At 45.5% G+C, this 144,179-nt stretch overlaps 1 protein-coding gene and 3 long non-coding RNA genes across 10 annotated transcripts; 1 reads left to right on the top strand and 3 right to left on the bottom strand.

Moving 5' to 3' along the window:
* Window positions 1-58,711: 58,711 nt before the first annotated feature.
* LOC126534079 (uncharacterized) lies at window positions 58,712-72,348 on the bottom strand. Of its 2 annotated transcripts, XR_008613193.2 has the most exons (6): window positions 72,160-72,348; window positions 69,272-69,415; window positions 67,914-68,050; window positions 67,779-67,846; window positions 62,899-62,997; window positions 58,712-58,946 (listed from the first exon to the last, which is right to left on the bottom strand). It is a non-coding gene; the product is annotated as an uncharacterized lncRNA (long non-coding RNA). The 2 variants fall into 2 exon arrangements; XR_011895738.1 differs by lacking the exon at window positions 69,272-69,415 and having other exon boundaries at window positions 72,160-72,331.
* Window positions 72,349-72,532: 184 nt separating this feature from the next.
* LOC129385691 (uncharacterized) lies at window positions 72,533-122,404 on the top strand. Of its 4 annotated transcripts, XR_011895740.1 has the most exons (5): window positions 72,533-73,129; window positions 73,251-73,370; window positions 89,119-89,249; window positions 112,634-112,720; window positions 122,088-122,404. It is a non-coding gene; the product is annotated as an uncharacterized lncRNA (long non-coding RNA). The 4 variants fall into 4 exon arrangements; XR_011895741.1 differs by lacking the exon at window positions 122,088-122,404 and having other exon boundaries at window positions 73,251-73,375; window positions 112,634-113,091; XR_011895742.1 differs by lacking the exons at window positions 89,119-89,249; window positions 122,088-122,404 and having other exon boundaries at window positions 112,634-113,091.
* LOC129385690 (uncharacterized) lies at window positions 81,556-94,383 on the bottom strand. 2 transcript variants are annotated; one of them, XR_011895739.1, is made up of 5 exons: window positions 94,125-94,383; window positions 90,641-90,777; window positions 90,505-90,572; window positions 82,523-82,621; window positions 81,556-81,745 (listed from the first exon to the last, which is right to left on the bottom strand). It is a non-coding gene; the product is annotated as an uncharacterized lncRNA (long non-coding RNA). The 2 variants fall into 2 exon arrangements; XR_008613194.2 differs by lacking the exon at window positions 94,125-94,383 and adding an exon at window positions 92,670-92,793.
* Window positions 102,580-127,114, bottom strand: LOC126534081 (uncharacterized). Of its 2 annotated transcripts, none has more exons than XR_011895737.1 (5): window positions 124,355-124,510; window positions 117,463-117,605; window positions 117,323-117,390; window positions 111,313-111,411; window positions 102,580-102,828 (listed from the first exon to the last, which is right to left on the bottom strand). XR_011895737.1 is itself a non-coding variant. In XM_050181302.3 (5 exons), the coding sequence occupies exons 1-5, from the start codon at window positions 127,103-127,105 to the stop codon at window positions 102,653-102,655; spliced, it is 600 nt and encodes a 199-aa protein (XP_050037259.2). In that variant the 5' UTR covers window positions 127,106-127,114; the 3' UTR covers window positions 102,580-102,652. The 2 variants fall into 2 exon arrangements, 1 of the variants encoding a protein (XP_050037259.2); XM_050181302.3 differs by lacking the exon at window positions 124,355-124,510 and adding an exon at window positions 126,992-127,114.
* Window positions 127,115-144,179: the final 17,065 nt, after the last annotated feature.

Raw genomic sequence — 144,179 nt, 5'->3', positions numbered from 1 at the left:
CCATCAAAGGTCACGACGATCTTTAATTTCACGGTTGTAATGTTGTAGCTACCTAAGTTTTAGCCTTAGCCCCTTTTTGTGTAGACAGCGTTAGTGCAAAGGGAGGCGTATGTCATTAACAAGCTTTTGGGATAAGTAAAGACTGAATAAGCAATTGTGGAGATATTGAGGTAGTATATTTCTGTGGGTCACCACCGAAAGCCTAATTACATATTTACTTTTCCATTTAGGCCATGAAGCCACTTTTCTGTTTAGCCTGTGCAGTTGCTTCACAGTACGGGAATCCGACACATTTCTCCATTTACAGTGACTCCTGCTATTCATTTTCTTGTTGCTTGACATACAAAGGCACTTTGAATGAATATATGATGTTTAGTGGCGGAAGGGCCAGGTGTGGCCAAAGAGCGCCATGCTAGTGTTAATGAGTTCGCAGTGGACTGATGGGTTCGGTGAACTTAATATGACGTGGCTGTAAAAGGCCTAAACCAGTTGATATATATTCCATAAAATCTACGTGTAGTAATATTATGGGAATGACTACTGACGTGTACTATTGTCACGTGGTGGTGACGTTGAATAACACAGTAGCAATACTGTGAACGACAAACTAACTTTTATTGGGTGAACCTGTGCGCACAGAACAGGCTACACTTATAGCACAACGATAGCGGCGAACACGGTCAGCGATCGTCAAAAATCTGATCAGCGTGTCAAGCGCGTCGGCTTTTATAGATCAGTCGTCGAATGTTCCAGATTAACCGATGGGACCCGAGTGTCTTCCCTAGAGTTCTACACTATTCGCGTCGCGCGTACATGCAATCAGATTACACAAGTTGCGGTGAAAGACACTGGACGGAACCATCGATAACATTCCAGAAACTTCTTTTACATGCAGGCGCGTCCTGCGCTGCGCGATAACATTTCTTAGGCGGCCAAACGTGGTCGCCCGGTAAAGATAAGTATACGTGTCATTACCCCCTCTTAAAAAGCATCGTCCCGATGCTACAAATCTTAGAGAGCGAAACACAAAAGGACACTTATTAAACGAAAGTAACAAAACAACGAAAAGAAACAAAGTCCAAAGGTCAGTTACGCGAAGTCCCAAAGTTTATCAACGCTGGTAGTACGACTTGAGTCGCACAACGTGGGATATTTCAGGTCGTGAGTGGTGCCGCTGTGATAGCGAAATGCCGTCTGGCACGACCTCATAGTCTAATGCGCCAATACGTCGGATGATCTTGTACGGTCCGAAATAGCGACGCAAAAGCTTCTCGCTCAGTCCTCGTCGGCGTATAGGGATCCAAACCCAAATACGGTCGCCGGGAGGGTACTCGACGAAGCGTCGTCGGAGGTTGTAGTGTCGGCTTTCGGTCCTCTGCTGGTTCTTGATCCGCAGACGGGCGAGCTGTCGGGCTTCTTCGGCGCGCTGGAGATAGCTAGCGACGTCAACATTCTCTTCGTCAGTGACGTGGGGCAGCATGGCGTCGAGCGTCGTCGTCGGGTTCCTGCCGTAGACCAGCTTGAATGGCGTGATCTGTGTTGTTCTTGCACCGCCGTGTTGTGAGCGAATGTTGCGCACGGCAGGACGGCATCCCAGGTCTTGTGTTCGACGTCGACGTACATCGCTAGCATGTCGGCGAGGGTCTTATTCAGCCGCTCCGTAAGACAATTCATCTGCGGGTGGTAGGCCGTTGTCCTCCTGTGCCTTGTCTGACTGTATTTGAGAATGGCTTGGGTGAGCTCCGCTGTAAAGGCCGTTCCTCTGTCGGTGATGAGGACTTCTGGGGCGCCATGCTGCAGCAGGATGTTTTCGACAAAGAATTTCGCCACTTCGGCTGCGCTACCTTTCGGCAGTGCTTTAGTTTCAGCGAAGCGGGTGAGGTAGTCCGTCGCCACAAAGATCCACTTATTTCCGTATGTTGACGCCGGAAACGGTCTTAACAAATCCATCCCGATCTGCTGAAATGGTCGGCAAGGAGGTTTGATCGGCTGTAGTAATCCTGCTGGCCTTGTCGGTGGTGTCTTGCGTCTCTGACAGTCTCGGCATGTCTTGACGTAACGGGCGACGTCGGCGGTCAGACGCGGCCAGTAATACCTTTACTGTATCGTCGACAGCGTTTGGGAGAATCCGAGGTGCCCAACGATTGGATCGTCATGTAGGGCGTAAAGTACTTGCAATCATACATGCACTCAGATTACACAAGTTGCGGTGAAAGACAGTGGACGGAACCATCGATAACATTCCAGAAACTTCTTTTACATGCAGGCGCATCCTGCGCTGCGCGATAACATTTCTTAGGCGGCCAAACGTGGTCACCCGATAAAGATAAGTACACGGGTCACTATGAACATTATGATGCATAAAGAAAGAATGATGCAATATATAAAATCTGTGAGGTGCTAAAATTGTCTAGATAACTACTGCCTCACCAGAGCCCTTGAAAGCCAAGGGCCTAGAGGCATGTGCTTTACAAATAACACTATCGTAGCAGCATCCTCTGGAAAGAGGATGTGCTACGAAATTAATTGGCTTGTGATATGGAGCACAACATCTTTCAAGAAACATAGCCGGATGCAGGGGAATACAGTGGCGGTATGCAAAAGGGAAATGTTTCGTCCTGTCTCTTTCGGCTTCCCGGCACTCCAGGAAGACATGGAGGACGGTCAGCCGGTCGCCACATCTACGACAGGCTGGAGGCTCGTTACCAGTCAAGAGAAACTTGTGAGTGCCAAATGTGTGTCCTATTCTCAGTCTATTGAATAGGACATCTGTTCTTCGTACTTTCGTAGTTGGGTGCCAGAAACCTAACTTCGGCTTAATTAGGTAAAGCTTATTACTCGTTTCTGCGTCCCACAAGCGTTGTCAGTGGCTTCGGAGTTTGTTTCTTAGGAAAGGCTTCATGTCTGTGGCAGGGACTGCAGCAGAACGAATACCTTGCGATGCTATTGATTTGGCGATCTCGCCGGCAAGCACATTTCCCTCGATTCCTCTATGGCCACGAACCCAGCATATTACTACATGCCTATGTGATAAGTAGATGTTACATAAGAGTGAGTAGAGTTCATTGAAGACAGGATTCGTATGCTTTTGAGAAGAAATGAGTGCTTTTGCAAGACTTAGCGTGTCTGTGAATATGATGGTTTTGTCAAGTTTCAGTTTCTTTATATGTTTTAATTCACACAGTACTGCGTAGACTTCTGCAGTGAAGACACTTGTTATCGGGTTCAACACGTCAGATTCAGTAAAAGAGGGACCAACAACAGCGTAGGATACGCCAGCATGTGAGTTTGATGCGTCTGTGTAAAACACGGAGCAGGAATACTTCAGTTGAAGCTTACTGAAATGCATGGCAATTTCAAGCTCAGGAGCGTGCTTTGTGACCTTTACGAAGGATACGTCACATTCTATCACCTGCCACTGCAGGCATTAGGCGATATTCGAGAAATGGGACGTCCATTTCTTCGCCAAGTTCTCTTACATACAGTGAAAAAGGTAATCTCATAGAAGGTCTATTACGAAAAAGTGTTTCACACGCCAAGTCGTTAATGGTTGTGAAACACGGATGTTCCTAATTAAAGCGCACATTCAGAAAATGGTTAAAGCTGATGTATGTTCTTCGAAAATGGAGTGAACACTCATCGGACTCGACAAACAAACTTTCAACAGGGCTTGTTCTAAACGCGCCAGTGGCCAGGCGGATTCCCAGATGGTTAAAGGCACTTTAAGCACAAAGGCACTTTAAGCAAGGGCAGAATATAAGTGGTTTGAATGAATACAATATGAGTTGGGACACATATCTCACTGAATAAACTTATAGATTTGGCCTCAAAGAAACACTAAAACACTAAACACTAAATCACTAAATCAGTTCAAATGCATCAAGTATTCTTTCTTCTTGGGCTAATTTTCTTAAAGGAAGTTATTTATTGAAGAATGTGTGCAGGTCAATGCTCATTTTCTTGCAGAATTTTGCATCAAAACATCACTGCCGGTACGTGAGGGGGATATTATGCATTCCAGAATATTTGACTGTGTTTTGGATGCTGCGCCTCAATACATTAGCACCAAAATTGCTAAGTGCAGTATTTGACACTGTGATAGAAGGCTCTATAGTGAATACTTGCGAAAAACAATTAGGCCTTAGCAGCCGGTGAGCAATTGCGGCATATTATTGTCATTTCAGCACCTCTATTTCGTTCAGTGTCAGTTTTGAGTTCAGTTTTGAGAAATATATTAGGACACAAGAGTTGGTCTTTGTGATAAATACAGTCATGTTCATTTTCTAAAGTGCTCCGTTCGCAGTGTTCCTCATGGACATGTTTTTTCAAAGGTACTTAAACTCCTTAATTTCAAACTGCCGTGGAACTTGTTTATGCCGTAAAGTAGCACTCTTTCACAAAATCCCTGATTTAACGCAAAAAAGAAAGGTAAGGGGGTGAATGGACATAACATTGTTTAAGAACTATCCAATTTTAGTGCTTACCCAGCAATATAAAGCGAAAGCCGAATGGGAGAGAGCAGATAAATCTGTAATGCATGTTGCTCACAGAACTGTGAAAAGGACACATGGCATGGCTACTATGACGCTTCTTTTAGAATGATAAATAAGCAGTATTGCTATCTGATAAGCCTTTGGAGGGGGAGCCAACTCGCAGGTTCCCTGTCACACACATAAGCAAAGCCTCATAAATTTGCCAGCCCTATGGTCATTATACATTACCACAGTTGCACAGTTAAAAAAGAAATATTAAGTAAATGAGCTGGGCACTACCATGATCATAATCATCATAATCATCATCATCATCATTATGAACAGCCTGGCTACGCCCGCTGCAAGGCAAAGGCACCTCCCAAACTTGTCCAGCTACCCCGGTCATGTGATAATTCTGGCCATGTTGTCCCAGCAAATTTCTTAATTTCATCCGCCCACCTAATTTTCTTTCGCCCCTGGCTACGCTTTGCTTCTCATGGAATCCAGTCCGTAACCCTTAATGACCATCGGTTGTCTTCCCTCCTCATTACATGCCCTGCCCATGACCTTTTCTTTTTCATGATTTCAACTAAGATGTCCTTAACTCGAGTTTGTTCCCTCACCCAATCTATTCTCTTCTTATCTCCCGCTTAACGTTACACCCATCATTCTTCTCTCTATCGCTCGTTGCGTCGTCCTCAATTTAAGTAGAGCCCTTTTCGTAACCCTCCATGTTTCTGCCCCATAGGTGAGTACTGGTAAGACACAGCTGTTATACACTTTTCTCTTCAAGGATAATGGCAACCTGCTGTTCATTATCTCGGAGCGCCCGCCAAACACACGCCAGCGCATTTTTATTCTTCTGATTGACCAAGTGACCGCCAAAGGACGTGAGCATCAAGTTAACATCCTTGTACAAGTCATCTACGATTCATGCAAAGGGAAGCGCGCCAGCAATGCCGAAGAATGAGACGTGGACAGGAAAGACATGGCTTCTCATGATATGACTTATAAAAATCGGGCCCCTCGGTTAAACCCCTTTCTTCTCGTTTATTCTAAAACCAGACAGAGCATCTACTGCACGATAATAGTATTTAATATCCATCAGCACTTCTTTACTCTGCGTACTCTTTTTTGCATGCTTTCTTTTGACAGGTAGGGACGCATGCCTCTTCATTATTTACGTGCCTACACATCATAGGAAGCTTCGACCAAGCCGAGAAAGAATTGTAGGAAAGCCGACAGGAGGCTACTTTTCTGAGCTCTTAACAGGCAAGGTTTGTTGGTTTGAGTTTGCGTTAATTGGTTCGTAGGTTTTTGTAGCCCATTACGTGTTCTTTCCTCACACTAATGCAGACAAGCTTGTGGGATGTGCTGCTATAATTTGTACAGTGTGTAATGAAGAAAGGAAGAGAATGACATACCGATCATCATCAAAAGCGGAGGGCACGAGACCGGCGCTCGAACACCACCATCTTGTTCTCCCTGCTCACTGTTCCGAGCTACCGCCCGTTTGTTGGACTGGCTGAATAAACTCCCTTACATTTGGTGGAGGTGCTGGGTACGCACATCGTCGGCACCCTGGAACTCCCATCCCGCACGTTGCACTCGACCATGCAAGCTGACGCAGCCCAACAGCCGCCACCTCTCCCGGCCGCCGTTTGTCCCGGCCCCGTTCGCCAGCGAGACCCCCCGGTATTTTCGGATACGGAAGACCAGGACGTCGAGGACTGGCTGTCGTCCTACGGAAAAGTTAGTGGACCCAAAAAGTGGGATGACGCTGCTAAGTTGAGTACCGCGAACTTTTACTTGGCTGGCGTGGCGAAGCTGTGGTATACGAACCACGAATCGGAATTTGAAAACTGATCTGCTTTGAAGCAGGTAATATCTGCCGTTTTCGGTCGCCCTGCCGTGCGGAAGTTACGCGCCGAGCAACGGCTGTGCACACGGGCACAGGAACCGAATGAAACTGTTACCGCCTATATTAAGGACGTACTCGATCTCTGCAGGCGCGCCGATGCCTCAATGAGCGAAAGTGCCAAAATACAGCACATTATGAAGGGTGTCGACGACGATGTCTTTCAGATGCTTCTTGCGAAGTCTCCTGGCACTGTGTCTGAAGTTGTAACTCTTTACCACAGCTATGACGAGTTGAGAAGGCAGCGGGCTCTCACCCGACGTTCATCTCAGACGTACAATCAACCGCTCGCTGCACTGGACATCATGCCTGACCAGTCATACCTTATCGCACAAATGAAAGAATTAGTGCGTGAGGAGGTGGCCCGTCAGTTGTCTCTCCTGCCGTTTGCTCAGCGTCAGGAGCTCCCACAACAGCAGCACCTGCAGCGACCAATCCCGTTGGCTCCTGTGCTTCGACACGTCATTCAAGAGCAGATTTCCGAGGCCATGCCGGTGCCCATTCAGCAGCAACCTGTCGCCGCGCCTCTTAGTTACGCTGAGGTAGTAAAGCGGCAGCAGCTTCAACAGCCCTCACCACCCCATGGTGTGTCGTATGCTGCAGCCCCGATTCAGCCGTCCGTGACATGGTCTGCTCCCATCCCTGCAAATCCCTGGCGAACGCGCGACAACCGGCCGATCTGTTTTGCATGCGGTGGCCCTGGTCATATCGCCCGATTCTGCCGCCGTCGCGCGCCAGGATACTCAGACGCCCGTTCACCGAACTACATAGATCGTCCCCGCTCTCGTTATGAAGGTCCGGGTCCCTAAACAAGCAGAAATCAAAGAACATTCATTTCGGTTAGAACAACCTAACAGTCTTGTTTTAAATGAAACCACGTTTCGTTGAGTTCGAGCACTTTCGAATGTCTTCAAAGTTAGAGTGACATTTAGTTTAAATTTAGGAGTTAAAAACAAGTATTGCAAGAAATGACGTATCATTACCTTCAATCTACATTTCCCAAAGGCTCTTGTGCGAGATGTAAATAAGATTTCTGTTTAAGTTGAATATATTATACTCTCATTCAGGAATGAGCTAGACGACAATGTCATCGCTCCTATATGTGCCTTTTTCTGCTTAGAATGTCGAGGTATGTACATTCCTAACTCATAGTCTTGGAATAGATTACTTTAAGAACGCACCTCTAAGGCGCCCGTTTCTGTGTTGACCATCGGCGTCAGCCTCCCTCGGCGTAAACGTAAACAATCACAGCGTAGGATAAAAGAGCGAACCCGGAGCTCCGTGGGGCATGAAATACGGCATAAGCGAAGAGATCATCAGAAGGAAAGCGGAGAGCTAAGTATGGCGAATTGGCGAAGAGGAGGTGAGGAGGCATGCAACGATCACTTTCAGTGATACCATATATAAGAACAAAGCGTTGGCCCGAGCTTCGGACACACTGCGCATGCGCTAGTTGCCTGAGCCGTAGCCGCCAGAGAATGCGTTTCGCGCTAGTCCCGCGATCCCGTGGTGATGCTCTTTCTCAACAATGAGTGACGCAATTGGTGAAAATGCTTCGTCTGCCGCTGCTAAATTAGCTGCCCGGGCAAGGGCTGAACAACACAGCCGAGAGGTACCTGTCGTTCAGAATCAATTTGTTTGCCCCAATAAATGACGAATTCAAAATACCTAAACAACTGCGCTCAAAGTTCTTACTAATGCAACATTCTCATTAGGTAGTATCGTAATCATCGGTAAACTTTCACTCTCACCACAAGAAGGCTGTAGAAAGCGTTCTGAAAATACGCGTTGCGCACACTGGCAGAATGCAGAAAACAGAAGGATGCAAAGAATAAGAAGAAGCAAGGATGGAGCCACCAGAAAAAAAAATCTGCATCACTAAAGATCATAAACCAGAAATATTGACACGTGTACTTATCTTTATCATGCGACCACGCTTCGCCGCCTAACAAATGTTATCGCAGAGCGTGGGACGCGCCTGCATGTATCCGAAGTTTCTGGAAAGTTATCGATGCTTCTATTCGCTGTCTGTTGTCGCCGAACCTTATGCTATCTGATTTCATCGCCTGACGCGAATGATGTAGAACCTTGTGGAAGGCACGCGGGTCCCCACGATCAGTCTAGAACATTCGACGATTGATGTATAAAAGCCGACGTACTTGACCCGTTGATCAATTTTTCGACGATCGCCGACCGTGTTCGCCGCTATCGTTGAGCTATAATTGTAGCCTGTTTTGGTGGGCACAGGTCCGCCCAATAAAAGATAGTTTTGTCTTTCACAGTATTGCTATTGTGTTCTTCAACGTCACCACCACGCGACATCTGGTGGAGGTGCTTTACGTTCATGTACCAGACGCCCCCGACAAGCCGTAATTCAAGCCGGACCGCAAAGATAACAGCAACGTCGTCCGGGAACATCGAGCAAGCCGCCGTCTACAGCAGCTTCCGCCGGAACACGGAATTCTACCAGAGACGACCAAGAAGATTGTCCGAGAAGATCTTCCAGAGACGACCAAGAAGACAGCCCCAATCGCAGCCTCAGCGGCCCCAATAGTTATCCAGCAGTCCAGGGAGATACCGACGTTCCGCGGTTCCATACTTGAAGACCCGGAAAGCTGGCTAGAGACGTATGAGAGGGTCTCCACGTTTAACATTTGGGATAGCGACGACAAGCTGCGGCATGTGTATTTCGAATTGGAAGACGCCGCCAGGACCTGGTTAGAGAATCGAGAATCCACCTTAACGACGTGGGACCTGTTTCGAAGCGGCTTCTTGCAAACATTTACGAGCGTCGTGCGAAAAGAGCGAGCCCAAGCTCTACTAGAAACCAGAGCGCAGCTGCCAAATGAGACGATCACGATCTTCACGGAGGAGATGGCCTGTCTTTTTCGGCACGCCGACCCGGAAATGTCGGAGGAGAAAAAAGTCCGCGAACCAAGGACTGGGTTCCCAAGACCTTCAGGAGACCATCAGGGCCAGTGTGCGCGAACAACTGCGCAAGGTCCTGCCTTCGTCGCAGCCTCAAGTGGAAAGATGAGGCTCAGCGATCACTTGGGGTTCCTGAGGTACAACCTCAATTACCGCAGCCCTAACCAGAAGCAATGACCTACGCCGCCGTCGCACGCCGTCAAGGCGCCCCTCCGCGACAGCGCCAGGGCCCTGTGACGCCGCAATTCCGTCGTCCACCGCCGCCGCCGCCAGCACGCCCACCCGTCTCCCAGCGCACCTACGCGAGGAAGACGGACATTTGGCGAGCCCCACACCACCGCCCGCTTTGCTATCACCGCGGAGAAGCCGGGCACATCTACCGCCGATGCCCATACCGGAAGTTGGGGCTCTGAGGGTTCGCCGTTAACGCGCCGCGACCACAGATTGGCGAACGACCTCGCAATATCGCCGACTACCTCGCCGCCACTCAGTGGAGCCCTCGACGACCGTACCGTTCGCCGTCACCAGGCCGCTACCTGTCGCCGCAGCACCGACCATACACCGGCCCAACCCGGGGCCGCTGGAGGGGCAACCGATGGAGGTGCGGTGGCTGTTCGTCGAACTGACGAATATCCTCCGCCGCCGACGAAGACGACGGAGACCATCTCGACGACATAATAACGACACGCCGCCGTCCCGACGAAGTCAGGAAGCCAAGACTGCACCAACGAAAGACGACTTCTCGATGCGACGGTGCAGCTTCAGTTCAACACGGCGCAGCCGTGATCCGACGCCAAGGCCTAACTGCAACGCCAGACAAAGAACCACCGACCTCGACATGCTCCTCGATGGCCACGCAGTTACCACCTTAGTGGACACAGGGGCCGATTACTCCGTCATGAGTGGACACATCGCCGCCCAGTTGAAGAACGTTAAGACTGCATGGGAGGGCCCTCAAATTCGGACCGCTGGAGGACACCTCATCACGCCGACTGCAATCTGCATGGCAAGAATAACCATTCATGACAGGACTTACCCTGCCACCTTCGTTATCCTCCAACAGCGTTCACGAGACGTCATTCTCGGTATGGACTTCCTGAACCAACACGGCGCAATCATCGACCTGAAGTCGAAGTCAATAACGCTGTCGGAAGATAAAGCGATACTGCCGGAGAGCCTTCGTAGTCACCACACCTTGAGTGTGCGAGAAGATCAAGTGAGCATCCCTCCTCGCTCCAGCATTGTTATTTCGGTCAGCACCGAAACACCCGCTGACGTAGAAGGCGTGATCGAAGGCGACCAACCTCTACTGCTAGACCGCGAAATTTGCGTCGCAAGAGGGATCGCTCGACTGCATGGAGAGATAACTGAAGTTTTGCTGACAAACTTCAGCCAGGAGTCCAAGCACATCAACAAGGGCACGACGATCGCGTACATCGAGGACATTCTGGAAGCCAGTAATGCGTTCATCCTCTCGGATTCCGCCGCATCTACCCCGACGACCACGGTTCCCGAACCAGACTACGACATTATTCCAAGTCTCCCCGTGATTAAGCAACAGCAGCTCAGAAGTCTGCTCCGACGATACAAAGGCTGCTTTTCGACGTCATCGAGGATTCGACAAACACCAGTCGCCAAGCATCGCATAATCACCGAAGAGTGAGCTCGACCACTCCGCCAGAGCCCTTACGGAGTTGCTATCTTCAAGAGAGAACGATATTCATGACAACTCCAGACGGGAAAACAAAGAACCACCCCGTCTACCGTGGAGTGCCTCAAGGAGGTGTATTGAGCCCAACCTCATTTAATATCGTTCTCATCGGACTGGTCAAAAAACACGCTGGTGCACTCTCGGTCTCTGTGTATGCAGACGACATCTGTATATGGACCACGAGCTTAACGCGCTTACAAGTGCAAACGAAGCTGCAGCGCGCGGTGTCAATAACGTCGACATACCTAAACAGTCGCGCACTGCAGCTCTCACCGGAAAGAAGTGCAACCATGGCATTTACACGAAAGTCAATGGCCTGCTACCCCATTATGATTGATGGGAAGATTATACCTTCAGTAACCCACTACAAGTTTCTCGGAGTCATCATCGACCGTGACTTATCTTGGTCGAAGCACCTCTCAGGATTAAGAAAAAGCTAGACAGCTTTACTCAGATCATTCGACATATGTCTGGAAAATCATGGGGGCCATCCAAGTCATCTCATCTGCAGCTCTACCAGGCACTTTTTGTTGGCTACTTCCGCTGCAGTGCGCCTGTACTTTCTCGGGTTAGTACAACTGCTGTACGCACACTTGAAAGTGCTCAGGCTCGCGCACTGAGAATTCGCCTAGGACTACCACGATGTGCGTCTACTTGGGGCACTATTGCAGAGGCACGTGCGTGCCCAGCTTGAGTTTATCTGCAACATGAGCCATGGCGAGTGCATGTAAGGGTACTGACTAGGCACGGGAACCATCCACTCACGAACGTCACAAGCGTACGGCCTGTGTCCGCCTACTCAGAAGCCGTGTTGTCGCAGCAAGACTTATTGCCGTCGGACTTCGAACCGTATGACATACCCGAAGTTCCACTCCGGACGATGGCAACGCCAACGGTGAGGCTCTCAATCCCTGGAATAACGAAGAAGTCGAAGATGCCGCTTGTTGGCCTCAAGCATTTCGCGCTATCATACATTGCTTACATGTATGGATATTACGAACATATTTTTACAGATGGTTCTGTGACACAGACCTCTTCCGCGGCGGCCTACACTGGGCCAGGAGTGGGGATCGCACAACGTTTCAAGATAGGACACAGGACGTCGTCTACAGCAGCTGAGTTGACCGGAGTTCGAGAAGCAGTTCGCTGCATACTGCAACAAAGTCTCGAGAAGTGGACAGTGTTCTGCGACTCAAAACCAGCACTGCAACTCATCAGCAATTATATGAGTGACAGAACCGCATATAGTCCCCTGGTTTACGACATCATGTATCTGCTTGCTGAGGCGTCTCATTTCGGACATACCATCGTGCTGCAGTGGATTCCTGGCCATTGTGGAATAGCTGGAAACGAACAGGCTGACGCAGAAGCAAAACAGGCGCACACTGACGGAACTATTATAAAAATTCATTTTTCCTGGTATGACATCAATGCCTTGCTCCATACCTCCCTTAAAACTTCTACGGCGCAACATTGGGACAACCCCGAACATCGACAAGAGCGCCTCCATAGACTTTACGCTGGATTACAATTCCGGCATCCACTTCGGTTGCGGCGAAGCCAGGAAACGCTCATTCATCGATAACGGCTGGGTGTGGCATACACCAACCGATACCTTCACAAGATTGGACAAACACGGGAGCCTGAATGTAGCGTCTGTCACACTCTCGAGACAATAGCTCACGTACTTTGCGTGTGCCCTCAATATGCGGCCGAACGAAGAAAACTCACATCTACAGTTGACAGCTTGGACTCCCGCCCTTTTCAGAAGAAAAGCTTTTGGGCGCGTGGAGGAGTGTTGACTGTGCCCAACGTGCCATAAAAGCACTTTTGAACTTTTTAAGTGAGACGGATTTAGACGCTCGCCTCTAGAAGCTGTGAGACGTGTAGTCAGTGCGAAATGTGTTTGCGCAAACACTTTTTGTGGCAAGATTACTTTTTGTATGGACAAGATTACTCTTAGTGTATTGCGTCTCCAGTGCGCATCCGCATATTGGACAACGTGTATATAGTATCTCATTGTACCATATCATAATCATCCGCCACCTACCTTTCCCTGTATTTCCCACTTCCCCATTCCCCAGTGAGGAGTAGCAGGCTAGAGACACACTCTCCAGGCCGACCTCTCCTCCTTTCTCTCCATTAAAATCTACTCCTCCTTCGCCGCGAGAACGTGCAGCTATAAGAGAGCAAGTCGACGAAATCCTGCGCAGCGACATCATCCAGCCGTCGAAAAGCCCGTGGACATCCCCTGTTGTCCTGGTAAAAAAAAGGACGGAACCCTACGTTTCTGCGCCGATTATCGTCGTCTGAACAAGATCACCGAAGAAGGACGTGTACCCCCTCCCACGGAAAGACGACGCATTGGATCCGCTCTGCAACGCTAAATACTTCTCGTCGATAGACCTCAAGTCTGGCTATTGGCAAATAGAAGTCGACGAACGAGATCGCGAAAAGACCGTCTTCATCACCCCAGACGGCCTCTACGAGTTCAAAGTTATGCCATTTGGACTGTGCTGGGTGCCTGCAACGTTCCAGCGCGTCATGGACACGGTTCTAGCAGGATTGAAGTGGCAGACCTGTCTCGTTTACTTGGATGACGTCGTTGTCTTCGCCGGAAATTTCGACGATCACCTTAGGCGGCTTGCAACAGTACTAGAGGCCATCAAGTCATCAGGGCTCACTCTCAAGCCAGAAAAGTGCCGCTTCGCTTACGATGAGCTTCTGCTCCTAGGCCACGTCATCAGCAAGTCTGGAGTCCGCCCCGACCCGCAGAAGACAGCTGCCATCGCAAAGTTCCCGCAGCCTATCGACAAGAAAGCCGTGCGTAGATTTCTTGGCATGTGTGCCTACTACAGGCGATTTGTCAAGGACTTTTCACGCATCGCTGAGCCGCTGACATAGCTAACTAAATGTGACGTCGAGTTCAAGTGGGAAACGTCGCAGGTCGACGCATTTCAAGAACTGAAACGACGCATGCTGTCGCCGCCCGTACGAAATCCACATTGACGCCAGTAGCCTAGGCCTCGGTGCCGTCCTAGTCCAGAGGAAAGACGGACTTGAACGGGTGATATTTTATGCTAGCGGGTCGCTGTCAAAAGCGCAAGGCAATTATTCTACAACCGAAAAGGAATGCCTCGCCATCGTTTGGGCTACAGCGAAATTTCGCCCTTACCTATATGGCAGGCCATTCAAAGTGGTAAGCGACCATCACGCGTTGTGTTGGCTAGCTAACTTAAAGGACCCTTCAGGATGGCTGGCACGGTGGGGCCTCAGACTACAAGAATACGACATCACTGTAACATACAAGTCCGGACGAAAACATTCAGATGCAATTGCCTATCACGCGCCCCCATTGTCCCGCCGCCGTAAGATGACAAGGATGACGACGCTTTTCTTGGAATAATAAGCGCGAAAGTCTTCGCCGAACAGCAATGAGGCGACCCGGAGCTAAAAGCCCTAGTCGAGTATTTGGAAGGGCACACCGACGTTGTCCCTAGGGCATTTAGGCGTGGACTCTTCGTTCACGCTTCAAACCAACCTACTTGCGAAGCACTTCTCACCAGTCCGCACCAACTACCCTCTTGTTGTTCCGTCGGCGCTGCGTCCAGACGTACTGCACGCCCTACATGACGATCCGACCTCTGGGCACCTCGGTTTCTCCCGGACGATATCGAGGATGCAAGAAAGGAATTACTGGCTGCACCTAACCGCCGATGTCGCCCATTAGGTCAAGACATGCTGAGACTCTCAGCGACGCAAGACACCACCGACAACGCCAACGGGATTACTACAGCCGATCAAGATTCCTTACCGACATTTTCAGCAGATCGGGATGGACTTGTTGGGACCGTTTCCGACATCAACTTCCGGAAATAAGTGGATCGTCGTGGCGACGGACTATCGCACCCGCTTCGCTGAAACTAAAGCTCTACCGAAAAGCAGTGCAGCCGAAGTGGCGAAATTTTTCGTCGAAAACATCCTGCTGCGACATGCTGCTCCAGAAGTCCTCATCACCGACAAAGGAACGGCTTTTACAGCAGAGCTCACGCAAGCTATTCTGCAATACAGCCAGACAAGTTACAGGAGGACAGCGGCCTACCGTCCGCAGACGAATGGTCTCACAGAGCGCCTGAACAAGACCCTCGCCGACATGCTAGCAATGTACGTCGACGTCGAGCACAAGACGTGGGATGCGGTCCTGTCGTATGTAAGATTCGCTTATAACATGGCGGTGCAAGAAACAACGCAGCTCAGCCATTTATGCTGGTTTACGGCAGGAACCCGACGACGACGCTCGACGCCATGCTGCCGCACATCACTGACGAGGAAAATCTTGGCGTCGCTACCTATCTCCAGCGCGCCGAAGAAGCCCGACAGCTCGGCCGCCTACAGATCAAGAACCAGGAGGGGACCGACAGCCGACACTACAACCTCCGACGACGCTTCGTCGAGTACCAGCCCGGCGGCCGTGTTTGGGTATGGACCCCGATACGCCGAGGAGGACTCAGTGAGAAACTACTGCGACGGTATTTCGGGCCCTACAAGGTCATCCGACGTATTGGCGCACTGAACTATGACGTCGTGCCAGACGGCATTTCGCATTCACAGCGGCGCCGCGCACGATCTGAAGTGGTCCACGTGGTGCGCCTTAAACCCTTTTACGGATGCTGACGAACTTCCTTATTTTGTTGTTTTCTTTGCTACGAGTGCTTTTATTACTTTTGTTTGTTTGCGGCATCGGGTCGACGCTTTTTAAGAGGGGGGTAATGACACGTGTACTTATCTTTATCAGGCAACCACGTTTCGCCGCCTAACAAATGTTATCGCACAGCGCGGGAGTCATCCGAAGTTTCTGGAAAGTTATCGATGCTTCTATTCGCGGTCTGTTGTCGCCGAACCTTATGCTATCTGATTTCATCGCCTGACGCGAATGGTGTAGAACTATGTACAAGGCACGCTGGTCCCAACGATTAGTCTGGAACATTCGACGATTGATGTATAAAAGCCGACGCGCTTGACCCGTTGATCAGTTTTTCTACGATCGCCGACCGTGTTCGCCGCTATCGTTGAGCTATAAGTGTAGCCTGTCTTTGTGGGCACTGGTTCGCCAAATAAAAGTTAGTTTTGTCCTTCACAGTATTGCTACTGTGTTCGTTAACGTCACCACCACGTGACAATATGATGGGATGAGGGGGTGAAAAAAGTCACATGGTGACTTTTAATATAAAACGGAATTCACGTGGATGGCAATGGGTACTCCTGTAAAATCCACAGTTATGTCGCAATACAGCTGCTAATATGTGCGGTACCAATCTATAGGAAAATTTTTCGTGTTTTCGTTCTGTGGTAGATTTAAAGGCGCTAATTACTTAGAAACTATGCCTTCAAATTATATTCCCAATTTTTATGACATTTGCTAAACAGCGCAATAACCACTCCTCAAACCTCTTCGCAATATAGAAGAAGGCATTCGATTATATGTTGCTCGCCTTATTTGCCTAAGATAAATCCATCTTGTAAAGTTACGTTACGGTAAATACCAAGCGTGTGAATATACAGGACGGTTTAATAATTAGATCGAAGCTTGACAATGCAATATTTTTATGTGGTAATTACTCACGGTAGAATTGACTGTTGAATTGCCTTTTGTTTTGCTTAAGTAGCTGTTTACATTCAAAATTAACCTCCCAGATAACAACGCATGTGATGATATTTGATGTTTTATGGCGCAAGGGCCAGTATGGCCAAAGAGCGCATGGTGAATTATATATAACGTCGACAAATGAAATTGTGCATGTACTTACCAGGAGGTTCCACCCTCATAAAATGCATGTAGTTCATCCGTTGTTTTATTACAGGATGTGGAAAGTGGCCAAGCTGTCCAGTCAAGCGCATTTCTGTTCTGTATAAGATGTATAAATGCAATACGCTAGACACCGTGAAGATAATATTTTAGGGTCTTACCTGTTGCCATTCTTGTAGAATATTCTTCCAAAATAAACTTTAGATTTTTCTACTTTTGTTACATTATACACCTTACAAGCTGTACTTTGTTGCCCAGTGGATGTTGCTGTCACGATAATCCATAATTTTCCGAGTTTTTTGTAGAACTGCAACCAATACCAGAGGGTTTCAGAGGAAAAGATCTTGCATGTTACATATAAAAAAATTTGTCGCCAAATAAACACGTGTTCTTGGGGGTCTCATTATGAGTAGTACATTAGTAATAATGCAATGCAGGAATATATTCCATGTTTTGTATCTTTGCGTTTAATGTCCATTCCAAATACTGGAAATTTGTAAAGAGAATTATAGAAATTTTAATAGAATAGGACGCAAATATTCGAGAAAGCGGCTTGCTAACGTAGAACCGAACATCAGACATTTTATCATTTCTCAAGTAACCTAGAAAGGTAAAGTTTATGTGTAGGCTTTTTGGTAAATAAAAGAGCGATTCGAATTATGTACGGGATGAAAGTTTACAGACAATTCGAGGGCATGAGCGGGATTATTCAGAGGCGGACATTAGTTGCCCAGAAATCAAAACACATGATCAGCACATTTACAAATTTGTTCAAAAAACATCCTGAGTAGTTAGCAGATATTCAAGTTTACGAATTGTGGGGGGTGAGTTTGTGAGGTGTATCCATTTCAAATGAAGTTGCAGAATGGCACCATTTTGGAGATATGCGCCACCAAACTCGTCATAAAATTGCACTGTTGTTCCACATAGCTTTCACCTAACCAACTTTTGTGCATTGCTGGGCAGAAATAAACGGAATACCCATGTATTTCGTCCACACTTCGGGAAATAATTTACAGAGACCGCTGTCATCCTGAAGATTCATTTGATGTGGGTATGTCTTGCAAATTCACGGGCTGCAATTCGTAAAGTTCGTCGCGAAGCACTTTAGAAGTAAGCGTTCGCGACTAGAACGATGGAGCAGCGAGAGGTAGTGTCGCCGATCGAGCACCGAAACAAGGTTTTTCTCTCTCCTCGTCGTTGTTCCTCTTATAGCCATAGCCCCATTGCTCCTTATCTTACAATACAGTTATCTCCCCCGCGGAAAAGGAAGACATCCCGGCGACCTACCGGTAGGACAACACAGGCGGATCATAGTATGGCTTGAGACGCTGGACATACACAATTTCGCGTCCTCGACGGCGACGATCTAAAGGTGGATCGAGGGATTCCACAATATAGTTGACTGCAGACGTTTGGTTGATCACGCGGTATGGGCCCTGGTACTTCGACGCGAGTTTCGGTGATAGTCCAGGGGTAGAGTTTGGAATCCAAAGCCACACTAGCGAGCCAGGAGCATAGGATACAGGAGCATTGGAAGTTTCTCGATGGTGCTTCTGGCGTTGCTGGTCTTCTGACGTAAATATATGGGAAACCTTGCGACACTCTTCTGCGTGCGCAGCCGCTTCGGATAAGGTAGTTGTTTCCGCGGTGTCAGGGCGGTACAGAAGGATAGTATCCATTGTGGAAAAAAGTTCGAGTCCGTACAGGAGAAAGAAGGTCGAAAATCCCGTGGTAGTCTGCGTGGCGGTGTTGTAAGCGTAGGTAAAAAAAGGTAGAACATCATCCCATTTAGTTGGCTGGGATGCAATGTACATGGCCAGCATGTCACCAAGAGTGCGAATAAAGCGCTCGGTCATGCCGTTAGTCTGCAGATGATACGCAGTAGTGGTGCGATGAATGATGCGGCATTCTTTGAAGAGAGCCTCGATGAGGTCGGAGGGGAGGACGCGGCCTCTGTCACTGAGTAATTCCCTGGGAGCACCGTGGTGAAGGATGATGTGGCGCAGGAGAAGCCAGGCGACGTCACGTGCAGAAGCACTGGACAAAGGGAAGTTTCCGCATAGCGCGTAAGAAGGTCGATGGCTACAATTACCCAGCGATTGCCGTCTGGTGTGGTTGGCAGAGGTCCATAAATGTGGATGCCTACTCGATCAAAAGAACGTGCTGTGCAAGGCAAAGGCTGAAATAGGGCGGTTGAACAATGAGGGGGATCTGTACGGCGTTGGCAAACGAGAGAGGTGCGGACCTAATGACGGATGAATCGATACATTCCCCGCCAGTAGTAACGAAGGCGTAGACGCGTGTATGTCTTCAGTACACCTGCATGCGCGCACTGGGGATCGTCGTGGAACGCTGCACAAATATCCGAACGCAAGTGCCGAGGGATGACAAGCAACCATTTGCGGCGGTCCGGGAGATAGTTACGACGGTACAAGAGCCCGTCGCGAATGGAGAAGTGATGTGCTTGGCGCCGTAATGGGCGATTGGTAGTGGGTGTCGATGGGCTGGACAAGAAACGCAGCATGAACACAATGCATGGGTCTTTCTTCTGGTCTAGAAGAATGTCCGTGGCCGCAAGGGAAGACTCGGACAATGAGGCCTTCCGGCAGCTAACTTCGCCTGTTAGTGGCGAACGAGACAGGGCATTCGCATCCGAGTGTTTTCAGCCAGACCAGTACAGCACGCGAATGTCGTACTCCTGCAATCGATGGGCCCATCGAGCGAGACGACCTGATGGTTCTTTTAAGGACGACAGTCAGCAGAGCGAATGGTGATCAGTTATCACGTAAAATGGGCGACCATAAAGACACGGGCGGAATTTGGTTATGGCCCAAATTATTGCCAGGCATTCCTTTTCTGTTAAAGAATAGTTCAATTAAGGTTTATTGAGTGCACGACTGGCGAAGGCAACGACGTACTCATCAAAGCCTGCCTTTCTCTGAGCGAGAACGGCACCTAGGCCAACGCCACTGGCATCCGTGTGTATTTCAGTTGGAGCACTTGGGTCGAAATGGCGCAGGATTGGTGGTGACGTCAAGAGAGGACGCAGCTTTGTGAAGGCGGCATCGCAATCCGGTGACCAGGTTGAAAGGTTGAGGCCACCACGAAGAAGCTGCGTTAAAGGTGTTATTAGCGTGCCAAAATTGCGGATGAAACGGCGAAACTATGACGCTAACCCAATGAAGCTGCGCAGTTCTTTCAAGGTCGTTGTTCGCGGAAACTGGGCAACAACTTATAGTTTCGCCGGATCAGGGAGTGCCCCTTCTTTCGACAAGACATGGCCGAGGATGACCAGCTGCCGGGCAGCGAAGCAACACTTCTTCAAGTTAAGCTGGAGGCCAGCATCGGCGATGCACTTCACGACGCGTTCAAGTCGAAGTGTGGGAAGGAAAATCCGGTGAAAAGAAACGATGTCGTCCAGATAACAGAGGCATATCTGCCATTTGAGGCCACGCAAGATGTGGTTCATCATTCTTTCAAATGTGGCAGGCGCGTTACACAGGCCAAATGGCATCACGGTGAATTCAAGGAAACCGTCAGGTGTGATGAAGGCCGTTTTTCGACGGTCTGACTCAGCCACTGGCACTTGCCAGTACCCCGATCGTAAATATAAAGATGAGTAGAATTCGGCGCCTTGGAGGCAGTCTAGTGCTTCGTCAATACGGGGTAGCCGATAAACGTCCTTGCGGGTGATCTTATTGAGTCGCCGGTAGTCCACACAAAAGCGAATTGTGCCATCTTTCTTTTTTTACCAGCACTACAGGAGAAGGCCAGGACCTGTGCGAAAGTTGTATGACGCCGCGCTGTAGCATGTCTCCAACTTGCTCAGCGATGAAGCTACGCTCCGTGGCGGATACACGATACAGCCTGTGGCGTAAAGGCGCATTGTTGCCAGTGTCGTTGTGATGGCCAACAGTGGAAGTACGGCCTAAGCGAGATTGTTGTAGGTCGAATGACTTGCGAAAGCGGTCTAGAAAATAGACGATCTGGGCGTGCTGCGCGGGAGTGCGGTTGGGATCAATACACTGGTAAAATGTTGGGTCACACTGCGGCGTGGGCAGAGAAACTTGAAGGGCCAGAGCATCAACCGGAGGAGAAGACGGGTTGTCAGGCAAATTGTAAAGGAAGCTTGGTTCGATTTCGTTGGCATAACCAAGACACTCATAGTGGAACAGGCTAGCCCGGCAAGGAAACAGGTTCGATACATAAAGTGCGCTGGAACCTTGTCGAATGGCAACAAGGGCAAAAGGAAGCAAGAAAGGGTGACGGCGAGCAACAAGCTTAGACAGCCTGAAAAGAACTGTGGAGTCGGAAAACACAACGCAGAAAACGGGTACAAGTGTGGGAGAGTATGGAGGAATCTCGGTGTCAGCGGTGACGAATACATGACTGGCAGCGTAATCAGTATTTTAAAGAACGTTGGTGCCCAATGGCGACAACGCGAGTTCAGCAAGGGCACAATTTATAATGGCATGATGAGAGGTGAGAAAGTCCCATCCTAAATTCATGGCATGGGAGGAGCGAGGCAGAACAACGAACTCAACGTGGTATAAAGCGCCGCTTATAACAACACGCACGGTACGCTTCCCTAAGGGTTGAATCGGCGCAGCGCTTGCTGTACGTAATCAAATGACTGAATATGTCGTCGCGACTTTTCTAAGGTTAACACGAAGCTGGTCTTAAATCACTGATATTGCTGCTGCCGTTTCTACAAGTGCATGAACGGCAATGTCTTCTGCATAAAGTTCAATGACGTTCGCAGGGAATAAACGAGGTCTTGAGGAGTTTGTTGAGATCGCATTTCTTGCATTTGGAAGGCGTCATCTTCTATGCCTTTCAATATGTTCTTGACCTTGTCCTCTTCGGTCATATCTAGGTTGATACGCCGGCAAATGTCAACTACATCTTCAATGTAGCTCGTAAACGTTTCGCCCTTTTGTTGGGCACGACAGCGAAGCTGTTATTCAGCCCGAAGATTGCGCACAACGGAGCGACCGTAGACTTCTTGAAGTGCCGTTTGGAATGCTGTCCAGGCGGAAAATTCTGCCTCATGGTTGCGCAACCAAAGATGGGCGACCCTGGAAAAGTAGAATGGTAGGTAACCAAGCTTGTCAGCTTCAGACCATTTGCTTTGTGCACTCACTCGGTTGTACGATGACAGCCAGTCCTCTATGTCATGATCGTCAGTGATGAATATGGGAGGTTCCCGTTGGCGTGGCGCACCATGATAGACGACCGGAGGTGGTGCCATGGGTGGCTCGGCAGGACTAGTCTCCTCAGGCGTGGGAGACATGACAGGGATCGTTCGGCTTTGGAGTTCCAGGTTTGCAAAAGGTCCAGCACCTTCCACCAAATGTCGCGAAGCACTTTGAGCCGTAAGCGTTCGCGACTAGAACGATCGAGCAGTGAGAGGTAGTGTAGCCGATCGAGCACCGAAACAAGGTTTTTCTCTCTCGTCGTCGTTGTTTCTCTTATAACAACAGCACCACTGCTCCTTATTTTACAGTACAAGTGCAATATGTACCTTAAATCAATTAACGTTGACTAGCGAATTTTCCTAATCAATTGAACTAGTACTTCAATTTCTTGAGTTAGTAATGTCCGCCTCTTCAAATAAACCAGCTCACGGACAAGAATTATATTATCTCTTCAGATACCCTTTGCAAATAGACGCCTAGGCTACTGAGGATCTTTTACATCGTAATGAACTGTTTTCGTATATCTAGGGTACAAATGCATAAACGGTAGGTAAAAAGGGGACAGCCAATTTATTCATATTGTTAGGAAGAGTTGTGAAGAAATGGTTTTATTTACAGGAGGTGGATGATGATCGTAGCGTTATCGTTGCGCAGTGCGGCCTCTCAAACTCCTCGTGGCCATTGTCTTCTCTTCTTTGTTCTTGTACCTGCCTTTCGTATCCGCGACATTTGCGCGCAAGAAGACGAAGCCCGTCGGACGAATCAGGATCGACAAGCCGGGTAGAAAGGCTTCAGGTGAGCAATATGAGTCAGCTGAGTTCTACTTGATTGTCGACTATTGCACAGGAGGCGAGCTATTACGTGAGTTCGCTCAGGCTGTCCACAACTACAAATAGGCCTGAATATTTTGACAAGAGCTTTTGGCACAATCCACGCTTGCGTTGCGGTGTCCAAAGAAGGACCAAGTCACCTTTTTCGAACGACACTAGTATGTGACGGTCGTGGTATCGCTCTTTCGAACGACTTTGCAAGGCCAGAGTACGAAGACCAGCTATTCGACGGGCTTCTTCGGCGAGACACAAAGTGGTCGATGCAGAATCGTCATTGTGCAGAACTAAGGGTAAGAAAGTGGCCAGAAGTATTCGCGGTAACCTTGCATACAGGAGATAAAATAGGCTATAGTTCCTGGTTGCGTCTTTCGCCATCTTGCATGCGTAAGTGATGATGGGCAGCACGTCGTCCCAGTTTTTTTGATTGGAGGAAACGTACAGGGCACGCATATTGGTAAGCGTTATGTGTGTCCTTTCAACGAGACCATTGGTCTGGGGATGATACGGTTTGGAATGACGGAACTGTGAAGTGCACAAACGAAGCAACCCTTCAATGGCATCAGTAGTGAACGGGCGACTACGGTCGCTGATGATGACACGTGGTGGGCCATGACGAAGAACCACGGGACGCAGCAGGATGGCCGCCACGCGAGCAGCGGTGGACGAGGGTATGGCTGCAGTTTCTGCATACCGCGTAAGACGATAGATGACCGGAGTAGTTGGAAAAGTATGGGAGAGGCCTTTGCGCTGCAGTGGGCGTAACCAGGCTGATGATGATGATTGTGTAAGATGGTCTACGCAGACGATTATCCAACGGTTGTTGTTGTTAGATAACGGGAATGGACCCCAAAGATCAATGCCTACTTGTTCTAACGGCGTATTGGGTGGTGTCAATGTCCGAAGGGGACTCGGGGCTGCGGTGGTGGGTCGCCTGTGACATTGGCACGTTTCACAGCTAGCGACATGGCGCCTAGTTGTTTCGTACATCTTGGGCCAGTAAAAGTGCTCATTCGTGCGGTGTAGTGTTCGTACGCAGCCGAAATGGCCGGAGGTCGCATCGTCATGCATGGCGCGTAGAACGTCGGAGCGGGGACTCTCGGGGACAACAAGCAAAAACGCACTCCATGCCCGGAGTAATTAGTTTTGTCTATCGACTGCAAGGGTCCCAGAAAACTGGAAGAATGCAAACACTATACTACAGAATTCTTTCAGGGCCCTGTTAGGCGGGTTTTGTCATTTCTGGTGCGGTAGAGGGAGCCTCGCCGCTCCTTAGGCGCTTGGTGCGCCATCGGAATAGGTGTAGTGTTCATTGCCTCTTGTGAGGCGCCGGTCACGCGCTCTTGCAAGCCACAAGTTCCGCGAGAGAGTCCCGCCTCGGAAGGCGAGACCCCTGCGCCCTCCAGCCCGGATGTCGATGGGGCAGCCTTTGTGTCTGAGCTGCGCCGGCTGTTGCCAGCGCTGGAAGGGGCCGGGAAGGTTGAGGCAGCCTTGACTGTGCGCACCTTCGGGGCCGCTATCGGTCCTACGGGATCGCTACGCTTAGCACAGGTTGCCGCAGATAACTTTTGCGGGGCGGCAACCGAAGGGTAGCCTGGCCTGTTTGCTGGTTGGGTGGAGTAGGCTTACCTACTTCCACCCTGGGGGCAGGAGCCAAAAGTACTAGCTCGCTGCGCGTGGGCTGGGCACTTAGCATTGGCCGCTGCGACGCTGCCCCCCGATGCGCCGCATCAGCATAAGGTGTGCTGCAGAAAGGTGAGCACATCTTACGGGTTTCCTTAAACGAAACATTTTCTGTCACGTTGAGGGTAATCATGTCTTTTTCTTTCTTCCACTTCGGGCAGGAGCGTGAGTAGGCTGGGTGTTCACCCCTGTAGTTCACACAGTGAAGTGTGCCACTACAGCTGTGGAAGGGGTGTCCTTGGACTCCGCATTTTGAACAGGTTGTTTGACCACGGCAGCTCAATGAGCCATGGCCGTACCATTGGCATTGGAAACACCGTCTAGGGTTTACAATATATGGTCCGACACTTAAACTAATGTATCCAGTTTCAATGATTTCCGGCAGAACGCTAGATGCCAATGTTAGGACAAGATATTTGCTGGAGATTTATTTGTTGTCCTGTCTAAGGATAATACGTTTTACATTGCTGACATATTTATCTTTGTACCCTTGCAGGAGACAGGCCATCAATACTTGGAGGTCTGCCTCTGACACGACTCCGCGTGAGCTGTTCATTGATTGGTGTGCTGTAACGGAAACTGGTATGTTACGAAATGTCACAAGGCTGCCTAGCTTTTCATATTGATGTTTCTGAGGGATCTCAAGAAGAAGGTCTCCGCTAGCCATTTTTGACACTTTATAACCTGACCCTAAGGCTTCAGCCAAAGCGTTTGCAACTATGAATGGGAAAATGAATCTCGCCTGTTTTTCATAGTTCTCACTGTACACAACATGGAATTTCGAGTAGGTGTCTTTTGGTCGGTTGAAACGTGTTTAGCTCATCGGTGCGTCCCCTCTTTTGAGGGTGACGATCAAGTATACAGGAAAACTGTACAGGGAAGTATACAGGCATGCTGGTACTCCCATAGTACTTAGGTTTCTTTCCATCCGCAATGGTGGCTACCCACCATGGAGCCCAACTTTTGGATGCTGCAGCACCTAATGCATAAAGCTGCATGCGCCAACCGTACATTACACTATAACCTAATATATTATACCCAAGAAAAATTATGAAGTGACGGAAGAGAAGGGATGATAGGACAGTAAAAGAAAGAAGAGAGGAAAAAAAAGATTCAAGAGGGGGACAGGAAAAAACGACTGCCAATTTCCTACAGGCTGGCCAGTCTTTAGGGGAAATAAGGGAAATTTACATTGCTGGATCGCCACGGTTGGTACAGTTCGCGTGGAATGACCAAATAACAAAACCCACTTGAGTTCAGGCTCATTCTTGCACACTCATTGACGTCATCATAACAAAGACCACAAATGTACTTATTTGTTCGGGTGGCCTCGTAGCCCCTTACGAGGCCGCATATCAAATTTCGGTAATAGGCTGGCCGTTGTTAAGCGCCCGCTAGGACGCATTCTGTAGCAAGAATTTTCAAAATTGTTTTAATAAGAGCCGACAGTTCGCCTGTTCGCCGACAGTAGCGCCTGTTCTTGATTTCAACGTCGGCGTCCCAGGTCGTTCTTGCTGTAACCGAGAAAACGAGCATAGTGAAAGGTGAAAGAGCGAACGCGGAGCACTGCGGCGGATGAATGATGGCGATAGTAAAGAGAGCGTGAGGAGGAGAACGGAGAAGGTGGATGCAGCAGAACCATGAGGCGGAAAGCGGAGGAGAAGGGTGCGGCGTAAAACGGCCTCTGCGGCGGCGACCGCTACGAGATGACGCCAGAATAGCGCACTGTCGCCTGTTCACCGACGACGCCATCAACAAGGCACGGGCCGAGCGCGTCCACCAATGCCACATATGGAAACAAAGCGCTGCAGGACCCGGTGTCTGTCAGCGGCTGCTGCTGTGAATCGCGACTACGCGTCACCAACTCGCTGCCTCTCGCAAGGTGCCTTCAATGCAAAGTATTGAAGGATCCCACTCTCGCGATGTCTCCATCAGCAAGGCAGTCGCGCCACACTTCGCTTAATTTGCAACTTGCCTCACGAAACATACTGTTGGCGCCTGAGAATATATCTCGAAAGGAAAACACGTATAGAGCTGCGCTCAAATTTCGCATTATGGAGAGACGCGAAGATTTTTGCTGAAGCTATTCAAATTTTACAGTATCGAGTAGTTGTTCATTTTGTTTCCCGTGCGCGTTTCTTCTCTTTGTTTTTGGTTTCTTTTTGTCTTTGTGCATATGCCTCCTCCGCGTGAGCCGCGACGGCGCCTCGCGAATAAATCTGTCGCCGGAAAAGTGAGCGTCACTGCGTCGCTGAGGCTCACCACCCTAGTAACTGATGCCGCAGAAGGATGCGCCGCGGTTCCGCTTTAGCCTGCACGTGCAGAAGTTCCGCGAATACGATAACCACAAATTCATGGCTAACTTTCTGGCGGAGGTGTGTTTATACAGTACAGCAACAGGTCTCTCTAATGAGTTAATGCTGTCCCAGGTACTCCCAGTAGCGCTAGAGCAAGGCGCTCTTCCTTTATGGATAATCCGGGAATATTTTACTTCCTGTGACATGCTCGTCAATTGCTTACGTGCCGAGTTACTACCACAGGTCTGCGAGTATCGTATCCGATGTGAGTGGGAAGCGCGTGCACTTTGTCCGCAAGAGACGTTGGTTCAATATATTTAAAACCACTGAAGCGCTTTCTACTCTAGCTTTCCCGAGTCCCTCCGATATGAAGTAGCTACGTCTCAGACGTTGCTACATACGCTAACAGCCTTACTTGCGGAACCGTGATTGTGTGAGCGTGGAGCAGATTCGTGGCAAAGCCGAAAAATCTTGCTAGCTTCCATAATATAGTAGACATATTTTCATCTTCCTTCACCAGATATGGCGATAGGACCAGCTTGCAATTGCAGGGCGCACTCCTACACTGTGCCGAAACGTAGCCCCGTGCCGCACATGTCAGCTACGAACCTGGATTTTTCTGGGGAAATTTATTTGCAAATAAAAGAATTCACCAAAGACGGTAATATCAGATGGACCTCGGAAGATCACTTTCCGACGTCGGCCCCAGGAGGTACTCCATGCGACAATTTGAACAAGGAATATGGCTTTGGGAAAATTGGTTCTTTCCTCTAGCACGGCCACTGCAACACACCTCTCCCCGATTTTAGCCCTTTAATCTGGAGGGAAGTCGCCGGAAAGCCGAGCTCATGAGTAATGCGAAGTTAGTCGAATAACGTTTCCTAAAAGAATGCGCGATGACGGGACGTTAATGGCACTGCCGTGACCGCACGTGGCGATGTGCGTTGAAGGTGTCCTTGCCAGCATAACTTGTCAACAATGCTTTATCAAGTGCCCTAAGTTTGCAGTGCCTGTGATTATTAGAACGAATTTCATCTTGCGTGAAGTGTTACCTTTTTACTTGAGAAACGATGGTTATATGATTGGTTACGAAGCTGAGCTCACGCTAATTTTTAAACCAAGCCATGCAGGTACTGAGAGTGGCTCGGCAGTGAAAGTCTTCAGCCTTGCCAGAATGCATTCACGAGGTGTTGCAAAATGTTCCTTCAGCTCTCGTCAAAGGCAGAAGTTTACGCCTGTAATGGAACATTTCACCGATATTTATTTATTTATTTATTTCACGTACTTTCAAGGCCCGAAGGCGTTACAGAAAGGAGTGGAGTCAAAACAAGAAGTAATGCAGTAAAAAATACAAACAAAAAAGTATTAACAAAAATACTAACAAAAGGCATTTTGAACGGCGGTCTTGAAGTTAGTAGGGTCGGTGATGAGTGCGATTGAGGCGGGAAGGCGATTCCAGTCCGTGCTCGTCCTGGGGATGAATGAGTCACTGTACCGGTTAGTACGGCACAATGGCACCCCGATTTTAAGGCTGTGGTCAGTGCGGGCAGAAATATAAGACGGAGGGGCAAGAAGGGTCTCTTTTAACAGGGGGTTCAAGTGAAAAACTTTGTGAAAAAGGGAGAGACGGGAAGATTTGCGGCGTGACGAAAGATCAGGTAAGTTAAGAGTTCGTTTCATTGAAGAAATACTTGCATAGCGAGAATAATTAGATAATACAAAGCGTGCACTTCGATTTTGAATACTTTCAAGAGTAGAAACTAATGAAGACTGAGTCGGATCCCAAATGGCTGAAGCATACTCCAATTTGGAGCGAACTAAAATTTTATAAAGAGTTAGCTTCAGGGAAGAAGGGGCAGAGCTAAAATTACGGTGTAAGTAACCAAGCATGCTATTAGCGTTTTTAGTAACATAGTCAATATGCGAGTGCCAAGAAAGGTTATTTGATATGTGAAGGCCGAGATACTTGTAAGAGCTAACTGACGTCACAGGTGCACCATTAATAAAGTAGGTGTGTGTGGCAGCGTTACGAGATATACGCATGGCCTTGCATTTATTTGAATTTAGTTGCATGCACCAATTAGAACACCACTCAATTACGCGGTTAAGGTCGTCCTGCAGCTCTTGCGAATCTGAAGGATTAGTAATTTTACGGTAAAGAACACAGTCATCCGCGAAAAGCTTTATGGAAGAGTAAAGAACGCAGTTCGGAAGATCGTTAATATAGATTAGAAAGAGAAGTGGACCCAGGACTGACCCTTGAGGAACACCTGCTGGTACGTTAGAAAACCGAGAATTACAGTTATTAGTGTTTACAAACTGCGTCCTGTTAGAAAGAAAGTTTTTTATCCATTCGAGTACATTAGCGTCCAAGTTAAGTTGAGACAGCTTAAGCAGAAGTAAATCATGGGTCACAGAGTCAAAGGCTTTGGCAAAATCAAGAAATACGCAGTCAATGTCGGTACCTAGATCAGAAATTGCGAAGAGATCGTTAGTAAATGTTAAGAGCTGTGTTTCACAGGAAAAGAACTTACGGAAACCATGTTGACAGGGGTTGAAAAAGGAGTTTGATTCTAAAAACTCAGCCAAATGAGAATATATTATATGCTCAAGAATTTTACATGAAATGCTTGTTAGTGAGATAGGCCTGTAATTGCTTGGTAAGTGTGTGTTACCTGATTTATGAACTATAATCACCTTTCCCACGCACCAGTCGTGTGGAAGAACAGACTGCTGTAATGACTGAGTGAAAATGTGCGACAAAATAACAGCAGAAAATACATTAGTACACTTCAAAATTTTTGAGTTCAGGCAGTCTGGGCCGGCAGAGGAGGACGTTTTGTGATTGTTAATTAGGCAGCTAACACCAACCCAGTCAATAGAGATTGGATCCATGGGCGAAAAACCAGAATTGGATACAAGCGGTAATCCACGTGGCATTGTGGTAACATGTGAAGAGAAAACATCATTAAATACATTACAGCATTCTTCAGGAGCAACAGGTTGATCATTTGGGTATGTTAATTGGATTATTTTGCTTGGTGTACCGTTAACTATGGTCCAGAATTTGCGAGGATTAGTTTGTAAGGTGGACGGAAGGGTAACAGAATAAAAATGCTGTTTCGCACTAGCGGAGGCTGTGTTGTAGTCATTTTCAGTGAGGTAGTAAGCGGATCAAGCAACGTCACTGCATGAAGCTTTTGCGCGACGAAACAACCGCTTTTTTTTGTTACGTAGTCGCTTCAAAAAGGGGTTGAACCAAGGGGACCGTGGCTTGCAAGCGACTGTTCTTTGCGGTACGAAACGTTCGATTAATGACAACAATTTATTTTTGAAAGTGCACCAGTTTTCTTCAACACAGCGCTGATCGCAATTAGCGATGTAAGAAGCTGCGAAATTTTCCATTTCAGCGGTGATGGAAGCCAAGTCGGCTTTGCTGTAATCGCGGATCACCTTCGTAGTTTTCTTAACAGGAGCCCGTGCGTTGATATGAAAAGTGAGTGCAAGGTGATCACTTAAGCCTTTTATGTAAATAATTGGGGAAACTGTGTCAGGGTTCGTAGTGAGAATCAGATCTAGTATGTTAGATGAAGAGACAGACACGCGCGTTGGTTTCAGTACAAGCTGGGTGAAGTGGAAATCCAAACAAGTGTTTATGAACTGGGTACTCTGAGAAGACTGGGACGTTGCCATGTCGTTACGCCAAATGATATCGGGAAAGTTAAAGTCACCAAGAAGAAAAAGGGGAGCGTTAGGGTATCTGACAACTAATTTGTTCAATGCGTCGTGAAGGTCATCGCAAAATGTTCAAGGGAAAAGTGGCGGGAGCGATCATGCTACACCACTACATTGATATTGGAAACACTTGACTATGGAGCTGCAAATCTACATCTCAGAGGGTCCAAAAGCGAGTGTTCACTTATACGGTGTGCCAAAAGATGACCGACATGGGTGCCGTATGGCTATCGTAATATCAATGATCGCGCCTGCCGCATAAAATGAGCTTGAAATAGTGCTGATTTGATAAGGTCTCAGTACGAGAGACTTACCCTTTCCCGCTTACGAATCAATCTGTGCTCGCTCGAAAACACCAACGTTTCCAGTGCTATTGATTTCTCCTGCGGGTTTACACAAATAAAAACGAACCCTCGAGATATTCCTAAAACAATGTCGACATGGTACGAAGGCTTCTATTTGTTCATATGCATGGTATCTGTGTTGCCAGGCTCCCCTAGTTGTATTAAACGACTAATGGATATGGTGTACGTTGACACGCGGTACATGATTTGCCAAACTAAGCAACAATTATTATTCGCCTGTTCGCAATTAGTGGTATCATGCATTCCAAAATAAACTATTCTGACGATCAAGGAAAAACTGGCTCCACCGGCGGCGAAGGTTCCTCATGTTTCAAACGCGTAGTGCTTTCCATTCACAGATGCGAAATTCTCAGACACATAAGTACTGATTGGGCAGCTTCATCTTGAAGTCAACCAATAAATGCACCTATGTAGGCCTACACACAACAAGGAACATTTCTTGGTCATCAAACCTTGATGTCATTGTGTCTGCTACAAGTAAGACACTATGACACCTGCTGCTGACGCTAAGATTGGCAACTACGAAAGTAAAGATCTTAACTTACACATCTATCGTGCGTCAAAATTGGAATACGTTATAGCGTCATGGAGGATCTCGATAAGCAATACCCTATTGATGGAATAAGAGCTAATCAAAATGCATGCATTCAATTCTCATGCTCAAACAATTCATTCCTTGTTAGTGGCGCTCAAATAAAAAAAATTGCGCCACCCTTACCCCTACAAGTCACCATAGAAGGATAACTCGACATTTAGCTTATCATAAATGCGTATACATTTTATGACCAAATGATTACGTAACAGTGCGCTCGCTGGGCGAGCCGCCGAAAGAACACAACACACATTTTTTACCCTTGCCTAAAGACGGTCACGTTTCCGCATGTTCTTTATTCGTTCAATTAAAGATAGCATTACCCGACAGCATCGCGGTGATACGTCATCCTGTCTCTTACTAAAAAGTTTTACAAGGTTTGAAGCTGTGTAGAGCACTTTTAACTCCCAACCCCCAATTTTTAGTGGCATGGCGTTGTGCTAATTCCTCCTTATATACGCCCCCATGGCACAAACAAATGTTTAATCGCCGGCTTCTACTTTACTATGTTTTTCTTTTTTTGCGTATTTTCTATGCTGTCTCTGGTTTTGATTTTGGGACAATTTTGCGTATATATAAGCTTCAATGACGCAAGTGATGTTGCCTTGTTCTTGGCCATGTGCAATCTTTCACTTTGCACATTCAATCGTTTCTAGCCTGACCGTTACTTTTATTGCAATAACAGTTATACGGAAAATGTGGGGCGTATTTCTGTCATCGCCCTCAACGTGAGGTTCAGTATAAATTCCAAGGGCAATAAAATTGTCGCCGCACGCCGTATGCTGTATGTGCGAGTGAAAGCTTGCGAGGGCAAGCCGGCGAGAGCGGCTCAATCTCGCGTGCGCGAACGAGAAAGGCAGTGCGGCAACGCGCCATTATCTGTCGCGCACGAATAACGGGGGTGAGGTAAAGGGAGGGGAAGCGTACTTCTCCGGCGGCTGCTGCTTACGGCACAGCCGTGCGGGCGCCGTATTTTGAAAGCGACTGGTGTCATGTCCAAAGGGAGCGACCGCACGGGCCTCATCTTTAAAGCGATCTTCGATGTCTGCAGAGTGCGCGTAGTGCCGGTAGCTTCGTATGCGCTGTGCTTTCGAAATTTCGTTGGTGTTGAAGCGGGTGTGCACGGAAGTCAATTCGCTCGCTGCTGCTGCCGCGATCCCTTACTCCAGCGTTCTTGCAACGAGTTTCCGTGGATATCGAACGAGATGTGTTCATGTTTACCTGTGCATGCGTAAGACCTTGCTTGCTAAATTAGTAAGGGAATGTTTACAAGTTTATACGGCCAAAAAATCTATTATCCTGACTTCATATACCTATCCACTGATTTGCTGTTGCAATCAGTGCGTTGCCTTTCGGGCAAAAGTGCATCTTTTTTCTTGTTGCTGTACCCCCCCCCCCCCTCATACATTTGCCCGATTTGTTGTGAGCGAGGTAACTAAAATAAAATGAATATATATTGAACAACATATATATATATATATATATATATATATATATATATATATATATATATATATATACATATATACGGCAGCACAACTAACAGTTGGGCGAGTTGGTAAGTATTCCTGGTGAATTTTTGTTTGTAGAGCGAACAATGCACAACGACGCAGAGAAGGTGGAAACACAAGCGCTGGTGTGTCTACCTTCGCTGCGTCCTTGTCTATTGAGTGCGCTATGAATTTATCCGTGAACATATACATGGCATTGTCGTCTTTTCACTTTCCTTTAAAGAAAATATCTTTTGCACCTTAGTGAAGCATTGAAGAGTATGCAGCTATCGAACCTCAACCCACCATGGTTGCTCAGGGGTTTTGGTGTAGCGCTGTTAAGCATGAAGTCGCGGGATCATACCCCAGTCGTAGCGGCCACATTTAGAGGGATGTGAAATGTCGAAAAAATTGTGTACTTAAGTTTAGGTGCACGTTGGAGAACGCAAGGCAGTAAAAATTAATCCGGAGTCGGACACTACCGCATGCCTCATAATCAGATCGTATTTTTCGCACGTGAAACCCAATAATTTTTAACGATCAAACCTCAGATGTGGAAGTCATCATTCTTGGCTTTGTAGTTCGTTATAAGGAGGTTCGTCTGAGCAGCGAAAACGACGGAGTGATTGTCGACTACCTACTGTCACAAGACTTTAGCCGCCTGCAGCCTTTCCTGGGTACGGGGGCTTTTCCTCGGAGCTTCATTCCACGATGACTTGAGGTTATGCGCCCACTTAACCATTTGTTACGCAATATCGCCTTCTAGATATCATCGCGTCGAACAAAGTTCGACACGCCTCTAGACGACACTTCCTACACTTTAGAGAGAACGAACTGCTTTACCATGGCTCCAAAGCTTCCAGAAGCCCTCAGACCGTCTAACACAATCTGCATTCGCGCTTCAGCGCTAGATATTTACCAGTCACCACAGCAATGGTACTCACAGCAAGCTCGTGAGTGCACACAGCGCTCGTGAGCCGCCACGACGTAAACATGGCACGACGCGATCATGAAATGTGCCAACTTGTCATTTAATTTAGTGAAGCTGGTGCAGCTTGGAGGCGGTGGAGGAGGTTAAGACTTTGATTCCTACGTTCTAGCGGAGTATGGTCTCTTGGTGAGATACTTGCCCCATGAAGATGCGCACATTGATGTAAACACTTAGGGGTTTCCTGTTTTGTTCCGTCTCTTTGTCAGCAAAACATTTACCGACGACTTTCATGACACTGCATTGGCTGCACACGGCTCTGGCAGTGAAACGTATGGGAAGCCAGGAAAGATAGTTACTTAGCCAGCAATTACGCAAGATATTATTAAATACGCTAGGAGCTACGTATGTCTGAGGCAGAAAAACCTTCCGCTTGGTTCCCACCAGGTCTCTTATAGCATAAAGAAAGTTACACTCAATGGCAATTCAAAGCCCCTGACGCATTGTGCCGACACCCCTGAATTCCGCGAGAAAAGTGCCTTCTTATTTCTCGTTACACATAAGTCTAAAAAGTGTCGGGAGTTGTTTCCGATGCGTAGAGTGAATGCACACGACATCTGGAAATGCTTATTGGATGCTCAAACAACTTTTATCGAAAACGGCAATTGTCAGAGGAGCTTATCTCCCCTCCCTTAGATGGCGGCTAGGAACCCTTGGGTTCCAGTGGTATCATCGGCGTTCCTGATGAATTGTAGTTGGACGTTGCTGTCTGAGCTGAGCAGCCTGGTCTCCGGTTTCTCCACGTTCATATATGTGTTGTATGGCTGCTGCACAATGTTGGGGCAAGCCCAGATTATGTGTCCCAGGTCCGCCCGCTGATTACAGTCTTTACTTTTAACTGAATAGAGTTCTGGGTATTGATGATTATAAGTCATCGCGTTTGGAAAGGTTGTTGTAGAAGACGCCATTCTGTCGCCGACTGTTTAGTTAATGAGGAGAGTGGTAGGGGGGTAACACTTATTGCAGTTACTTGCAATATTCGGCTTTCCTTCACAGCTGAAGAAAATGCTAGATATGTTACGAGAGATCTGGTTTTAAATATGTCTCTGGCCTTTGGTGTGAAGCATAAGTGGACAGCGGATTACCATCTGAAGGCGAACGGAACGGGTCAATTGCAGTCCGTAAGCGATGCTGATTCCACGTACAGAGGGGAACACAGACAGCGATCGCAAGATGCGCGATATCGCATTTGCCGCGAGAGCGACAGGTAAACTTTGGGGTTTCATTCTGGAAATGCCTAATTTTGGACATGTGATGCCTTTTCGCGGTATAGTGCACATTTTACACAAGTCGTTCTTCTTGCAGAATATGCAGCTTCACAGATGCGTCGCTTTGCTCTGCGTGATTATTTAGGTATTGAAAGCGAACACTAAGATGTCCCTTGTATGACAACAGGCTGAACACTACCATCAACTCACTACGTCCAGGAAATTAAGGTTGGTGATTTTGTTCTATGCTGTACACACCTCATCAGTGATGCAGTGGGGGCATTCACCGGCTCACTAGTCCTAAAGTGGGACGTGCATTACACTGTAACCGAGAAAATGCAAACGCTATCTTACTAGCTGCGTCAATGCAAGAGGATTGGAGAAGCGAGACTAATGCTGATGGCGGGCCTGAAAACTTATTCTCCGCGTGACAATTACGTGCCTCGCGCTTTGCACAGAAATTTCTTCCATACCTAATCAAAGTGCCCAGGTGTATATAGAAGACTGAATTGGAATGCTCAGAAATTCTCTCGCGCATGTCTACGAGCCTGGACTCTGGATCGTCGACAAACCGTGAGGGGAGAAGTATGGGGTTGTTCTCGCCGGCGTAGGGAGAACAACTGGCCATGGTGCGCCACATGATCTCGGGCCCTATAACGTAAATCTATTCGAATGTATTTTTATTCCGATCTCCTGACGTCGAGTATGCAAAACCGCCGAAGCAAGCATCGCGTGGTGACCCGCAGCGTTGCCTTAGCAGCCCAATCAAACGCCCCCTTAGTTTATTGGAGGTCATTTTTCTTCGCTTTCGAAATGAATATAATTCCCTAGATTGAGCGGTTTTTCGTTTGTAATTGGCTACCAGGAAGCGAGGAGCACGGTCAAGTGGAGAGGGTTTCTATGCGGCCGAGCCAGGGCGCACTGAAAACAGATAACCGGATGAAGATGGTGGTGCCGGCGTCTACGGTTGGTCGGCTTTCCCTTACTTAGCTTTCGGTGGCTGGCGGAAAATCTCGGCGGCGTGCAACGGAAGATTAGGAATGCTTTAAAACGGATTCTCAGCAAAAAAGAGTTGACAGAGAGAGGTCTAAAACATTCCGATAGTGCTCGAAAGCGTTATATGTTGATGCAGAAAGTTTTATTATACGCAAACAAACCCATGCTCTCCAGTAGGCGCGAGTAGCCGGTGCCTCAGCGGTCGGCGGTAGCCATCGGTAGCCTGCGGCTACTCAGAGAAAAAACTCAGTTTTGTTCTGCATAATAATGCATCTTTTGTGTGTACACATCACTTTGACGCGGTCAGGATTCGTGGTTTTGTGACGTCGAGCGGCAGGCAGGGGAAGTGGGTGCAGCCTGAAAACTTTTGACCAATAGCCGCGGGCTAATGGCGCAAAAGCGTGGAATCAGAAATAGCTACTTTTCTTTTGTTTCGTCCAATCATGCATAATAAGTGTGTACGCGTCATATCAGACGGGGAGCTATCGCTGTTTTCGTGACGTCGCGTGACAGACAGGTGAAGTGGGGGTGGTCCAAAAACGTTTTTCACCAATTGCGGAGCACTGCTTGCAGAATTGGAATAGAAAAATTTTCAATAACTTTACGTTACAGCGCCCCTTATCTCTGGTGGGTGCGCTCGGGACGCCTAGCGACGAGAGCTGGCTTGTCTTGACGATGACATTAATAAACACTGAATGTTGAGGTCTCACTTTCCTAAGGACCATGGCTGAGGCAGAGAGCAAACGTTCCCATAAGTTGAATACTAAAATCATGTCTAAAGTTGTCAGCCAACCTAACAGCCGAAGGTCAGCACAATGAAAAGTGGTAATGGTTTTAATAGCTGATGTTGCAGAAGAATATATAGAGAAAGGTTACCTTTTCAATGTCTTGGTACGGTATTTTAGAAGGCTTTTTGGCACAAGTGGCATTTATGAATACAGCAGCAGAAAGAACAGCCACGAAAATATTTTTTTCTCTCATACTATAAGTTCGCCTGAGGCTTAGGTACAGGAACCTGAAGTTTCAAAGAATAGTATTAAACACAATGATTGTTTTACTATTATGCTCTTATTGTCCCACGCAAATTCGCCTTAAGTCCTGTCTTAAATCTTCACATGCAATTGTAGTCGTATGCATGTCAGGATAAGTGTCGATATTATCACTCATGGTTGCCCTTTTAACAGCAAATATTATCAGGGATAAACAATAAAGAAACTTCAGTGGACCAAATATTGCGCGCACAAACGCCGCACAAGGTTTGTTCCGCTTCGTTGACAGCCTACAGGCTCAATGCATCTATATTGTATAAAATGTTCCTTTTTCAATGTTGACAGAACTGCTACCGCAATAATGCGCACACATAATTTTCATTAGCGTTGTGCTGTTTTTCCTCAATTCTCACGTGAAAAATTGGAAGCCTATGAACGCTGGCAGATGCGCAAGCTCTATACTAGGATCTCAATACACCTAGTGGCCTCGGAACAGAAAAATTCACAGCGCCTTATTTTATATAGCAAATCAGTGCCTGCCGGTAGAATTTGCACTACTTGGAAACAAAAAGTGCTCACACAATCCATAATGCGTTTGAATTTTTCGCACAAGTAATGCACACATATTCTACTACACGAGCTCATGGGCTGGAATTCTGCTGTCTGCAACATGCATTTGTTTTTTAATTTGAAAATGTTCGCTCAAACAGCTTGTATATTGTAGCAATACCAACTTCTGGGTTCGCATAACTTGTGGTTGGGTTTATGTGGTTTGTTCTAATAGCTGCTAAAGTTACAAGCATCCAGAAGTACCTTTTACTGCGTAATCTTGATGACATCACATAGTAAAAGCCTGGCCAATATTTTGACCGAATCATCATAACATGAGTCCGTGGATCCATATTATCGCTGAATGAGACTATCAATGTAAGAGCTCAAATATTTTCAAGAATGCATTTGGGAACTTTAGTGCCTCCGCATTTGTTTTTCATACTTCCTTGGACGCTTCTTCCCTTCACTTCCTTCACTGCGTACTTAAATTACTAATAGAATGGAGTAGATATACATTATGTCATGTTTGTTTATACTGTTTCGATCAATTTAAGCTACGCTCGTTGCAGTAAACTTTATTGCATGTTCCTGCTGCAGATTTTTATTTCTATTCGTAAATTTACTGCCGAAACAAAGGTACGTACCTCGTGCACACAGCTTGAACTTTCCAAGCTTCCCACGGACGTTCCAAGCTATACAGCGTTTCTCGGAATCTAATAATCATCCTAGTGGCTGCGACTTTTAAATTAGAAGGCTCAGGGTTAGCGCACGACATAATTAGATGCCTCTAAAAACAAGAAATATAACTTCACCAGCCAAACCTGATAGTAATGTGGCATTTGACGAGTCTACTTCATCGGAAAATGAAAGAACACTTGAACTCCATCAATTAGTGTAATTGTGCGACCCGTAGGTGTAGCTGACAGCTCAGACGCTGTTTGGATAAAACAAAATAAACAAAAAGCAAAGCATACAGCTGAAATCTTGCACAGTCCATCCACATATACACCGAAGTAAATACGGTCCAGATGCTGTATTCTGAATTGTTAAATGTTAATACGTAAATCGTACACGTCAAACTTAGCTCGCACGTGATCGCTGCTGTGACCTTTTCTTCAAGCGACCTTAAAGTGTCGTTAATTGTCGTTCTGACCGGACTCCAGGAATGTATGCTATAACGGCAAAATAAAATTTGCCGGCTCTCCCATAACCGAGAGTAGATCTTAGCATGAAATGGCAATTTGTAAAGCCGTTTGCTTGGATATGATGCTAGCCATAAACTTCAGATGGGTGTAGTGCACCAATCCGCACCACACCGGACCATGGCATACTGCAGTGGTCCTTATGGAAGCTGCCCAGTTAGCAGAAGGAAACCGGCTGACGGTCCCACGACAAGCAGCGGAAGACGCCAGGGAAACTAAGCACACTGTCCAGCTAGAAGAAACTCACCAAAAGAAGGCACCACGCACCATGGCGCCATCTCTCGAGACGACGGCAAACCTGAGCCGCTGAAGCTACGGCCTGCTGGCATTCAAAAAAGCACAGGCAACCCTGTGTTAGCGCCAGACAATGAAATGTATGGTATCTATGTGCCTTTTGAACGTCGTTATTGTAAATAAAAAATAAAACTTCAGCGTACTCGAAGTTGCAGATTGAGTGATATTGTGAACAACCATTAGGGGGAACTCGGAAGCAATATTTGTTTTAACGTTTTTGCGAAGTAGCTAGCGTATGTATTGCGGCCCTGTACAAAAGGTCCAAGGCGAAAGACAGCATTTTCTCAAGTTTTTGGGTTGTTGCCCGGATGATCTCCTTTTGTCGTCCTAACTTGGGCGAATAGCGGATCAAACTTGTGGCTCGAGGTTACTTGAAGGCCCCCGGCCACGCGAGCTAAAAGCATTTCATCCTTAAAAAGTTCGGCAGCATGTTACACTCCTGTAAAATGTGAACGTGAAAGCCTGCTGCACACTTCGTAGTGCACGAAGCTATAATATCAGAGGGGCCAGATTTCTTGCATTGCATAACAAGCCGCAGTGCGAAGTAAATGTGTGGCAAGCCGTTGTCTGCAAGCGTCGGACTCCTCTCTACATTGCCGTCTCGCATCGTCACCTTGTTGTTTTCGCAGTCCGCTTCTTGGGCTCGTTTTCGAAGCTCTGCCGCGGCTGTGTGCACTCGCACAGCGAAGTCAGACTCGCGCCAACGACGTATCTCCTCGGCTTTATTTTGATCCTCTCAGCAGTGAAAAGCAGCACTCACAATCGAACGCCTTGTTCCCGCTGCTTCGTCCGTTGCACCTCGTTTCTCGCTTGCGAGCATCCGAGGCCGTAGCGTACTTCCGAGGCGGTTATGCAATGCTTTGGAGATAGTTCGGATGCTAGTTTTGAGCTTGTTCTTTATTATTGCTATAGCATTTATATGGACACTGCAGGTGAGTTTCCGCCGTTTGCATCGCCGTGATGTTTTGTATAAAGTCCAAAGGCGACAGCACCTTCGCCACAAGACGTATACCCTATGCGCCAGTGAAAGCACGCGAGGGGAGCCAACGATCGTGGCTCTATCTGGCGCGCTCGATTGAGGAAGGCAGGGAGAAGCAGTGCTAGGATTGGAGGGACGAAGGGGGATGGCTTCGACTCCACCAACAAGTGCACACTTTGCACGGCCGCTCATAGTTGCACGCGCCGTATCCTAAAACGGATCTGCAGACGGCTCATATATTTATGCACGCTGTGTTCTCGCCGCTCTTGCGTTGAAGCCCTAGACATAGGTCACTTCGCTCGCTGCTGCCGCAGCGCTTGCTCACACCAGCGCTTTGACATCGAGTGTCCGCGCTCATCCAGATTGATGGGTCATTGTTTGCTTGGGCGTGCTGACACCACGCTCATTAATTCAGTCCGTAATCGAATGTTTCCACGTTTATACGGCCAATGAAGCTATTACCCTTAGTTCGCATAATTTACTATCGGAATTGATGCGAGCAAAAGTGATGCGAGCAAAACCGCGGCTTTTTGAAAGCTATGTTGTTGTGTGCGTTGTATGGGTAATTTCAATCAATGTATGCACGGTTCGCGTCCCATTGCTGAACGCTTGTAGCATTTGCCATAAGCGGGTATGAGCCATTCTTACTCGGATATGAACCACTGTATCTTCACTTGATTACAAAGGTATGAGCCATTGCTGATGGTGATATTTTTCTACCGCTCGACTAGACACCACCTTTTTTAGGTATGAGCCATTGCACGGAACCACTTAGGGCTCTATCTATCTTTCCTTTAACTCTCCTTACGCCATCGTCATCTCGTCTTCTACGTGCCTCAAACCAATGCCAGATGTTGTTTATAGCTTGACAACAGGGTATGAGTTTGTGGGCGTAATGCCATTGAGCTCTTTGCATATAATTCTAGCTTTGTCATCTGAATCTCGTCATGCCTCCGTTGTTACGTCATCGTCGTCATACAGTCGTCGTGCACTATTTTTGACACCACCATTGTGTTGCCGTCGTGGTCGTTCAGTCGTCATAATTCAGGTTTCTGGTCTGACTTTCGTCATGGAGTTGTCGTCACGTCCACAACTCTGACCCAGTGGACCAAGTTCTTCAACAGCATGCACCGCTCTGTATGTGTTTGGGGTGGTGACGCCGCCAGGGTCGTTGTATCGCTGTCATTCAAGCTATCGTGCGACTGTCTTCATGCCGTCGTCATCACGCTGTCGTTGTCATACAATTATCAGGCATTCATTGACATAGCTTTGGCGCGATGTGGTCGTGGTCGTTTTATCGCCGTCACTGCGGCTTCGTCATCCGACTATCTTCATGCCGTCGTGATGCCATCGTCGCTATACAACCTTCGTGATACAGTAGTCGTCAGACCATCGTCATTATCTACTCCTTATCATAGCGTTGTCGTGATGTTGTCGTGGACGATATATCGTGGTAATTTTAACTCGTGTTTGTCATTTTCGTGAGGCCATCAGCTACATACAGTCAGCGTCATACCCTTGTAATCACGCCTTCGCCAATCAGGCTATCCTTTTGTCATCGGGATCATTTCAGAGACCTCAACCCATGGTCATCTTGTGGCATTCATCGTCCTACTGACGTCATGTGATTGTCGTTACTCGGTCATAGTCATGGTATCGTTTTGCCATTCTTATCGCTTCAGTAACGTCATCCCACTGTAGCCATGCCGTCGTCGTCACAAAGCCATTGCTTCATCGACGTCAATCTTTGTCATTCTATTGAAATCCTACTGTCTTCATTCAGTGTGATTTTGTGCCATTGTTGGACAGTCATAATCCGAGACACGCCATGACCTCGTTTTTAGTCATCGTCGTGATAAGCTTACACAATGCAGTCGTTGTCACGCTGCTGTCATCATCATCATACAGTCGACATCATGCCATTGTTCTCATGCTGTTGCCATGTCATCGTCGTCATGTAGCCCACTGAACACAAGACGCTTTGTAGTCGTTTTTGGCCCACCAAAATGTACTAAAACGTCTACAGATAAGACTGCTATCAAACGTCTTTTTGGGTACGTCTAGAGAACGTCCTATGAATGACACATATAAGACGTCTTGCTACGCTGTTTACAATTACCATTTTCTTAGGACGGCTAGAAAAGGTTTTGTGAAAGTGTATCAAGGATACCTGTGCTGAGCTTTATCCAGATTTAAGCCTAAAATGGACATATCGGTGCTTTCTTCGACGTTTACGATTGTTAAATATCATGTGCTTAGAAATCATGTATATGCACTATCTTCCTTTTATTCTGTCTACCATTGCAAGGTGCAGATTTCGACTTGCTGCGCATGCGCCATTGCGCTCTATTCAAGGTCTCCTGCCACTTTTCATAACAGGGGCCACAGCATTCAGTGATGTCTATGTCAACGCTGCCTTCAATAATGAACCCAGCTACCTGCATCCAATAAAGCGTGAAGTTCAAAAAGTTACCTGACCAGCACATCAAGAGCATTTCTTCTCATCTACAGGATCATTTTTAGAATGAATGGGCGTGTATCCTCCGGCTTCTTTCACGTTCGCAAGAGGGCTTTTATGTAGCATGTATCGAAGAACTGAAGGCTGTATCGAGAGCTTTTCGCTTTGCCCTACATTTTTTTCAGTGACATTTCTTAGATGATTCTAATATTTGAGAAGCTGAATAATTAAGACTAATTAGGGAATTTCGCGGCAAGCAATGAAAAGTTATTCTATGTATCTCCAAGCGACGGCAAACGACATTACTTTGGTTCTGTCCAGCTAAGTAGCATTTGCATATATTTAAATCTTGGTGCTTGATAGTGTGGATGCCGTGTATAGAATCAAAAAGACAAACCTTTGTGACAGATTTCGAGAATATTTTGTTCCCAGGGATCAACCAGCATTCAGCGGTACCGAAAGAAGTCCCACCGGGATGGAGTCCGAGTACGGCGTTTAAATCGCTCAGCAGTGTACAACCAGCAAAAACTTATATGTATCATCTGACATCCCACCACATTCATGCGTTTTCTAGTGTAAGACACAAGGAAAAAGAAAAAGGTCTTGGAAAAAATATTTACAAAGTTAAGGCTTTCGTTTATAGCGGAGATGGTATTTGACGACGAACTTCGGTATCTGTTCGGCAACATCTTCGTAAGATAGATGTTATCTTGCTTTGTGATGAGGTGAATGTTCTCTCAAGTAGATAGACTAAGCTGAAAAAGAATATATTTCCTAGTTACTCCCCGTCACAACGGCATCAGGAAGCATACATCCAAAGCATTTCTGGGTGCGATTCAGGCATTCGGCGAGACCATTCGTTTTTGTAAGTACCACATAAACAGCTTGAGTTCTTTACCACACGTGCTAAACAAGTGTTCGTTTATTAACATAAAAATTAAGAGACCTGGGTGAACCCGGCCAGGACCTATATATATATATATATATATATATATATATATATATATATATATATATATATATATGCGGAATCGGCTGATTTGATCACTGCCCAGATCTCGCCAAACAATGTGCTTACCTTGCTTTTGCTGCAGCTTCATTTACTACGGATATTGAAGCTTAGTGTGATTTTGTTCCAACGATACCGCATTTGTAAAGCCTTCAAAATTTCCACGGAAGGGCAAGCATTGATCGCTACTGATTCTGAAAATATACTGCTATACGACGTTAGGTTAGACGTTCCGCCGACATTTATTATTCAGTACTCATCGGAATAGTAACGAAATAACAAGAATGGGGTCACGCGCGTCCATGAAAACGCAGAGATGTTGCTCCTAAATATCACCTTAATTCTAAATTCTGAATTCTAAAATCTCACAGCAGAAACTCACTCGCACAACGCTAGCGTGATGAAGAGCGGCAGCAGCGGCAAGCGAAGGGTTAGTGCTGCCGCTACCTTGAACGCTTGTCTTAACCTCATGTTTATGTGTCCTCGACCTGTAGATGTGGGGGAACACAGCGCACACGAACCACAATCAACCCCGGTTCACCTAGCCTTTCTGCCCGCGGTCGATAACATCCAAGATAAGCACAATCGGTTATGCGACGCGTAAGAACGGCCGGAGTGGGATCGTTGACGCCCGCTTACTGGACTCCAGTTTTAGCTCTGCTCCCTTTATTAAGAGCAACAAGGCGATACACTTCAGTTTCAGTTTCAGTTTATTATTATTTAATTACAATGAATTGGTAAGAGACAATATACAGACGAGGGTCCCAAAGTCAAAGACTGCAGCGGGACCCTCTGTCAATAATAACAATGTAGAGATGTATTGAAAAAGAGCAAGCTAACTAAAAGAAACAAACACAATTGCGAAAATACAACATAAAAAAATAAGATAAACGAAAACAAATTGTATGTATACAAGCCTATAAGCCATAAAAAAAGTGTCAATCCATACAAATGACAATGTAGTGTAATGAATGACAGAAACTTAGTTACACATATAAAACAGCTTATAAAACAACTTTTATGACACCTCATCGGGGACCTTCATGCGGACGCGTGAGACTCTTCACTTTGGATGTTCAACCCCATGGACGATGTCTTACACCAACAAATGTGCACCTCGAAGCGCGCAAACTGCTCATCGTAGTTCCCTCTCGTCTCTGCGGTTGAATGGGCTGGCGCACCTCTATCTTCAAAGTCCAAGCTGTTGGCTACGTTCGTGTAACCAGCATGTACGACAATGTCTGGCGACAACTTTTTTGTTCCAGGATGCATATTTCTGTATTATGGTACCTCTTTTCCTGCTAGTCATCTCAAGGTCTTGAGTACCCACTTCAATTTTTGATGAAATATTATCGTCACCTGATACATGCCGTAAAACATTTTGTTTTGTTGGCTTTGCCCCCCACCTCTCTCCCCATCTCAGGTGCTCAATTGTCGTTGCTAAAAATATTCAACCTAACGTACCATGCCCCGAGCTATCAGGATGAGTTTTGATAATAATGTCGCTGACTACCTGCTGAAATGCCTAAATTTTCCAGTTGATAGCTCGTCGTCACTTTCTCGAAGACGAGTCTTTTACTTGTTACCTACAAATATGGATGACCTGCTTAGCACGTGCACCGAAACACTCAAGTTCACTAAATTGTGCCTACAAAAACCGATGGTCCCACCTAAAATTTGAACCGCACACAGATATGCTTTCGATGTGTGTTTACTAATGCCGTCACGACAGCGAGTAAATAGTACCTATAGTTTTTCCACCTTAATCTTTCTTCTTTTCTGAACTTCCACCTAATCAGGAAGCATTAGAAAAAGGAAGAACTTGCAATACAGATATTAAGGTTCGTCGTCAATTATCATGTGAATATTAAAGGAAAGGCTGTAGTTCGAAAACTAATTTTAAACGCTTTTGTTCGTTCTTTTCTCGCACAGCGACGAAAAAACTTAATTGGTAGCACGGTATTGCACGACAGATGCTTTTGGTTTGTATATTGCTCAGCGATTCAAACGCCATACATGAACGTCATCGTGGTAGGTACTTTTTGCAATACCACTCTGCGTTTGTTGATCCCCAGGGGGCAAACTTTTTTTCTAAACGGGTCACAAAGATTGGCTTTTTCATTGTATAAAGCATAATGCATGAGCCCGGTGCCCCACTACCCATCCGCTACAGAAATAGTAGTGGCAGCCACATGCTCTTTGTATCACATTTCAGTTGCTGAGTGCTGTAGGTGTGCAGCACTCATAGGTTTCCTTCAGCAGCAGATTCACCTGCCTCAATATGTAGCGTGAAATAAATGTGCCCTACTTTTTTATCTGTCATCTGAACAGAATTATTTGACAGACTCTTTGACGCAAGCGCAACGAAAAAGCTGCGAGTGTCGGTGGTTGTGCTGGTAGAACACCTTGTAATAATAATTACGTCGAGCAAATAGCATTTACGACTTCCACGTTAGTTCTTGTCTGTGAACAAGCATACATCAATTCAATATCACTGGAATACTGCGTCAAGAAAACTGCCGAACGTTACAATCAAAATAATTACACTCCGTCATATGAAACTCAGGCTAGTCTGTGTTCGACTACGTGTCTGGCTACATGTCTTAAACGCACATCTGGCTATATTTAAACTTCAGATCGGCTGCTGAGGGCTGCTGCTACTTTAAGCCAATCACAGAAATATATGGCTATCTCTTTCAGATAGCTAACCTTGTGTTCGCCGAATTTGCTTGCTTGCGCGATCATACCTACGTACCACCATAGCGACAGCAACACGTGCTTTGCTGTTGCTGCCTAGCAACCAAACACATCACGGAACTGTCGGTTTCAAAGCGTTCTTTTCAATTAAAATTATCCGCGTTAATAAAGTCCTAGGGAACAGGCCTCCAGCGTCTGCATCATGGTTTCATACCATGCTTTTGTACAGCGCACCAGCAACTATCCTGGCATAATGATATATATACAGAAAGCCATAGTCTGAAATTGAAGTGAACGACCCAGTAATACATTTCTAACGGAGCTTGCACCTTGAGGCTGTAGGCGCTCTTTCTTCAAGGGCATCAGAGCACAGAATAGATAATTACAATATCGCCATCCGCACACGTACTTATAATTGGAGGCTATCGTTCTCTAATTGAATGCTTATGAAATGCAATGAGGAAGAGAAACATTTCAAAACTGTCGACATTTGGAGTTGAGCAATTACTTGCTCTTAGAAGCTGAAATAACGCACGGTCATCATTGTAAAAACTGTAAACGTAAAAATTGTGATGACTCAAATTGAGTACATCTGCTTAACACGCCCTAATGTCAAGGTGCAAAGTCAACCAATGACATTATAGAATTAGAGATGAAACACAAGGTTCCGAAACCCGCCGCCCATGGAGATTTCAGTGCCTATTTGAACCTTATAGGTAATGTCACCTGTGGTGTTGCTAATGCGCTTGCTTACAAATGAGACATACTTCAGCATAATACGACCAAGTAAAAACACTAACAACAAAAAAAGTACAGATTCAATAAAGGTAGCTTTATTTTTCCACCACGAACAACGGGAGGAGGAAATAATGACGCGCAGAAAATGAAAAAAAAAAAAGGTAATGCGGTAAAACAACCTATGTGTTCCGAAATCAACGATATTTCAATGAAAACAAACTAAATCTACACCAGTGCAGCATTAAGACAAAACTGATGCGCAGAGTATATTTACGGATGGAGGGAGAAACTAGGAGAACTATGACGAGCAGCGCTAGAAAAAAAATCAGTATAAGACGCAGACAGAGGCAAAACAAAACATTTTCAAAATATCAGGCTTGAGAAAGGCCAGTGAAACGGACGTCGTACTCAGTGAAGACACCTGTGTCCGCAGAAAGGGGCAGGAAACTGCAAGACTCAATGTTTCTTGACATTCAGCGGAAGCTATAGTAAAACAGAACCTAGCAAATGGGTCCATTAAATAATTATCCTAATGACCTTGTAGAAAAATGGAGGAGCCATTGCGTTATGTGAATGTGGATGGCCAGGGAAGCTGTAGCTCATTACGCAGGGTTAAACAAGGGTAAATGTATTTATTTCACCATTTGGTAATGGTATCAACAGTAGTTTTTTACTACTGCAATATACGCTGATTGGTTCGTTTGCAACCTTTGAATTAAGGTGAGAGTTAAACTTACGTAGACCGTTGTTGAGTAGTTCAATGAATTGGATTGGTGCGGCCCTGCCAAGCAAGCTATTATAGCACGAGCTGAGAGAGCGATTCCTTGTCTGGCTTTGAAATGACCACATTGAAGTCCCCAACGATGACCACAGACGTAGTGCCATCGCGGCTAACTCATGCAAAGTGCGTGGTCATGAACTTCTAGATATCAAACTCGGCCATGCCTGGAGATATGTTCAAAGTGTATATCACAATTCCGTCTCACATTCGTACGGCACAGATATCCATCCCCACAGTCACTGGCATTGTCATCTTGAGAGAAAAAAGGACAAATGTTCGTAGATTTTGGCTTTTACGCATATGAACGTGCCTCCTGCTCGTGAGTCCATGTGCTTCTGACAAACGACTTGAACACCCAGGATTATAAATCATTGCATTTTTTTAGTGCTTACTGGACAGTGAGCCACTGCTTACGGGATTACGAGCCATTCCTTTCAAGGGGTATGAGCGATTGCTTAATATAATTATGGGGTTTTACGTGCCCAAACCACGAGCTGATTGTGAGGCTCACCGTAGTAGTTTTGCCACCTGAAGTTCGTCAACGTGCAACCAAATTTAGATGAGCGGGTGTTTTCGCATTTCCCCTCCATCGAAATGCAACCGCCTTGGCAGCGATTTTTTCCCGCAACGTCGTGCTCAGCAGCCCAACCACACAGCCAATAAGTAACCACGGGGTTTATGAGCCACTGATGAACACACTTTTTGACATACTGTTCGCTATGATTTGTGCATGGTCAGAAAGAGTGTTAGCACTGTTCACTTCGCTGAGTCCTTGTAGCATGTGTCTTAAAAACATACGAGCCATTGCATTCGTGACTTGCTTATGAGGGTATGAGTCATTGCTGATAACGATAGTTTTTGCTCGAACACACAGCACCCTTGGCACAAGCATCTTCGCTGTAAAAAAAAACTTAGACAGACGTTTCGCTTCGCCGACGCGGGTGACCAGCACGCGCATGGGTGCCATAGCGTACACGAAGCTATCAGCGCTCAGTGTGCCCAAACGCCTAGAATGTCCGCATCACATATCGTGTTCAATACAGGGCTCACGCGGTTAAGCCAAATGCAGCAGCAGCAGCCGATGGAGTGGTGCTCTCTGTTGTAAACATTCGCTTATTAAACCAAATAAGTAGTATAGTGTCAGTGCGCATAGGCACACATGAATACTTTACACTCAATGACCGTGGTAACTCGCTATCAAACCGAGGGCGTCAGGAATCGCGGCAACAGTACAGAGTGCTGTGATGCTTCTATGCAATATGAGGTGTGAGAACACAGCGTGCGCAAAGCTACGAGCCGTCGGCCAACCTGGACGGTGACCCAGTGGACCTAGTATAACTAGTGGTTGGGCAGTGGGACTATTTTCGGTATTTAGAATTGAGTGTAGCCGAGACACTGGTAGCCAAGGGAAAATTCAGCCACTTTTGCATATGTGGCTTTGTCTTTTCAACCTTCATAGTAATAAAGTGATGCAATTATGTGTAGAAATATGTCTTGCTTTCAGCTATCTTCTTTTTCGCCGTTCTATATATTTATTTAGTTCTTTCACTTGCTGCGCCAAATGGTGGCGCTTTCGCCGTTAGCAATTCGGCTACCATTCTGTTCATCGGCTCTTGCCGCTTGCAAAGCACGTCAACGGTTATTCAGATTCTCTGCAGTTAAAAATTTTCTCTCTTTATTTCAGCGAAAGTTCCCGCAATGTCGGAAAAACTGAGGAAAGGACACAAGGCGGGCTGCGCGGCTGTCTGGTGTGGAAAATCGCGGAGCGACACAAGGACAAAATTTTCCTCGTTCCCAATCGAAGCTTAAAAAAAAGATGTATCTCTTGTTTAATCCCCTCCACGAGCAAATAAGGAACCATACCTCCAAAGCATTTCTTGGTGCGATTCAGGCATTGAGTGATACCATTCCTTTCTGTAAATACCACATAGAAAGCTTGAGTTCTCTGGCACAAGTGCTAAAAAGCCTTCTTTTGTCGAGATTAGAATGGAGCAACCTCTGGATGAAACAAGGCACGATATATATATATATATATATATATATATATATATATATATATATATATATATATATATATATATATATATCGTCATCAGGCTAGTTACGCCAACTGCAGGGCAAAGGCCTCTCCCATACTTCTCCAACCACCCCGGTCATGTACTAATTGTGGCCATGTTGTCCCTGCGAACGTCTTAATGTCATCCACCCACCTAACTTTCTGCCGCCCCCTACTACGCTTCCCTTCCCTTGGAATCCAGTCCGTAACCCTTAATGACCATCGGTTATCTTCCCTCCTCATTACATGTCCGGCCCATGCCCATTTCTTTTTCTTGATTTCAACTAAGATGTCATTTACCCGCGTTAGTTCCCTCACCCAATCTGCTCTTTTCTTATTCCTTAACGTTACACCAATCATTCTTCTTTCCATAGCTCGTTGCGTCGTCCTCAATTTCAGCAGAACCCTTTTCGTAAGCCTCCAGGTTTCCGCCCCGTAGGTGAGTACTGGTAAGACACAGCTGTTATACACTTTCCTCTTGAGGGATAGTGGCAACCTGCTGTTCATGATTTGAGAATGCCTGCCAAACGCACCCCAGCCCATTCTTATTCTTCTGGTTATTTCAGTGTCATGATCCGGATCCGTGGTCACTACCTGCCCTAAGTAGATGTATTCCCTTACCACTTCCAGTGCCTCGCTACGTATCGTAAACTGCTGTTCTCTTCCGAGACTGTTAAACATTACTTTAGTTTTCTGTAGATTAATTTTCAGACCCACCTATCTGCTTTGCCTCTCCAGGTCAGTGAGCATGCATTGCAATTGGTCTCCTGGGTTACTAAGGAAGGCAATTTCATCAGCGAATCGCAAGTTGCTAAGGTATTCTCCATCAACTTTTATCCCCAATTCTTCCCACTCCAAGTCTCTGAATACCTCCTGTAAACATGCTGTGAATATCATTGGAGATATCGTATCTCCCTGTCTGACGCCTTTCTTTATTGGGATTTTGTTGCTTTCTTTGTGGAGGATTACGGTGGCTGGGGAACCACTATAGACATCTTCCAGTATCCTTACATATGGCTCATGTACACCCTGATTCCGTAGTGCCTTCATGACTGCTGAGGTTTCGACTGAATCAAATGCTTTTTCATAATCAATGAAGGCTATATATAAGGGTTGGTTATATTCCGCGCATTTCTCTATCACCTGATTGATAGTGTGAATACGGTCTATTGTTGATTAGCCTTTACGGAATCCTGCCTGGTCCTTTGGTTGACAGAAGTCTAAGGTATTCCTGATTCTATTTGCGATTACCTTAGTAAATACTTTGTAGGCAACGGACAGTAAGCGGATTGGTCTATAAATTTTCAAGTCTTTGGCGCCCCCTTTCTTATGGATTAGGATTATGTTAGCGTTCTTCCAAGATTCCGGTACGTTCGAGGTCATGAGGCATTGTGTGTATAGGGCGGCCAATCTTTCTAGGACAGTCTTCCCACCATCCTACAACAAATCTGCTGTTACCTGATCGTCCCCAGCTGCCTTCCCCCTTTGCATAGCTCCCAAGGCGTTCTTTACCTCTTCCGGTGTTACTTGTGGGATTTCAAGTTCCTTTAGCCTATTCTCTCTCACCTTATCGTCGTGGGTGTTACTAGTACTGTATAAATCTCTATAAAAGTCTTCAGCCCCTTGAACTATCTCAACCATATTAGTAACAATATTGCCGGCTTTGTCTCTTAATGCACACATCTGATTCTTGCCTATTCCTAGTTTCTTCTTCACTGCTTTTAGGCTTCCTCCGTTCCTGAGAGCCTGTTCAATTCTATTCATATTATACTTCCTTATGTCCGCTGTCTTACGCTTCTTGATTAACTTAGAAAGTTCTGCCAGTTCTATTCTAGCTGTAGGGTTAGAGGCTTTCATACATTGGCGTTTCTTGATCAGATCTTTCGTCTCCTGCGATAGCTTACTGGTTTCCTGTTTAACGGCGTTACCACCGACTTCTACTGCGCACTCCTTAATGATGCCCATAAGATTGCCGTTCATTGCTTCAACACTATGGTCCTCTTCCTGGGTTAAAGCCGAATACCTGTTCTGTAGCTTGAACCGGAATCCCTCTAGTTTCCCTCTTACCGCTAACTCACAGATTGGCTTCTTATGTACCAGTTTCTTCCGTTCCCTCCTCAAGTCAAGGCTAATTCGAGTTCTTAGCATCCTATGGTCACTGCAGCGCACCTTTCCGAGCACGTCTACATCTTGTATGATGCCAGGGTTTGCGCAGAGTATGAAGTCGATTTCATTTCTAGTCTCACCATTAGGGCTCCTCCACGTCCACTTTCGGCTAACCCGCTTGCGGAAAAAGGTATTCATTATCCGCATATTATTCTGTTCTGCAAACTCTACTAATAACTCTCCTGTGCTATTCCTAGAGCCTATGCCATATTCCCCCACTGACTTGTCTCCGGCCTGCTTCTTGCCTACCCTGGCATTGAAATCGCCCATCAGTATACTGTATTTTGTTTTGACTTTACCCATCTCTGATTCCACGTCTTCATAGAAGCTTTCGACTTCCTGGTCATCATGACTAGATGTAGGGGCGTAGACCTGTACAACCTTCATTTTGTACCTCTTATTAAGTTTCATAACAAGACATGCCACCCTCTCGTTAATGCTATAGAATTCCTGTATGTTAGCAGCTATGTTCTTATTAATCAGGAATCCGACTCCTAGTTCTCGTCTCTCTGCTAAGCCCCGGTAGCACAGGACGTGCCCGCTTTTTAGCACTGTATATGCTTCTTTTGGCCTCCTAACTGCACTGAGCCCTATTATATCCCATTTACTGCCCTCTAATTCCTCCACTAGTACTGCTAGACTCGCCTCACTAGATAACATTCTAGCGTTAAACGTTGCCAGGTTTCTTATTCCGATGGCGGCCTGTCCGGAGCCAGGGATTCTTAGCACCCTCTGCAGCGTCGCAGTTCTGACCGCCACCGTGGTCAGTTGCTTCGCAGCTGCTGGGGACTGAGGGCCGGGGTTTGATTGTTGTGTTCATATAGGAGGTTGCGGCCAAGTACTGCACCAGGGTGGCCAATCCTGCTCTGGTGAGAGAGTGTGTTACCGGTTCTGGTCACCGGGATCAGGCCGCACTCCAGGCCTGTTTCTGCAATTTTCTCAACACACGTTTTTTTTTGTATTTTCCGGTGGAGAATTGTGCGGCACCGGGATTTGAATCACGGTCCTCTTGCACGGGAGGCGGATACTCTACCGTCCCCGCAATATATATATATATATATATATATATATAAATATATATATATATATATATATATATATATATATATATATATATATATATATATATATATACTCATTTGATCACGGGCCCAATCTCGTCAAACCATGTGCTCTGCATGGTTTTTATATACGGACGTCTACTAAGCATATTGAAACTTTGCGTGACTGTGCTCCAACGATACTGCATTCGTAAAGGCTTTAAAGTTTTGCTCGGAAGGACAAGTATTGATCGCTGTTGCATCTGTATATACTACTGTTCTACGTTACGTTACAAGTTCCGTCGACATTTATTCACTACTCATCGGAATAATACCTAAATTACAAGAATGGGGTCAGGCGCTGCCAGGAAAAACCAGGCAGATGTTGCTCCTAAATATAACGTAAATTCTAGATTTTCAATTCTAAAACGTGACGGCGGAAACTCACTCGCACAACGCCGGCGTAATGAATAGCGGCTACAGCGGCAAACGAAGGCTTCGTGCTGCCGCTGCTGTGAACGCTTCTCTGAAACTTGAGCTTACGCAGCCTCGACGAGTAGGTGCGGAATACAGTGGGGAACACAGCGCACACGAACCACAATCCACCTCGGTTGGCGCAGCCTTTGCACCTGCGGCCGATAACGTCCATGATAAGCGCAATCGGTTATGCGATGCGCAAGAACGGCTGGAGTAGGAGTGCAGGCGCCCGCTTACTAGCCTCCACTGCCACATCTGCCCCCTCACTTAGAGCAACAGGGCGATACACTTTTACGACACCTCATCGGTGACCTGCACTTTAGATGTTCGACCCCCTGGAAGACGTGTTACTGCAACGACTGCGTATCTCGAAGCGCGAAAACTGCTGATCTCTGCAGTGGAATGGGTTCAGGCACCTCTTTCTTCAATGTCCACGCTGTTGGCTACACTCGCGTGTGCAACATGTACTATCATGTCCAGCGACAACTTTTTGGCTCGAGGATGGATATTTCTGCAAGACGGTATCTCTTTTCCGGCTAGTCATGTCAAGCTCGTGAATAAGTAGCTTTATTTCTTTATGAAATATTATGGTCACCTGATACATCCCACAAACCATTTTGTTGTGATGGCTTTGCCCTGCGGGTCTCTACCCATCTCCACTGCTCAACTGCTGTTGTTAAATTTATTCAACATGTCATGTCAGCTCCCGAGCTAGCACGAACAGTTTTGATAATTAAGTCGCTGACTACCTGCTGAAAAGCTTCATTTTTCAGCTTGATAGCTCGTCGTCAGTTTCTCAAAGACGAGTCATGGACTTGTTATCTAGAAATAAGAATGACCTGTTTAGCAGGTACCCGCCGTGGTTGCTCAGTGGCTATGGTGTTAGGCTGCTGAGCACGAGGTCGCGGGATTGCATCCCGGCCACGGCATCCGCATTTCGATGGGGGCCAAATGCTTAAACACTCGTGTACTTATATTTAGGTGCACGTTAAAGAACCCCAGGTGGTCGAAATTTCCGGAGTCCTCCACTACGGCGTGCCTCATAATCAGAAAGTGGTTTTGGCACGTAAAACCCCATAATTTTTTTTTTTTGTTTAGCAGGTCATCCATATTTTTCCCGGCCCAGCTGCCGGGGAGGAACAGCGACTGAAGCGCGCTGGAATTCTCGCGGCCTCCCGAGGCATCCCGAGAGAGGGCGAGAACTCTCGCCTGCCCGCCGCTCTCCGCGATCGCGAACGTGCGGTGGTGTGGCCTTCCGAAGGCCGAATTGCGCGCGCTTATTTCCGCAAGCGAGGACGTACCTCAATACGTTTGTAGCAGAGCTTGCACATTTGCGGCTGTGGGCGCTCTGTTTTCAAGCGCATCAGAGCACAGAATACGTGATTACAACATCGCCATCCGGAAACATACATATTATTAGAGGCTAACGTTCTCTAATTGAATCTTTATGAAATGCTTTAAGAAGAGAAACATTTCAAAACTGTCGGCATTGGAGTTTGCCTATGACTTGTTCTTGGAAGCCGAAATAACATGCAGGTATTGTAAAGGTTGTCAACGTAAAAACTGGGATGACTATTATTGAGTACAACGTCTGCTTGACACGCCCTAATGTCAGGGTGCAAAGTTGACCCATGACTTTAGAATAAGAGATGAAATACCAATCTCGAAACCTGTCGCACATGGAGATTTAGGTGCCTACTTCGCACGTTATACATACTGTGACCGTTCGTGTTGCACGTGCTGGCTGATATATTTGAGGCATGTTCGAGCATAGTACGGTCGACTAACAATAATAACAATAAAAAATAGTATACACTCAATGATGGAAACATTATTTTTTGCACTCGCCAGCAACTGGAGGTAAGAATGATGGTGCGCAGAAAGAAAAAAAAGGTCATAAGGTAAAGTAACCTAAAGTGTTCCAGAATAAAGAATACTTCAAAGGAAAAGAAGGAAATTAGCTACACATGTACATAATGTGCGACAGTGCAGCATTAAGACAAAACTGAGGGACAGAATACATATGCGGTAGGAGTGAGACACAAGGAGGACTGCCAGGACCACCGCTAAAAAGTGAAGGCAACGTGTTTTCGAAGATGTACAGACGAAGAAGCGACTATTACACGAGCTTTCTATTCGATGAACAGTTGAGTGTGGGGAGGAAAAGCGCCGTATAGTGGAAGAGCCTATGTTTCGTGATATTCTTCAGCTTCCTGATGTGCCTCAGCTTCGGCTGCGCTGTTCTGTTAGGCGGAATCACCCTCGGCGTTATGAGTTCTTTTTCTCACATTTAAATTAATGTGAACGCCTTTCACAGATAATTACTTCAAGCCACGAAGAGCGCGTGAGCTTCGAGAAGTTGACAGACGCCCACAGCTGGGCGCACTTGCTTTCATTTTTGTTTAACGTTTGCGTATATGTGTGTTTCTTTTACTTATTTGTATTTGCTTTAGCGAAGAAAAAAATTGGGTGTATTGGGGCAATGCAATTTATCTGTAGATTTCAAGGTATATGTTTTGCTATTTCTATTGTATTGTCATACCTGCGGCCACGATGATGAATTAATGAAGGCCCGTTGCCGTCCTGTCGAATACAACCTAATGCTGCTGTTTATTTACCTTTAAAAACGGAGAGAATGCTTCCTTGCGTGCTTTCGTATGGTTAATTAGTGTGAAGAGAAGCCTCCGGCAAATTGGACGACCTCAGCAAGACGGCGTGGCAGCTATTTGTAGAGTGCTGGAATGATGTCGGTGTCAATTTCCAGGGTCTCCCATTGTTCTACCATCGTAGCCCACAATTCATCAAAACATGCGTGATGCAGCTGAATCTTCGCAGGTTCAATTTCATTATCCCCCAAATGTCTCCAATTATATTAATGTCTGCTCCTAATGGCGTCCTATCTAGTGTCATGACGCCAAGCTCTTCCAGATGTGCTCGCACGGCGCGCGACGTATGGATGGGCGACAAGTCATGCTTAAGCCAGTAGTAGCCGGCTGGAAAAGGACCGTGTAGGGCACTGGGAATGACTGATTATTTCTACGCAGGCTTCACTGTATTTTCGTCCTTCAATCCTACGGAGAGAACCAAAGCCATCCTAAGTTATCACGCCCCAAACATTCATCATTTTGCGCCCACTGGCCCTCACTTGCTGAGCGTGGAGGGGGTCGTACGTGAAAAAAATCAAAGCGATTACTTATATAAACTTTGCGTCGTTTTTCAACGCATGTTTGTGTGCATAATTTTCTAAAGAAGAATAACAATAAAGGTACAGTAAGGACGAAGAAACGTGCAGAATTATGCTTAATAAGGTTACGAGGTAAAACGCACCTCATGAGGTCCGGTCAGTCGACGTGCTGCTTTTGGCGCCATTCGGTGCGAAACGTTGACTCATTAGTAAACACAACGTTTTTTCGAGCGTGACAGAAGCCCGCGAATGCACGCAAAGTGCCTCGATCGGTCGGTCGGTCGCGGCCGGTCGTGCGGCAATTCTGCGTGCATTTGAGGGCTTCTCCCACCCGGAGAAACACTTTTATGTAGCACGTATTGAGCAAGAGAAAGCTGTATTGGGAGTTTTTCATGTCGCCCTGCAGTTTTCTCATTCGCATCTCATCTAACCATAATATTTGAGAAGTTGATTAATTATTAAGAACAATTATCCAATTAGGCAGTATGAAAAAAATAATTTCAGTGTTTCCAAGCGAGGGCAAACATTACCATTGTTCTGTTCAGCTACGTGGCATTCGCATAATTTTAAACTCGGCCTAAATTTAGCTGGGACACCCTGTATATTTCTCTCTGATTTCATTTGTAACTCGAGAAGGCATCTCTCATCCAGTGGAAATGTAACTGCTGAAGCGGGCGGTAAAGGCATTGTTTATAATCCGACGCTGAGATCACAATGCTTCATTGCCATGACAGCTGGCGTATGCAGTCGCATTTCTTATCTGGTCAAAAAAATTATCTATTCGGCTAGTACCTCAGGACCTCAATAAAAGTTCACTGTCTGTCTGTCTGTCTGTCTGTCTGTCTGTCTGTCTCGAAACATATGTCCACAAGCATCATCTCTGGGCGTTTCGCCAACCTCGACGCTCACACGCTCCACGTGGATGTGTAAGGTGTGCATAAAAACTAAAGGAAAAGACAAAAAACCGGTAATGCACGGGTTGATTCCGCGTAGTCGAACAGCGCAGCCGAGGATACTTGAACTGGGGTGTGCGTTATGCGCATGCGCATATTCTTGACTATTTCGCCGATGCACTCCCGTTTCACGGCTCAGATCGGCTTCGCGGCCGACGCTCATGAGACATCATAAAAAGAAAATTGCAAGGGTTTATGGCGTCGGTTCTGTCAGCAATTGACGTGTTCACCGTGCACTAAAATCACGTCGTGGTGCAGTAAGTTCATCACTTAGGTAGCACTGTTGGTCGCGAGCGATCTTGTCATTGCGTAGCGCGTCGCGTAATCAATAGCGACAACAACCCACTTATTTCCAGAAGCAGATGTAGGAAAGGGTTGGAGAAGACCCAGGTTGACACGGAGGGAGAGCGTACAGCTTCAAAGTAGATAAAACGATTGCACTTCCGGGATAAACGGTATACGCTATATGTCTGTGATTACAGCTAAACAAGCAACGCAGCTGTTCCTTTCAAGAAATGCGCTCAGACAGCTGCACATCTTTATCCAGTGAATGTGATAGAATCACTTCATGTACAGGGGCAGTCAAAAGTTCCCAGGCCACACCGTGTTCGAAAATGGTCACTCTCAAGCAGGTTACTCATCTACGGGAGTAATTTGGGATCTCGGAAGCTGTGGGCGGCAGAAAATAGTGCATTTGCTCTCATCGAAAAAACCTTGGGGCTCTTGTAATCCAATGTATGACACGCCATATGAGTAGGAAGTGAACATGTTTGCGAAAGATGTGGCCTGGAAGCTTATCACCACTGCTGTACGTATTACCGTAGGCTTTTTTATAGGTATCATCCTATTATAGTCACTGTATTTTTTTGAAATTCTGCTTATATTGCACATGTAGGTAGTTAGTGTTGTGAATATTACGATTCACACGTGTTAATAATGGAGCACCAGCTGTGGCCTGCCATTTGGCCTTCACCGCCCGCCGTATAATTTTTATTACTATTTTACATCGTCGAACAGAGCAATTCTCTGGCAATCTGGGGTATAGACAATGCGCCTTGGGTATGCCACATCCGGGAATTCTTGCAAACAGTCCTCGTGGGGTCCCGTAGCAATGGAAGAGTTCCGCACTCGAAGCTCGTACCAGCGGGTGGGAGCTAGTGAGGCAAGAGACAGTGTTAAACAACTTCCTTCGTGCGAACAAAAGATTATTGTTTATTGGCTACATAGAATAACTAAACAAGAAACAGTTTGCAATGAAAGAAACAAGATACATAAAAATATAATTAACGTGTTTTCTAACTCCATACACATTACAAATACACCGATGAAAGCATTAATTCTGTTAGGAAATACACATCTGAAGGGTATACATTCTTTATAGAATGCCGTATTAAGCATTCTCTTCTATTTGATGTGAGGATACAGGCCTTCGGTACTATAAGGAGTCAGCCACAAAAGCATGCCGCATATGTGGTACGGTTGCGCTTATGTTCTGTGCCACATGCTATATAGGGGTAACGGTGGAAATTTAAAAGTTGCAAGACTATGGTTGTCAGGGAAATAAACATTCCCGCGGAAGTACTGAAAATGAGGTCCGTTTTTTCTGAGCTACTCCTTTAAGGTTTTACCGGAGCTTTAAAGGAATATGGTGTTCAGTGCATTTGTGCCATTTATTGAAGGCTTTATTATTGTAAGTGGACCAAGTTATTGAAAAGTGTTTCACTTTATTTCGTAGAGAGTTTAGCTATGGCTATAGTAACTACGTTGTCTTTTTGATCAGCGATCACAATTCTGGACTTATATAACATCACAAAATTCATGACACGGCAATGCTCACCTTTACGAGTGTGTCCTCTTGTTTTAAGACATTTCCAAAGAGGGACAACCAAATGGGATTTACATATTTGGACAAATTAAATGCACCTGGTACAATTAAGCAAGTACTGAGCGCCTCGATGTCAGCTACACGCTGCATGGCAGCCTCCTACATGTGCTGTAGGGAGCCTTTCAAGTCACAGATGTTTTATTTTCTCATTCGAATTATGCTTGCTATCCAAATACAAGCTCCATCGATGATCTGAATGACAATCATTGGCGTAGCCTCTTGTCAGCAGTGGCATACGGTGTGCATTGCCCTGTCCACAGAAAACATTACTACGGAAGTGATACAGTGACTTATTGCCACGGCCTGAGAATCAAGGTCCTCGTCGTTTATTATCCGGGAAATGACTAGCCGCAAAACTTACGGACCCAATTTTCGAATATGAATTGCATTCTTGATGCAAGCCTCAAAAATCTGTAGTTGTGTTTGTTATAGGAAAGTTTGTTGTCGTGATATCCACGAGATACATAATATTATATGCACAGCGGACGAGGCCCACTGAATAAAGGTGATCGATGCAGAGCAGTAAGGAATAATGCCTTTGAATGAACCTATCCAGTATACTGAAAAGCGAATTTTATGAATGTTTAGTGCCAATAACACCTTTTTCGCACCAACCATAGTGAGCATGTAGTTAGAGAATTGAAGCTGAAAGTCCTGAACATAATGTCTGGTGCCCTACCTTCGAGATTTAATGGCATCCACTAAGTTGAAAATGAACACTTACTAAGCAGAAACTGCGCAGTCGACGTTGAAGGTAATTTAACGCGGTTCTCGCTTTCTGACGTGTTGCGATTGTTCACCTCCTTTACGAATGATAAGAAACTGCGAAACAGCCTACATTCTTGCTTTGTAATGTATCACACATACGTGCATGGTCAAAGAACGGAGAGTATCTGAACACGTTTGAGAACTTCTTGCAGCAGAAAAGCTGACATTGTTTCCAGATAAGTATCAGAGCAGTGAGCGAAGTTCATTGGGCAATGTCTAGAACTCGATAGTCTTTATCAGGCATATTGTAATGGTAATAACAGCTGCATGGGCTCGCATGTATTATATTGAGACGTATACTTGCTTATCGGGCGATAAGATTTAGACGGGGAAACGTGTTCACCCGACAAACAACTACACGTGTCCATAGGCGCAAGAAATCATCACCAGCCTGTAAGTCCACTCCAGCACAAATTGCTCGTCGTTACACCTGCCTTATGGCAGTTAGCGTAAACTCATACCTTCATTTTTTTGTTAGTAAATTCTGGTAACTTGCCTACCCATATCGCAATCGGAGCATCAGGCACGCCCTAGTGGGTGTTTCCAGAATAGTTTTGGCCGCCTAGAGCTTCCAACGTGCATCCAAAGAACAGTACATATTTGTTTTCGCATTCCATAGCCACGGTACTGTGACCTTGTCACGGTGCAATGTTTTTCATTCGGCCATGCACCGGGCGCCAAAGAGTCATAGGAATAGGGACCGGCGAGCAAGACGGTTATTGCCAGCCACTCGGGCAAGCGGCCGAAAGAAGTCGAAGGCAGGTTTAGATATTATTGTCTTTTTGTCGTCGGCGCGACCATGACGCCCCGACGGCCTCTTGTAGACGCCCTCTTGCAGAAACCCCCGTGAATTCTCTGCCCCGCACGTGCATTGAGAAGCTTGCTAAGAAAGCAAGGGTGCGAATACTCCGAAATATGTGGTCTCTGTGTGCAATCCTGCGTCCACGAATTGCTGACCATGTATGTGTGCCGACGGCGCCGTATGGCCGTCTAACGTCGTTTCTCCTGTGTTTGTGCACGGACAATAGAGGCCCGCCACGGACTCAAGGGTCTGCTTGTGTGGTGCAAATACAAATGCGGGACCTCTAACAGGAGGCACGAATCACCTGTTCCCTCAGCCCTAATTAAAAGGGGCACGGTCAAAACCTTGGGAGGAGCGGGGATACAATTGCATGAACTTGATTGGATCGTCATCAATATCTGCCATTCCCCGACTCAGGGAAACAGGGAAAGGATAAGTTATTGAAACGCAGATTTTAGAGAGAGCGAGGCAGTATAGAAGCTGACCCTACAATCTGCTGAGAACCCTCAAGGAGCTAGTGCCATTCAGTATCGCCTGGCCCGCCTAGATGCGTCTTAACTACGAGTTCCTAGTTGACATGAGAAACGACTATCCAACGTCTGCAGCGAAGCTCACGGTAGTTCCCCTCATGTGAGCTCAACCCGGTCGAGAGAAGACGTCCGACCTAGACTCCCGGGAAACCCAGCCCAGTAACTGCATCCACCGCAACGAGATCGCCTTTGCCATCGTTCTTCGGGAAACCTCTGCCGTCGGCTGCACGCTTTATGGACTTGCTGCTGCTGCCCAGCCATGCGTATGCCATCATGTGTTTTCTTTTGAACTTTGTTTTGTTGACCACCGTTAGGCGTGTTTTGTGTAGTGTTAATTTTTAGATCCACCGATAACTGGTCGCTGTAATTATTTCGTCTTCATCATTGATCTAGATTAGGTGCATGCGTGTTAGTGTTGTTGCGCTTTTTGTGTTTCGTTTAAATTGTGAGTAGGTGTCCGTCTATAAATATTTTTGTCCTATCTTTCTCCCTCCTCTGACTCCTTCGCTGTGTTCGCTTGAGTACATAATGACCAACAGGCTTTTATACCACGTCGACGATTTCGCGTCAACGACTTCGCGCCGACGGAGGACGGGTGACGGGCCGTGAAAGACCACCGCGGCAACAATCTAGCCCACGAACTTATCTTTACCCGAGCAATGCCATAATATCGAGCTTCTATGGCGGGCGTGCTTTTTATTCGATAATACCTTTTATATCAGCCATTTCCGACTACGCTTCTCTGACTCTTCATTCTGTCAATTTAAACATTTTTAACTGTAAATTCTGGAGGCCTGGAGCAATATGTATTGCTTCACAAACGTGACAAAACTCAGTTATTTGCTCTCTTCGGGAAAAAAGAACACAGTAGGGCACCACTACACTACAGCTGTCAAATTTTAAAGAAATATTTGGAATATGTGGGAGCTCGTAACCCGTAATAAGCAGTGACCCCTGTGGTATGGCACTTTTATCCCTCTCAAACTTCTATCAATGACTTGTGTTGTTTCTGAAGAAGCAATGTGCAACATCGTTTGTTTACAATTTGATTTTTTTATCTGCTCGATTTTCTCCCAAAGTGTACTAGTTTCTTAACAATTAGAAAAAAAAAAACCACGTACCTATGAAGACGTGTGTACCGATCAACGTTGTCATAACCACCGCACAACTGTAGTCCTTCGACATAAATATTAGTTGTTCCATTTGGTAAAATATAGGACCTGAAAAGAAACAAAGAAATATACCATTCGTTTACTAACTAAAGATTATTCATATTTACCGCTCTTTCTTGTAGTTTCCATGTCACTGCCCGATTTTTCAGTGTATTGTGCTCGCTTCCTCATAAGATTCTAGTTTCATTTCTTTTTCAATCTTTGAGACATGGCTTTATGATATAGTATTCGTTTGCTACTCTACCCAGTATGCGCGGAGACTTCTTGCTATATTGCTTAAGTCCGCCATGCTTGCTTAGTGGCAACGGCGTTGGCCAGCTAAGCACGAGGTTGCAGAATTGAATCCAGGCCACGGCGGCCGCATTTCGATGGGGGCGAAATGCGTAAACACCCGTGTACTTACATTTAGGTTCACGTTCAAGTACCCCAGGTGGTCCAAACTTTCTGAGTCCCCCACTACGGCGTGTCTCATCATCAGATCGTAGTTTTAGCACATAAAGCCACATAATTTAAAAAAAAATTTCAACGTTGCTTGAATATACTACCTTCAGCGTAAGCTCAGTTTCGGCACTTCACTGATTAGCAGTCACCCCGCGTTGCAACGAGAAGCATCGTCACGTTTCTTAAACGTGGTGTAGTAAATCATATGGCAGGCCCTCATCATCATGGCACTGACCCTACTGGGGTCCACGTGACAAGAACAACTTCACGCCGTCATCTTTCTGTTGTCACAGCACAAGCGATCACCTGATACACATCCTGACGTATCCTAACATCTTGTGCACTCTCAAGCAATGGGGGAATAATGGCGAACAACAAAATGGTTCGCTTGCAGGAAATTCTAACAGTCGTTCGATTGTCTGAATTTTTGAGACAGCTGCAGCACTTTCCAAACTTCGCAGATAAATCATACTGAACGCAGGACAATGCTTCTCATGCCAAAATTCGATGGAACTGGCCACTCAATATTTTGTAGCAAGTACTAATGATAATTCCCTGTGACGTTGGTGAAACCCCGCCATCTAAACTGCTTATGCTCATGCAATTGCCGCGTCATACCACTATATTGTGGGTTTGAAGGATCGTCACCATCAATACTGCTTCATCAAAGGCCAGCAAATCATCTGCAACGCTAACATTGCTGATATTACTCTGCGTAATTATATATAACAACATTTCACGCTGTCCAAAGTTCGGTAATATCTTAAAATTACATTCTTGGCTGTTGTGTGTCGAAACAACGATCCGATTACAAAGCGCGCCTTAGCGCGGAGCTCCGGAAAAATTATTACCACCTGGGATTCTTTAACGTGCCCATATTCACGGTACGTTGGTTTGTAGGATTTCGTCCCCGCTGAAATGCTACCGTTGTGGCCGGGATTTGATCCCGCGACCCGGTACTTAGCAGCGCAAATTCACAGCCGCTAAGCAACCACGATGGGTTAGATAGCTTCCGTACCAAATTTGTTTGGTTCATTCAGTATTCAGCACCCGTCGTCTGCCCTAGCCGGTCCGTTTGCACGCCAGCGCACAATGACGCTCTCACTATACCGCTTTTTAGATGGCGAAAGCCTGAAAAAGCCCGCGGTTTGTAAGCTGACACCGAGTTCTCGCTAGTTTCAAGGGAAAGAAAAAACAGACACTTAGGACTGCTTACCCGTGGGAATGCGAAAGCATTATAGAGTTTGTAGACTTCGGAACGCCGTGAACGCGATCATGTTATACACTCATGCGCGCGTATGTGCTCTCACGCATCCCTGCTCCGCAAACTGACGAATGTTATATCGGCTTGTATTTCTAAATATTGTCTTACTAATCTTTAAATACAGCTGCCATATCCTGACTGCTTGCCTCCTGAGAATGTGTGATGATACGGGAATCATTATCATGATCAACACACGTTGATTTTCTGAATGCGCTTGTTGGCGTAGGCACGATATGTAGTGCCTGCTCCTTGGATATGTGCCATTGTATACAAATCATCACCCCTACAATCAAAGCATGGACACACTTCTTGGTCAATCTTCTTTTGTGGGTAAGATTCATATTATGGCAATTATATTCATGAACACATGGCGATCATCACTAAGAACTAGTTACCATTGTCACAATGTTTAGCTCCTGCTTTCTGGCCAATCCGCCTTTTGGATATGTACTGCAGTGGGGAAATCGTCTTGATCAACACGTGGTGACCGTCTCAACGAGCTAGTTAGTGCTGGCGCGCAAGAAGTATGCGTGTGTTTATGGCCTTTTCACTGGAACGGAAACGTCGCTGTCACCGAAAATGTATTGCACAGACGCTGCACAGGCAACGAAGAAAAAAACAATGTGTATCTTGCCCAATGATCAGATCATCCGGTTGCTGCAGTGGTGGGCTGGGGCTCATATCAAATCGCCAGACGGGGGTCTTCTTTTTCTTTTAGGGGCCAGATATTTCATATTTCTCCGTGAAAACCCGACCAGCGATCGTTCAACCGACCGATTTCGGCGAAACCATTGGATACTGAGCGTCATAGTATATGGTCCTTCAGATGATTAAATTACCGAGTGATTATTTGCCTCTAGTCTGTCTCTCTTTGATGTATCAGGTATTTCGGCATGACACGGTATGATTCCACATCATTGTCATCGTCATGCGACATCTACAAAACACCTGATTGACCTTTTCGTTCTAGAAGTGGTTACAAGATAGCCAGAGTCCAGATACACTAAATCTGCCTCAAGTTGGCTAAGAATGCCTTGTCTTTACAAACGAGAAAAAAGAGGGTTGACTGAAGCGTCCAATTGTTCATTAGTCATATCATAGGAAGCCAACAAACAGTGACATCATAGAAAATATAGGGGGAAATTGTACTTACTCACTGAATTAAAGAAAGGGCGAATTAATGGAAATTAGAGTAGTTGAAAAAACAACTTCGTGCCAGTGGGAAACTATCTCACGCTTTTGCAGTACGCGTGCGATACTCTACCAATTCAGCTACCCCGGAGCCGTCTCCCCATCCACTTTCTTGGGTATTTATGTTCTACTACTAGAACCCTGGGAACGTTAGCCAGCACCACCACTCCCAAACATTGGCAGTGGATGCCGAACATCCTTTATGCCGCAAATATCACGAGTACATGATTTTATTTGGGGAAGGTGACTGGTCCATAGACCAAAATATGCTACCTGAAGGCATCAATCTTGCCGGATTCGAGAACCTCGTTATGTAATAAACAAAGAGAAAGGGGTTAACCGAGCGACCCAGTGTTTTATAATTCATAATATTAAAAGCCAACAAACATTGATACCAAGGAAAACATAGAGGAAATTACTTACTAACTCAATTAAAGAAATGGTAAATAATGAAAGTGAAAGTGGATGAGAAAACTTGGGGTACCATCTCACGTCTTCGCATTACCATGCGATGCTCTTCCGATTATCATTAATTACCCCAAAAAAAGATCACGTACTCGTGACGCCTGCGGCTGAAAGGATGTTCAACATCCACCGCCAAGGTTTGGGAATGGTAGCGCTGGTTTACACTCCCAGGGTTATACTAGTAAAAGATAAATAGCCAAGAAAGTGGATGGGGAAGCGGCGCCGTGGTAGCTCAATCGGTACAGCATCGCATGCGTAATGGAAAGACGTGGGATCGTTCCCCACCTGCGGCAAGTTGTTCTTTCGTCCACTTTAATTTCTAATAAGTTATCATGTCTATAAAATCAGTTAGTAAGGACATGATATTGCCCCTATGTTTTCCTTGGTGCCATTGTTTGTTGGCTTCTTATGTTGTCTTGACAAAGACGTTTGTATTTCTAAACACTTGAGTAATTTCAGTGGATATGGAATTCCTAGCGAATTTCAGCAAAATTTCGTTCTCTAAACAATTTAAAAACTAAAGTTTAATAAAGCAACCTTGTTTTAAACGCAAAAAGCCATAAACTTATCTGCTTAAGAAAGCTGCCTTGAGGGGGGCTTGGAGCTACAAGGAAGTTTGCTCACCTACCATAACCGCTGCGATGCCTATGTCCTTTATGCAGCAAGTGCCGTCCGTCTTTCCGCCTGTCGGTCGCATACACGCCTAAAACTCATCCTGCACTCCCCCATGCCCATGCGCAAAAAAAGAAATAGAAAGACAGAAAAAGAGGAACACGATTAACCAACATCACCTAGATAGCACAAGGCATGTTTACTCCGATCCATGACGTCCTGCTACCTGACCTAAAGCTTCGATTGACAAGGTTGGCGTGATGCGAGCGGTGCCGTCAAAATCACTATTGCCTGCTCCGGAGCATCCCTATTAGATTTCGGAGCAGTCGGGCCAGGTAACATGACGTCATGGATCCGAGTGGAAAGGCCTTGTGCTATCTAAATGGTGATGGATTAGCTGCACCAGTAGTGACGTCATTGCTCTCCATCGCAGCCGGGCGCGCATGCAGTAGTTTCTCTGCAGCTCCAAAAATATGTAGGTCACGTGCCATACCTCCTCCTTATGAGCAGTAGGTATGCAGGCAGTATGCAGTGTGTATATATGTAAGCAACGCCGCGAGCAGAACCGGGAACCAGCTCGTCTACGCCGTGCCAATGCTGCAGCCCGGTCACAAGAACTGGCTCATGCATCCGAGTGCAAGTAGTAATTGCATACCGAGTATCCGGCTGCCTACCAAGCCGTCGTTCAATGAACAGTCAGGATAAACCCAGCGATAAACACCAGGGCCGCACGCTTCAGGGTCGCTGTTTAACCATCTGTACGGAGTACTTGGGTGGTGATTTTTTTAATGCTGCTTGCTAGGCATCTATATAGGCGTTACCTGTTAATAATAACGCCAGATCTTGATTGACGTACCTGCAGGCCGTATCACCATCCTCTCTTTGTAAATGTTATCGAAGACTCCCCATTGATTGGTAGAATATCTGTAAATTAAATACGTTGCACATGTTTCACGAAGCCGTTATGATTTCAACGGTATAAATGCCTTACTTTTGTCCCTCATAGGAGTACATTCTTCTGAATAATACCGCCCTGTTATTCATTGTGCTTGTTATGTCCACCTTGCATCGCACAAGACTTTTACCTGTCTCACTGTACGTCCATATAGGTTCTCTTGTGCCTACAAACTGAGAGAACGATGGTATGAGAATCAGCGTTTGGTTAACATAAAAACATTCAGCACAGGCCCTAGGCGTTCCCATAACAGTCACAAAACATTAACAGGACAGCTTAGTCCTCTGGAAATCCGTCTAAATTATTAACACTTTTCACGAAGACATCTGTAATTTTTCACGAAAAGGCGATATACTGCTTATTTGCTTTGAGACACATTGTAGTGTCGTTATATCCAATCGGATTGTGGCGCTAAACCATTGCACGTTAGGGTGCTGACGTGAGTGAAGCTTGTGCGAACAGAAGGGAAGTTTTCGACAAAACAAATAAAAATAAAATGACGACCAAGACCTAAGCACGAAGGCACGCGTCATAACAAAACAATTTAAAACAGAACCAATGGCTGGAAACCATGAAGCCCAGACATTATCAGTTCTTGAGGAACAGAATGCTCTCAGCCCCGCCAATAACGGGGGGACTTCAAACAAGAATACCTAATCGCCCATATTTTTTTATATTACGGCCTAATGCTTATTGTGCCGTAAATTGAAAATTGCTTTTTGAGGAATTGGCTTTCTTTTCAATAGCACCCTGTCGCTTGCAGCTGTTACGCTTCAGAATGGCACTGGCCACTCGTAAAGTGATTGCTTCCCACGGAGCGCTCACTTCACTAGTGCCCGCCTAAACAATGACAGAGCTGGCCGCCGGCTATTGCCGAGTGAACAAAGAAGCTCCCTTTGAGGCGACAGCAACCACGACTTTCTGCGGAAGCTGTACGACCACAAAGGCCAGGCTTTTCAACTCGCTCAAAGCTGACCGTGAGGCATAGCGCTCAAGTTTGATACAAGCGGCCAATGCCGACGATTTCCGTGGCAACATCGTGAACCTGTCTCCCCATGGCTTCGTCATTTCCTGGTCATTGCCTCGTAGGCGGGTCCCACGATTGGACGTCAAAAGCGTAGTCCGGAAAAGTGGTGCGACCGTTCGTCGCAGCATTTAACTATAGATGGCAGCACCATCGCCGAGTTAGTGTGGTCGATGGCGCGCGTGAAATGTACGCGTCGGTGATCTACTGTGAAGAATTTGGGACAATTTTCTGGTAATGAAACGCGCTGACTGAAGTGAGCTGATTTTAAATTGACCTCCAATGCTACGTTTTTGTACGAAATGCGCATAATGGTTGCAATTACTGGAAAGAAGCGCAAACTGTTATTTGATGGGCGTCTGGTACTCACCTACACAGTCTCTGTTTCGGTACTTTCTATGGGGAATTTTTGCACGTTTCGCTTTCGTTGCGCCTACACGGTCAGTATCGCTGGGCCAGTCATTTATGCAGCATTCTGTGCTAATATTATACTGGTTTATAAAGGTCTGTGTTCCTGTAAAACGGAGGTAATGTGGAAAGGTATTGCGCGCTCTACACCACAAACTAATGTGCACTCTGCACATCTTTTTCCTTTCCTTTTTTTATTCGCTGTGAACGCAAACTGGTAATGAGTTTAATTAGGCAAGCTAGGTTACTGTGACAGTACGTTAGCATAGGATCATCAAGTTGCTTCGCACAGGATTATTTTTGTCGCCCTTGCCTGGTTACGCGCACGACAGCAATGTGACAAAATTGTAATTATTTGAGGTGCTAAAATCATTAGGTAGATTTATCTCATCTAATAGTGCCTACTATCTTACGTCAAGCTACCAACACCGCAATGAAGAACACGAGCAAATTATGATAGCCACCTTTCAACTTAATCTTACGAAATTCACGATCTAAAGAATGCCGTGTCACTCATGATCTTCGTATAATGCCAGATATTTAAAAAAACACCTCTAGTCTCGTAACCCCTAAGCGAGATTTCTGCGAGTATCGCTACTACTCATTACATAATGAAGCTATCGTAATATAAAGTGTGTGACGGGTTCTGATACAATTGCATGCTTATGACTTTTTTTTATTGCTTTGAGTGGCGTTCACACCAACCCGTTCATGTTTCGTGGCATCACAGAGTTCTCGGAGTGAATAACATACCGTGACGAGTCACATTTCTAGCGTGCTATTCACGCCTCGCTACAACTTCATTTATTAAAAACAAGATAAACATATTATGTGATCTTCTCCAAACCAGAAGCGATAATCAAATTGATATGATTGTGGTACGCAAGGTACGACAATCACACATTGCAAGCTCGACACGGGCATTCACTGATCTTACTACAGCCAACGCTAACTGCCTTTTACACTGTCAGGAAATGCGTACGAGCATTTATGACTTTCTTCCTTCATGACTGCATTTATGGGGAATGAGACCCTAGATCCTTTCCCTAACATGTGCACAACATTTGGGAAAAAATGCTTCGCTCATTTAATGAAATATGAACATCATATTCTCGCAGTTTACATTGTAGTACGTTGAACACTTGAGAGCAGTGATCAGATTTAATCTTCAACAACTTGATTGGTTACTACGTGAGCGTCATACGTGGGCCTCAATAAATTTTTTCCACTATTAATTTATTTATGTGGAAAGCATTCAACTAACATAATATTGTTGGCAGAAAAGATTAAGCATGAAATAAAAAAAATCGTTATTTCGCTACCTAATTCCTCAACAACGTTAGATGCCATGTTATAAATGTTAGCCGCAATGATTTTTGCTTCAAGCTTTTCTTGAGGGACTTGTGGAGGCTGCAAACACTCTCTTCACCTAGCCAGTACCTGCCCATTTTTTTTTTGCATGAGTCATATATTACACTTATTCGGAGGGTCTGCGCATCGCTATACACAAAACGAACCTTATCAAGATCACCAAATTATAACAAATGTATATTATGCTACATGTTCTGCATCATCAACTGCTGCATTAGCCTAAATGTGCACGATGTTCTCGAAAAGGCAAATGCTGAGGAGCGCAAATACGCGCTGCCAGTTTGCAGAGAAATAAACTCAACATATTTAAAATAATTGCTCATAACACCAGCAAGACAAGATTACAGCTCGCCAGTCTGACAAAATTTGTAGTAACAAAAAGCCACAACTGAATCACTGTGTTTCCGAGAGGAGCGAATTGACTTGCACATGAGGTGCCGTGCTTCCTGATGCACTAAATGTGCATACTAATTCAATAAAACCTATTTTGTGCTTTCGTGTATTATGTAAGGAAGTAATGTAATCTAGACCCTACTTCATTGGAAATTAGGCCCCCAGTTGCCGACTAAAATGCAAAGATTTCCACTGCTTGGTTGCCGAAATCAAATGAAAGATCACTTGTCCACTCAATTAACTGCATCTAAAAGCAAACACATCTTATGAATGCCCCACAACAATAAGCTAATCAGGGCGCTAATTGTTTGGTGGAGTTGCAAAGTTTTTGTATGACGCGGGCATTTTGTAGTGAGTTCTTTTACGCAAGTTAATTATAAATAGAACACGTTTCGATTTAGCGGGTAGCTGCAGAATAACAAAAGAAGATAGGTTATTGCTTGCTGAAAAACCATATTTAGTCCACACGCACGCCTGAACTAACTGCCATGGTTTGTGAGGCACTTCATTGTTTATTTTTCAAGCGAAGTTGTAGAATATATTGAAATATAATGTAATAGGCAGGCACTCGTATACCTAAAGTATATTTCGTAGTAAAGACACAACTGCTCTATTGTCGACGTGTTTAAGACTTGATTCCCGCTTGGTAAGAATTAACTGTTTACTTTCCTTTCTGCTTTTAACTGCAGTGAACGTGTGAACTCTAAATGTTAAGCAAATGGGCATCAGTATGCTTTTTAGGACTAACAATTAGTACTAACAATCTAATTTACTGTAATGTTTGATGAAATTTGGCGGTTAGTGGCAAATTCGAGATTCTACCTTCGTATCTGATTATAGTTTAAATTCTGCACCCAATTACTAAGGTCGGGACTCGTGTGCTCATCTCTCCCCTCATAATTTATTTTCGTGCACAGTCAATTAGGTGTAACACTCATTTATGATTAAGAAACTACGATTCCGAAAAAAATATTAACCATATGTCACCGGCTATACTGCCATAGAGTATAATTTGTACTACTAAAATTCAATAGTTCTGTTTTTTGAAGTGGCAGAGTCACTTTAGAATTAGAGAATGCGCCTTACCTTCCTCATCTCCGGTGCCGCAATGAAGACACCACCGTAGCCGCCATGTATACGTTTGAAAAGTGTCACAAAACCGGTAACAAGAAGGGCTGCAAAAAGCTGCTTTTTTGCCATGTCTTTGCCAGGTGAGGCTTAAGCGACTGCAGGATTCGACTAAGCTTCGGTAGGCAGCCGCTATGAGACGATAGTTTGCAAGTAGATTACAAGCGAGTGGCAATGTGGTCATTGTGGCCACATTTCACAGGTGTCCGGCGCAAAAATATCGCACTGTTTCCCTTCATATTTAACATTCTTCATTGTTATGTCTTTGGATTTAGAACGCGTCTGCGTACTGGTATGGTTTAGCAACAGAAAGCTGTACGGGTGCGATGTCATAAATTACTGCCGAGTATTCACGCTATCTTGTGACGTTATCGTAGGGCCTTTTCTTCCACTATATCGTGTGCGCTAAACAATACCCTATTCACCTGAGGCTTGCGCAGTTTTCCAGTAAAAGTTTTATCTGCGTAGGTGCTCCGGTGCTGTGTAAGTTGAAGTGTTACAACATTTGAATAAATGTAGGCGAGGCATTGATAGCGATCGCATTTTATTAGACAGCTGCACGAAGCACGGTAGGTTGCTCTATTGTGCATCTATATTACAGTAAACATTTGCCAAGCAACAAATGACCGCGCATGGTGTCAAGCGCACAGACAAAGCGAACAGATGTTATTATAACATCGCGAGCACCCACTGTCACAACGCTGGCAGGATGAAGAGTGCTGCAAGCATGGAGAGAACTCTTCGTGCTCTCTCTCGCTTCGCCACGTCTCTGAAGCTTGGATGACCTGCAACACTAGGCCCACAGCAACAATAAGCGCGAGTAGCCACCAGACATTTTGATTGGGCCTAAATCTTTGCACTCGCTACAGACGGGGTCAAGGAGGTCACGTTCTATAGTGACGATGAAGAACGACGCAGTGTCAAAACCGTGAGTTACAAGTTTTACCCTTTACTGCGCAAACTTCTGCCCAGCGAAGGAGGAGGAGGATGGAACTTTATTATTGCAGAAACCATTGCGCGGTTTATTCCTGGGTGGTTCCTTCTTACAGGGCTCCACTGGCGATCGCGGCTCGCCGGGCCTGGTCGAGGGTCGCCAGCGAGAGAAGTGACACTCAAGCACTACCGTAGCAGCGAACCCAGTCGGCGGTCGTCGAAAATCTCATCTGCGGGTCAGGTGCCTCCAATTTTTGTATGTGGCTCCTCGAAGGTTCCAGTGTAATCGCTGGTGCGTCCGTGCTTTCCAGAATACGCTACAAAATTATCATCACGCATACACTCACGTATTACTCAAATTTAGTAGTTCTGCGTTCCTGTTCATAGAGTTACGTTGAAAGTATAGAATGTGCTTTACCCTCTTCACCTCCAGAGTCGCCATGAAAACATCACCGTAGCCCCCTCGTATACCCTGTAGAAGTATCATAAAACCGGCAACAATCGGTAACTGATATGATGTGCACTTTATTGTTGAATAAAAAGTTCATTCTATTCTAAAATCTATTCTAATCAGATTACACAAGCCTCGGTGACCGCAGACTCGATAGATAGAATCAACGATAACCTTTGAGTAAGCTAGAAATTATGCAGGGGCGCCTTGCGCTTAACCAGAACGTTAAGTTGTTAGCGGGTGTAATGCTGTCCTCGAGAAAAAGATAAATAACTACACGTGTCAACGCCCCCCTTTGAAAGGGCATCGTCATGATGCTGCAAACAAGAAAGCAACAAACTAAAGCACACGAGGTAAAGAAAAAAATCGAGGACGCTTAAGCTTCGCCTTTCAGAGTTGAACGCGACGGCATTCTATCCCAGTCACTGCGGCGTAAGTTGGTTGGGGGCGAAATGCGAAAACATTCATGGTACTTCGAATTAGGTGCCTGGTAAAGAACCACAGGTCGCCATGGGGTTTTGTGCTTTGTTAAGGCACCATTGGGCGCGGAGGAAGTCGACACGCTTCCCAAACCAGCTTTCTTTTCGCTCAATGTCGCACACTTTTCCTGGAATCCACAACATACGGCGCACTTGGCCCTATTTTATCGCAGTTGGACTTTATACCGAACATAACGAGGGCGGAAAGTTGCCTAGAGTGTCCACGTAATTTCCATGGTTACATAATTTCGCTAGCGGTCTATAATATATATATATATATATATATATATATACATATATATATATATATATATATATATATATATATATATCTATATATATATATATATATATATATATATATATATATATATATATATATATATATATATATATATATATCTATATATATATATATATATATATATATATATATATATATATATATATATATATATATATATTATAGACCGCTAGCGAAATTTATGCTCGGTTTATGTTACGATAAGTTATAGCTCGGTTTATGTTACGATAAGTCTTCCACAAAGTTCGTCGGGTCCAGCGTAGTGAACTTTGACGAAACCCTTTACATATATATATATATATATATATATATATATATATATATATATATATATATATATATATATATATATATATATATATATTAGCGCTAATTTTGCTGCCATTGCTTCTTCAGGGTTTGCATTTTTGCCGAAACATGCACTGTTAGCCAACAACGGTTCTTTCTAGCGATAAAGCTTGCCTAAAGCTATCAATGGTTCTCTCTGAAACCGCAACCTTATAGAAATTACTGTCTACCTTTGGAACAACATGCCATGTGTCGAGACATCAACTTTGCCTCCGAAACATGAGGCTTGATTAAAATCTTATTATATGTGTGACGAGGTTTTCTTTGAAATTAATCGTAAATTCTCTAAACAAAGATATACTTGCCCAACTAACCCAAAATATTTACTTCCCCCCAATATCGATTGTTAACGTCTGCGCAGACACTGGGGTGATAAAAATGTTGCGATGTTAGCACATCCTCCTCAGATCAGGCTTCGCATGAAACACAAGTTTAACTTCAACAATTGTAAACACACAAGCCGCCACCCTAATCATGTGCCGCCTAAGTGCATCCCTCCTTTGTAATTAGCATGGATCGACGTTGTGTTGGTGCGCTGTATAAAAAGTACCCGTGCGCAAATGTATACAGTCTACAGGGTCAACGAAAGAACTGAATTTCTTCTTGATTAGCGTGCACAAACTGAAATTGACGAGTACATTGGAAAGTTCACAATGCGAAGTTTGGTCTGCAGTTCGTAATTCATAGTTACAATTCACAAGCAGAGCAGAGAGTGGACGATATTTCGCAATTTCTAGTCCGCATACTTTTACTCACGGGTGTCAACTATAGAATGTGCTTAAGATGAAAACATGAATTCTCAGACTGTATATTGGCGAGTACTATAAACTCAAAGAGCTTGTGAAGTTGAAAGCGGTGTTTAAAGAAGTATTTATTTTCTTCAAGTAGAAAATAGCATATATACGTGTTCTCATTTTCCAAATCACCCCACGTAACTCACAAGTTTATGCAGTCAGAAAGCAACTGTACTTATTTAAATTGTTCACTATCTGTCGCTCAACATTGGTTAGCACGCCATGCATTATTGTGCTATTATTTCATAGCAAAGACAAAAATTGTCCAGGAACGGAGCGATTGTGCGTTCGTACGTGTGATTGTGTGAACGGGTAGGTCGCTGTGTTTGTGCACCTTCTTTTCTGCACAAGCCATTTTGATGAGTAGATTAAGCATACGCATGTGTGTATGTCTTCGTACAAGAACCAATGCTTGCGCTCAAGGAACGTCTCATTTGATCCGCACACCGGGTTTTTAGAAGTGTGGCACCCAGAAACACAAGCGCTGGGTTTACACACTGTGACGCTAAGGGGCGCTGATATACTTGTTTAGCACTTTTAAATGGGATTGATGCTCAAGAGACTATTCGAATAAATAGAAAAGATCTAAAAGCTCTTAGCTTTTGCAAGGGAACGAAATTGTACAAGAAATAGCCAGCCGTTTCCATGATTTATTTTTTGCTCAAGTCGCCTTATAAGAATTATATGTCAGTAAAGTGTGGTAACTTCGTACTACCTTTAGAAAGCACTTCATTTACTGAAGTCCCTTGTAATAAATATTTCACAATTATTACACGTCGCACTAGTGTGCTGTTGCGCAATACTAAACAAACCCAACAGCGAAAGATTCGAGCGTCAGTAAACTGAGATGTTGCAGGAACCGCAGTGTGAATCGATCACGGAAGTACCTAAACAAGCGACAACAATATCACTCAAATTGGTGGATCACATGCCGGCTGAAGGTGCATCGCGCTCTACTATGGACAAACGACGCACATGCGCATGATAAAAAGCCAACAATTATTATACCTACTACACGTATTATACCCAAATATACCTTCAGCATTTTTTTTTCTCGGAGTTGGGAAAGTGACGTAAAAAGGATTATTCACTAATCGTGCAAGCTCGGAGTAGAACTGCGCACAAAAATCTCGTAACCTTGAGAAAACCTAAGAGTTGCGCTCTACTTTTTTATGAAAAAAAATGCTTTGCCAACTGCCGGCCGCGCAGAGGCAACAAAAGGAAACCGAGCGAAGCATGTGTGCGCGCAGGTTGGAGTGGGATTGTCTTGTTGGGGATGGCGAGCGTCGCACTGGCTAAATAAAAACGAAAGGTTTTGCTTCGCGATACCACGTGACTGCTTTCCGCCACATTCGCGGGCGTGTTGCTCCCGCGAAGCCATGATCAATGGGGCGTGCGTTTAGATTGCAGATTGCGTGCAAGAAAATGATGTACAATTATTTGTTTGTTGCGCTTCCGATGGAGTGAGACTTGATATGGTAGCAATACGGCGGGTCCGACACAAACAGCACGATGAAACTTATGTAAGTTTTTTAAGTCGAAAAGAAGGCACGTTTCAATTTCTTTGAATACACTTGTAAAAAAATTAAGCTTCTGTGTCCTAATATTTGTTTCGTTTGGCACTAATTTAATGATCATGAGCGCACAACTGGTACCTCTAGTAAAATATTTCGTGAGAGGCACAAGCCACCTTAACAGGACATTTTTAGGCATAAAGTTCCGTCACATCTCTGTCATGATTTTCGATTGTTGTTTAAACGTAACATCGTTGAACACCAATGTATTACATGCTTGTATCATGCACGCAGTCTGTCACTCTTATGATAATTCGTATGTAGAACTTGCCGTTGAGAACTCAGCTCTGTGAAATCTGTTCAATGAAAAGCACGTGTTATACGTCAGTTTCACCACATCTAATGCACGCAAGTAAACTACAGAGGGGCATTACCAAAGAAAGGGAATTACTGGCTAATCGAAAGGAGAAAGCAGCTTTGCTTCAACAATACGGGGATGATAGTGTTTCATTATACACGATACAAGGTCTTATTCAGTGCAAGTTTAAACACCTTCATCGTATCAATGAATTATTGAAATATTTCAAAACTGCCGCTTTCTTAGTGCGAACTTGAAGAGAAATAAAAAAAGTTTTCATAAAATATAACCTCAGTGATTACTTTCATTTTGTCACTAGTCACGCAAACCTATTTCGAACAAGTGTCGGTTGCAGCCGTCGTGACAGCTTTAAAAATGTTGACTCTAAAAACTGGAAGCTTCAATGCATCGACGCATTATTGTCAGCATCGGTGTACTCAGGATTCTCAAGGAGTGCCATTTCTCGCGAAAGCATATTGGCTGGGGCTGTTACGTCATGCTAATTAGTGCATGGAATGAGGTTATTTACTGCAGTCCTTCACTTCATGCTGCGGTGTCGGTTAAGTTTTACCAATGAAAAAAAATTTAATTAGCACTTTGTACTCCGTCATAATAAAGCTGTAAAGCGGGATAGAAGGACAGGGACACTAAGAGAACGAGACAATGAAAGCAGGAGCACAAAAATCGCTTTTGCTGCCCTTTGCTGCTGCGCGCAAATAAAAAGGAAAGTAGAGTTGACCAAATTGAAAACAATTTTCGCATACAAGCAGTCCGGCAGTGCAAGCAGTACAAGCAGTGCCAATCCGCTAAGGGTATTTTTCGAGAAATAGTAACAGCAAATGTAATTTGAATAGTTGAAAGCAAGGAATAAAAAGACAGTAGACTTGAGAGACCTCGATGAATCACAAATCCCCTTCCAGAATAGATGAGCTTTCAGGAAGTTGCACTAAAAAAATCGAATTGCTTTTCAGTTAACCACACTTTTTAAAACTTTGCCTGTGTACGAATAGCAAATTTCAACTCTGTCCTTACAACGCTTTCGAGCAATCGGTGATACATCCTTGACAGTAATTCATCTATACTCATTTTTTTTACTCGGAGAAACACTGACTGTAATGCTGCCCTCTTTATGAAACTTGGTCTTCCTGAAATTATTTCCCCAAGGGAACAGGCTAAATTCACAGCCGTTTGTAAAACAGAAAAAGCTCCGCACTGCCCGCAAGCATAACAGCTATAAAGTGAAGCACATAAACCGAAAACATTGAATTGTACCTCTATATTACCCATCATGTTTCCCTTTTTCTTCCACGAAATATAAGCTTCGTATGACGCGCACATTTCTCGATGCGCTGCCACACTTGTTGGATAGCTGCCTTATCACTCTTTACAGCGCTTGTGTAACAAGTGATCTGCCAAAAATTTATTTATTCCACTCGCACTTACCATGGACTATATTTGAAATAGAGTTTCCACGCTTCCCGCTAAATTAGATTGCTGTTGCACCTAAAGATTTCTTAGTCAAGCCGGCTAAATGCTACGCCGTTTGTAAGACATAACTATAACCCTTACAGGCAATTCAAAAGACAATGCGTAGCAGAGGCTGTGATTCCGTGACAAAGCTTTAATGTTTCCTTCACGTGACTCAACTAAGTTGCGCCAAATACAAACAAGGTGTCTCGTTTCGTTCACAGGGGATATCGGAAAAACTTCATAACAGACATGTCAATTTTTTGTAAATTTTATCACCTTTTTGGCTTGTTCTGCGATGTTTCGAATGCTGTATCAAGCATTGGTAAAAATAGATCCTGCTGCCAAAAAAAAAATATTTTAAATTTATTGAAAGGAAGGGCTCTCCTATATTGCAAGAAAAAACAGCATGCAATAAGTAAATTTTGATGGTACCCATGCCCTTTTCCCGGCCTGGTGTGGCAGCAAAGGCCGCATCATAACTGAGAGGTACTGGATTAGAGTAATTTTATTCCTCCAAATTAATGAAACAGGTGACATTAGCCACTACTAGAAAAACAATGCGTTGTTTTTGCAGTATGAACTGTAGTTCCTAGCATTCTCATAAATCGTAGTTAATAAACGGTGTAGGCATCCCACAAAATATGGGTGTTCACGGTAAATATACCCCCTCCTTGTCATGTCAAACGAGTGTTTACAAATTTTAAAATTCGAGGGTCATCAGGTATGCTATTAAGAGCCTTGCATCATGCAAGAAAGTGTAGGAAAAGGGGTTCAGTAATTCTTGCGAATTTATAAATTACTCTAGAAAATTCAAACTTTCCCATAAAATAAACATGTCATATTACTTTCAAGCAACCACCAGCTGCTGTCAGTAGTGGCCAAGGTGGCAACAGTGTCCCAAGGCGCAAAATATGAAGTACCACAGGCAAGGTCACAAGGCGACTATAGAACATTTTAATTGGCAAATGACGGTATGAGCGAAGGTACCAGCTCTATAGTAGTAGGTAGTTACACTTCTACTTAACTGATTTACGGTACAGCCGATGAGGCGGCGTGCTACACTGACACGGAGCGGCCATGGCTACAGGCAGGTGCTTTGCCACTAGCCAATGCTTGATATCCTGAGCATTGATATTCCCCATTGTGCACTTTCATGAAATACTAAGAGACATCAACTTGCAGTATTGGAAGCCGAAAAAGTCAATTCCGCAATGTACGGTGAAAGGCAAAGCACGATCTCACCAGGAAGCATATGGTGGCGCGGAAAGTGCTTCGATAGTCAAGGACACAAATTGAAGCGCGCTCACACACAGCGAATCGCTATGGTGAACAGCCGTCGATTGGTCCCCTCCCAAGAAGAAAAAGCAAGACCGCCACTGCTGCAACATGAAAGCGGTGTTCGGTGGCTGGCCTCTAAGAGGGGCAATTTCGCAAGCAAGGCAGTTTATCATGCCGAGCTTTCGGCAAACAAAATGAGCATTCTGAACTCGCCAACTTCAGGTACAACCTTGAAGACTGCTACCTTTCTGAGTCAAAGCTTCTAGTCTCTTAACGCAAGCGACGTGTGTTGCATTGGGTAGTTCGACGGCGCGAATGTCGACCCAGCATATGTTGTTTTCTAAATGGGAGGTTGTGGTGCGTATTGAATTGGGAGTGTTTGTGTTGCAAGGCTCACGGGGTCGGCCACGACCGCTAACGGTGACAACCGGGTTTTCTCTAACAGTTTAACTTAGCTTCTGCCTCGTGCCTCACATTTAGGCGAGCGCTACTGCAAGCCATTGCGCAACCTATGGAAATGCCAGTTTGACGGTTTTACGGTGGGTGAGAATCAAAGAATGGCCCTGGCATGCTCGCGATCACTAAGGAACGTTTTGTGAAGTGACAGCCATAGCAATAATGAACTGCCCGCGTTGTTTTCTTTTTTCGCATTTTTATTGTTTTTATTTTCTAAGTGCTTCTGCAAAAGTTATTGCATTCTTGTATATGAACAGCGTGTTCTCGCAGTAAAAAGATAAGCGTGTTTTCATTGATTGGTTGTAATAATGCGATAATTGCGTTGCGCGAATGCCCTGAGCAGCTGGAATTTGCGAAAATTAAAAAAAAAGTTGAATAGTTGAAATGAATCCCTTGCAAGCCTTGGAAAGAACGTCTAAAATGTGATGCACACTTTCTCGGCCCGCTTACGCCTTATAGAGAAGACGCAGCTAATCACCTACAGACCCCTACCGGGAACGCTCCTTCACAAATTGTCACCCTTCGTGCACCCTATTGAGTAAGGTAGAAAGCTCATAACTCAGCGGTGTCTTCTGTCGGCCCTTTGCCTGTTTGATGCATAGATGCATGGACAGGTGTCCAGAGAAATGCGACAGGAGTGCACCACGTGTCTTCACGGTGAATGCCTCTGGCCTAGTTAGGCGATTTGGTTGCTGCTTCAGTGGGTTGTACCCCATTCCCTTTCTGTATAAAGTGCTGTTCCATACTATAACAAATATTGCAATGAATTGTCCTGCTATCTTTTGCTTTAAAAACTAAGGCCGGATATCTTCAGCAGCAGTCAGCGGGTGCAAGGCAACTCGCCGTCTCCACACGAAAGGAAACTTAAGCGAAACTGCCTCAATTTAGTTTCGTTAAAATCGTTGGAATTCGACCAGATTAAATTCCTTATGTCTAGGGCATCATCAAAAAATTCATAGATGATGAATGTGTTGTGGTAAATTTTGGTAAGTTTATTCTCCGTGGATTCCTGAAACATTACCTAGTCTTGAATGGCAATCCTCCGTGTATACAAGCCGTTCTTGCAGTCCCAGTTCATCAAGCTGCACGGTACAATTTGGATGAATGGGCTCGCCAATCGCTGAATTATGTACACGGAGTTCGTACCATCGTAGTGGAGCTACGAGAACAAAATAAATATCGCAAAATCAATACCGACGCGCGAAAAATGAAGCATCGTTGTTTTGAATGCAATGTAGAAAGAATAAGCAACGCACTTAAAAAATATAAGCACGAACGTGAAGAAATGCTTACACGAAAACATTTCCTCTCCGCATATTTTAAACATTTTTGTGAACTTCATTGGAGATATTTCTGCAGATAAAATTTACCAATGTTCAGAGAAAAAGTCTGCTGCTCTGCGATCTCAAGGTAATATACACCTTGTTACTCTTGGTATTTTCAAAGCGTGATACAAGATAAAACGCAGAAAAGCTTAGTATCGTATAAATAGTAGGCAAAAATTACGTTTCTATTACACTGGCTACTGATCATTAATGGTGCGCCACTATCGGAAACTGTTATGTGTTGATACTTTGCACTGCTTGACAGTCAACAAAAAGGCCGCAGACACCCTTCCACGTGCTGCTATTCGCTTATATTGCAACGCGGTATTACATGAATGCGCTAACAGTTTTTACCAGCATAAGAGTTTAGAACCACTGTCGCAAAGTAAATGCGCCCGTTTAAAGGACGAACACGTGTACAGCCTGCGGGCAGCGTCTGCCTTTCAACTGTGCAATGACGTAGGAGAAGGCAGTTTAATTCCTACTGGTAGCGATGAAGGATAAGGTTGTGTTTATACATATTATTAGCGGGAAGGTGGAGATCAGTGCATTGGCGAATGCAGATTGGAGCTTTCAAGTGTAGTCATAGGATCGTATGCATAAGAACTTACGTATTGATAGAACATGGCTAATCAACGTTATCATTATGACTGCGCACTTTGCTCTTCTTGGTTTGTATATCATCTGCTCCAACTCGTAGAAGGGAGCCCCTGAAACGAAAGATGAAATCATTTCGCACCAATGTTGCTCGTGGCAACATTTCTTACTGCGGACAGATGATCCATATACAAGAAAATCGGCAGTCACCCCCTTAAGCAAAGCGTTGAAATGAAGAGCAAGGTTAGGGCGTCGTGTCGAGCTCCTGATACAGTGTGCTAACAATGCATGCAGGCGAGATCCGAGGACGCAGTGCGTGAGACATTTCCAGCTGTGCTGCTGAAACAGCATCCAGGCAGATACCAGGCACGTCAGAACGCCGGCACGACGAAGAACGCCTGATTCGCATAACCGTAATGCGTTCCGTCCCGCCACTGGTACAAGGCTGGCGTCTGCAATAAGACAGACTTTCTTCGCCGGCTTCTCATAAACGTGAGGCACCACGACATCGATTGAATTCGTTTTTGAGTTGACATTGGAGGCATTAAATTACGCGACAACCAGCGGGGACCTCTGTCAACGTAGTAAATACGCGTATAGCTAACAGCTGAATGCTTTTAAAAACCTATTCGCTTGAGAATATGTATGTTGCGCTTCAAAGGTTATATCTAATGTGATTAGGATATTTAGGTTGCGTGTGTGTGTTCGCAGCGTCATTACGTGGAGAACAGAGGCTTTTTCCAAAAACATATGTAGCGGTAGTCTGCACAGAGAGCTCCACCACAACATGTAAAGCTTCGCACACCCGAAATATATCGTGTGATAGCGCGTGCATCTCAAACAGCCATAATTGGCGTTCTCGAAAAATGCGCCTCACAGCCACGTTGCGGGAGACCGCACGCCATGTGAACCAGCGCCTTTGTATCGCCTGTGAACGTGCGCCAGCCGACAAACACCGACTCCCAAGGAACACCGGCAAAAAAAGGCAGAGAAAGTTATTTGCTTTACGAATGTCTTCTCAATCAAGCCAAACTGCGAGAGCGACGTTGCCGTCGGCGCTCCTTTGTGCTATACGCGAGAGGACCGACGAAAAAACCGTGAGTGTTTCTAGCGTCCAAGCAAACATTATATTCAGTTGGCTTCGCGTATATTGTCTTGTCTGCTCAGAACAATGTAGGCAGCACTGTGTGGTTCCACACAGCTCGTTAGAAAGAACGCTGACGTGAGTGAGTGCAAGGTTCATGCGAACAGCGCAAGCAAGAACCCTGCCTTGGCATCGACCGACTCGATGAGGCAGAGGAGAGTGACCGGTCAGTCCAGTTGACTTCCTCACTTTCGCAGCTAAACCCGCGGCGCTTCTCTGAAGGCATTCTGACCTTGCATGCACGCCTGGTTTGCTCTGTGGATACCAACACTCTATGAAGAAGGTGGCAGTTGCACCGACGTTGCCAGCGCCCATCAGGCATTCGTAGTGTAACCAAGAAGAGTAGCCTGCGCCTCAGCAGCATCGCCACCGGTATGAGCTCGTGGTTGCTGTCCTTGGCAGAACGCTTCTGACTGCTACTCATTCGCCTGCGTCCGTTGCTAATAAATATCTTATCAAATCGTGGAGGTGCTGGGTTTCGACTACCCTGGAACTTTTGAGTCGCACTCTACCCCCCATCATGCCCGACGACGCATGCACTCCTCCAACTCCTCCAACTTTCAAACTGCAATAATAACTGCAAACTACAACTTTCAACTTGCAAATAATAACGCCGTTATTGGCTGTTGTCTCGCCGAACTCAAACTTTCTTCACCTTCCGACCTTGAGACTATCAAAAACCGTTCCTCTAGGGAAAAAATATTTGTGTGCGAAGACAATGCCGTCCCTCTGTGCTCTTCCCTGATTCAGCTTGTGTCATGCGCCATGATTTCTGATGGCACTGTTTTCTTTACGTCTTCTGAAGTATTCATTCGCCGGAAATCTTCTCTGCTGCCTTCTGCTCGGCTTACTCTTGGCAGTGGCGTCACGAAAATGGTCGTCGACAATCACGCAGCGTGCCCTTTACCTTCATTTCAAGGTTAATGCCTAAGCCTCATTCAACCGGTCGGCACTTTTTGCGTCTTTGACGCTCCTGCCGCTTCTACTTCGACGAACCTTAGAGCACTTGTGATTCTGCGGTTGATCAGCCACTACTCGACGCCTGCCACCACTCCATCGGCGATGAAAAGACATCTTCAGAACGAAGCCAGCTTATTGCTCTCCTGCCGAAGTGACGTGCTTCTTTCTACATCCGTGCGTTTGGTTTGGGCCGCACATCGACCGTTTTTCACCAGATAAATACCGGCAGTCATGCACCTCTATGGCGATGCCCTTGCCAAGTATCCGCCTCTGAGCGCCGTGCCATTACCGACCAGGTTGCTGACATGCTCAAGCGTGGCATTCTGCAGCCTTCAAACAGCCCTTGGGCATCACCGGTCGTTTTCGTTAAGAAAAAGGATGGTTCTATTCGGTTCTGCGTCGACTACTGATGTCTATATGAGGTAACGTGCAAGGACGTTACCGCGCATCGACGACACCATCGACTGTTTGCAGGAAGCGGAGTTCTTGGCTGGATTTAAGTTCCGGATACTGGCAAGTCTATTTGACACCATCTGATGGTACTAAAATAGCATTGGTAACACCTGACGGATTATACGAATTCATCGTAATGCATTGCGGCCTGTGTAACGCTCTAGCCACTTTTCAGACGAGGATGGATAATCTTTTAAGCGGCTCAAATGGAACACATATCTATGCTACCTGGATGACGTAGTTCTCTTTTCCGCTGATTTCCGAAAACATCTCATTTGTCTAGAGAACGTTATAAAATGCCTCACTGCCGCAGGGGTTCAGGTGGACCTAAAACAATGTCGTTTAGGCCCCGAAAGCTCACCATTCTTGGTCATATATTATCACGAGACGGCATCCTTCATCATCATCAGCATCAGCCTGGTTATGCCCACTGCAGGGCAAAGGCCTCTCCCATACTTCGCCAACTACCCCGGTCATGTACTAATTGTGGCCATGTTGTCCCTGCAAACTTCTTAATCTCATCCGCCCACCTAATTTTCTGCCGCCCTCTGCTACGCTTTCCTTCCCTTGGAATCAATTCCGTAACTCTTAATGACCATCGGTTATCTTCCCTCCTCATTACGTGTCCTGCCCATGCCCATTTCTTTTTCTTGATTTCAACGAAGATATGATTAACTCGCGTTTGTTCCCTTACCCAATCTGCTCTTTTCTTATCCCTTAACATTACACCCATCATTCTTCTTTCCATAGCCCGTTGCGTCGTCCACAATTTAAGTAGAGCCCTTTCCGTAAGCCTCCAGGTTTCTGCCCCATACGTGAGTACTGGTAAGGCACATTTGTTGTACACTTTTCTCTTGAGGGATAATGGCAACCTGCTGCTCATGAATCGGAGAATGCCTGAAAAACGCACCCCAGCCCATTCTTATTCTTCTGATCATTTCAGTCTCATGATCCGGATCCGCGGTCACAACCTGCCCTAGGCAGATGTCTTGCCTTACCACTTCTTGTGCCTCGCTACCTATCGTAAACTGCTGTTCCCTTCCGAGACTTAAACATTACTTTAGTTTTCTGCAGATTAATTTTTAGACCCACCCTCCTGCTTTGCCTCTCCGGGTCAGTGAGCATGCCTTGCAATTGGTCCCCTGAGTTACTGAGCAAGGCCATATCATCAGCGAATCGCAAGTTACTAAGGTATACTCCATTAACTGTTATCCCCAATTCTTCCCACTCCAGGTCTCTGAATACCTCCTGTAAACATGCTGTGAATAGCATTGCAGAGCTCGTATATCCCTTCCTGACGTCTTTCTTTATTGGGATTTTGTTGTTCTCTTTATGGAGGACTATGGTGTCTGTGGAGCCGCTGTAGATATCTTTCAGTATTTTTACATATGGCTCGTCTACCCCCTGATTCCGTAATGCCTCCATGACTGCTGAGGTTTTGACTGAATCAAACGGTTTTTCGTAATCAACAAAAGCTATATATAAGGGTTGGTTATGTTCCGCACAATTCTCTATCATCTGATTTTTAGTGTGAATATGGTCTGTTGTTGAGGAGCCTTTACAGAATGCTGCCTGGTCCTTCGGTTGAAAGAAGCCTACGGTGTTCCCGATTCTATTTGCGATTACTTTAGTAAATACCTTGTAGGCCACGGACAGTAAGCTGATCGGTGTATAATTTTTCAGGTCTTTGGCGTCCCCTTTCTTATGGATTAAGATGATGTTAGCGTTCTTCCAAGATTCCGGTACGCTCAAGGTCATTAGGCATTGTGTATAGAGGATGGCCAGTTTTTCTAGAACAATGTGCCAACCATCCTTCAACAAATCTGCTGTTACCTGATCCTCCCCAGCTGCCTTCCCCCTTTGCATAGCTCCCAAGGCGTTCTTTACTTCTTCCGGCGTTACTTCTGGGATTTCAAATTGCTCTAAATTATTCTCTCTACCAGTATCTTCGTGAGTGCCACTGGTACTGTAAAAATCTCTATAGAACTCCTCAGCCACTTGAACTATCTGATCCATATTAGTAATGATATTGCCAGCTATGTCTCTTAACGCATACATCTCTTTCTTGCCTATTCCTAGCTTTTTCTTCATTGCTTTTAGGCTTCCTCCTGAGGGCACGTTCAATTCTATCCATATTGTAGTTCCTTATGTCAGCTGTCCTACGCTTGTTGATTAACTTCAAATGTTCTGCCAGTTCTATTCTAGCTGCAGGGTTAGAGGCTTTCATACATTGGCGTTTCTTGACAAGATCTTTCGTCTCCTGTGATAGCTTACTGGTATCCTGTCTAACGGAGTTACCACCGACTTCTATTGCGCACTCCCAAATGATGCTCCCATCGCTCCCATCGCTATGCCCTCAGGTAACACTTGCTTCGTCAAGCCAAATTTGTAATGAGGATACACACGCGATTACGGCATTGGCTACGACGAAGTATGACACAGAGATCTCGCGCGCCAGGAGGACAACACGAATAGGTGCGACGACATAGTCGCCATCAGGCACGGTTGTTGTTAAGGCCACTTCGACGAAGGTTCGAGCTTTTGGAATTAAGCGAACAAACGCGGGGCGAACGTCTGAACGAAGGAAAACCTCGAGGCACAGCGCACCGGTGGAGCAGTCAATGAGGGCAGAATGCGTCGTCAGGAAGTCGATCCCGAAGATCAGGTCATGAGGGTAACTGATCAGCACGGCGAACATGACTGGAACTTGGCGGCCGGCAATTCCTATGCGAACAGTGATGGCAGGCGTAAGAACTCTTTTGAGGTGACTACTTAGGTTAGCGTTCATTATGGGCACTTGTGCTCCGGTATCAATTAATGCCGTCAACGGAACACCATCGACGTCTACTTCAATTAGGTTCGTGTTGGTGAAGAGCGTCAATGGAGCATTTGGACAGGACGAGCGTGATGCAGCACTAGCTCGAAGAGCTGCATGGTCTAGTTTACCGTCTGCCGGTTTGGCGAGGAACAGAGGCGAATTTTGGGCGACAAGGATCCACCGCGTTGAGGCGACGGCGATCGCACGGAGGAGCGACTGTCAGCGGTATCAGAGGGAGCATGCAGACGGTGAGGTGAATAACGGCGAGAGTCGGCGTATGGGCGAGGAGCAGGGAATGAGCTCCACTACGGTGGTATCCTGGTGGTGCGGCAGTGGCGGGCTATATGACCAACGTGGTGGCAGCGGAAGCAGATCGCTTTGTCGTCTGGGGTTCGCCATTCAGCAGGATTGCGTGGTCTCAAAGCGAAATAATGGTCATTACAGGTAGTGGACATGGGTGCCGATTCAGGTCGGGAGACAGAGCAGGCATTAGGGATGCCAAGGTTTGCAATTTCTTGCCGCACAACAGCTTTAATAACGGAAATAGTGGGGGCCACTTGGTCGAAGGTACCGTCAAGGTGTCGTGGATGAAGGGGGCCGGACTCGCCGCTTAAATCTCACGGCGAACGATACGTGTGTCGTTCTCTTGAAATGGCTGTGTGTCGGTAAGAGCGGGGCAAGAGGACGTGTAAGAGGTGTTTGGAAACCGGGAAAACTGTGTTTGACTACCTCGAAGCGGCGGCATTCTTTGACGATGGTGTCGACGGTAGAAACGTCGTTATAGACGAGCAAATTGCAGGCGTCGTCCGCGATGCCTTTTAGGATATGGCCCACCTTGTCAACCTCGGTCATGTGCTCGTCAGCTTTCCGGCAAAGCGCGAGCACTTCCTGTATGTAGGAGACATACGATTCCGTCGACGACTGGCCACGGGTGACAAGCTCTTTGCGCGCAGCCTGTTGGCGACCTGACGGGTTGCCAAATAGGTCGCGAAGCCTCTTTCTCAAAATGTTCCAGCTGGAGAGCTCGACCTCATGGATGTGAAACCAGACACGCGGTGTCCCGTCCAGATAAAGAAATGACATCGGCAAGCATGACGGCAGGGTCATAGTGGTGGCTTTGGCTAACACGCTCATACATGTTGAGCCAGTCGTCGACGTCAATAATATTTTGGGAGGAGAATTTCCCAGATCACGGAGACCAAATACCATAACGTACGTTGTCGTTTGTGCCGCAGGTGTAGGTGGCGACGGGATGGCTCCATCGGAAGCCATGGCTGCGGAGACGACAGTGCGGCCACTGCGGAGCTCCGTGGCGAGGACGGGGAACCGTCCACCTCCACCGCAATGTTACGCGAAGGATGAGTCAGTAAGACGAGGAACTATTTGCATGTTATATTTACAAAAGCGGTTGCAGCGCTGACCGGATAGATTCACCGTGCGAGCCCAGTTCGTTCTTTCTTCTGTTTTCTCGAGGGATGGCGCCCACGTGCCTCGTTCAAACAATCAAATGCCACACGCGTGTAGCAATATAAACCTGACGCGTCCGAGAGTACTCCGCTATCTCAAGCTGTTCGACATCCTCTGGAATGCCGCCAGCTTGCCCGCACTTCTTCCTCCGAGGACCAGTGGCAGCAGCAATCCCGTCAACGTTCCGACGGTTCTGCACCAACTTTTTCTCCTGGTTCGCTTGCATGGCTTGGGGTACCCTCTACCACACCCGGCCTCTCCACAAAACTTGTAGCAAAATACCTTGGACGCTACCGCGTCCTGGAGCACACGTCCTCCGTCAATTACACCCTACAGCCCCTCATGCCATCGACGGACCTACGTCATCGCGCCCGCGAACTTGTCCCGTCTCTCGCATTAAGCCGCACTAAGACCCAATAGTAGTCTCTTCGCCTTAAGCCGCCAGGGTGGCGCCTTTTTCTGCGGAGGGCGATTGCATCCAAGAAGAGTAGCCTGCGTCTCAGCAGCATCGCCACTGGTATGAGCTCGTGGTTGCTGTCCTTGGCAGAACGCTTGTGACTCCTACCCATTCGCCTGCGTCTGTTGCTAATAAATCTCTTAGAAGTAGATTTGCTATCAGAATTTAAATGTGTACTCCATTTTAGGCATATTATGCCACTTTGCATAGCCGAAAATTCCCGCTGTATTCAACTAGAGTACATTATATCGATGAAAATTTCCTCTTGCCTCTTATACTCACACAGACACTATCAGGCTGTGTTAGATTTCTAGATTCCATTATTTGAACAAGTCTGTGCGCATGACACCGGAACGTCTAAAGGATTATATACATAAACTATAAATGATTGATTGTGGAAGTTTTCTCCAGTTAAAATCAGGCATCTTTTTCATTCGTGTGCTTAGATTATTGTATCTTCCTGACTGGACTAGCTTAGCAAGTCATAACGGGTCTAGCATACGAAAATAAATCTGCTCTCCGCCTCCCCGGTGAAAGTAGTAATGATGCAGAAGGGAAGAGCCAAGCATATGTGCAAGGACGCCTCAAGACAAAGAACAAAGTATATATAAATGGCGTCAATTGTGCAGTGTAAATAGTGCAACGCTTGTAGACGAGAATACATCCGCCAAGAATTTCTTCGCAGTGCATTACTTACTCTTTCTTTGTATATACATTTTATCCGTGTGTACCTTTTTAAAGGTTCCCTCGAGTTCAGTTGAAAACCTACAAATAAAAGAAGTGTGATGAACGTTGCAAAATTAATTTTATATCAGGTGTCGTACATATCTTACGTTTGATTCGCATAGATGTACACTCTCCTGAAATGTATTGAGCGCTTGGTTATTCTCCGCTTCATGTCCATTTTGCATTCCACACGTGTATTTCCAGTTGCTTTGTATGTCCATATGGGTTCGTCCACACCTACAAACTAGAATAATACAGGCATAAGGAGATTTATTCGAATGTATTGGAGTTAGTGATCATTATGTCGCATATATAATTCTGTGGGAAAAGAAAGGTAATTTTAGAGAAGCATGAAAGGACGAGAATGCCTTCATAACACTGTTATCTCGGCTTAAATAAATAATGGGAAGGAGACAACCCTTGTGGCTGATAATTTATGAATGGTCAAGAAAATGTAGCGCAGTGTGGCACACCCACCTAGCTCATTTATGTAGCGCCATTAATCACTGGTGTGCAATTCTAAAAAAAATGCCGGCTAAGGGAATGCGAATTCAGTTGTAAATGCCAGCGCATTAGGTTGAGGTAACAAACAGCTAAGGTAACAGATAAGTGGACATCGCTGTCAGAAGGCATTCGTTCTGCAACGGATCACAAATATTCATACGGCGAGGGTTACTGCGATGCTTCTCTAAAATTTTCCGCGAGGCTTCTATGGTACTGCCACTATGACAGCGCTGCGGAGAGTCAGAAAGAACTTGTGTTGTGGATAAGGATGCACTTCTCTGGATACACAACTTGTGAGGCGAAATAATAACGTTGCGACGCTTTTAGTGAGATCTACTTTCTCCCCAAAACAACCATTTCTATTAGCTAGAAAGTAGTGCTACTGGACCACCAAAACTTTTTGTACCTGCGTCATAAATATTTCTTCTAACTTTAGTGATTTCTGTGGCACATTTCGGCTGTCATGATGATTAGGTGGTCATACTGCTCTTCAATAATAATTGTTCTCGTTGGGAAGAAATAGCTCTAACTAAAACATAGCAACGTCCTTAATTCACCTGACATCTTGTGTACCTGGAGAGGTGGATCGTTAACCAGAACACAAGTTCTTTCTGACTCTCCGCAGCTCTCTTATAGTGGCCCTACCATAGTAGCCTCGCGTGAAATAATAGAGCATCACAATAACACTAGCCATTTGAATATTTCTGATCTATTGCAGGACAAAGGCCTTCTGGCGGGGAGGTATCCACTTATCGCCGTGTTGAGCGCTCTTATTATATCGTAGCCCCACTAAGTGCGTTGGCGCCTAGGACTGCATTCGCATTCCCTTAACCATAATTTTCTTAAAATGGTACACCAGTTATTATTGGTCCTATACACATGAGATTAGATGGCTTGCCACGCTGAACTACCATTTTCCTAATATTTATTACAATACAAGCCGCAACCATTTTCTCGTTCCTTTTTTAACCATTAGTAGATTTTGAAGATCTGTTTGGTTCAAAATCAACCAGTCTGGCATGATGCACCAATAAATCTGACACGTGGAAGTCACAGTTTACTTTAAAAAATTCCAGTTTGCTGTGTGATCCCCCTCTGCTCAGGTTGTGTACTTTTTAAAGTTCTCTGTGTGTTTCTATAAATTCCTTCTTTTTTATGTGGCATCATTTTTCCCACTACTGGTTGCAAGCTGCAGCCATATACCTTTCTCCAGGAGTTTGGTAAACCACCAGTTAATACTTCAGTGCGATGTCACATGTGCAAACCATTCTTACCTTTTTGGCAATATTCATGCTTATGAGACTTTTCTGACTAATCTGCCCAGATAAATTGGTCTGGGCAGATTGGACTGCACTCATAGAACCTTTTTGAGTTGTTTTAGGTGGCTGTCTCTTTTGATATTAAGCTTCACCAGATCTTCTGCTGCGCTGCACATGTGTGCCCACCACTTTGCTAACGTTCACCGCAAAAGCTTACCAATGGAAACTAAACTTCACTTGTAAAATTTTCAAATATCATGCCGGGTTGTAGCTCCGCTCAAGCAGTGTAGTTTTTAAATTTGAATGTTTTTCCATAAAGTGCATGCACATGAACTCCTATCATCACACCGGCTCTCTGCAATTGTTTCCTTACCCTGTTCGAGGGCCATTTTAAATCTGAATAATGCAGTGGCTTGGAGAGAAATACAACCGGAGTAGAATAAACGCAGGAAACCTCGCATCTACCTCTACTTCGCGGCACACCTGTTCTGCGCACGCTTCACAATGCCCAGGCACAGAGCTTAGGGAGCTGTATTTATATCGGAAACGATTTACTTCCAAGATACTGAATTGGATGTGATATTTCTGCCGCGCGTAAACGAACAGGACCCCATTTCGATTAGTTTCCCAACAATAAGGCTTTCGGCGCTGTTTTCCGCTTGCTTTGTTATAACGCTTTTAAACACGTGGTCACACGCGCTGACCACATGTCACACAGCAGGTGGCCGAAGCGTGATTCAGAATGCTTTCACTACGTTTATTATTTCAAATATCACATGAAGTCTGCTACCGGAACTCATCCCGACAGCAAGCGTTGGTGGATAATCACAAATAAAGCAATATATTATCGGATAACAATTCTTTATTACAGATATGTGTCCCGCTCTGAATTTTTTGGTCATTATAAGTTATAAACAATATGACCAATGAACATCCTTGATTGTTTGACCTGATATTGCACTCCAGTTATGAGCTTGCATTTCGTGTCCGGGTAATTCCCCCCAAGAATAGGCAACTGCGGCCAGTGTGAAGCACAACTGATATATAATATATCAGTTTCAAATATGAGGAGAGTCTACATTCATCAGAGCCACAACTAAGTAAATAATTGATACACGAACGCTACTCGTTACTTTTATTTCTCGTTACACATCATAAAAATGCTTACAAGGGCACTGTTGACGACAGATAAATATGCATAAAATGCAATTCTAATGAACGTGCAATGAACGTTTGAAACATTTATTGGCTACAACCCAGAAACGCTCGTTTCGTTTGTAGAACGTATGTAAACTCTTAAAATTCGTTATTATGATTTCTACATAGCGACATATAAACTGTTGAATAAATTACATGGCGGCCGTGTATATATAATCATATACGATAATCTCTCCTATGCACAAAATACGTCAAACGTGCGATGTCGGCTAAAGTAGAGGTATAAGGGTTGAAAATGTTATTGGAAATGCATGTGCGCATTTAGGTCTCCGGTGATCTGTCTGCTGCATGGTTCAAGGCTAGCTTGGACACAATGTTTTTCCGCTTAGCATAATCAAGATATATTGAAGCACAAGCAGCCCCGACTTTATGCACTATTCCATGGATTAGCGTAAGTTATTGAGTGTACAGGTATTCTTAGTATGTTGCGTCTATTACATCCGCATATCTCACTAGCGTTTCTAGAATTGTTCTGGCTAATATTGAAGGACTATCGATATATTGTTCAACATTACACGCTTTTAAGCTTGTTCTATGATCAAAATAAGTAATAGAGCGACGATTGCAAAGGTTTCGCTTGACATTACAGCGGCGAAAAAACAATATTTACCTTCTTGATATCCGGTGTCCGAATTTCAACTCTTCCAACATCGTCAGTTTGAGATTTCAGAATTTCCGCGAGAGCCGCTAAAATAAGGGCACCAAAATATTGTTTACACTCCATTATATAGAAAAAATATCCTCAAGCAATTGGAAACTTGGCACAAGGCTCAGGCCTATAGACTTTGCGAAGGGCGAACCATGTAGCTGCAAGGGAACAGGTGCATGTGGCTGCTATGGACGCAAGATCACAGGTGCGCGGCACCTTATTATCACAACACTGTAGCGCTGGCCCTGATATTGTACCTTGTTTGCCGAATTCCACTTCGTTTCCTGTAAACGAGCGCTCCTCGTTGTTATGCCATATGTCATGCAACAAAAAGTATTATTTCCTTGCTGCACATAATAGAAAAAGAACCACGCCACTGTCTTATTCTTCAACTCCTACCGGCCAATGTTTACTAAAAATAGCGATAACATGACTTCCTTTTTATCCCATATTTCTTAAACTGCACATGCGTGTCGACTAGAAATGCACATACCCCAAATAATTCACAAAGGTTGCAACTGATCAAATACGCGATCTTCATCGCGTATCAACAATGGTGGCTGCTACACGGTTCTAGCGATCTGGATCAACTTATTGTCTGTTGATCGTCAGCAACTTTCAGAACCGCAAATGAATTCAGATGTGTAAAATATGCCTAAATTTCTGCAGTATATCAATGTTACAACTTATTGTTGCTGGTAAAAGGTTTTATATTTAGCTGCCTTCACTTCTTGTTTTTAGTGTTTTCAGAATACTGCACTAAAGGGCGGAGACGTCAGCCTGCGATGGCGATCTAAGGCCCTGATCGCGATTCTCGAATCGCGATAGCCCAAATCCGGATGCTGCAGGATCGCGGTCGCAAATGACCGTGTATCAACACTCGATCCGGATCAAGCCCGATCCGGATAGGCCCTCAACGCGATCAGAAGTGTACGCGTGACGCCAGTATGAATGTTTAAATACGCCGTTTGTCGTTACGTGCCACAAGGTCTCGTGTATGGCTCACTTGAAATAGGCGAGAATTGGGTGTTTTCAACTATAGAAACACTGTGTCTTGGTCACAATATATAAAAACTGAGCCACTTTATATACGCTGGAACTGTGCTGCTATTTATTTGCTCACACAGTAGGTTTTAGATATCTTTAGTTTCGCTTTCGTACTCCAATACCTGGCATGAAAACACCGCTTTCGTCATACTCAGCGTACTCGAAAGCTAAACAGCCAAACGTGAAGCATGACAATGTGTGGTCAGTCAGTAGGATGGCGTCGAAATTAAGTTGAAGCTATACCCACGCCATACGAACATGTGTGGTGTTTGTCAGGCCGCATTTTAGCCTGTGCTTTGTGCATTCTTCAGTCATTTGTTATAGCTCTGTATACATTTCCTTCCGATTAGCTGTCTCTGCTATTTCAGGCACTTTCAGTCCATTTAACTATCTAGCCCCTTACTCTGACCTATTGCCCTAAGTTGTCGTCTAACTGTGGCACCCGGAATGCGCCGGTGGCCATGACACCATCGGGGTCATTCTATCGACCTCATTCCAGCTTCCTCATTCAGCTTGTGTTATGTCGTTATCGTCATGCGCTTGTCGGTATCCTATTGTTCTCAAGCCGCCATCGTCAACCTGTCACCTATTATACAAAGTTCCAGGGTGTCGAACCGCAACCACACCCGAACAGAAAACCAGCACCGAACCCGGAGTTTTTCCCGGCGCCGCACCGGAAGCGATACGGTATTTTCACGCCTTTTGCAACTGAACCTGAACTGGAACAAATCGAAGGAACCCTTCCTAACCGGTTCCGGGAACGGAGATTTCGAGGAGAGCAATCTGGTTAAACAGAGAACTTTATTTGCTCGAAGCATTGTTGAAAAAAACGGCAGACGCTACCCAGAGATAATGCGTGTGTATCGTCCGTCCATGCACTACACATTCCGATTGAAGCATCACAAGCAGTAATAAACAAGTTGATTTTTATCAGGTTATTAACTCCGTATGGTAACTGTTTGTCACGAAAAATCGGCGCACATATGAAAAAGCACACGGGGCTTGAAATAACATGCTGTCGTGCGCCCTAGAAGCCTGCAGAATGACAGAAATCGATTCGCGGCCCGCGGTGCTCTTGTAGCCTTTCAAACAGTGTCAACTGGATCTATCTCCACTTTTCCGCGCGGGCCGTGGCACCGCGTGGTAGAGAACCGACACGAACTTCCTGGAACTTGTGTACGCGCCTGACCGACATCGACGTGCGTCCCGCTGGGGGAGTGACAACGCTCCTGGACAGTAGACGCTATGTGTATGTACGCCGCTGCTTTCTCGTGAAGCGGTGAACAGACGTGGCGCATCGTATAAAACAAGGACGACTAGCGCGGTCGACCAGCCCGCGCTGAAGTCCTAGCTTTTAAGACTGTGAGGAAATGCTTCCGCGCGGCTCCTTCGTCCACGCCATTGTCGGTAGCCAAGGACCTGGAGGGAGCGCGCGCCTGTTCAAAGCACGGACACATCGTGACCCACCGCTCATAGGACTGGCACACAGCACGATCAAATCGTGTTGGTAAAGCTAAAACGCCGTTCAAACTATAGGTACATGAAAAGTGTAGCAAACTCACCATTTTTTTTCAGTGCAATAGCATTACTTGCTTCATTGAGAGAAAATACGTGTGTGTGTGTGTGTGTGAGAGAGAGAGAGAGAGAGAGAGAGAGAGAGAGAGAGAGACAGAGAGAGAGAGAGATTCAGGCGAGGATCCATGATTTGGAGAATGGCCCGTCACTGGCCGGCCAAAACGGTGTGGGGGGGGGGGGGGGTAGGGTTGAGGGGATGTCCGTGGCAACACATGCCTGCCTGCCTGAAGATTGAGACGAGGATGCATTATTTGAAGACGAGGTGCGGCCGGTCACTGGTCGGCGATGGGAGGAGTGGAGCGCAAGGCGGCACCGCGGTAGCTACGTAGAACCATTCTGGTTGTTTTCCCCAAGAAAACAACTGCGGAGTTTGACATTGCGGGTTTACGAGCCAAGAATGAAATTAAATTTAATTATAATAAAGAACCTAAATAAATTATTAAAGATAAACTTGCGGAAAATAAAGAGGAATGCTTTCCCATTCGTACACGTAAGCAGCCTTACGTTTCTCTGCAAAGCTTTTTATTTCGGTTCAGTTAGTGTTGTAATCGTTAGCCTCCCATGGAAAACATATTGCATTGGATTGCACAGTTCAGTAGGCCGAGTCACAGCATCTACTGAAAGAAATTTACATTATTAATTTGCTTTTATGTCGACGTGACAGAGAAACAAAAACACAGCACTAAAAGAGTAAAACAAAAAAAAAAACAATCTTTTTTCTCTCCGAACCCGTTTGAACCGGTTTGAACTAGAATGAAATGTTGCTCGGGAACCTAACGCAGAACCGAACCCGAAGGACTTGAACCCATACCGAAGCCGAAAATATACCTCTTCGACACCGGGAAAAGCCAACGTCTTTATTTCAAAAACGTTATCCGATTTTAATCTTAACGTTTTCGTCACTCCTCCGTCGTCGTTTGATCGCCTTCATTCCTAGAATGCAAGGGTCGCGCTAATTGACACGAAAGAAAAGAAGACGCAATACGACGGGCAAATCGCTGACATTCAACTGGAGGATTTTATTAATAACACGCTTACATACGCCCCATTCTAACCGCGCGCTAGTTATATGCAGGAAGAAAGGGGTAAAACGTGAAAAAAAAACATAATTGAACTGAGTGTACCCCAATTGTCGCGAAGCGAAAAAGAAACAAAACAAAGACCACAAAACGAAAAAAAAGGACACTGCCGCAAGTCTTCATTGTGAAGGGAAATCTAAAATATGCAATTCACAGTCGAAAAGGTTTATCAGTGGCTGGCTGAAGCGTTACGCCAGATTTTTTTTTTTTGTTTTGTTTCCAAGATTTCTATTGTTAACTGTTCTCGATCTCGGAACCGCAACTGAACTTTGTCGAATCCTGGGCGGCGCGTGCAGTCCCGACAGTATCCTGCAAAGTGGGACTGCTTTGTCCTTATGTTGTACGCATGCTCCATGAGGCGCTTGTTTAGACACCTGCCCATCTGGTAAACACGTCCTCAGGTCAGACGATGATTGTTTCTATTGGAGTTTACAAGCGCAAGAGTCCCACAGGTGAGGCATCTCCTATACTGCCGCACCTGTGTGTGGCACCTTGACGGCGTGTCTTTTCGTGCAGGCCGCACCTTGTCTTTTTTACCGTGTAGGCGTCTACGTCCGTCCACACCCGGCCTAACGTGTTGGTAGCGGCAAAAAAACAACGTCGATCTAAATACTCGGCAACACATTTTTCATGCCATGTGAAAGACGACGTATGTACCGCATGACTGCCTTCCTTCTTGAATCCACAGCAAGTTCGCTCCTCGATCTTTCTTCTTTGGTGCCTTTCAAAAGCTTTTGCGAGCTATTCTTTAATGCTTACTCAGGAAATCATGCTTCCTTGGGCCACGACACCTTTTCCGCCACGCTTGACTTCATCTGGTGCACACATGTCTTCAATAATGATGCTGGAGGCCGCGAGCTGGCTATACCATTCTTCACAAGATTGGGGTGTGCGGAACGGTAAATTAGGAGTTTTTTTTTTTTATCTGGGATGGTATCGCCGATGGTGAGTTGGGCTGAGGTGCAGCCTAAGGTGTACGAATTTTAGCTCCTCATATTCAGGAATCCTAAGGGTAAACTTCAAGGCATGTCCTCCACAAAGACTTCAAAGGTATCTTGCATAGAACCTGCATTGTCCTTTTTGTTCATAAACACTACGTATTCATCGACATACCTGCATACCCTTTTGATAGCTCTGGGAAAGCAGCTCGCTCGACTTCGACGTTTTGGACTGCGAATTAGATATTTTGGATTTAACTCGGCAAATCAGACGTGCGGTCTTTTCTTGTCTTTGTTTCTTTTTCGTTTGTTTTTTTGTAAGGGTTTTCTTTTGCTTCGCGGTTATTGCAGTGCACTGAGGTCAATTACGTTCTTTTCTTATTTTACCTCGTTTTTGTTTGCATATGATTAGCACACGGTTGCCATGGCGCATGTATAAACGTGTTCTTAATAAAATTGATCAGCTAAAAATCAGTGCTTTGTCCGTCGTGTTGTGCGTTCTTTTGCCCGTGTCCGTTTAGTGATACCCCTACCACAATGAACAGCTGCCTAAATCGCCCTGTTTACTATTGTTCATGTCTTCTTCATTCTTTTGTCGCAGTTATGGCGTCTTCATCATATTCTAGTCGTCATACTATCATAATCAGGGCTAACGTTGGCGGGTGAGTGATACAACAATGTGGGCCGATCGCGGAGGCGTATTTAGAATTGCTCGTAGATACAGCTGGGCGTGCCACTTTTGACGGAGCACGACGTTTCTGCGCAGGCGCGAGTAAGAGTGGGCGCGCGAGAGAAAATCTGGGGGCTTTTGCTCCTTGAATATATGACTCAGCCTAGGCACTACGGAGGAGGTTTCTTAGAGCGTGTTGTATTCGTTTGTCCCCTAGACATGCCGGCATTGCGGAGTTCGGTCGAGTTAGTTATACGCTCCGCCGCTGGCTGCCCGCGCGGTGAGGCAGTGGGCGCGGACGCCGCTTGGTGATCGCTGTGTCTGAAGGAACAATGTTCTGACTGGTGTTTTATAAGTTGCGGGTCGCTTTTTTCCGTCGCGATGATAGACCGGATTATTTACAAGCACTGCTCCAGGAGGACACATGTAACCGGCAAACGGAGGCCTCAGGAGAGCACCTGAGGTTATATTAAAGCAGGCGGCGCAGGATCTCAGGGGCACCCAAGCGGTTGCGGGGGGATCAAAGCTGGAAGCCGGGCGGCCCGTGGGTTGGGGCTTTGGCTGTCCGCGATAGCGGACAGCCGATCTTATACTTCTCTGGCACGCGCCGGCCTCTGCGAGCCCCAACCCAGGGACCAGTCCGGCTTCTAGCTTTGATATCCCCGTTGCCGCTTTGGTGTCCTGGAGGCGCCGCCAATAATGCGAAATAATGACACGTTGTTTTCATTAGTAAAAACATGATCGATAAAATATGATTGCGTCGGAACGCTAACTTGCGATGCTAAGTTCAGCACAACCGCGCCCTCCGACTTCTGCCGGCACGCCTAGAGACAAGCGCATACACCGTGCGCCAAGAAACTCCTCCGTAGTACCTAGGCAGAGTCGTATTTTCAAGGAGCAAGACTCCCCACATTTCCTCTCTCGCACCCGCTCTCACTCGCGCATGCGCGCAAACGTCCGTCGTCTCCGCAAGTTCCACGCCCCGCTGTACCTACGAGCAGTTGGAAATACGCATCCCGGAGGCAGTGTATATCGCATGCAGCGGAAGCAATGGAAATATCACAAAGAGAACTACAAATTAGTTATCAACGTTCCAAAACTGGTACAGCGTAACAGGGAAAAGAAGAGACAAGCCGAGCCGGCAAGAAAAAACACAGCGCTAAATTCTACAGCAACATGTATAACTAAATTATAGGGCATCATGAAAAAAACTAGCCATACAGCTTTCTGTTGCTCAATACGTGCTATTTAAGGGTATTGTTCCGAGCCTGAAAGAGGACTCCGAATACACGCAAAATTCCATGAGCGACCAGTAGCGCGGCAATTTTACGTGTGTTCGTGGATTCCTTTGAGGCTAGGAAAAACACATTTTAAGTAGCACATATCGGGAAACGGCAAGCTGTATTGATAGTTTTTCTTGTTGCTCAACGATTTTCTTATTGACAGTTTTCATCTAATTATAATATTTCAGAAGTTGACTAATCAATTAAGGCTATATGTGCAATTAGGCAACATGCATTCAATAACCTGAGTATCTCCAAGCGACGGCAAACAGCATTACCTTGCTTTAGTCCAGCTACATGGCATTTGCATATATTTAAACCTTGTATAGGACATCCTGTACATGTATTCAACATGCGCAATGAAGCATCAGTTTTTAGTAGCGCTGTGTCTTCATTTTATGTCGTCTTGCCTACCACGTTTGCGTTATGCCTGAAATAATGCAGCCCTAGCGCATCAGTCGGTTCTGTAGAATTGGTTTGAGAGATCACACTGCAGCGCGCAGAAAGTATACCTGGATAACCAAAAGTAAATTCAGGCGTGAGAAGCAGTGTTCGCGCAGCCCAGGACTAGACCCTATGATATACCGCCAGTCCGAGGCTTAGCTTTTCCCGGGCAACACACAACCATGGTGCTTGTTTCAGTGCCAATATTGAGACCTCCAAGGCGTCACCTCCGAGACAACAAACATCTTTGGTTCTAGAAACACGCGTTGAGTAAACGAATGTTTGAAAGCACTGGACACCTGGGGACATCTATGCATATGTCGCAGTTGCTGTGTGTATGCAAGGAATGCAGCACGAATTTATAAACGTCGGTAAAATTCAGGTAACACGTTTTCAATTCAGCTTCGCAAGAGGGAGCAACACACATAGGACTGTGTACATTATCTTGCAATTCATATTGGGAAATAGTTCGACTGTCCAAAAATAGATCACATTGTCCAAATGTAAAAATTGTATGTCAAGTACGACATTCTTGGAGCAATTTCCATGCCGTCGAGAGCGCTCCTCTTAGCACACATTAGGCATGAAAGAAAGCCATAGTTTATTTCGATGCCTTGCAAAAATGCATTATTATAAGAATTAGACTAGCTTTCATATACACAGATTAGTTTCTCAAAAGTCTATAGCTGTAATTTGGTTTACAGTGCTGATTTCCGCACAGAACGTAACGGAAAGAATGGAAAGGACGCACACTGACGCAAGGGACAACTTTTATTTCTTGGCATGGGCAAGACATAAATGCTATCAGTGGCAGAGGGGCCACTGCATTACCGTCAGCTTAAGAGAGCACGAACGTATGACAAGAATGCTCAATTGAATGAAAAAAAAAAAAAACACACTGGCGTCACAAGGTGCGCGGTAAGGCTGCAATATTATAGGCCAAGTAATAGAGACTTTAGCGGTGTTTACATAAACTATACTATAGCCTATCGCATTTTTGAGCGCATCACACAAATAATTATCGACGTCAGTTACATGTGGTGCATCTTCTACATTAAAAAGTGCGCTGTACTTGTTTTCGTTGATTTTCATTCCGCTGGTAAGTGAAGGAAAACACGCGGCTGCCAGCGCTGTTCATTTGTTCCCTTTCAGTGATTGCAATACGCCAGAGTATAAATGCACCATGAGAGGCAACTCGTCCGTTTTGAACTGGCTCAACTCACCACATAAATTGGATTCGGCTTCTTAGCCCATAAACGCCGTTTTCATAGATGCAATGCCCTAGAGATGCGACGTCTTGCCTTCCTCCCTCATCGCATTCATGCAAACGTCCCGTTTCGCTGGCTGCCGTTACAACAAAGCACAAGAAAAACGCAGGTGCTCAGTGTTGCATTTGCTTTTTTATTAAAGGTCATTCTCAAATATTGCGCATTCAGTTTCGGTAAATGTTTCGCTACGCTGATTTTGTATCTCTAACTGGGTAGTAAGGTAGAATCGCCTGACAGTAGGGCTGATAAACACGTGCTTGACGAGTGAGCAGGTCATCAAACTCTTCCTCGCAACCTTGGTCCGGGCCCTGGATGATGGAGGAATTTCTAACTCGCAGTTCGTACCAGCGGATGGGCGGCGCTAGAGAAAGAGCAGACCAGGTGAACCGCAATTATTCTAGCAGAAGAAAATTGACATTCTTTCGTAATATAATCCGTGGTAACGTGCACAACCGAACAATAGATTAACCTATGCAGAACACTATAGTTTTCAAATTATCTATGACTCTACGTGCATGAACATAATGGGGACATTATTTTGTGACTTATTTTGTGTGCTTTGTGTTTGACTTCCATCACAGTGATTTTTTTTCTCTGGGCTTCGTAGTGTAATTTGGAAGATGACGTTTGGCATCTCATGCACTGTACAAAAATAACAATCGTGTTGTTTTTACCTTGGAGTACGCAGTAAGTTTCTGTACCGGGCACAAATAAAAGCAAGTTGTCCGGCACTTCATGTATGAGAATTAAGGCATGAGCCAGGGCCTCTGATGCTCTCTAGTCAACGTTCAAAGTAAGGCTTTCTTGGCCTAGCCCCCAGTTTGATGTCCTTGCGGCAGTCGTTTTCTTGCCATGTAAAATAGGCTAATCCCTGAGACAATGTAAAGCTTAACTAGACCGATCCCAGAGGTCCAATCAAAATTTGTGTTAATCACGAATATTGTAATGGTAAACCAGCTAGGTGCGGGGATGATTAAAGGAAATCTAAGCATAAATAATCGAACATTTTGACGAAACCAGATAGAGTGACGCCGGAACCCATCATCACACCAAACATGATATGCGTCTTCGGAAACTTCTTTATGTTTGTAATCTCGCCTGATCATGTAGTAGGCATTGTGTCAGTACACATAGCAATGGGAATTGATCTCATCATGGGTTCTAGAGACGTAATAAAGTGGTAGACATGATTTACTCTGGTGCATATTTATCTTTATATACAGCTTTGATTACGTTTTTTTAGATCTCAAGCAAATTCGCATCGGCTTTCAAGTCACCAGTGCATCCGCGGTGTATACCGAACTTCCTTGTGAATTTGTGTTAAGTTTTTGCAAAATGTGTTCAAAATAATATACTATTTCACACATCAAATGTACCTGCTTGGCATTTATTCAAAAGAATTCAAGAAATGTTTTCTATAACAGATGCATCATGGGATCGGCCACATTTTCTTTCTTGCATGTAAAAGTTCTCCCTCACTCCTAGTATCGTACATAGCCGTGCCAAAATATAATTACAAGTTCCGCGTGGTACAATTGAAATGAACGCAGTCAATGTCTCACGGAAATATCTTTCTATTTCTTCCCGTTGCTTGCTTAACTACACTTCCCTTCGATAATTCAATTTATCATAATGTAGTGCAAAAGGGACAGCAAAGACGGAAGAAGAGGAGGGTGAAGTGCACTTTTCTTTGAAGCGGCTCAGTGTGGGCACAGCAGCCCTTCTCCCCTTTTCATCAATTCAGCTTTTTATAACCGCACCCCATCGTAACAGTTTTCTGGGAGGTACTGGCTAAAACGACAGTGCTACGGAAGAACGACACGAACCGACCGATAGGGTTCAATCGGTGGAGCTTCGCCGAATCGTCGGTCTACCCCCAGAGATGGCTTCCGGCGGTGACAACCACCCCCTTCTTTCAGCGTCCCATGGCAGCCCTACATCGAGCCACGAACCTTCGCCATAATAGCCGTGGCAGACGTGGATGCATGGCTTATTTTCCGCCAACGAGCAAGTTGGCTCAATTGCTGGAATGTTAAGCGCCCTGCTTAACAACGTTGCCATTTTTCTCAAGGAAACTGCGTCTCTGTGGCTTCAAAACCGCGCAAGAATCTTGGCAATGTAGGAAAAGTTTGTAGACAAAATCAAGAAGTGCTTTGGAGATCCGACAGCTTAAAAGAATCGTTGAGTGCAAAAGCTAATGCAGCAGTCTCAAGTTCCCAGCGAAACATGAGCGACATACATCGAGGAAGTGCTCAAGTTGTGCAACGCCCTGTCTCCTCAGGTTACACAATGCAACGTAGGCTTTTGTTCTAAAAGGGATCGTCGAGGACGTGTACCAGTTTCTCATCGAAAAAGACAGTCTGGAGTCCATAAGTGACGTCGTTCAGCACTTTTGCACGTCTGAAGCACTGAGAGCTCGACGTATGGCGCCAAAGTTTGGCCGCTTGTCCAAGTTAACTAACGTCCCTAGTGTTGACGTGGCCCCAGCTTCAGCCAGCCACCGAGAAACTAGGCGCCGCGACCAACAGAGGTGTGGCCGCCAGTAATCTTTAGCTAGACGTCTCTTCGCGTCCGCCAGACACCATGTGTCAAAACAAGATTGGTGTGTTAGTGGACAATGGTGCTACTTTGTCCTCAGTGGACACAGGAGTGAATGTCTCTGTTATCAGCATGGATTTGGAAACCCAACTAGGTCATGAAATCTTGGTTCAATGGAATAACGCAACTACATTTCGCCCTGTCAGTGGAGAGTTGCTCGGAACTTTTGGTGTGTGCACCACGAGTGGCTATTTCTCCGATAACGAGTATCAAGCCGAATGTATAGTTCTTCCTAAATCCACTCATAGCTTAACTCTTCGCTTCAGTTTGCTACAACAGTGTGGCACCACTGTTGACTGCGGTACCAGCCATCTTTTCCTATCTCCTCTTGCCGACCAACCTGCTCCCTATTCACGCACCCTCGCGGTGATTGGTGATTACTTCTTACCGGCACATTCCTTATTCAGAGTTGTAGTTGCTGCTTGCTGTGTCGACGCCGATACGTTGGATGCTATTTTTGATCCTGAGCCCTCTACCCTAGTGCAGAAAAGTGTGCTGGTATCTCGATGCGTCCTCCCTGTGACCTGCGGAACAACTACACTGCCGGTGGCAAACTTATCCTGTCAGTCTACCCAGCTGTATGCGACTTACCTTTTCAAAGATGATACTAGTCTCAACATAGATATTTTAACTGATGACATGTCGCACAAAATTGAGTGCACTGGCCCCGCTGTCCCTAAAAAGTTGCCGTTGCTAAAAATGATCAAAAAGTAATCTCTTCATAGAAGGATCAAGCCCTGGTAAGCCTGCTTAGCAAGCGTGTTTTATTGTTTCATTTCTCGCAGAACGCTAACAAAGATCGCGTTCCAACTACGGGGGCTTGCCACAGTGTCTACACGGGGTGTACACATCCGATAATGCAGAAGCCTAACCGCGCATCCATGTCGGTGCGCAAGGTCATCGCCTAACATGCCGACGAAATGCTAGCCAAGGGTGTTATTGAAGAATCCTCTAGCCTTTAGGCTGCACCGGTAATCCTCATGAAAAAGAAAGGCAGGTCCTGGAGGTGTGTCAACTACCGGCATATCAATTCTGTAATGAAGAAGGATGTGCATGGTATCGATGATGTTATCGACTGTCTTCATTCAGCATCCTACTTTTTATCTGGGAACCTCTGAGCGGGTTACTAAGGGATACCAATGCATTCAGCCGACCAAGACAAAATTGCTTGTGACATCACGTCGCTTCTTTGAATTCTGTGTTATACTATTTGGTTTGTGCAACGCGCCAACGACATGTTAAAGGTTTATAGACACAATACTGGGCAGACTGAAATGGGAGATTTGTTTGTGTTATATTGAGAACGTTTTGGCCGCACTTTCGCGAGATCACAATAATCGGCTTGATGTTATTTTCGTGTCTTGAACACGCTGTCCTTACCTTCAACTCAATGAAATGTCGCTTTGGCCAACGAGAGCCGCTAGTTCTTGGACATCTAGAGGACAAGCACGGCGTAAGACAAGACCTACACAAGATTTCTGCAGCTAGTGACTTGAAATAATCGCAGTGAAAATGCGAGCTGAGAAGCTTCTTGGATCGTTGTTCGCACAGCCTTCCTTCTCCCTTGATTGCTGCTCAAAGATATGCCTTTCACCTGGAGAGCAGATTTCGATTACTCGTTTCGTCAGCTGAAGTTCCTGCTCCCTTCAGGTCCAATATTTCGTCATTTTCACCCCTCTACCACAACATAACTGCACACCGATGTGAGTGTAATCGGCCTCAGCGCCGTCCCTTTCCCCAGTTTTCGTGACGCCGAGCATGTCTGACGCCTACGCGAGCCATTCATTGAGCAAGGCTGAACGGGATTACATCATCACTGAGCAGGCGGGTCTCGCTGCGGTTATCGCTGTCCATAAGTACCGCACATATCTCTATGGGCGCCGCTTTACGATAGCGCTGACCGACGTCAGTTAGGGACTCCAAGCTTTATTTTCCGATTAGGGAAGCACACGTCTTCGGCGATCCCTTTTAGGAGATGACCAACGTCTTCCTCCTCTTGTTCCATCCTGCTGTCGCGTTAGCGTAACTATATGAAACATGCCAGGCACCATTACAGGTAATGACTTTAATGTTTTTCGCGCATTCTCCTGCCGAGGCATATGAAATATACGCTATGCAATGCATTTTTTACTGCATTTATGCCCAGATACGTATAGTTAATGCCCTTAAAATCCATGAAATTATATGTATTGCCTCGGAGGTAGAGAATATCTTCAGCACGCAGCCGACAGAAGCATGACACTTAATAATTGGCTTAGCTGCCTCAATATACGACCAGTAATCCAATATATAGAAGGCCACCTGACGCAAACATTTCGTTGCTCTAAAGCGTTAACCTGCCGTTTGGTGTATGAAGCACTACATACTATAGAGTAACATAACTGCATATTGCCATATTTTTAATCTGATATTGCTTTCGCAATACAGCGAAGATGAGCATTTAGGGTATTTACAAATGCAGAGATCGCTCCTATGACTTTAGTGTTGCTTCAGCTTCGTCGACTACATAGGCCCGAGGGAAACACACACACACACGCACACACACACGCACACGCACACGCACACACACACAGAGAGAGAGAGAGAGAGAGACAAACGCATTTGCAACATATAAATTTTGTGACGCGTATCACTGGAGACAGGAGGCCATCTTTCGTTAAAAATGCGCGGAATAACACTCATAAGGATGCCGCTAGTCCTATTTTGCATGCGTGAAGCCAGTAACATATGCGACATCGTATAAAAAGATCAGGCGATAAAGAAAGGTGACTGCGAGCGACATCCATTGCATCTTATGATCAGCTAGAGATGCTTATGCTAAACCTCCTCTTTAGGTCAGTTCTGGAGAAAAAAACGTCACGCGTGCCTCTCCGTCACTTCGTGGGATGTTCTTTCTCCCTTCTCCTCACGTCACTTCAGAAAGCCTTTAAATGTGTTTGTGAATTTGGCGCAAGAAGTTCCTTCTAGCCCGTGAACCTATCACGATGTCCGCGCCTTCTCCTCCACACTCAATCCGCATGGCGGCGTGAAAAAGTCGACTACAATATCGGGAAGTGAAGAATAGTCAGTTTTATAATAGAGTTTGCAAACAAACGCACAAGCATTACGTAGGTAAAGAAATAGGGTTATCCTCAATGCACTTTCTTTGAACGTTATTAGGCTTCTGCGGTTTACAAGCTCTATGATAAGGTACCTCATTTGAAGAGTTTAACCTTTATAATGTTCACACACACCCTAAGAAATGGCGTTGTCGGACATGGTAGCGTTCATGGTTCCTGCTTCAGCGTGAATTCTAGTAATGGCTACACTCTCACCCTCGTTCATCGCCAGTAACTAATCAGCTTTCGCTTCTTCTAAATTCAACGAAAACGGCACTACGAGCACTTAGCGAGTCAAATTTCTGAGATGGTTCAGCGATTTGCAACATAGGTAAGGTAAGGGAGACGCGTCCACATGGCAACAACAGAGGGTTGGTAATGAATTGTTTTGACTCGGATACTTATGGCACCAGTAAACAGACGGCGCTCTGCTTTTTGAAGTCATCGTTACATTTGCGTTTCCATAACGTAAACTAAACCTCATGAAGAGACATGCGCCTTAATGTGCCGTAAATGTGTTGTGTTTAACGTACGTGAGGCAACAAACGCTATTCTAAAACTATATAATACGAAGCGTGCACTACGCTGAGCATGGTCACTAACACGCGTCATATCTTCCGATATCAGCATTTGCGGCACAAGAAATATGCTGCCCTGTGTGCTAACCCGAGGCGCACAGTTCGATCGTCTAATTCAGTGCATTTCCACGAAGAAACGAGATATGTGCGCATTTATGTAGGTGTATATCGTATAGATTGTACAGTATCCTGTATCTCACGGAAATGTAAGAAAAGTGCGAGACACAAGAATTGTCACGCTTCTGAAGGAGGCATGGTGAATGGGCGAGCGTGGTTGTGCTCCTCGGCGCTGTGCCGGAAAAGGAAGCTGTAGAAACGGTTTGTGAGTAATAGGCCGTGGGAATACAGCTTCCATTACAGATGCATGATGCACGACCATGCTGTCAATTGATCGCGCTTCTATCTCTTCTTGTCGTTAAATTACTCTTATACGACGCCGAATTTAAGTGCGCCGCAAGTTCGAACGTACCCTTATCTTATCGTAAGAATGTGTTGGCTGCGAAAGTGCGTAAGAATGGCGCAGCTCTGTGAATTTGGCTCAAGAGATTAGGTGTTATGTGCTGTTCTTTCTGCTGTATGTTCATAGACGAAGAAATGTAGTGCAGCCATAGTCTAAGAAGTTGAAAGAAAACTGTGGCGGGTATTTAGCTAGTGAACATCGGTGCAATATTGAAGAGAACTAGCAATGCCTATGTGCCCTAGATTACGTGTGGCACGCACATTGCATAGCATCAGCGTCAACGTCGATGCCAGCGTAGCTGCTAAAACATTTGTGTTTCATCGCCGACCTACCTCCCAAGAACACAGTTGAAACTCTAGCTTTATGTCACTCAGCGAACATAGTCCACTTCAACAAATCTACTACCTAAACGGATCACACTTTGCATATAGTCAACGAGTGAACTACGCTTGTATTAACGCAGGTTTTTTCGTTGCATTTTTGTTGTCTGTATGGGAGCTAGCTGGAATTCGGCCCTAAACCTAATGTCCTTCTAATGGTAGTGGAAGCAGCCATATGATGGCACCTTGTGCACAATAGCTATATAAGCCGTGTACAGGAAAGCGCCACACAAGTGCGCTATTATCAAAGCCAGATAATTCCAGCCTTTTTCAGGCAGTAACAACCAGCCATAACTACACTGTGGTATACACTATTTGAAGTACACTGCTTGACCGCTGCACAAGATGACACAGAAGTGGACAATAATAGAGACTGCAGGCTCAACTTTCTTCTCACACCATTGACTTCTGAGCTAGATGAATAACGGCAGCCAAGATGAACAATCTAATATTTTAAAAAGGAATCGCGATAGTTCTATAACAAATGAATGTTTTTTTTTTGATTGGGCATTCTGAATGGAGCGGCTTTAAAATTTCTTTTTCCGTGGAGTACACATGCAAACTAAGTAGGGAAAGATGTATTTCGGCTTCTTTTCTCGGTCACATTGTCGTTCAGTTTAAAAAAAGAAGATAGATAACAGCAACTAATCACCCTACGGCCAATGTTCCTGTGAAAGCCCATCCCATATTATTATAAAAGAAATCTTGCAAGCAACTGGACAGATCGAGCAAGCTTTTAACGTAGTGCCAACAATCTCGCTTGCAGTTGCTATGAGTCACCCCTCCAAAAACAAGCGTGTTATTGTACTTTTTATGACGCAGCTGCGGCAAATGTGTGCATATTTCCTGGAAAGCATTCACGTGTAGAAGTCTGTTTACAGCACTTGCGCTTCCCTGGCTTGCTATCGTCGGCTGCAGCTGGAACCCGAATCTATTCCACAGCGCGAAGCCATGTTCGCGACACCGCATTGTTTCATGCATTCTATACAGGCGGTTCCGGCTAATATTAGCAAAGCCATTTAAAGAAAAAAAAAACAGCTCCGATTGAAAATTATGAGGCCTGCCGTGTTTGGTCATCAGTCCTCTTGCATCATGAAGTTTACAGGGCTTCTGTGACTCCATGCAAGCACGCACACACGCACACACATGCAAGCACATACACCGAGTAGCTGCTTGTTGCCCTTGAGTGCAGCGAACTTTGTACTGGAACGCCAACCCAGAGAGCTCCTTCTTAACTAATGAAAATGCAAAACAGCAAGACATGCTTTTAAGAGAGAAAACATTGAGGTACTAAATGGAGCTCCAAGTCTAATGTAACGCTTTAGACTTCGGATAGCGCATGTAAATTCCTAACCTCGTGTCGTGTGGGATATTACCGTACTGAAATTGCAAGCAGTTAGCAGTTTCCTTGCCCTCAGTTTCGGCGAGAAAACTCTATTCCCCCTTTGCAACTAACACCGTCCCGACGAAAAACGGTGTCAGTAATTCAAAATAAAATACTGGATCCCAGTGTCGGATGATTACAGACCATTCATATGATTGAATGTCGGCACCCCGATATCACAACAATTCACTGCATTTTTCTAGGGCACGGTCTAGCTTTGAGCTGGACTCGAGAAAAGGGAAAGTACCAACATTTACATCTGTGCATAGTATAACATGCCGGTACGTAGTGCTGTAGCCACCGCGAATACAAATGCATTCTTTTGCACAACACAAAAAATAACATACATTTAGGACCACGAAAATTGATCAGTGTGATCATGATAACTGCGCAGGAGGAGTTTGGAGACATGTAGAGAATCTGTTCCAACTGGTAAATTTTTGACCCTAGAAAAGAAAAGAACGAACATGTGCTTGAAAAACTGATACCCGCGCCCATGCTTATCTGGTAACCTTTTATTCTTCCTGTGCAACCTCCTTTCTCACTATATTGTAGCAAACGACGAGGCTAAATTCGCAAAGTTGTTCGTTCACAAGAGCTGTCTATTTCTGGTTGGCTGCGTTCAAAATAATATGTCCAACACTACGATTGGCTGCTGCCTCGTCTTGCGCCTATATTTAACCTAATAACCTCTTGGGTGAAGATACTAGACTTTCCGGCCTTGCCTGCTTCTCTCACTCTCTCTTTTATTTCAGCTGTCGTGCAGCTCTATATGCTAGGGAAACGGAAATGTTAGGTTTCCTCGGTTTTCATGTAGGCCTAATGTCTTTAGTTCAGGTGAGTAAATATTCCATTTTTGTTCAACAGTCGCCTTTCGGTATATAACATATAATGGCAATAACCATCAAAACAATCCCCAACAGCGCAGTGAACAAGCATTATGCCAATGCTAGACCTCAAGCTTAAATGGAATCGTGTGGCGATACTCAAGGGGTAACTGCTGCCCGCGGTTGGCTAGAGCGTACGATCAACTATCTTGTTTAGCATAGGTCTTATCAGGGTTCTTCAATAACATTTTTCTCGTCATTAAACTTGCGCCTGACGCTACGAATGGATTTCATAAACCGCCAGTGCTTCACGTGCCCCGGCGCTGGCACACATGGAAGGGCATCAGAGCAGACGGCGGACGGATGCTACAGGGGTATTGTGTGTACGCTGACTTTTGCGAAAACGTCAGTTCTCGTTATCGGCCCGTGAACATTGGAGGCAGAACGTGAAATTTCCCGTACTGTTTATGAACAGGGTTCAAAAATTGAAAGAGGAACAAGTTCGAAACTACAACAATGCGTTGTTTCGTTTACAGGTTCGCGTACATTTGTGCGAGTGGGCTAATTCAAGTTCTATAAGGTACACTTGGGAGTACTCCATGGCTAGAAATCGGCTACAGAGAGATTGAACGCCGCAGTTTCTTGCAATTATTCGTAAAACGCTTGCGTTGCTCTTCCGTGGTTGCTCGCCTTTCAGTTTTTTTTTCACTGCGCAACTATCTCCTTGTGGTGACAGGGATGCTTTGTGATAGTGGCAATGCTTAACATTGTTCTGTACACGAGTGTCTGTCCGGTTGCACGGATGCGGACGAAAGAGAATTCTTGTTTTGTTTTCCTACAGATGCGGATCTACGAGGTAAGACTGAGCAAGACCTTCACCGGCAAGTGACTCTGGGCTTCACACTTAAATGGAAACATGTCCACATGAGTAAATAACATTTTGATGCCGAAGCCATTATTTGTAGAGACATGTGTACAGTGAATGGAAATTTTGTGTTTTCGGAATGGAATTTGAGTGATCTAAGCTCCAAACAGGCTTAATTCCTAGGATGTCTGGAGGCCTACCGGCTTGCTTAATTGTCTAAGGCTTGTCCAATTAGATGTTATCGGTCAACTAACTAAATTAGGCAACTCACTAAACTGACCTATATGAGTAACCTGTTGCCTAAAAACGTTGTGCATCAGCGAAATACACCTTTCTTATTTTGTCTACATAAATATCCAACTTAAAAGTAGCTTAATAACTTAGTAACCTAACCAATTACCTAGACAGATAACTAGTAACTCACTAAACTAGTCAAATATATAATGACTAAGTAACCTATATAAAACAGGTAATTAACTTGCCTAACTTACTAAATAAGGTTACCAAAACCTTTTAATGACAGCACAAATCATTGCCCCAAAAATTTTCATTTGCAATTTAAGCGCACAAAGCAGAAGGATAATAAGCATTATGAAAAAATGGAAAATATTTTACGGATAGTTTTTAGCAATACAGGCCCAACAGCATGGAAAAGTCAAAGTGGGCTTCACCCCAAGCCACCTATGGCTGCATATGGAATTTGTAGAGGGCCCTCGTCATATGTGGACCCATTAGGTGCACATTTCATGTCTTCATATTACGTGTATAACATCACTGCAGCCTATGATCTTGCATTGTTCTGTCACCTCTTACTTCTTTCAAAACAAAGCCCACCTGGCGTGTGTCAAAATTCTTCCTCCTTCGGTGTACCTTCTTAGAACCAACGAATGACGCTTGCTGGCTCTTATTAACTGTTACCACAATGCTCTCATCAAGAAACTTTGTAATCAATACTGCTACTCAACAAGAAAGGGAACACTTCTAAATGAAGGAACAAATAACTAACCTAATTATTTTAAATAACTAAAGTAATTTCCAAACTAATACCTACTTAGGCTAACACATATATAACTATCCTAATTAATAACCAACTCTTAACTAACTAGATTAACCTATAACTAACTTAACTAAACTTGATATGCAGACAAAACTATTCACCTACCCCAGCTATCTAACCAAATTAGCTATATAATAGTGTAATATGGGACCGTAAAACGTAAAACTATTCCAATCTGTTTTTATTCCAATCTCATGACGTCAAATTTACGTAACTGCTGACGCAAGCACTGGGCGGTGACCCGAAGCGTTGTCTGAATATCCCAATCAAACGCTCACCTCTTTTGTAGGTCACTTTTGTTTGCTTTGCGAACAAAAAACATTGGCTGCATGGGGCGGCTTCTCCTATCTAATTGGTTGACAAGAGGCGAGGAGCACACTTAAGTGGAGAGGGTTTCTCTGGAGCCGAGATAACGCAGTGAAAACAGAGATTAAGAATGCCGCTAAAACGGATCATCAGCAAAGAAGAGTTGGCATAGCGAGGTGAGGTCGTTTACGTGCTGAAAGGGCTCAGTAAGGTTATACGGCCATGAAAAAAGTATGCTTTCCGGCAGGTGCGAGTAGCCAGTGCCTTAGCGATCGGCGGCCAGCCATCTGCTATTCCTTTCGAAACGGGGCTAATCCGGCTATTCAGAGGAAATATCTTTTTTTTTTTTCGCCATATTAATGAATCTTTAATACATGCGCGTGACTTTACCGTGGTGACTTTCTCGGGTTTGTGACGTCACGTGACGGAGAGCTGAAGAGGGCACCCCCCGAAAACTTTTGGCATGTAGCAGACGGCTAACGGCAAAAAAAAGCATTGAATAAGAAATCATAATGTTTCTTTTGCTAGGCCTAACCATGCATAACGAGTGTGCACATATCATTTGAGATGGGGCGTTTCCGTGGTTTCCGTGACAACGCGTGAGGACAGGTGAAGAGGGGGGTGGCCCGAAAGTTTGTTTACCAATCATGAAGGGATGATTGCAGAATTGGAATACAAAAATTTGGAATATCCGAACTGAAATCTTTGTGGGAGGAATGTAACACGCAACGCTGCCGTGCGTAATTCAAGAACAAGCAACTCGGAGGCTTAATTTTTTTCTCCCTGAAGCTTCCGCTGCATGTTCAGTAGCATACGCACTCTGCAAACATGCTGAAATAAATGCGGCAGAGGTGCTTTTCCCGGTCAAAAATTTTCATAATAGCGCATCCCGGCCATCAGATTCCGGCAGATCGGTGCCCTCGTGCTTATGTCAGCGGCTACGGTGCCACCGCCTGTTTCCGTATAAAACTTTTGAGGATGCCTCCTAAACAGGAATTGGATGGAGGACATACTCAGTTTCTCCCTCACCTAAGTTTTGCTCGACGGCAGTCAGTGCACAAAGAAGGCAAATCGTCCGAAAGTAGCGAGCAATAAAATGTCGAGATAAAGCCACGTGTGTCAACAGGAGCGCACCATGTGCACCTCACCTAATCTTTTCAAATACAAGAAACTGGGCATTGTCACGCGTCAGCGCCACCTGCTGCTATCGACGCAACATCTCAACACCGTGACAATGCCGCTATGTATCTAGCCGCTCGGCGCAATCCGCAATGCGTGCCTTTCTGGAAGGCCTCAGGGGCGTGTCTCTTCTTTCAGACACTATCTGTCTATCCACTGTCGAAAGAGAACCGTGCATACATGGCGCACTCTCCTGCCAAGATTTCCCTTTGCTTCGAATAGATCAAAACTTAACGCTTTTTTTATCGTACACGCACAGGTAGTGCACTGGGTGGAACGATACACAAATGAAAGAAATCAGCGACGGTTTTGCCACGTGGCAGCTGCTTTTGCGGCCCTCCATGAGGCAACGTCCTAGTGATGATAAAGCAAGAATGAATCCAGATGAGCCAATTAAACTGGAGGCGTTCCGAGCGTGTTTATGTCGTGATACTATTCGCTCATTCATCTGAGGGCGTCGGTAGAGCTCGCAAAGATGCAGAAATTTGGCAAACTTATAATTTCTTGCATAGCACCCACGAGTAAAGGTAGTTAAAGGGCCCCAAACCACTTCTGACATTTCTTAAACATTTCAAGTAAACACGTGTGTCGAGTTCAGAATACGGTCACAACCAACGATGCGAAACGCTGCATCGCTACTCGCCGCGGGGGCGCTACAAAATCAAAAAACCATCCCGCACTCCTCTGCGGGCCTTTTCGCTATCCCCAGCGCTCGTCGTGACGTAACCAGGTTGCATCTGGTGATGTCCCCGCGAGCAGACGCTGTCGATTGGTCGAACAAGAATCTACGAGTTTCGGTTAGTCTGCTAGCAGGTACGCGCACTCCCCGCTCTTCCTCGCCATGTTGCTCGCTTCTGCGCACTTGCCAATCCGTAACTACGGCCCGCAACGCAAGTGCTAACTCGTTCGCGTTCCGACACAGTCGTGCTTAGTAGTCTGAGTCCAACAGTCTTTTGCGATGGCTAAAAGGCATCTGTGTGCGATGCTTGGCTGCAAGAGCGCCGACTGGGAAAACGAAACGACGCGACACCGGCTGCCTTATGATTACTCCCTGCGCAATGCCTGGCTTGAGCGCATTGGAGTTCCAGCGTAATGGCAATTCACGTGTTTGTGGCCGCCACTTCGGTGCTGCAGGCGCACGTGCACTGACGATGTCTTTAGCATGGAATGGGCCAAGGGCCAGTGGACGAGAACAGCACAGCGAAATAACCCATATCGTCGCCACCATCTAGGGAAGCTCGGCGGCTGTTCATTCCCAGCGTAGGTGCTTCGGCACGGCGTGTAAACACATGGCTCCATGAAACTGGCGAGGCTTTCTAGACGCGCGCAACACAAGGTTTACAGCGGCAGTCTTATCACCATTCTGAAAAATTCTCGCGGCTACGTGTTCGTTACAGACTCATGCGCAGCTGCTACACCACAACTAAACTTCGACCTGTGATCGGTTTAGGGGCCCTTCACAGCACAGTTCGAATTCTCAAATTCCAACTACGATTTCACTCACTAGAGGTGATTGACGTGAGAAAAAATAAACGAACCCCCGACATATGCGTAGCAAATGTCTAGTTATCAATTTAGAAATTTCTTTACCTTCAAGAGTTTTTTTATAGATATTTAGAACTTTCATAACATCGCATAATGAATATTGTCGAGACGTCCGTAGACAAATTTCGCCACTAGAAACAGTGTTACTGGACATGTGATGTGCAGCTATGTTACATCTTATTTCTTAACCTCTTGAAAAGTGTGCTTACCTATGCGATAGCGCCTTTGCAAAATCTTCCATAACAGCCTCTTATCATTACAAGGCTACAAGACTATAGGCTATTATTGACATTCCCAGTTTATCTGCGCGTAGACCATTACACTTAACGTGAATTAGTCGGGAAAGACATGCGTGAAACCCCGCATGTGATCTCCAAGCTAAATCTATCTAACCCACCTCATGATCACTGGACTTTGCTTAATGGACAGAATTCACTGAGTACAATGTTTACTATGTGAAAAACTATGGCGCACTGTTGTACAATATTTTTGTGTCAATATTGCAGACCACAGTACAAGGCATACTAAAAAGCACGTCAATATCAGGTGATTGAAGGGAATAAAAATTCTGGGTATACCATTGCGCTGGATAAGCATATGTTCTGGGTAAATTACATTGAACTGTCCCTCGAGGACCATAGAAAACCTGTAAACAAGAAAAATATGTTTCTTATATTCTGTTGTTTTCGGAGATATACAATCTGTGTGCTTGTCTTACTTTTTCTTCTGGGCGCCGTAGTAAAACAGTCTTGTGAAGAAAATGGATGTGTCTGTCTCGTTTATCATAACGTCTACTTTGCACTGCGCATGGCTTCTTCCGGTCACATTGTACGTCCACAAAGGCTCCTTCGTAACCACAAACTGAAAGATGACAAAATACGCGATTATCGGTGATGCACTCTATGTGTAATAAAATACCAGCGAGACGCTTCAAAGCATCAAATTGTCGACATTTACCGTGCGCTCCCTTTAGATCGCACAATTGTCTTCATCGTTAACACCGATGCAAAAGAAGTGCATCAGTGTGCACTGAAGCGAAATTTTTTGTTTTACAATGAATTCGCAAACTTTTCTACGAAGACAAGGTGATTCACTCTATATTGCATGTAAATATTTTGTTTTACTGAGTGTTTTCTTTACCGAATATTGGCAAGCGGTAGTAAAATCGAAGAACGCAATTTCTGATAGAATGTGCATATGTAACCAAAATCAAATTTATGCCCCCCAGAGGGTGGTAGATATAAATAACAACGATTTACGACAGGCACACTGGGCAGTCATAATTTCCAAACACTCAGCTCAAGTTGGTGCGCCATTTATATTTGCACATGCAATGAAAATAAACGTCTCGGGGTTTTTAAATTCTTAAACCGTGCACAAAGTCTTTATAAAGTAAGCGAATCTTGCGCCTGACCATGATATACCCACCAAATGTCTCTTCTGTCACCTTCATTGTCCCTTCCTACGCACTGAATATTTTACTTATAGCTTTCTATTCTAAGAGATAAATTTTAAAGAAACACGAACTAGGAAGAATATATAAGAAAGGCGGGCAATTCACGCTACACTACGTTGGTAACAATGGTCCTGATGGGGAAAAAGCTGCAGGAGAGCAAGAACCTATTTCAATATGTGTATAAATAACGTTGGAAAGAGGAAAAATGAAGAAGGAAATATTATCAGCATATGTATAAAACGGCCTATGGTGCACGACATAGAACACCTCATGGAGGTTTTCGGAGTCACTTAAATATCTCACACCATCGTGCTAGTACAGTGAGCCAACATATCCGAGCAGATTGTATAACACGATGTAGGGTCGGAAATGTTTACACTATGACCACATCGGTGTACCTGCGTGAAAGCCAGAACACGGTCATCGCGCTTCGGGTGTGGGTAGCTTCAGCAATTTAGATGGCTATGAAGATTAAATGTGTGAAGTTGTGTGGGGTGTCAATAATAGCCTTATCTATAACGTTCCGAAGCATAGCATCATGTGTCATGAACTACGCCATCCGTGTTGCTACCTATTTGTGGTAGTGTAACAGAAAGTTCCATATAGAAGGCAACATCACGCGTCTCCTATTCGATGTCGACATACGTGAATAGCATAAAGCTGAATGCCTTTTTAAGCGTTCCGGGAGGGCATTTGGGTGATCATGGCAAGCTGCTTATATTGCGTAGGCTAGCACAGCTCTGTTGCCGGATCAGTTTCTTTAGCTCTCTCATTGAAAGTGTCGCACTGTGGGGCGATGGTAACTGAGGTGCCCTATCACTATAAAATGTTGCCGACGATCACCTCTTCGGCTACACCATGCGGGAGCATTAAACAAGCTACGTACTCGTATGCAACACCAAACAATTGAAGGTAGTCTTCCCAACAAATCTGCGCGAGTGCAACTGAATTTTCTACTTGGAATTGAATACACACAAAACTTTTCGCAGTCCACGCGGAAGCACCTGGCTTTGCCTGGTGCATATTTCCAGCGTCATGTCGGTCATTGAGGCCTCTATAAGCTATTCTGCGTCTATTGGCAAATGTTTACAGTCCTCAAGCGAACAGGTCTTCCTTCACAACCTGAATCGCCCAACGAACTGTCGGTCCCTCTTAATTGTTTCTGTTGTCGAGTCATCTGATCCACAAAGACCGCAAGGTTCCCGCTTTAGAGCTGCATTTGGGTATCAATGGTGAATTCGACCATTCTTTAAGGAAATATTAGAAACATTGGGAACTAAGCCGAAAAATCTCACATTTCTATAGATGAGAGTTGATACTCGAATGGCGTTCCAAGTAATATATCTTTGGCGCAGCGTTCTTTGCTCTTCCATGTAAACGCAGTGACCATTTCAAATGTATCCAACCAACTATCGGTGTCATTCGATGAAGGCCCATAGAAGATTGGCTATTTTATTTGTCGTAGCACAATAGTTGGACACGAAACTGGAGCCTTTTCCGTTGCAAACCTAGCGGTGTCTGGCAGATGGCCGTGTTTCTGGGTTATTAGTTGCAGCCTGAGGTAATCTACCTAGTCTACGATGGGGTGGTCTCAACGAAAACGGTGGCTCTGATGGTTCCTTTGTAGTGTATTAGCTTATGTGTGCTCCTGTGGAATTACATCATCATATAGACTCTAAAACTACAGATAGTTTTGGGACACTCGTTATCATGCATCGTTTGTAGTACGTGGGTCACATTTCGAAGCACAGGCTTTCTGTCAGCATAATGAGTGGAACTGTAATGAACTTCGTCTCAATATCGCAGATGATATTGGAAGATGTTACACTGTAAAGTTTGGTCACCTGGTTTCGCAGCAGCCTTCGACGCAACATTCGGAACTGCGCTCAAATTTTGACCAAACCAAAAGGAGGCGAATAAAAGGTGAGGGAGTTGGCACAATCTAAAAGGACAATAATAGTCACACATGAGAGCCCAGAACGCGGCACATTCGCCACTGGTCACGCTGCGCTTGCTGTTCATGCTGCTATTGCGTTTTTGGCAAGACTTTAATATTTAGAGCGTTTTGCTTTTGTATGATATGTCTTGCGTTATGGGGATACGAGATACGTTGTGTCGCATTCGCACGGGAAGCGAGCACTCTGCAGCTTGTTCAATGAATGCATTCGCTCAGCTCCTGCGAAACAAATGGGGTTCACAGTAAATGGACTCCGGGAGAGGGTTTGTGGATATTGATAAGTTCCACCATCTGGTTGAAATTCACTATCTTGTCAGCTCTGATTCGCTCATACCTGCTGCTATGCCCTTCGACAGTGGCTCAAAATCCCGCCATTGCAGAATTTGACAAAGTCCGATAAAGCACCCTACATAAACAAATGCACAGCCTTTGGGTCGTATCTTGCGAAACAATAATCATCATCTCACTCTAAAAAAAGTTTACGCTCTTTGGGTTGTATTTTGTCCCCAAACAATAATTGTCTTTTGTCTTGCCCGCATTTCCTTTCTTTAACGCTGCGAGCCCGGTACTTCCTAGTAACAAACGGCTTCCGCGTTATCAGCTTTACGCAGCATTCTCGGCAGGAAAGTAAAGAGCGCCGAGTTTTGAAGAAAGGAAACGCAAGCAAGACCGTTTCAGAACTCATGTTGCCTGTTGTCGATCATGTTATAAGTTTGAGCAAATGTCGAAAAATGATTGAAAACAATGCTCAAGGAAGGCCTTAGAACATATGCACAACAGTGATATTGGCCTATAAGATCAAACTAATGATGAGTCATCTCCTTTAGGTAAGGGTAGAGTTTTGCTGCATTTTTAATGAAAGGAAAGTCAACTTTGGATGATGAAAAGTTGAACATAGTATATTAATATTTACTGTACGAAACGAAATATTTGTAGGACCGAAGAAATAGGAACCACATGAAGTTTATGCACACACAGCGGAATTAATAGAAAGTTTCCTTTGCTTAGACCATATTTTATTTATAGTTAATTATTCAGCGTTGATTTAGACACAGTGAATGTCTTGGATGGCAAGGATAAACGCAGAACATTGTCTGCCTGACTAAGACCCTGTCACCCATACATTGCTCAACAGTAAGGTAGCATATCATAAAATATAGTATACACACATATCAATAGCGTGGATTACACATACATAGCATGCATTACAAACATACATGCATTAAATACAAGAATCATTGTACAACTTTCTAACTAAAAGACAGTTTAGGACAAACAGAGTAATTGTGAATATGAAAAAAAAGTTCACAATATGAAACCAACTTAAAATGATTATACAAAAAACACAAGAGAAACCAATTAGCACAATGGCAATCAGAAAGGAAAAGCAAGTATGTTTCAATAGCGCTTTTAAAGCAGTTTAATGATCTGAAGTTTTGTGCAATAGTGATCCTGTTAGGATGTGCATTTATATTAATTTATATTATATATATGGTCGGTATGGCCTTATATATATATATATATATATATATATATATATATATATATATATATATAATCTTTTGTACCATAACAGCTCCACCAACCGATGGTCATTAAGAGTTACGGAATGGATTCCAAGGGAACGAAAGCGTAGCCGAGGGCGGCAGAAAGTTAGGTGGGCGGATGAGGTTAAGAAGTTTGCAGGGACAACATGGCCACAATTAGTACATGACCGGGGTAGTTGGAGAAGTATGGGAGAGGCCCTTGCCCTGCAGTGGGCCTAACCAGGCTGATGATGATGAGCTCGACCAATAATATATGTCCGTGAGAATGCCAGGTAATTATGGTCGTATTCTGGGCATGCTGGGTTTCTTGTGCCAGCTTGAACAGGGGGAATTGAAATCTATAGCCCCTACACATTTCTCTCCAAAATGGCGCTTCTACGCAGGACCCGGGTCCCTCAGGCACATAGCTAGGGGTTGCAGGCACGCACCATTACATCATCCGCACCTTTAACAAACCAATGAGACTTGTGAAAGAGTATTGGCCAGCTCCGACCTCGAGAATCAGCAACGGCTGATTGCCAAGGTCCAGGACGCGGCCAGAGCTCCATGCATCCCGGAATGAGGACGCCTTTCCAAAACTTCATTTAAGTAATATATTTGTTTATTCTGTCTCTCTCTCTCCATGCGCACTGGATTAAATACAGAGATGCTGTTAACAAATGTGACTTATGAATAAAATTTACAGACATAGTAAAAGCTACACCAATGATGGCGCTCTCTCACGAAGGTACTAAAGAAAAAAGCTTTTTTGTCTTTTTTTGGGGGTATGGACAATCTGCTTTTATAGAGTAAGTAGAAAAACGATACATTTTTGTGTCAGTTACTCTTCTAAAAGCACTGGCTCGTTTCCCCAGAATCTACATTTATTCACATGCATTTCACGTGCCTGTATAATGAAAGAAAAAAAAACGGTATTTGTTCAGGTATATAATATTTCAAGCAATGGGTATACTTTTAAACCATGTTTATGCACCGCAAAGGGCTATTGAAAGTTAGCCGTTTGAAGATATTCCTGTGAGTGCCTGAGATTTCCACAGTTATGGCGATTCGTCGACACTCTTCCATTATGTACCTATGCACTGCAGCGCAAATGCGGTTATTGTTACCGCGAGCACGGCTGTTCCATGTGTGCATTATTATTCTCGTGCGGCCAACTGGCGACCGTATGTCGGCCACCTGCTTCTGTCCCTAGGAGACTGTCTGTGGTTGTTCTTTTAAAGAAGAAAAGAAAACCATGAAAACGAAGGATGCGTGACTGAGTATTAGAAATAATTTCCGTTCTTTCTTCTTCTTTTTTAGCTTTCTGTTTACATATTACAAAATATGAGCGGGAAAGACAGTAAGCGAAGTGTAGTAACAATGTCGCAGCTATATAATTATAGCCAACACGCAAATATGCGCCTTGCAATATCTGAAACACGAGCTACTAAAAAAAAAAATGTTCGCTCTGTCGAACCTACTATTTTTATTGTTTAGTAATTACCGCTGCTGCTGCCACAGTGTTCAATTGCAGTCGTCGTAACGTGAGAAGCGTTCAAATTAGACTAATTTGTACTTAGAAACTTTGACTTACTGTTGCTTGGAGCAACAATCATATCAGCCAGCGCATATCCATCTAGTCTAAATCAATCAGTAAAGTCTAACCGATTAGCAGTTCTAGAAATGTGATGTGCATTTTCTCTCTCTCTTTCTCTCTCAATTTTGCCATTAAGGTAAAACCATAGTGATTGTATTGTCTTTTTTTGTTTCCCTAAAAGCACTGGGAAGCGACGCCGTCTAGACGGAAACGCTCATGAAAAAATGTCTCCTACGAAAAAACCCTAATAATGGCATAAAAGCAGGTTCCCTTTTGTCATGAGCGCCAAATCTGAACGCTTGTCTTGTTTATGCCGATACAAGGTTAAGAACAGAAACGTGTAATTGACATAGGGACTAAAACATATAAGTTAGGAATACACTTAAACTTTCGGCTGATGTAATGAATGTTCGCTAACGTTCACGTCGTATTACCAAGCATTTAGTCCCTAATTGAAAATTCGTGATTCTGCTATATGTCACAGTCGCCATAATACGGCTTCAAGAAAATAACGAGTTATGTCGATTATGTCGCAGCCGCCAGCTTACTAGCTTATTAAAAATAATTAAGAACTCCTACTTAAAGCCATCCACGACAGCACGAAAGGAGAAAAATTAAAGATCTAGAGCTGCTAACCGTGCTCCCTATATATGAGAACTTGCTTAAATACGCACTTTCTATGAAAAGGTTAAACGTGGGCTCAGTGCGCAAAGGAAACATCCCGATGAACTTGAAGCATTTTTCCTTCGGTCCTCAGTCAAATTTCACCACAATGCGCATGTGCAAATCACAGGTCCGCATTTTTGCAAAAAAATATATTTCAGAAGAACGGCCCAGCAACTTTCAGTTATTAACCTCGAAAACCTATTTTCTGCTAACAACGCATGGTCGTAAGTTCCCTTCTGCGTTATATCAGTGTTTGTATTCCGGTCAAAGCGCTGCTATAGCATAGCTGGAATTCTCAGACCAGGGGCCGAAAATACGTATGTTACAGGGATTTAGTGGCCTGTATACATTGTTAACTCACAGTTAAAAGTCTAAAGACAAAAAGAAAAGTATGCGGAGTCCACGTACTGTGGAATCGATGTAAGCGAGAGTTTCTGTGCTGTTTGCTTAGACTGATGATAACTGGCGGTGTTGATGACTGCGAATGTTCAACTTCTTCAGCGTTTAGTCCAGCCCGGCATTGGTGGGCTGATGTTAGACGATACCTTGCGTGCACCACTGATGTTTTTCTGCGTAGTGCGCAGAACACACAGGGGGAAGTGTTTGTCTGAGGCGTTGTTGTGTGCCATATTTCATAAACTCGGAGACGGCTGAGCATTGTCAGTGCCTGATATGACACATCGCCTTATGGCAGAAGTATTAAACTTGGAAAGCTTTACGTTGAAAAGCCAGAATCGGATTGTGAGGCACGCCATAGCGGCGGACTTCGTATTAATTTTGACAACGTGGCGTTCTAAATCTCAGAGGACGGACGTTTTCTATTTCGACTCCATCGAAATGCGGCTGCCGCAGCGGGGATCAAGCCAGCGAGCTCAAACAACGCCTTAGCTGCACAGCTACCATGGCTAACACAGAAGTACTAATTTGACGTGCGACCACTTCCGTAGTATCATTTAGACCCTGCGGTGCAGTTTAATTAATGCGGCCATGCATAACTTGTTTATTTGACATATTTGCACGGTGCTTATTTTTAGAAATATCATAAACATACCTTGATGTACCTTGAACTTAAATTTACCCAGTTTCCTCACAACCGCTGTCGTGTCTCTAAGCGCTTCGCTAACATGCAATGTGCTTCTTTTTGATCATTCATGTATTTATCTTTGTGTATACTTTTAATGTGCAATGTACAGTACTGTACAATGTTTCCACTGCGACTATAGCCCTGTACTGGGCAGCACTCTATTTCAATGAATAAAGGAATAAATAAGTAAATAAACAATAGTAGCATTTCCTTGCCTTGGCACGTCGCCTTTTCCCTATCTCCTTCACCGCCGCCCGTTTTGGAAATGTAAGAGTGGTAAGGCTGTTATTCACTCGTTTCGCGACTGCGTCGGTTGTACCCATTCTGTTCCTCACCTCCCGTCTCCTTTTTACAGTTTTATGTGCGCTTCCTCTTGACTTGTACGTCAGTAGAAAGGCAAGCGCTGCAGTTTCTGCAACGCTTTTTGGGGGGCTGACAGATAATTTAGCGATCAAGAGGCTAATGTGGCAACGCACAGGCAGCTCCATAGAGCAAAGTGCACGACTGACGCGATAAAAAGGTCCAACAAATTTCTCGTGCCTGCTTGCCTCTCCGCCAAACTCCTGCCATGTATATACATGCTCTCAACCACCTCCGACGCGGCGAGCAAGACAACCACGGCAGCAGAAGCAGCAGCGGCGAGAAAGTGAAAGGAAGAGGGAAAGAAAGGTTTCGCTTTAAAAGTGTGAATGTAAGATACTGCCTTTTGATTTACAATTTCGCATTTCGATGAAGGTCGACAGATGGCTACGTGCGGAATGCAATTCCAGCACATTACAAAAGTCCACTATGATCTTTATCAAAAAATGTCACAGTACGTACACGCCTACTCAAGCTGCTTTGCACGTGTACTTATCAAAGGTTTCGCGTACGGGTACTTGTGGCAATAGGTTTGCATGAATTTGCTGGTAAAGATTGTATCGTCTGTTCGCCGAATGCTCACGCATCCGACCCGCTTCAGGGTGGTAAATTATCGCTGAAGATTTATAAATTGCGGCTTCTTTTCTCTTCTAACCAATTAGCATCGGACTTGCACCGAAGCTTGCCGTGAATTATCACTCGTTCCGTGATTTGGGTTTGCGCTTGACCTGCCGCATTTCCACTATGCCCTTGAGAATAACGTACACGGTTTGATCCGCGCCGCTTGCTCCAAAATGCCAACTGTGATGTCCGTGGTACGGATAACTTCTCGTCTTCAGTGTGCGCATATTGCACAGCAAGGTAGTAAAAATAAACATGGGGTAACTCTTGTGCTACTTCAGGAAGTTTAGCCGCATCATTCCACCAGCATGATCGTGAATTTTACATATTAGCGAGAAAACCCGAACACCATTCGACGTGAATAAATATTAGCAACTCTTGCGCACATTTCTTTCTGGCCAATTTTTCCGAAAGACAAGGAAACGTACTCAAGTTTATTATATAATGTTTATTATAAACGCAACTGTTATGAAATGCAAGCATTACATCCCACAACAGTAGGGCAGCAATGTATAGACGTGTGCAAATGGAAATACACCGTTGCCTACTAATTGTAAAGAAAAATAATACCGATTGCCTGGCACGCGGGATAGCTTCCCGAAGCAGCAATCATTTTTGAGCTTGCAGACGACACCTGGTGGCAACCCGGAACTGAAAACTTACTACAGCGCATCAAAAACACCACTACTGGCTTTTCTTAGTTTTTCTAGGCTTATATTATAATTTGAAGGCATGAACCCACCTAAGCCAAACTGATACGTTGGACTTTGTGGGTATATTTCCACTTTTGAATTGATTTGTAAACTGGTGACAACCAAACCAACAGAGCTAGTAGTGAATATCAAAAGAAGCAAGTGCATCCCAAATTGTTTCGTGTGCACGATTCATCACCAACGGTTAAAAGCATCCGCGATAATATATCGAGAGATTTTTCCCACTAGGTAAGCGGAAGCGGGGAACACGTCAAAAAAGTAGGTTACCTTTCTCATATCTGGAGCGTCAACTAAAAGCTGGTAAATGTCCAGATTGTCGCTTGTTAAGATTTCTGCAAAGCCTACCAACAGAAGCACAGCAACCAGCTGCGTTTCCGCCATACTTTTGCTATGGAAGAAATCAATTTCAGGCTTTAGTGAGCGCTCCATACGCCATACGCGTGGAGCAGATGCTTGAACATCTATTTCGCTTGCACAGCACCATTGTGAACGCACGTCGCAGGTGCGCAGCGAATGCGGATCGAACCCTTTGCTCTGATACCGAGCATTTGCATATTGTTTGTGGCTTTCCGGCGGAACCATCTGTTTCGGCGAAATGTTAGATATGCTATTCTGCAAGGTGCAAAAGAGTAATGCAGCCTTCATTTGCATTTAAGAAATGTGCCAGACATTGACTGGTGGTCGATGCATTTGCTTCAAAAAAATCTACGTAACAACCTAAAGTACACCTGCGTTCTCAAAAATTAACGCCAGGTATTGGGCACTCGGCTGTACTTGAAATAAATGTTGCATTTTCTTACTGGGGGCCGCTATCTGGCTGTGACAAACAGCGTGTTGTTTGGATCCCGTATAACTTGAGCTTCTCACGGAAGGCGCATCCCGCGAGCTGTGAAACGCCTCTGCAGTGTGGCGTGCTTGGCAAGAAATTTTCGCAAAATCAGAATCTCCTTGATGTCTAGAATGATCCAAGTTTACGCTGCATGTCCTAGAAATAGCTTTTATCCCACGACCAGCAAAACGTTTGGGAAAGCAATTATGGAAACTGTTCTCCTTTCATATTTGTTTCCTACCGCTTGTACAACACATTCATACGGTTCAGATTACTCATATTCTGCAAGCGGGGATGTTTAGCCCAGTTCGTAAGACACCTCTGAGCGTGGGGTCATAGTTTTGAAGCTCACAAACACAAATGTTTTCTTCCTTTTGAATTTATTTTCTTCCATAGATAAATTTTGTTATAGGGATTCGTCTTACGTTACAAAGGGAAGGACGGATGGGTTTATTCGTTGGCTAGGCATACACATGCGTTCGCATTGAAAAAGGAGAACTTAACGTGAGCGTAGAACAACCCAACACTACCGATACTAAATATGCAAGTTCCTGCCCTACAGTATGTGAAATGCGGCCCAAGAGTTAGTGAGAGAAAGCTCCGACGCTCTGCAATGACGTGTCACAAATGCATTCTTTTCACAGTCTCTTAGCACGTGCTGGTGTGCGAGTTGGTTATGCATGATTACAAAGAGGGCGCCAAATAAAACAACAGACGAAGGAAGGAGACACGAGACGTAGTTGTCTACGTAGTTGTCTCGTGTCTCCTTCCTTCGTCTGTTGTTTTATTTGGCACCCTTTTTGTAACCATGCATAACCAACTCGCCCACCAGCACGTGCTAAGTGACTTCATCTCTAGTTCAGGCGCCTACGTGGTTGTCTCGTGTCTCCTTCCTTGGTCTGTTGTTTTATTTGGCGCCTTCTTTGTAATCACAGTCTCTTTCTTCCACGGCGATATGCCAGTAACCATAGCTCAATTCTATGGAGGAAAAATAGGTCGCTCCGTGAAGGCAATCAGGAGCGTCATCAATGCGTGGAAGAGCACAGGCATCTTTCTTGGTGATTTTATTGCAATGTCCACAATCAATGAAGAATTGTCAACTGTTGTCCTTATTTTTAACTAAGACAACTGCGGAAACTCACGTGCTCTTGAACAGCTCCATGATGCCTTTTGTAAGCATCTTGTCAGCTTCTTGATGAATACCTTGGAGCACCGATGAAGACACGCGATAAGGTCGCCGGTGAATTGCATGCATATACTGTAGAGATTTCATCGAGCGATTTCATCTAAAAACGGCCACTGAAGTCGAAAATGTCGTCGTAGGTCACGATCAAATGCCAAAGGTCGTACACTTGTGGGGGTAGAAGGTCCAGAGCAATTATTCTTTTGTACTGGTGGAGAAGTGGCTGCGTTGGCGGAAATGATTGTCTGAGGAGGGTCAGGCGACAGCAATGAAATCAACACTTCTTTGATGGCGAAAATGTGGCCAAAGCTATGTCTTGGGGGAGAACCTGAAAACATACTGCGTAGTGAAGAGAGTTCACCATTCGGTACACTGAGTCAGGGTACAGCAAAAATAGAAATCGGTGTTCAGGGTGGCGAACGAAGAAACTCCGCAGAAGAGACCTAGCTCTGGGATGTGTCGAAAACGTCTGGTGAAGTGGGAAAGTTTAGCGACACCGGCTGAGCAGGCAATTCCAACGGAGTCGTCAGACAAAAAACAAAGTCCAAGGATTACGCCATGAGGGCAGTGCAGAAGAACATGAAACGAAACGGAAGTAGAGTGACCGAAAGCATACACACGTGCAGTTCACATTCCGAGCATGGCCGGAGGTCCGCCGTCAGCGACACGCACATCGGTATGTATCAGCACTTTGTCTAACCGTTCACGAAGATCAGAACTGGGGATACAAATATGTACACTGCAGGCGATAAGTGCAGTAACGGACAAGTCTCCTAGGGCAAGTCGGTTCTCGTGCATCGGCAAGGTTAAAGGTCGGGGATCCAATGCAGTAGAACCTCTGGAGGCTGCTATATTTAGTTTTCTTAGGAAAAGTATCCAGAGTGATGCTGCGATGCATAGCGGTGGAGCAGAGGTGACCGCGAACAGCGATCGTTAGGGTAGGTGAACATGTAGAGCGTTGGGTTGGTGCAACAGGGTCTCGGAGCGATGAGCTGTTACGAGCGGAAAACTCCAGAGGGAGGCTGTCGCCGTGGCAATGTTGAAAAAAATGAGCGAGCGGATGAAGGTTGGTGATATCGGTAGCCACGAGAAATACGTTCCACGCCCTGGCAATGAAAGCAGATGGGCTTGTCGTCTCGGGTTCTCCACTGGCCCAAATGAAGATGGTGGTGAAATATTGATGTATTTCGGAGCAACACACTCTCGTGAGGGTGAGTACGCGAGCCCATGGACTGTAGTCCTACGTTAACCAGCTCTTGCCTAAGAACGGCTTAGATTGAAGAGATTGTCGCCCGAAAATTGCGGGAAGCGCGTCCGAAATAGGAAGGTGGAGACGCCACCTCGGTTTCACAACGCACAGTGCGGCGTGAATTTCCCGACACACGATGCAGAGAAGGCTATCGGTGGTGGGCTGCCGAGTTGGCGGCTGAAGGTGTGCGCATGAGGACAAGGCGGCAGTATTTGAACACGGAATCAGTTGTCGAACAATGCGGCGACTCTTCATGTCTTGAAAACGCCTGAACACTGAACGTCTTCAACGATTCAACAGTATTTAAAGACGAGCAATGTCAAAGCATCGTCAGCGATGTCTTTAAGGACGCGGCTTACTTAGTCCACCTTGGCCGTGTTATTATTCATTCGGCGGCGAAATGAAATAACCACAAGCATGTACGAGACTCATGACTTACTGGGAATGTTAGCGCGACAAGGGATGCATTTTAAAGCGGCGCGATGGCGCCGCTTCAAGATGGCGTGATGACTGCGTTAGCATGACAACAATGGCATCATAACGGCTTAATACATGATAATAACGGCGGAAACACCATATAAGGTATAAAAAATATAATAACAACGAAAATATAATACGACAGAAAGGCAAAGAAACATTAAAGTAGATTGAACGAAGAGTTTGGTATGGCGATGACGGCTTGACGACGACGGCATGACGAGAATGGCATGACGCTGGTGAAGCGACTGCGGTGTTAACACAGCAGCCAGACGATGTAGGCATGACAAAAATGGTATGAAGGCTATTGCGCAATGTTTACGGCATGACAAGAGTCGGATGAGGAAGGAAGAATGACGACGATAATATTACAGCGACGGCTTCTTGACGAAGGTACGACAATGAATATGTCCCGACGACTGTATGATCATGACAGATTGACGACGATGTTATTTCAAAGTATATCAGCATAGGCTCATCCCCGATAAGGTAGAGACGTGAAGTAAATATACAGCGCAGCTTTCGTTTCAATACAAAACGAACAAATGAAGAAAGCAGTCAAACCAAATGTTACATAACGAGACGTGCGCACTTCCGCATTGATCAACGTACGTTGCCACCAATCCCTCGCCCGTAGTTCTTGTCGGAGAATTTAACGTAGCTATCTCAGAACCAGAATCATAGGAGTGCTTCACCTACTTCTTGGCACAGTTTGCCCTCGGTTATTTGAACGATTCGATTCAACGAACTACCGTACGCGGGTCATGAATGTATTTAACTTAGGCAAAATACATTTCTCAAACAAGAACGGAAAACATCTGTGCGTATCAGGAAAACCACAAAGAAGTTAAAGCAGTACTTTCATAGTTATCAATAAAACAAAGGTTTTGTATGCTGCACTGAAAGCTGTCTGTATGAGATATCATTTTAAAGAGCAATGTGCGTAATGAGCACGCTTGATAGCATCCGTGTTTCACAAGTTGCCCTACGTTAGGCGCAACATATGTACATCTTCGCTGAGCAACCATCTTGAATGAAGTCGATTGGCGGCAATTTGCTTACGTTTACTGCTACATTTTCCGGTTAAAAATCCTATTTATCGAGAAATCGAGTTGTAACCTGTTTCGTATTGTCCGCCATTTCCGATAGTGCGGTTTAGGTAAATCGCGTTTTTATGTTTAGTGTTCTATTTTTCGACAAGATATCCTATGCAACAAGAGGTCCAGGAGCTGTGACCTGCATCGTATTGTGCGCCATTTTCCATAATGCGGTTTAAATATTTCATTTTACTGTTTATGCTCTGTTCTTGAGACTTTCTGAAGTGCTCATACCCTACATATAGAGTGTGAACGCTTGAAGATTATATATTGTAAGCACTATTAACGTACTTCGTCGTTTTCATTTGTACATAGCCATCATCATCTTCACTGTTCTTCGACTTCATCGCGCGTGAGCTGGGGGCGTTGCCTTTGGTGGAATAAACAGCGCTGGACAACTTGATCGGTCTCGGTATTATAAAGTGGTGGAGGTGCGTCAAGATCCCGACGTCCTCTCGCGTTCCCGTCCTCCCTGGAGCTCCGTTCCGGTCGCCGCCTGCACCCAACTACCCCTACAACAATGGACACTTCCGACCCCGGCCCTTCCGGCGCCTCAAACCCTACCACACAGACGACCCCACCTGCGGCGCCCTCTTGGACTGTGACGAGCCCTCAGCGCGATCCCCCTGTCTTTGCGGGACTCCGCGGTGATGACGTAGACGATTGGATCGACCACTACGACCACGTGAGTTCTTGTAACAAGTGGAACGACACCCAGAAATTGAGGCACGTCGCCTTCTACTTGACCGGTGTTGCAAAGACGTGGTATTTCAACCACGAAACCGACATCGCGGATTGGACCACGTTTACCTCGAAGCTGCGGCAAATCTTCGCTTCCTCGTCTGGCCGTGCAGAAGTCGCCAAACAGAAGCTGGGAACGCGCCGCCAACTTCCCCAAGAGTCTTACACCTCATACATAGAGGATGTCTTGGCTCTGTGCCGCCGTGCGAATCCTAGCATGACGGAAGCCGAACGCGTTCGCCACATCTTAAAAGGCATTGGGCCTGTCGCGTTCAACGCCTTAATCGTGCAAAATCCGGCTTCTGTCCAAGACATCACTTCAACGTGTCAACGCCTCGACGAGCTGCAGTCTATTCGTCTTCCACATGACAGCAGCGATCCTCAGGTTGCTCATTCTCCAGATCTACGTGCTCTTATCCGCACCATCATCCGCGAGGAGCTTCAACTACAAGACCTAAAGCGTCCCCCTGCTGCCTGCGCACCAACCCCCACCTTCGACTTGCGCGAGGTCGTAAAGCAGGAGTTGACAGCGATGACTACACCCACGACGCATCTTGCTCCGGTAGCGCGCTCCACCCCTACCTACGCGGATGTTGTTTCGCTACCCACCCCTACCGTGACTTCCGTGCCTACTGGCGTTTCCTATGACCATTTGGCTTCGATGGGAACCAGAGCACTTGCTGCGCCATCGTACCCTCAGTGGCGTCCACCTCGTCCGGTTTGTTTTTACTGTGGCATACGCGGCCATATATCTCGCTTCTGCCGCCGGCGCCAGCAGGATGAAAGGCGAGGCTATGCTGAGCACGAAAGAGACCGCACTCGCCGATCAGACGACTACTATCCCGGACCGCACTCATTCCCTCAACAGCGTTCTCCGTCTCCACCAGCTGCTCCCAATCTGCCTCATAGTTCCCGTTCGGCCAGACGTCGTTCTCCATCCCCTTACCGGCGCTCTACATCACCACTTCGTCCCACTTCCCATTTTGTCGACCAGCACTCGGAAAACTAACTGTTGCAGTTTTTGGAGGGGAAACTGCTTCTTATCGGTCTTCAAAAATTCCTCCTGTTCGCCCGGCCAACATGCTTTCTGTGACTGTCGAAGGTGTTCCCGCATCAGCTCTCATCGATACCGGTGCCGCCGTTTCTGTTCTTCGGAGTGATCTGTGTTCCCGGCTCCGTAAAGTAAAAACGCCTTATCTTGGACCTATTTTGCGTGGCGCTAATAATGCATTCATTCACCCTGACGGACAGTGTACTGCTCGTGTTCTCATCGACGGCATACGCCACCACATCGAGTTTATCATCCTTCCAACGTGTATCCATGAACTTATACTTGGTTGGGACTTCCTACATTCTGCTTCAGCCGTCATTTCATGTAGAGAAGAAGTTGTCCACATCACAGATACAGAGCTTGAACCTGTTGCGGACTCTTCACTTTCATGCGTGAACTTGGTCCTCGCTTCAGACTACGTCCTGCGTCCTGGTCACGAAGACGTTGTAGCCGTAACGTCCAGTCAGATCGCCGACGGAGACGCCCTAGTCGCCCCTTCTTCCCGCTGTACTTCTCGCGGAATTCTCATTGCCACCTGTCTCGTCCGGTTTTCACGCGGCCGCGCCCTTCTGTCTGCTTGCAACACGACCCCAGATCCTGTGATGCTGCCCAAAGGGATGACTGTGGCAACCCTCGCCGACACTCAACCAATCTCTCTAGTCACGCTTTGCCCTTCTTCATCGCCAGCACCAACCTCAGGTTTGGATGATTCTTTCCCTCCTCCAGCCGTTCTTGGTTCTGACCTAACAGCCGCGCAGTCCGAAGCCTTAATGGTGGTCTTGGCAAAACACAAAGCCTGTTTCGATAGCTGTTCCTCTGTGTTGAGCCAAACTCCTGCGGCTACACACCGTATCGAAACCGAAGGTTCCGCTATAATACGACGACGCCCCTATCGTGTATCGCCGTCCGAACGAAAGGTCATTGAACAACAGGTCGCTGACATGCTTGCGCGGAAGATAATACGACCTTCATCTAGCCCATGGGCGTCTCCCGTGGTCCTGGTAAAGAAGAAAGATGGCTCAGTTCGCTTTTGCGTGGATTATCGAGCGCTCAATAAGATCACACGCAAGGACGTATATCCAATACCTCGAATTGACGACGCTTTGGACACACTACAAGGGGCGGAGTATTTCTCCAGCATTGATCTTCGATCAGGATATTGGCAAATTCCGATGAACGAGACTGACAAAGAAAAGACCGCATTCGCTACACCGGATGGCCTTTATGAATTTAACGTGATGCCTTTTGGCCTTTGCAATGCTCCTGCCACATTTGAGCGCATGATAGACAACGTACTTCGTGGTCTAAAATGGAAGACATGCCTCTGTTATCTGGACGATATTGTCATCTTTTCATCTGACTTCAGCCAACATCTTCAACGATTAGACGAAGTTCTCAAGTGCCTTGCGAATGCTGGTCTCCAGATCAATACAAAAAAATGCAAATTTGCAACCAAAACAATAAAAGTATTGGGTCACGTCGTCTCAAAAGATGGCATCCAGCCTGACCCCGACAAGATTAGTGCCGTTCTTCAGTTTCCTCGCCCCCAGCAACAGAAAGATCTACGTAGTTTCCTCGGCTTGGCGTCATATTTTCGTAGGTTTATACGCAACTTCGCAGCAATAGCAGCTCCTCTACACAAGCTACTGGTTACCGGTGCCTCTTTCACGTGGACTAGCGACTGCGAGTCGGCTTTTCAAGCTCTTAAGCGGCATCTTACTTCCGGACCAGTGCTTCGCCACTTCGATAATCGTGCCCCCACCATACTCCATACTGACGCAAGCGCACAAGGTATTGGCGCAGTACTTCTGCAACGTAATACAGCATCTAAAGAGCAAGTCATAGCATATGCCAGCCGAACACTTTCTCCAGCTGAGCGGAACTACACCATTACAGAGCAAGAGTGCCTGGCTATCGTTTGGTCGATTCAGAAATTTCGCCCATACCTTTACGGCCGCCACTTCACCATCGTCACCGACCATCATGCTCTGTGTTGGCTGTCATCAATGAAAAACATGTCAGGACGCTTAGGACGCTGGATACTCCGCTTGCAGGAATATGACTTCACTATAACGTACAAGTCTGGAAAACACCATCATGATGCAGACGCATTGTCTCGCTGCCCACTCTCACTCTCTCCAGGTAACGCGCCGTCGTCTTCCCAACCACGTCGTTCCGATGCTACGCCTGCCTCTCACCAACTCTCGATAACATCCCTGGACCAAGTTACGCTTTCATCACGCTCTGATTTCGTCTCGCTTCAGCGGGCCGACTCCTACTGTCGAGCTCTCATGGATCGCCTTAGTGGGTTCGCCGAACCGCCCAACAGCCGCTTGCGACGCCAACTTCGACAATTCCGCCTTCAAGGTGGCGTGCTACACCGCTACATTTACCACCCAACAGGTCACCGGTGGGTCCCAGTTCTACCTCGCTGCCTTCGTTTGCGGGTATTAGAGGCACTTCACGACGATGTATCGGCTGGCCACTTAGGCTTCCACAAGACATACGACCGCATAAAGACCCGCTGCTTCTGGCCTGGCCTATCCTCAACGGTGGCCAAATACATTGCCTCTTGTGCGTCATGTCAGCACCGCAAACGCTCGACATCCCCTCCTGCCGGTTTACTACAACCTCTCCCTTGCCCGGACGCACCTTTTGAATTTGTTGGCATTGATTTATATGGTCCCTTGCCGTTGACACCCTCCGGTCACCGTTGGATTGTCACTTCGGTCGACCATTTAACAAGATATGCCGAGACTGCCCCTCTGCGATCCGGCACCGCTTCTGAGGTCGCCGACTTTTTCTTGCGCGCCATCGTCTTGCGCCATGGGGCTCCTCGCGTTCTTCTCAGTGACCGTGGCAAGGCGTTCATTTCACAAGTCCTCGAGGAAGTTCTTCGAGCCACTAATACCGTCCACAAATCTACGTCCACTTATCATCCGCAAACCAATGGCCTTACTGAGCGCTTCCACCGTACGCTGTCTGACATGATTTCCATGTACATCCGTCCTGACCACACTGACTGGGATAAAATTCTTCCTTTTGTGACATTCGCATATAACACTGCTATTCAACGAACTACCGGCTACAGCCCTTTCTTCCTTGTGTATGGACGATCTCCTTCCACCATATTCGACCAAGAACTATTTTTCGCACCTTCTTCGCCTAACGCGTCGCTTCCGGAAGATTTCGCTGCCCGAGTTGCACATTGCCGTCAAATCGCCCGGCAAAGCACAGAAGCTACCCAAGCTGAGCGCAAGCGTTACTGCGACAACAAACGCCGTGACCTACGTTTTCACCCTGGAGACCAAGTCCTGCTTTGGACTCCAGTCCGCACCCCAGGCCTCTGTGAGAAGTTCCTTCCACGCTACATTGGCCCATACACCGTTGTGCAGCAAACATCTGCAGTGAACTATCTCGTTCGCCCAGTACACTCCGTCACTGACCGGCGCAGCCGGAATGCTGAAATTGTTCACGTCTCGCGGATGAAGCCCTTCACTCCCCGTTTAGATAATCTCTAATCTGCGGCCAGGCTGGCCGCTTCCATGACGGGGGGAAGTTAGTGTAAGCACTATTAACGTACTTCGTCGTTTTCATTTGTACATAGCCATCATCATCTTCACTGTTCTTCGACTTCTTCGCGCGTGAGCTGGGGGCGTTGCCTTTGGTGGAATAAACAGCGCTGGACAACTTGATCGGTCTCGGTATTATAATATATATATATATATATATATATATATATATATATATATATATATATATATATATATATATATATATATTGTGTCACAAGCTGTATTTAGACACGGGGCAAGAGAGGGTAGAAAAAGACGTTCGCCTAGCTATAGCGGAATTGCGGCTAGCTCAAGGCCGTTACGTTGTGTTCCAATATACCCAGAGTGCCCGTAACACGCAAAGTGCCCCGAGTGGCACGTCGCGCGGCAATACTGCTTGTTTCGCGTTTTGTTTCACTCTTCCAAAAAGAATTTTACCTAGCGGCAACACTCCCCCACATTCTATGGGAGTGCAAAGATCAATACCAAGAGCTTAATCCCGTGACCCTCTCGTCGAGATGGCACGCCGCCCTGCGCAGCTCCCATCTCGACGACCAACTCTGGGCGACCCAGCAGGCCTACGAAGCGGCGAAGAGGCAAGACCTCGACGTCCCATCGTGGGAGGCCTATGCCCAGCCGACAGAACTGCTGGTGTTCATTAAAGTTTACTCTCTCTCTCTAGCGCGCATTGAGCATCAGAAAGCTGTATCGGGAGTTTTTCATGTTGATCTACAAATTCTCCATTGACACTTTTCATGTAAATACAATATTTCGAAGGCATCATTTATGAAGACTAATTATATAGATAGGCGGAATAAAAAAGCAATCTGAGGATCTCCAAGTGACGGCAAAAAACATTACCTTGGTTCTGTCCATCAGCGTGGCAATCGCAAATCTTTCAATCACAGTGCATGGTAGTTGAAACAACCTGTATGTGAACACGAAGAAAGAAAACCAAGGGGCGAATTTTAATTAGTGATTAGAAGCAACCAAACGATGTCACCTAGGACAGCATAGGTGAAATTATGTGTAGTTAGTTGAATTAAATAAATAATAAATAATAGAAACCAAAGTGGATGGGGAAAGACAATTGACCGCAGATGGTATACAAACCCACGTTTTTGTATTGACAGTGCGATAATCAGCCACCGCGACGCCGTTTTTCCATCTATTTTCTCTTGTAGCTGCGTTTATCTACTGAAAGTAACCCTGTAAGTGTTAGCTCGGGCCACCACTCAAGTCCTTGGCGGCGGATGTGGAACGTCCTTTCTATGTGATATTTTTGTGGTCAAGGCAAGTGTGTGGCATGTATGGCATGTGTGGATCAAGGCATGTGTGGCTTTGCATGTATACATATAGACATAGATGAGAAGTGGTACCCGTCATGGTTTCTTAGTGGCTATGGTGTTGGGCAGCTGAGCACAAGGTGGCGGAATCGAATCCCGGCCACGGTGGCCGCATTTCGATGGGGGTGGAATGTGAAAACACCTGTGTACTTAGCTTTAGGTGCACGTTAAACAACCCCAGGTGGTCCGAATTTCTGTAGTCCCCCACTACGGCGTGCCTCATAACCAGAAAGTGGTTTTGGCCCGTAAAACCCCACAAATAACAACATGAGAAGTTACCCTTGGGCTTCAGACTTTTCCGGTGGGCACGAGAGAAGTGCACGAAGCAAAGTGACGTTCTGGTGGATGGCCGGATATCTCTTTGTTTACAATGCGCGGTCTACAAAGAAGGAGCCTTAAGGTTGCGCATACTGCAGTGCAGTCCTCATGAGCCTTTGCAGCGACGGTTCAGCTTGGAAGGGCACTTTGTCCCAACTTCCCTTGCAACGGATACATTACCTAGGACTGCCTCAACCTTCTAGTTTTCTACAGATGCTGTCCACGCTGCCGCTGCCCCACCAGTGCCGCAAGTGTCTCGACACCCATTCGGTGACGGTTTCCAGGCCTCCGCGGTGGAAACAAAATGGCCAACATTGGCGATATTGCTCGGGCCACTGCCATGCTCACACAAGAGCTAGAGAACACAGCAAGCCCCACATTGGCCGCATCGGGTGCGCCTTACACCACACGCCGAGACAGAGATTCTCGTGTTCCATGTATTTCTGAAAAATCCTACCATCTGGCTCCACATCGTGGACTCTGTTGCCATCCAGCACTCTTGGCCAGAGACTGTGGTTCTAAAATGTGCATTTGCAGCGCTCTCGAGCGCCTATTATGCTCGGTTAATCGGTGGCCGCGCCGACAAGTAGGCAGTGAGAACGACTAGATCTAAATCTACGACAAAGTATGACTCTTGGAAGGTTGCAGCGAATTGTGAGCCAGGCTGTATGTCGTCGACAGCATATATGGCTCGATGCAGGCGGTAATACAGTTTTGTTCGGTCAGTCAACCTTGATTTTCAGGCCTTCGTCGGGAAAGCGGCGGAGTTTCAGGAAACAGCAAAGTGGCGTGTGGCCGATACTGCGCAGGAGCCCGCCACCTCTCACCGCGGATGCTTTTCGCGCGGCCGCCTTGGACATGGGTACGAGAAGTGCTCGCAAGCTTTATCTCAGGCTACTCTCTACCAAACATGGCCGCTTCAAGTGATGTGAGTCCACGTCGACTACATTGGGGACCTCAGTGGCCTTGCCCACACGAGCTGAGTTCGGCTCTGCTTCAGCGTCACCTGCCAGTCATGCAGCAGTCATGGATCTCGGCAATGCGTCGATACCTCGGCGGCACTGTAATGGCTTTCGCCGAGCTTGACCTTCAGGTCCACACTGAAGTTGAAAGCAAGTGCCTGACCGCGGTTCCCGACTTCGATGAGCTGCCTCCCAATGATATTCTCGGACATGATCGCCTAGAGATAGATTATGGGGTTTTGCGTGCCAAAACCACCATATGGTTTTGAGGCACGCCGCAGTGCGGGACTCCGGAAATTTGGACCACCTCTGGTTTTTAAGGTGCACCTAAATCTAAGTACATTGAGCTTATTACCTACTTTCTGGCAAAGTTTAAATATCTATTGAGGGCGGTGCAGTGAACTTTGCCCCGTGACCTAGAGTTCTCAATCTATAGTACCTTAATTCCAAAACTCGGGAAACCATTGGCCCTCCAAAATCTCATACCCGTTTCTGTGACTTTGCGTATCGGCAAACTGTTTGAGCGCAAAGTTCTTATTTGCCTGCAGCCTTACCTCAAAGCGAACCAATTCTTCCGCAATACCTTATTCGGCTATCGACCAGGTATGTCTGCGCAGGACATACTACAACATAAAGGGATGTTGAGGATGTTCCGAGTAGAGCTCAAACAAGAGCAATTCAGGCGTCGGACTTCAAGGGCGTCTTTGACAACGTGTCACATGACCTCACTCTAAACAACCTTGCGTGCTCGCGATGCGGGAAACGCATTTATGATTATGTCCGAACCCTTTGATCTGACTACACGGCTCCCGCCATCGTAGGTGAAATTAGGTCAGTATATCATAAGCTTTTCCACCAAAGGGGCTCGCCAGGGTTGGGTTCTCTCACCCACACTAATGTTGGCAAAACGACCACCACTCCTCGAGAAACTTCCGAATGTGCAGCACGCCGTATACGCCGGTGATGTAACAATCTGGTTTGACAATTGGGTCGGACGGCGCCATTCAAGGCGCACTACAGGAAGCAGTAAATATAGTACACGAGTATGCAAGAGCCGGAGGACTCACCTGCGTAGCTTAGAAGTTGGAGCACCTGCTTGTATTAAAAAAAACGCAATAAGGCCTACATTACACTAAGCATCACCGTCCATCTGAATGGCAAACTTATTCCTTGGGTAGACAGATTATGTGTACTAGGCTTTCACATACAAGGGGAAGGCAACATATACCCTAAACATAGTCCGCCAGCAAATCACCCCCGTAACGCACATGATAAAGCAGCATTAAAAACCACCGCGAAGCCCTTCAAGAAAAAGTTGTACTCCGAATCGTGCATGCCCTTATAATTTATTTTTTTTAAATTATGGGGTTTTACCACTTTCTGATTATGAGGCACGCCGTAGTGGAGGACTCCGGAAATTTCGACCACCTGGGGTTCTTTAACGTGCACCTAAATCTAAGCACACGGGTATTTTCGCATTTCGCCCCCATCGAAATGCGGCCGCCGTGGCCGGGACCCTTATAATTAGCACATTAACCTACCACCTCCCTTATGATAATGTGACTCAGCACGAGACGCGCCAGATGGCCACCTTCCTCCATACGGCACGAAAGGATGTGCTGGGACTACCCCTACACGCGTGCAAGCAGCTTCTACTAAGACTCGTTATGCACGACACCATCCACGAACTAGTTGAGTCATGTTAACAGTGAATTGCGACATCTCCAACGAATAATGCAGGGAAGCGTTATTCTATCTCGGCTAGGATATCAAACACCGAGAAAACCGCAAGTGGAAGAGCGGACACTTCATGCGCTTAGCTTTCGCAACAAAATTAACGTAGCCCGAATTCCCCGGAACGTACACCCTGACCGTCATAAAGACAGAAGACAGGCGAGAGCACAAGCCCTGGCTCGACTCCTTGGCGATGACATATCGGACACCCTGGTCCTGTACACCGACGTGGCCCGGTACCTACAGAGACCTGCCTGATGTCTAGTCGTACTAGATAGTAGAGACATTCTGAGGGCTTCAGCCACGCTCAATACTGTAGAAAGTGGCACGGTGGTAGAGGCCATCATTGCCCTAGCCATCGTGCACGCTTCAACCATACCGGCACCGGATGAACCCATCACAGTTGTCACTGATTCACTGACCGCCTGCAGGACTTTGGTACAAGGGATGGTGACACCCTACACACACCGCGTCCTTACATCATTACACCCCACAGCGTTGCAAAGGGTGCATATCGTCTGGACACCTGGACACGCCTCTCTCCATGATAATGAACACGCTAATGCCGCAGCCCGTGAGCACGCTAATCGGGTGCCATCGAAAGAGCTGTCCATCGCTGATGACGAACCGATAGGACCACTGAACTACATTGAAACTCTACAACACTACAGAGATAGCAGGAAACACTCCCCTGACCACATATTCCCCTTAACCGATAAGATGTCATTGCACAGCGGCAGCTTCAAACTAATTAATTTCTCTGTCTCTTCTATCTTCTCCTGTTCCAGCCCACACAATATGCCTCACACTGTTCCTACTGTGGAACAAAGCCCAGAGTATGTGGGCTTTTTCTCTAATAGCACTGGTTTCTGCGAAATGGTAAATCACACTTACTAACAAAAAATATTCTGAATTTGGTCCCACCCTTATAAAATGACTTGAAATGCTGTCGGCATATTGTTGATGAAATGCTGACTCAATATAGCCCTTCACCAATATCTCAACGTTCATTGAAAGCACACAGCAATAAGTCAACACTAAAGTTGTTGCGTAGTTCACAACAAAAAAGTCATTGACTAAATGCTTTTGCCGTATTATTGAATAGTATTGAGCATTTCTGAGAACATTGTTGAGCAGTTCATAACAATAAAGTCATTGACTGAATTTAGTTGTCATATTGTTAAATGATGTTGTGTTTGATTGAGCCTTTGTTGAGTGTTCACAACAATAAAGTCATTGAATAAATGCTGGTAACTCACCGTTCAATAACGTTGAGTCTTATTTAGCAATATTGAGTTTCGAAATACATGTGAGAAACACACGCGCCTGTGTATGTGGGCATCTTTTGCACATATATATTGTTTTATTAATCACTTAATGACCATTACATATATACGGCCAGGTTACAGCAGCACCAGTACGATGTTAAATCGTTGCTTGCTCTTCATGCAGGTACGTTACTACTCCGACGCTTTATGTATCGGATGTGATGATCGATTTTTGCTGCAGCTTGCTTGACCACGTAGTCCTGTGCCCTGGTCTTTGCACGTTTTATATGGAATGAGTTGTCTTATCCTGAGTGGTAATGTGGAAATCAAGCCGGGCCCCCAGACTAGAGGAACTTGAAATCCCAGAAATAACGCCAGAAGAAGTAAAGAAAGCCTTGGAAGATATGCAAAGAGGGAAGACAGCTGGGCAGGATCAGGTAACAGCAGATTTGATGAAGGATGGTGGGCGGATTGTTCTAGAAAAAGTGGCCACCCTGTACACGCAATGCCTCATGACCTCGAGCGTACCGGAATCTTGGAAATAAGCGAACATAATTCTAATGCATAAGAAAGGCGACGCCAATGACTTGAAAAATTATAGATCGATCAGCTTACTGTCCGTTGCCTACAAATAATTTACTAAGGTAATCGCAAATAGAATCAGAAACAACCAAAGGACCAGGCAGGATTCCGTAAAGGCTACTCAGCAGTATACCATATTCACACTATGAATCAGGTGATAAAGAAATGCGCGGAATATAACCAACCCTTATATATAGGTTTCATTGATTACGAGAAAGTGTTAGATTCAGTCGAAACCTCATGCAGTCATGGAGGCATTACGTAATCAGGGTGTAGACGAGCTGTATGTAAAAATACAGAAATTTATCTATAGCGACTCCACAGCCACCGTAGTCCTCCATAAAGAAAGCGACAAAATCCCCATAAACAAAGGCGTCAGACAGGGAAATACGATTTCTCCAATGCTATTCACAGCATGTTTACAGCAGATATTCAGAGACCTGGATTGGGAAGAATGCCATAGTAACTTGCGATTCGCTGATGGTATTGCCTTGCTTAGTAACCCAAGGGGCCAATTGCTATGCATGCTCACTGATCTGGAGTTGCAAAGCACAAGGGTGGGTCTAAAAATTAATCTGGAGAAAACTAAAATATTGTTTAACAGTCTCGGTAGAGAACAGCAGTTTACGATAGGTAGGGAGGCACTGGCATTGGTAAGGGAATACCTCTACTTAGGGCAGGTAGTGACCACGGATCCAGATCATGAGACTGAAATAATCAGAAGAAAAAGAATGGGCTGGGATGCGTTTGGCAGACATTCTCAGGTCATGATGAACAGCAGGTTGTCATAATCCCTTAAGAGAAAAGTGTATAATAGCTGTGTCTTACCAGCACTCACCTACGGGGCAGAAACCTGGAGGCTTACGAAACGGGTTCTACTTAAATTGAGGACGACGCAACGAGCTATGGAAAGAAGAATGATAGGTGTAACGTTAAGGGATAAGAAAAGAGCAGATTGGGTGAGGGAACAAACGCGAGTTAATGACATCTTAGTTTAAATCAAGCAAAAGAAATGGGCATGGGCAGGACATGTAATAAGGAGGGAAGATAACCGATGGTCATTA

This window comes from Dermacentor andersoni, chromosome 7 (genome assembly GCF_023375885.2).
Source record: "Dermacentor andersoni chromosome 7, qqDerAnde1_hic_scaffold, whole genome shotgun sequence".
In the NCBI taxonomy this organism is placed as follows: domain Eukaryota; kingdom Metazoa; phylum Arthropoda; class Arachnida; order Ixodida; family Ixodidae; genus Dermacentor; species Dermacentor andersoni.
This window is presented reverse-complemented; position numbering and strand designations above follow the sequence as displayed.

What these genes read in the sequence shown, in the direction of transcription:
- LOC126534081 (XM_050181302.3), bottom strand. Translation starts at nt 127,105, where the DNA reads ATGGCGGAAACGCAGCTGGTTGCTGTGCTTCTGTTGGTAGGCTTTGCA. An exon ending in TACGGCGCCCAGAAGAAAAA is followed by an intron (nt 117,391 to 117,462) that starts GTAAGACAAGCA and finishes TCTTGTTTACAG; the next exon opens with GTTTTCTATGGTCCTCGAGG. An exon ending in TATGCTTATCCAGCGCAATG is followed by an intron (nt 111,412 to 117,322) that starts GTATACCCAGAA and finishes TTTCTTTTCTAG; the next exon opens with GGTCAAAAATTTACCAGTTG.